At 52.9% G+C, this 143,240-nt stretch overlaps 2 protein-coding genes and 1 long non-coding RNA gene across 14 annotated transcripts in view; 1 reads left to right on the forward strand and 2 right to left on the reverse strand.

Annotated features, from left to right (window-relative positions):
* Positions 1–9,078: 9,078 nt before the first annotated feature.
* LOC116954916 (semaphorin-4C-like) lies at positions 9,079–64,458 on the forward strand. Of its 6 annotated transcripts, none has more exons than XM_076052645.1 (15): positions 9,079–9,372; positions 43,030–43,334; positions 49,404–49,555; positions 50,162–50,218; positions 50,782–50,880; positions 51,589–51,700; positions 52,453–52,560; positions 54,775–54,920; positions 55,337–55,509; positions 55,994–56,138; positions 56,678–56,879; positions 57,226–57,347; positions 58,321–58,484; positions 59,728–59,789; positions 60,292–64,458. In XM_076052645.1, the coding sequence occupies exons 2-15, from the start codon at positions 43,241–43,243 to the stop codon at positions 61,104–61,106; spliced, it is 2,451 nt and encodes an 816-aa protein (XP_075908760.1). In that variant the 5' UTR covers positions 9,079–9,372; positions 43,030–43,240; the 3' UTR covers positions 61,107–64,458. The 6 variants fall into 6 exon arrangements, with proteins under 6 accessions (XP_075908760.1, XP_075908763.1, XP_075908765.1 ...); XM_076052648.1 differs by lacking the exon at positions 9,079–9,372 and adding an exon at positions 41,208–41,309; XM_076052650.1 differs by lacking the exon at positions 9,079–9,372 and adding an exon at positions 41,486–41,508.
* Positions 64,459–73,392: 8,934 nt separating this feature from the next.
* Positions 73,393–128,547, reverse strand: LOC116954927 (chromodomain-helicase-DNA-binding protein 2). Of its 7 annotated transcripts, none has more exons than XM_076052654.1 (40): positions 128,524–128,547; positions 127,082–127,275; positions 115,626–115,851; positions 113,899–113,988; positions 112,337–112,407; positions 111,884–112,042; positions 110,521–110,646; positions 109,829–109,962; positions 108,968–109,421; positions 108,048–108,148; positions 106,790–106,834; positions 102,722–102,900; positions 102,064–102,191; positions 99,654–99,744; positions 98,609–98,734; positions 97,901–97,990; positions 96,731–96,921; positions 94,538–94,726; positions 94,097–94,256; positions 93,303–93,455; positions 92,486–92,557; positions 91,933–92,082; positions 91,113–91,261; positions 90,273–90,369; positions 88,906–89,007; positions 88,007–88,177; positions 86,999–87,183; positions 86,705–86,746; positions 86,181–86,308; positions 85,770–85,908; positions 85,406–85,556; positions 85,051–85,176; positions 84,688–84,831; positions 82,338–82,457; positions 80,467–80,652; positions 79,767–79,945; positions 79,012–79,111; positions 77,881–78,058; positions 76,980–77,268; positions 73,393–75,074 (listed from the first exon to the last, which is right to left on the reverse strand). In XM_076052654.1, the coding sequence occupies exons 1-40, from the start codon at positions 128,524–128,526 to the stop codon at positions 74,678–74,680; spliced, it is 6,015 nt and encodes a 2,004-aa protein (XP_075908769.1). In that variant the 5' UTR covers positions 128,527–128,547; the 3' UTR covers positions 73,393–74,677. The 7 variants fall into 7 exon arrangements, with proteins under 7 accessions (XP_075908769.1, XP_075908768.1, XP_075908767.1 ...); XM_076052653.1 differs by lacking the exon at positions 128,524–128,547 and adding an exon at positions 127,712–128,337 and having other exon boundaries at positions 115,626–115,848; XM_076052652.1 differs by lacking the exon at positions 128,524–128,547 and adding an exon at positions 127,712–128,337 and having other exon boundaries at positions 88,906–89,004.
* Positions 128,548–135,365: 6,818 nt separating this feature from the next.
* The window catches only part of LOC142905690 (uncharacterized), a 17,900-nt gene continuing 10,025 nt past the window's right edge, over positions 135,366–143,240 (reverse strand). The window contains exon 3 of the long non-coding RNA XR_012929704.1: positions 135,366–139,354. This is a non-coding gene — a long non-coding RNA (uncharacterized LOC142905690). The remainder of the gene's footprint in view (positions 139,355–143,240) is intronic.

Below are 143,240 nucleotides of genomic sequence, written 5' to 3' on the forward strand. Positions count from 1 at the left end.
GCCGGTTGATTCCACCGTGCACACTGCACGCAACCTCTCAGCAGGTCAGCCACATCCCTAGCCATACCCGGTCATAAAAAGTCACGCTGGATTGTGGTGAGGGTTTTGTGCATGCCCAAGTGCAGAAGTTTTTCATGCACGGCCCACACAACCCTCCCTCGCAGGGCTGTGGGCACTACTACAGCATAACGGCGTGCACCCTCATCCCAGCACATTAATAGGCCATCCCGCAGGACCACCGGGGCCAAGCCCCTACGGCCTTCATCCCCATCAGAGTGCACGACGCGGCGGTGCATCTTGACCAGGGAAGCGTCCTCCATCTGGAGACGTCCCCATTCAGCAAGGTGAAGATTAAGGACGGCGTCACGTGCCACAGGACTGTCCGTCAACTCCGAGGAGGCCACCACAGCTGACGTTTACAGGCTGCTTACAGCGTCCAGAGACAGAAAGGCAAGTACAGTCGGCGCGCAGCGGCAACCGAGACAGGGCATCAACATTGGAGTGCTGGGTACCCTTCCTGTACGAAACTGTAAATGAGAAGTCCTGGAGGACCTCAAGCCATCGTGACAGTTGGCCGGATGGCTGATCAACCCACAGCACATTGCAGCGCAGCGTGGTCCAAGCGGACCGTGAAGTGCCTGCCATATAAATATGGACAGTACAGCCGAACAAAGACCACAATTGCCAGGAGTTCGCGGCGCATGATGCAGAAGCGTTGTTCGGCCGGGGAAAGTACCCTGCTACCATACGCGATAACACACTCCACCCCGTTGACGACCTGTGACAAGACCGCGCCAATGCCGGTGTTGCTCGCGTCTGTATCACGGAGAGAAGGGCCGTCAACTAAGGCCTTCCGAAGCGTGATAAACGAGGCCTCCTCCTCCCGCCAATGGAACTTCTGACCTTTGGCCATCAGCGCGTGGAGGGGTTTCGCAATGGTAGCGAATCCGGCTACAAAGCACCGGTAGTAGGATGCGAAGCCAATGAAGCGTCACACCTCCCCCACCAACGTAGGAGTAGGCTAAGTCCGAACGCATGCCGTTTTCTCGGGGTCCGTAGTAATGCCGGGCTTGCTGAAAATATGCCAGAGATACCGCACGGATTTCTGCAGCAGGTGACATTTTTGGGGCTTAAATTTGAGATTGGCAGCCCGCATCTTGGCAAAAACAGCACGCAAACGATCGAGATGTTCGTCGAACGTGCGGCTAAAGTCGATGATGTAATCAAGGTAAATGAGACATGAGTCCCACTTGAGCCCCGCTCGAACTAGCTCCATCAATCGTTGGAATGTCGCCGGTGCGGAATGGAGTCCCATCGGGACCCGATTGAATTAAAAAAGGCCCTGCAGCGTACGGAAAGCCGTCTTGGGCCTAGAAGCATCGTCCAATGGCAAATGCCAAAACCCTGACAGAAGGTCGAATGTAGAAAAGTACTGGGTGCCCGCTAGGGCGTCCAGGGAGTCGTCCATCCGTGGGAGAGGGTATGCATCAGCGACCGAAATTTTGTTGAGCCTCCAAAAATCAACCACGGAAGTGCAAGCTGCCATTGTGTTTCTTAACGAGAAAAATAGGCGCTCCCCATGGACTAGTGGACGGCGAAATAATATCGGCGGCGAACATCTCATCAACAGCCAGCCGGACTTGCTCTTTTTCTGCAGGACTCGGCCTGTAAGGGTTTTGGCGGATGGGAGCGGCGCCCCCTGTGTCAATATGATGACTTAACAGCGTGGTACAACCAATATCGAATTTACGGGTGCTAAAGACATCAGCGAACTCCCGTAAAAGTGACTTTAATTTAACACGCTGGGATTCGGACAAGTCCGCAGCGCCCAAGCATAGAGAATCCAGCCATCGGGCATCTGGTCTAGAACGCGGTGTCAGACGCGACCCGGCCTCAACGCTTCCCACGACACAAGCACCATGAAGCGCGGGTGACGCTTGAGCAAGAACCGTGCCCTGCGAAACGACCGACGTCTTCAACCCAGCATTCAGGACCTGGAAAAATGGTTTCCTGTCGGCGGACACGAGGGTCTGCGCACCCACGAGTTCCAATCCCCATACAGCCATGTTAGAGGGGCCTAACAGGATCCCTCCGGCCGTCGCTGCCAGATCAAGTGGCTTGCGCAAACGTAGGGGAACTAACATTTGCGCGCCCGGGGGGATTCAGACCGTTTTGGATGCAAGTGCCTGCACCGTGGCGTTGGCCGTACATAACCGAGTGGAAGATGGTAGGAACGCCAAACGACGGTCAGATGGCAATTCGATGCACCCTTGGTCAATTAAAAATTTATCGGCATTTTTCCTAAGAAATCGGTCCCCAGCAAGCATGGAACGGTGAGGGACGACGAGACCAGGATCGGCCCTGACAATTGAACATCGCCAACACAAATTTGAGCGGTGATTTGGCCGACAATACCCAATGAACCCCCGTTGGCGACAAAGCACGGCGCTTCGAAGGGGCGCAGAGAACGGCATTTGTCCGGTAGTATATTAAAGATGAGCTCGGAAATAATGGTCGCTGACGCACCAGTGTCGACGAGCATACGGAACTCAACTCCCTCGATGGATCCCACAACGACCGACGACCCTGCGGTCACGGCGACCACCCTGTGGGCCAACTCTGACCACTGACCCGGTCCGAGTGGCCAGTCATCACGAACACAATCCCCTCCCCCCCGAACCGACGCACGACCCGACCCCGAACCGGCGCGATGAGATGCACGAGGTGGAACCAGGGGCTGAGTGTGTACGGTGTCGCGACATGCCTCAGGTTGCCGCGAAGAGGAGGATGGTTGGGCGGACGACAGCTGGGGCCCGGAGGAGCGTCGTCGAGGTGCCCAGCAGCCCTGGAGGCCACAGTTGTAACATGTCACGAGGCCCCGCTCCGGGCGAGGCGACGTCTTCCTCCGCGGGTGAGCACCGTCCCGGCGCGGCTGGTCGTCCCTCCTCCATCCCCTCTCCGGGGTGGAAGCAAAGGCCAGGGCATGCTCCGGCTCCTCCGGCATACTGCGCCCCTCGCCGGGAGCAGCACACGCCACCAGGCCCATCTCCCGCTGTAGGAGCAAGTGGGCTTGTATGCTTCTGGCTACCTGCAGGGAGCAGAGGTCGCTGTCGTCGACGGCGTGGACGACCACCTGGAACTCCTGCGTCAAAGCCAGCAGCTTCTCCATGACAAGGGCATCGATGCCCTCCACCTCCATCCGGGGGTAGGCCGCCTTGGCCAACGCCAACAGCACGCTACGGAAGGCGAGGGGTGACTCGGAGTCCCCGCGCCTCCGTGCGGCGAAGCGGTGTCGGGTGTCGGACGGCGGCCCATAAATCGCTGCCGTCTGTTGCATTGCCTGGTGCAGAGTAGAGCGATCAGCTGGCGGGATGGTTACCAGGGCAGCCAGGGCGTCGTCGTCAAGGGCTGCAGGAAGGGCCCGTAGCGACTCCATCTCTGTCCACCCCGCCATCTCGCAATTGGTGAGGAAGCGCTGCTGGAAGGCGGCCCAGTCGCCTCCAGCAGCGGAGAATTATTTTAAAACGGGCAGGCGTGGTGAATCTCGTCTAAGATAGTTGCGGCCGCGTGGAGAAGCTGAGCCAGGCGGGAGTGCGCCGCCCGGAGCGCCCTCCCCCGACGGTAGTGAGCCGTCAAATCAGCCGGCCGGCTTGCTGTTCAACCAGAGGTGCGTCTCCTCCCTCCTCCGGGGCCGCCAACCCCGGGGCTGCTGCGTCGTCTTCATCTTCCCCTGGAGAGCGGGTACGTGTTTTTCGCCTTGTCTCCATATATACTAGTTAAATTTCGATTTAAAGCTTTCGTGACTGCAGGGATTCATCTTCTTGGTTCTTTCAGTAAAGTCACGTAGAATGGAAATAAAATAATAAAAATAAAACGTAATAAAATACCCACGACGTTTCGGCCACAACACAAGTATTCTTCTTCAGGTGAAAGAACAGAACTGTCGGGACGACAGCGCTTCAATGAACACTGCTAAGCTTCGCAGCTTCTTTTAAGCTGGGTGGGAGGAGCAGAGCGCCTTAACAAAGGAGTTTACATATCAACAGAAGAATTTAGCGTTGAAGTAGCTGTGTTAAAGTGTTGGATTAGCAGGGTGTTAAAGTCAGAAATTAGCATGTAACTGGGGGATTAGCATGATGTTAATGTGAGGGATTAGCATGTAACTGGTCACGGAAGTAGCTATGTTAAAGTCAGAGTTTACATATCAACAGAGGCATTTAGTATATTGATGCTAAAGAACTGTAACTACCAAACTATCATACAATAAGACGATGTGAAAGAACTAAGTATAAACTGCATCAATATAACTTGATTTGGTGCTCTTGTGACTGCAGGAATTACTCTTTGGTTTTTTCGGTAAAGTCACGTAGAAATAAGAAATAATAATAAAATAAAATTACATAATAGCATACGTTTCGATTGCAACGCAAGCAATCATCATCAGGTATAGAAGAGCTAAATTTAAGAGAGAGAGGAAACACAGAGAGATGGAGAAGCACATCAAATTGAACAAGATTTAGTAAAATTTGGAAACAATATAATGCAGTACAGAGGGTCGGTCAAAACACAATTAACGCATGGTCTGGCTGATTACGTTATTTCAAAGATTGCTAAATTATAGGTTAAGAGTGATAGAGTACAGATCACAGACACATATACAGACATCCAAGCAGAGAGAGCCAGCACAGAGACACACAGAGAGAGAAGCACACACATGGGACAGAGTGAAACAATGCTTCTGTGTCGATTGCTTGCGTTGCAATCGAAACGTCGTATGCTATTATGTAATTTTATTATTATTTCTTATTTCTACGTGACTTTACCGAAAAAACCAAAGAGTAATTCCTGCAGTCACAAAAGCACCAAATCAAGTTGAACCACCTCTACGGGGAGGTATGAAGTATGTGTCTTTGCGTTGTCTCTGTTTGTCTCCGTGTATGTGTCGTGTCTCTCTCTCAAATGTCACACTTAACTTAAGTTTGTGTCTCTGTGTTGTCTCTACCTGTGTTTGTGCCTCTGTGTCTACGTGTATGTGGCTTGTTTCTCTCCACAGTCCCTGTGGGCATGCTAATCTGACTTCTGCATGTACGGTGGCTCCCAGTCCATCTAATTTTGTATTCCTTTGTTCTGTCTCCAACCCCCCCCTCCCTCCCCCTCTATTTAAGGCTTCGACACAGAAGCATTGTTTCACTCTGTCCCATGGGTGTGTCTCTCTCTGTGTCTCTGTGCTGGCTCCTAGCCACCATAGCGCCAGTTCGCTTCTGAAAAAGAAACGAATCGCTTAGTGGGATTTACGTTGTAAAATAAAAAAATACGGTAGTTTAGTTTCATTTTAGTTAGTGCTTTGCTTACCTTTCTTATACTTTGCACGCCTATCGTGTTTTTGTATTGTTTGTTGTTGTAACTTTCTCACCCGCTTTCAGATGCGCTTCTGCGGCCGTCTGGAACGCTCTTCCTTGCGATATTAGGAAGCCACTGGAAGCTGTGCACTTTTAAATCATCATCAGCATCATCAGCATATAGATTGACAAACTAATTTCTTTAGAACTGCTTTTGGCTTTTAGTTTGTCGTCCTTCCCCGCACCTCCGATTAGCGCGGTTGGCTTGCATACGGTGCGAAAGAAGTTTGACATACATACATATATACACACATATACATAACCCGTATTTACAGTACATCCCTTTGACGATTCACTTCAAGGTGGGTTGCTCTGGTTTTCTCTCGCACGTTATAGTGTACAACTCATCATCATCACCTATCGGCTTACAGCATCTTACAAGCAAAATAGGCAAATGTAGCAGCAGCAGCAGCAGGACCCTCTTGCAAAAGTTTTACGACTGTGACTTTCCTGGGTAACTAACTAATTAATAACCTATTATTTGTACTGTTCCTAAATTATCTACATATATAAAAGGGAAATTTGTGAATGTGTGTCTGTTCAAAATGTTTAGCATAGGGGCCGTCCATAAATGACGTCACGCGATTTTGGCCGATTTTTGACTCCCCCTCCCCCCCTGGTCACACGGCGTCACAAAAACGTCAGACCCCCCTAAAATATGACGCCACAAAGCTCTGTCCCCCCCCCCAAAAAAAAAACATATTTCCATTTTGAAAATAAAACATGCTTCAAATAACTTTAAACTATTGTCATTGTAGTGCGTATTTAATGTGGCGCTGCACTCTGATGTTGTAGGAGAAAACACGTATTAAAAAGGAGGCGTTGGAAAGCTGAAATTTAGCATAAATTTCACTTGAAAATATTCAACCTTCGATTCCTTTGCTCGATTTAAAGAATCGAATCTTGGCGCGCGAGCGTAAGTTTTTATTTCCACTGCGCGTTGGGTTTTATTTTTATTTTAATCAATGATGTAATTATAAAAAAGTTTTATTTTCATTTGTATATGTTATGTTTTTAAGTTTTTAGAAGTTTTTAAATATGTTTTTCTCCCGGGTAACGCCGGGTACTTCCCGCTAGTACACACATATACAAAACATTCCTGCGGAGGGAGCTGGTAGGAACGTTGGGTTGCCCGGTCAATGGCCAGGGTCAACAACGGCGGCACCACGTGGTGTATTCCGCACAATATTGCCCGACTGTGAGGGCGGGCACAAGCCGGCGTGAGTAGGTTAAACGTTGAGTTTTATAAGGGCACCACGGGGTGACCAGCGAGGCGCTCTTTTACGAGCGTTTTGAGGACGACTGGCTGCTGGCTAAGCTTTTCAAATCTTTTTTTATGGTGCGTTGCTTATGGAAACAGCTCTCTTGAATGCTTCGTGGTTTTTGTTACTTAAAAGTGAAACAAGATCAATAACCATGACCCCTAAAGCGAATGTAACGGAAGATAAGAACATTCCCACTCAAACCCCTTAAGCCATATTTTTAGCCTAAGGTAATAACTTTTATTTGATGCCCTACCTGTGCACCTCTGTAGGCGCGAATTTATTATTTATTTATCAATGTTTCTATTAATACTTTCATATGTCCTTATTACGTTAATTAATAAAAAAAATTGCGTGTTTACATATACGCTATGCTTTTCGGGTGAGAAAAGGTCAACTTCCGATTGTCTTGCAACAAATTAAGCCTTCAACATGTTTGTTCAGTTTGTCAGTTTAATTTATTAGGTACGAGCTGTACTACCCGGCTTCGCCCGGGACGTGGATTCACCACGCCCGCTGCCTTTGTCTCCCCAGTGACGATGTTCACACAGCAGAGCAGTTACTCGTTTGAGGCTGAGTCGACCTAGGGGAGGCCCAGGACCGGTAAAAATAATCGTCACCGGTGGTGACCATGAGCGGGAATCGAACTCGGGTCGCCGGGTTCGTAGCGCGGCGCGCAAACCGCTACACTACAATGCGTTACGCTTCCACATGCGCGGGTCACGTGACAGATTTGACGTCACAGCTCACTTGCCGTGCAAAAAAAATATGCATTATTGAGCTCCCCTCCCCCCAAAAACCCGTGTATGTTTATGTTTGCATGGTGGATAGTCTGGAAAGTACCCACATGGCAAATTTCAAGTTTGTTGCATGTCGGGAAGTACGCTAAACAATTTGAACAGACAACACATTTACAACTTTGCCGTTTATATTTACTAGGTATAGCCCTGTGAGCCACGCGGCTCTTGACTCGGGCGCAACCGCAACAAAACAAAAACATGAACAAGAAAAACATCTTAAAGTGACTTCGCGCAACAGGAAAAATCCTGGAAAAATACAGCAAAGTCTTCCAGAAAAAAACACCGCATTTCAACGCTGTGTGGAAAAATCCCAGTGGGATGCAAGTTCGTTCATAGTTCCATTTATTTGGTATAGCCCTGTGAGCCATTCTGCTCTTGAATCGGGTGCAACCGCAACAAACAAAAAACAAAAACATGAACAAGAAAACATCTTAAAGTGACTACGTGACTGTGCAAACAGAAATTTCAGGAACAAAACATCAAAATATTCCTGAAATAGCACCGTACACCAACACTGTGTGCAAAAATCCCAGTGGGATGCAAGTCAAACAACAACAACCACAAGACAACTAAGATTAAGGCCATCAGTCTAACTCCGTACTACAATAAACAAAAACATGGCCAAACCAAAAAAGTTTTCGAAATCACCAAAATAAAGCCACAAAAGCTATGTAACAGTGATCATAGGAACTGTGATTCAAATCCAACAACAAACGATATCCTTAAAATGTACGATCAAACCCCGCAGCCATAGACGGCTGCATGAGACACTACCCTTAATTGTTTTTCCTTTTTTTCTTCTTTGGTTCTTTCGGTAAAGTCACGTAGAATGAGAATAAAGTAATAAATTGATAAAATAAAATAACACAATAATATTCTCACGACGTTTCGGCCACAACACAAGCGGCCTTCATCAGGTGAAGGGACGAGACTGTCTGGTAGGACAGCGCTGGAGTGTTTTTCCTTTGTTCGATAAACGATGTCAATTTCGGGAAGTGTTCGTAGAACCAATGAACATCTTCGAGGGACCGATCGCTGATGGAACGTGGGATTTTGTGCTGTGGCACGTGACCGCGGGAAGGGGGCGGGGGCTGTGGGGGAAGGGGGCGGGGCTGTGGGGGAAGGGGGGCGGGGCTGTGGGGGAAGGGGCGGGGCTGTGGGGGAGCGGTGGTGCTAGCGGTCAGCGCGTTGCGTTACGAACCCGGCGACCCGAGTTCGACTCCCGCTCACGGCCACCGACGCCGGTGACGGATTATCTGACCCGGTCCTGGGCCTCCCCTAGGTCGACTCAGCGTCAAACGAGTACCCGGGCGATGTGTATTAAAACATCGCCACCGGGGAGACAAAGGCGGCCGGGCGTGGTGCCGGCCACCCCACCCCCTCGTGTGCCGTGTCGACCTTCACAGGTGCTGCTCGCTGTCAGCACTTGCCCCAACAGTCTGTTGAGGCTACACAGGAGATCTTTGTCTTTGGAGGGGGGAGGGGGGGCGGGAGGCAGGGGGCGGGGGGAAGGGGGCGGGGGGAAAGGGGGCGGGGGGAAGAGGGGCGGGGGGAAGGGGGCGGGGGGAAGAGGGGCGGGGGGAAGGGGGCGGGGGGAAGGGATCGTCTCCTTCACCTGCGCGCCGCGTGTATCCCTCCGCGCGGTGCAGCGCCTCCCCCCGGCGGGAGAGGTGAAGCGGCTCTCGTCCCCCGTGACCTCCGCGCGCGCGCGCGCGTGTGCCGTGCGCGCACTTCCGCGCAGCCAGAACATTTAGAAATCAGCATCGAGAAGAAGTTATGAAAGAAGAGAGATAAACAGACGGACGACAACAACAGCAGCAGCAGCAACAAGGCGCGAGTTCGGTGCAAGAGGAAGCGCGCGGATTTCCCACCCGGGTGAAGAAAGGCGGCGCGGAGGGCGAGAAGTTTGCGGTGAGGCGCCGGAGGATGGTGATGGGGGAGGTGATGATGGGGGTGGTGGTGATGGAGGAGGTGATGGTGATGGGGGAGGTGATGGTGATGGGGGAGGTGATGGGGGAGGTGGTGATGGTGGAGGTGGTGGTGATGGGGGAGGTGATGGTGATGATGGGGGAGGTGATGGTGATGATGGGGGAGGTGATGGTGGTGATGGGGGAGGTGGTGATGGGGGAGGATGGTGATGGGGGAGGTGGTGATGGGGGAGGTGGTGATGGGGGAGGTGGTGATGGGGGAGGTGGTGATGGGGGAGGTGGTGCTGGGGGAGGTGGTGATGGGGGAGGTGGTGATGGGGGAGGTGGTGATGGGGGAGGTGGTGATGGGGGAGGTGATGGGGGAGGTGGTGGTGGTGATGGGGGAGGTGATGATGGTGATGGGGGAGGTGGTGGTGATGGGGGAGGTGGTGATGGGGGAGGTGATGGGGGAGGTGGTGGTGGTGATGGGGGAGGTGGTGGTGATGGGGGAGGTGATGGTGGTGATGGGGGAGGTGTTGATGGGGGAGGTGGTGATGATGGGGGAGGTGATGGTGATGGGGGAGGTGGTGATGGGGGAGGTGATGATGGGAGAGGTGGTGATGATGGGGGAGGTGATGGTGATGGGGGAGGTGGTGATGGGGGAGGTGGTGATGGGGGAGGTGGTGATGGGGGTGGTGGTGATGGGGGTGGTGATGGTGGTGATGGGGGAGGTGGTGACGGCAAGGATGGGGGAGGTGATGGTGGTGATGGGGGAGGTGATGGTGGTGAAGGGAGTTGCTGATGGGGGTGTGATGTAGTTGTGATGGGGAGGTGTTGTTGGGGTGATGGTGATTATGGAAGTTGTGATGTTAGTGGCTTCGGGAGTGCACCTAGCCTGGCACAAGCGCCACTTAGTGGCGAATGGCGGCTGCTGTTGGTGATGGTGATTCAGCTTGGGTGGTGATAATGATTCAGGTTGGGTGGTGATGGTGATTCAGGTTGAGTGGTGATGGTGATTCAGGTTGAGTGGTGATGGTGATTCAGGTTGGGTGGTGCTGGTGATTCAGGTTGAGTGGTGATGGTGATTCAGGTTGAGTGGTGATGGTGATTCAGGTTGGGTGGTGATGGTGATTCAGGTTGAGTGGTGATGATGATTCAGGTTGAGTGGTGATGGTGATTCAGGTTGGGTGGTGATGGTGATTCAGGTTGAGTGGTGATGGTGATTCAGGTTGGGTGGTGATGGTGATTCAGGTTGGGCGGTGATGGTTGATTCAGGTTGGGTGGTGATGGTGATTCAGGTTGAGTGGTGATGGTGATTCAGGTTGGGTGGTGCTGGTGATTCAGGTTGAGTGGTGATGGTGATTCAGGTTGAGTGGTGATGGTGATTCAGGTTGGGTGGTGATGGTGATTCAGGTTGAGTGGTGATGATGATTCAGGTTGAGTGGTGATGGTGATTCAGGTTGGGTGGTGATGGTGATTCAGGTTGAGTGGTGATGGTGATTCAGGTTGGGTGGTGATGGTGATTCAGGTTGGGCGGTGATGGTTGATTCAGGTTGGGTGGTGATGGTGATTCAGGTTGAGTGGTGATGGTGATTCAGATTCAGTGGTGATGGTGTTTCAGGTTGAGTGGTGATGGTGATTCAGGTTGGGTGGTGATGGTGATTCAGGTTGGGTGGTGATGGTGATTCAGGTTGGGTGGTGATGGTGATTCAGGTTGAGTGGTGATGGTGATTCAGGTTGAGTGGTGATTGTGATTCAGGTTGGGTGGTGATGGTGATTCAGGTTGGGTGGTGATGGTGATTCAGGTTGGGTGGTGATGGTGATTCAGGTTGGGTTGTGATGGTGATTCAGGTTGGGTGGTGATGGTGACTGTGGTAGAGTTGTCGGGAAGTGACGCGTGTTGTGATGGGAGCGGTGATGGAGGTGTCAATGGAAGTGATGTTGGGGTGGGGGGGGTGATGTAGGTAGTGATGGAGGTGATGGTGGGAGTGGTGATGCTGTGGGTAGTGTGCTGATGATGGGGGTAGTAACAATATTTGGTTCTCTGGAGTCTGAGAGTTGATGCATGGAGTGAAGTTACCTACGGAGTTACTTCTGAGTGAAGTTACTGCAGTCAGTGTTGCTATGAGTGATGGTACTACACTCAGTGGTGCTATGAGTGAAGTTACTACAGTCAGTGTTGCTATGAATGAAGGTACTACACTAGTGTTGCTATGAGTGAAGTTACCACAGTCAGTGTTGCTGAGTGAAGTTACTACACTCAGTGTTGCTATGAGTGAAGTTACTACAGTCAGTGTTGCTATGAGTGAAGTTACTACAGACAGTGTTGCTATGAGTGAAGTTACTACAGTCAGTGTTGCTTTGAGTGAAGTTACTACAGTCAGTGTTGCTATGAGTGAAGTTACTCCACTTAGTGGTACTATGAATGAAGTTACTACAGACAGTGTTGCTATGAGTGAAGTTACTACAGTCAGTGATGCTGTGAGTGAAGTTACTACAGTCAGTGTTGCTTTGAGTGAAGTTACTACAGACAGTGTTGCTATGAGTGAAGTTACTACAGTCAGTGTTGCTTTGAGTGAAGTTACTACAGTCAGTGTTGCTATGAGTGAAGTTACTCCACTTAGTGGTACTATGAATGAAGTTTCTACAGACAGTGTTGCTACGAGTGAAGTTACTACAGTCAGTGTTGCTATGAGTGAAGTTACTCCACTTAGTGGTACTATGAATGAAGTTACTACAGTCAGTGTTGGTATGAGTGAAGTTACTCCACTCAGTGTTGCTATGAGTGAAGTTACTACAGTCAGTGTTGCTATGAGTGAAGTTACTCCACTTAGTGGTACTATGAATGAAGTTACTACAGACAGTGTTGCTATGAGTGAAGTTACTACAGTCAGTGTTGCTATGAGTGAAGTTACTACAGTCAGTGTTGCTATGAGTGAAGTTACTACACTCAGTGTTGCTATGAGTGAAGTTACTACAGTTAGTGATGCTGTGAGTGAAGTTACTACAGGCAGTGTTGCTATGAGTGAAGTTACTACAGTCAGTGTTGCTATGAGTGAAGTTACTACAGTCAGTGTTGCTATGAGTGAATTTACTACAGTCAGTGTTGCTATGAGTGAAGTTATGCAGTCAGTGTTGCTATGAGTGAAGTTACTACACTCAGTGTTGCTATGAGTGAAGTTACTACACTCAGTGTTGCTATGAGTGAAGTTACTACAGACAGTGATGCTATGAGTGAAGTTACTCCACTCAGTGTTGCTATGAGTGAAGTTACTACAGACAGTGTTGCTATGAGTGAAGTTACTACACTCAGTGTTGCTATGAGTGAAGTTACTACAGTCAGTGTTGCTATGAGTGAAGTTACTACAGTCAGTGTTGCTATGAGTGAAGTTACTCCACGCAGTGGTACTATGAGTGAAGTTACTAGAGTCATTGTTGCTATGAGTGCAGTTACTACACTCAGTGTTGCTATGAGTGAAGTTACTACAGTCAGTGTTGCTATGAGTGAAGTTACTACACTCAGTGTTGCTGTGAGTGAAGTTACTACAGTCAGTGTTGCTATGAGTGATGTTACTACACTCAGTGTTGCTGTGAGTGAAGTTACTACAGTAAGTGTTGCTATGAGTGAAGTTACTCCACTTAGTGGTACTATGAATGAAGTTACTACAGACAGTGTTGCTATGAGTGAAGTTACTACAGTCAGTGTTGCTATGAGTGAAGTTACTACACTCAGTGTTGCTGTGAGTGAAGTTACTACAGTCAGTGTTGCTGTGAGTGAAGTTACTACAGTCAGTGATGCTGTGAGTGAAGTTACTACAGTCAGTGTTGCTATGAGTGAAGTTACTACAGTCAGTGTTGCTATGAGTGAAGTTACTACACTCAGTGTTGCTGTGAGTGAAGTTACTACAGTCAGTGTTGCTATGAGTGAAGTTACTACAGTCAGTGTTGCTATGAGTGAAGTTACTACACTCAGTGTTGCTGTGAGTGAAGTTACTACAGTCAGTGTTGCTATGAGTGAAGTTACTACAGTCAGTGTTGCTATGAGTGAAGTTACTACACTCAGTGTTGCTATGAGTGAAGTTACTACAGTCAGTGTTGCTATGAGTGAAGTTACTACACTCAGTGTTGCTGTGAGTGAAGTTACTACAGTCAGTGTTGCTGTGAGTGAAGTTACTACAGTCAGTGATGCTGTGAGTGAAGTTACTACAGTCAGTGTTGCTATGAGTGAAGTTACTACAGTCAGTGTTGCTATGAGTGAAGTTACTACACTCAGTGTTGCTGTGAGTGAAGTTACTACACTCAGTGTTGCTATGAGTGAAGTTACTACAGTCAGTGTTGCTATGAGTGAAGTTACTACACTCAGTGTTGCTATGAGTGAAGTTACTACAGTCAGTGTTGCTATGAGTGAAGTTACTACACTCAGTGTTGCTGTGAGTGAAGTTACTACAGTCAGTGTTGCTATGAGTGAAGTTACTACAGTCAGTGTTGCTATGAGTGAAGTTACTACACTCAGTGTTGCTATGAGTGAAGTTACTACAGTCAGTGTTGCTATGAGTGAAGTTACTACAGTCAATGTTGCTATGAGTGAAGTTACTACACTCAGTGTTGCTGTGAGTGAAGTTACTACAGTCAGTGTTGCTATGAGTGAAGTTACTACAGTCAGTGTTGCTATGAGTGAAGTTACTACACTTAGTGTTGCTATGAGTGAAGTTACTACACTCAGTGTTGCTGTGAGTGAAGTTACTACAGTCAGTGTTGCTATGAGTGAAGTTACTACAGTCAGTGTTGCTATGAATGAAGTTATGCAGTCAGTGTTGCTATGAGTGAAGTTACTACACTCAGTGTTGCTATGAGTGAAGTTACTACACTCAGTGTTGCTATGAGTGAAGTTACTACAGACAGTGATGCTATGAGTGAAGTTATTCCACTCAGTGTTGCTATGAGTGAAGTTACTACAGACAGTGTTGCTATGAGTGAAGTTACTACACTCAGTGTTGCTATGAGTGAAGTTACTCCAGTCAGTGTTGCTATGAGTGAAGTTACTACAGTCAGTGTTGCTATGAGTGAAGTTACTCCACGCAGTGGTACTATGAGTGAAGTTACTAGAGTCATTGTTGCTATGAGTGCAGTTACTACACTCAGTGTTGCTATGAGTGAAGTTACTACAGTCAGTGTTGCTATGAGTGAAGTTACTACAGTCAGTGTTGCTACGAGTGAAGTTACTACACTCAGTGTTGCTGTGAGTGAAGTTACTACACTCAGTGTTGCTATGAGTGAAGTTACTACACTCAGTGTTGCTGTGAGTGAAGTTACTACAGTCAGTGTTGCTATGAGTGAAGCTACTACACTAGTGTTGCTATGAGTGAAGCTACTACACTAGTGTTGCTATGAGTGAAGTTACTACAGTCAGTGTTGCTGAGTGAAGTTACTACACTCAGTGTTGCTATGAGTGAAGTTACTACAGTCAGTGTTGCTATGAGTGAAGTTATTCCACTCAGTGTTGCTATGAGTGAAGTTACTACAGACAGTGTTGCTATGAGTGAAGTTACTACACTCAGTGTTGCTATGAGTGAAGTTACTCCAGTCAGTGTTGCTATGAGTGAAGTTACTACAGTCAGTGTTGCTATGAGTGAAGTTACTCCACGCAGTGGTACTATGAGTGAAGTTACTAGAGTCATTGTTGCTATGAGTGCAGTTACTACACTCAGTGTTGCTATGAGTGAAGTTGCTACAGTCAGTGTTGCTATGAGTGAAGTTACTACAGTCAGTGTTGCTACGAGTGAAGTTACTACACTCAGTGTTGCTGTGAGTGAAGTTACTACAGTCAGTGTTGCTATGAGTGAAGTTACTACACTCAGTGTTGCTGTGAGTGAAGTTACTACAGTCAGTGTTGCTATGAGTGAAGCTACTACACTAGTGTTGCTATGAGTGAAGTTACTACAGTCAGTGTTGCTGAGTGAAGTTACTACACTCAGTGTTGCTATGAGTGAAGTTACTACAGTCAGTGTTGCTATGAGTGAAGTTACTACAGTCAGTGTTGCTATGAGTAAAGTTACTACAGTTAGTGATTCTGTGAGTGAAGTTACTACAGTAAGTGTTGCTATGAGTGAAGTTACTACAGTCAGTGTTGCTATGAGTGAAGTTACTACAGTCAGTGTTGCTGTGAGTGAAGTTACTACAGTCAGTGTTGCTATGAGTGAAGTTACTACAGTCAGTGTTGCTATGAGTGAAGTTATACAGTCAGTGTTGCTATTAGTGAAGTTACTACAGTCAGTGTTGCTTTGAGTGAAGTTACTACACTCAGTGTTGCTTTGAGTGAAGTTACTCCACTTAGTGGTACTATGAATGAAGTTTCTACAGACAGTGTTGCTACGAGTGAAGTTACTACAGTCAGTGTTGCTATGAGTGAAGTTATACAGTCAGTGTTGCTATTAGTGAAGTTACTACAGTCAGTGTTGCTATGAGTGAAGTTACTACAGTCAGTGTTGCTGTGAGTGAAGTTACTACAGTCAGTGTTGCTATGAGTGAAGTTACTACACTGTTGCTATGAGTGAAGTTACTACAGTCAGTGTTGCTATGCGTGAACTTACTCCAGTCAGTGTTGCTATGAGTGAAGTTACTACACTCAGTGTTGCTATGAGTGAAGTTACTACAGTCAGGGTTGCTATGAGTGACGTTACTACAGTCAGTGTTGCTACGAGTGAAGTTACTACAGTCAGTGATGCTGTGAGTGAAGTTACTACAGTCAATGTTGCTATGAGTGAAGTTACTACAGTCAGTGTTGCTATGAGTGAAGTTACTCCACGCAGTGGTACTATGAGTGAAGTTACTAGAGTCATTGTTGCTATGAGTGCAGATACTGCACTCAGTGTTGCTATGAGTGAAGTTACTACAGTCAGTGTTGCTATTAGTGAAGTTACTACAGTCAGTGTTGCTATTAGTGAAGTTACTACACTCAGTGTTGCTATGAGTGAAGTTACTACATTCAGTGTTGCTATGAGTGAAGTTACTACACTCAGTGTTGCTATGAGTGAAGTTACTACACTCAGTTTTGCTGTGAGTGAAGTTACTACAGTCAGTGATGCTGTGAGTGAAGTTACTACAGTCAGTGTTGCTATGAGTGAAGCTACTACAGTCAGTGTTGCTATGAGTGAAGTTACTACAGTCAGTGTTGCTATGAGTGAAGTTACTACACTCAGTGTTGCTATGAGTGAAGTTACTACAGTAAGTCATGCTGTGAGTGAAGTTACTACAGTCAGTGTTGCTATGAGTGATGTTACTACAGTCAGTGTTGCTATGAGTGAAGTTACTACAGTCAGTGTTGCTGTGAGTGAAGTTACTACAGTCAGTGTTGCTATGAGTGAAGTTACTACAGTCAGTGTTGCTATGAGTGAAGTTACTACAGTCAGTGTTGCTGTGAGTGAATTTATTACAGTCAGTGTTGCTATGAGTGAAGTTACTACAGTCAGTGTTGCTATGAGTGAAGTTACTACAGTCAGTGTTGCTGTGAATAAAGTTACTACAGTCAGTGTTGCTATGAGTGAAGTTACTACAGTCAGTGTTGCTATGAGTGAAGTTACTCCACTTAGTGTTGCTATGAGTGAAGTTACTACAGTCAGTGTTGCTATGAGTGAAGTTACTATACTCAGTGATGCTGTGGGTGAAGTTACTACAGTCAGTGATGATGTGAGTGAAGTTACTACAGTCAGTGTTGCTATGAGTGAAGTTACTACAGTCAGTGTTGCTATGAGTGAAGTTACTACACTTAGTGTTGCTATGAGTGAAGTTACTACACTTAGTGTTGCTATGAGTGAAGTTACTACACTCAGTGTTGCTATGAGTAAAGTTACTACAGTCAGTGTTGCTGTGAGTGAAGTTACTACAGTCAGTGTTGCTATGAGTGAAGTTACTACAGTCAGTGTTGCTATGAGTGAAGTAACTACAGTAAGTGTTGCTATGAGTGAAGTTACTACAGTCAGTGTTGCTATGAGTGCAGTTACTACAGTTAGTGTTGCTATGAGTGAAGTTACTTCACTCAAATTTCGATTTAAAGCTTTCGTGACTGCAAGGATTCATCTTCTTTGGTTCTTTCGGTAAAGTCACGTACATTGAGAATAAAATAATAAATTGATAAAATAAAATAACACAATAATATTCTCACGACGTTGCGGCCACAACACAAGCGGCCTTTATCAGGTGAAGGGACAAGACTGTCTGGTAGGACAGCGCTGGAGTGAAAAAGCCACGCTCAGATCACGGCCTTTAAGCTGTGTGAGAAGAAACAAAGCGCCTTGACAAAGGAATTAGCATATAATTTTTTCAGCATTGAAATGGCTGAGTGAATAGCATTGAAATGGCTGAGTGATTAGCTAATCACTCAGCCATTTCAATGCTAAAATTATATGCTAATTCCTTGTCAAGGCGCTTTGTTTCTTCTCACACAGCTTAAAGGTCGTGATCTGAGCGTGGCTTTTCACTCCAGCGCTGTCGTACCAGACAGTCTCGTCCCTTCACCTGATGAAGGCCGCTTGTGTTCTGTCTGAAACGTCGTGAGAATATTATTGTGTTATTTTATTTTATCAATGTATTATTTTATTCTCATTCTACGTGACTTTACCGAGAGAACCAAAGAAGGTTACTTCACTCAGTGTTGCTATGAGTGAAGTTACTACAGTCAGTGTTGCTATGAGTGAAGTTACTACACTCAGTGTTGCTATGAGTGAAGTTACTACACTCAGTTTTGCTATGAGTGAAGTTACTACAGTCAGTGATGCTGTGAGTGAAGTTACTACAGTCAGTGTTGCTGTGAGTGAAGTTACTACAGTCAGTGTTGCTATGAGTGAAGTTACTACACTCAGTGTTGCTATGTGTGAAGTTACTACATTCAGTGTTGCTATGAGTGAAGTTACTCCAGGTAGTGTTGCTATGAGTGAAGTTACTACAGACAGTGATGCTATGAGTGAAGTTACTCCACTCAGTGTTGCTATGAGTGAAGTTACTACACTCAGTGTCGCGATTAGTGAAGTTACTACAGTCAGTGATGCTATGAGTGAAGTTACTACAGTCAGTGTTGCTGAGTGAAGTTACTACACTCAGTGTTGCTATGAGTGAAGTTACTCCACTCAGTTTTGCTATGAGTGAAGTTACTACAGTCAGTGATGCTGTGAGTGAAGTTACTACAGTCAGTGTTGCTGTGAGTGAAGTTACTACAGTCAGTGTTGCTATGAGTGAAGTTACTACACTCAGTGTTGCTATGTGTGAAGTTACTACATTCAGTGTTGCTATGAGTGAAGTTACTCCAGTCAGTGTTGCTATGAGTGAAGTTACTACAGTCAGTGTTGCTATGAGTGAAGTTACTACAGACAGTGATGCTATGAGTGAAGTTACTCCACTCAGTGTTGCTATGAGTGAAGTTACTACACTCAGTGGTACTATGAGTGAAGTTACTACAGTCAGTGTTGCTATGAGTGCAGTTACTACAGTTAGTGTTGCTATGAGTGAAGTTACTTCACTCAAATTTCGATTTAAAGCTTTCGTGACTGCAAGGATTCATCTTCTTTGGTTCTTTCGGTAAAGTCACGTACATTGAGAATAAAATAATAAATTGATAAAATAAAATAACACAATAATATTCTCACGACGTTGCGGCCACAACACAAGCGGCCTTTATCAGGTGAAGGGACAAGACTGTCTGGTTGGACAGCGCTGGAGTGAAAAAGCCACGCTCAGATCACGGCCTTTAAGCTGTGTGAGAAGAAACAAAGCGCCTTGACAACGGAAGTAGCATATAATGTTTTCAGCATTGAAATGGCTGAGTGAATAGCATTGAAATGGCTGAGTGATTAGCTAATCACTCAGCCATTTCAATGCTAAAATTATATGCTAATTCCTTTGTCAAGGCGCTTTGTTTCTTCTCACACAGCTTAAAGGTCGTGATCTGAGCGTGGCTTTTCACTCCAGCGCTGTCCTACCAGACAGTCTCGTCCCTTCACCTGATGCAGGCCGCTTGTGTTCTGTCCGAAACGTCGTGAGAATATTATTGTGTTATTTTATTTTATCAATGTATTATTTTATTCTTATTCTACGTGACTTTACCGAGAGAACCAAAGAAGGTTACTTCACTCAGTGTTGCTATGAGTGAAGTTACTACAGTCAGTGTTGCTATGAGTGAAGTTACTACACTCAGTGTTGCTATGAGTGAAGTTACTACACTCAGTTTTGCTATGAGTGAAGTTACTACAGTCAGTGATGCTGTGAGTGAAGTTACTACAGTCAGTGTTGCTGTGAGTGAAGTTACTACAGTCAGTGTTGCTATGAGTGAAGTTACTACACTCAGTGTTGCTATGTGTGAAGTTACTACATTCAGTGTTGCTATGAGTGAAGTTACTCCAGTCAGTGTTGCTATGAGTTAAGTTACTACAGTCAGTGTTGCTATGAGTGAAGTTACTACAGACAGTGATGCTATGAGTGAAGTTACTCCACTCAGTGTTGCTATGAGTGAAGTTACTACAGTCAGTGTTGCTATGAGTGAAGTTACTACAGTCAGTGCTGCTATGAGTGCAGTTTCTATAGTCAGTGTTGCTATGAGTGAAGTTACTCCACTCAGTTGGTATGAGTGAAGTTACTACAGTCAGTGTTGCTATGAGTAAAGTTACTCCACGCAGTGGTACTATGAGTGAAGTTACTACACTCAGTGTTGCTATGAGTGAAGTTACTACACTTATTTTTTCTATAAGTGAAGTTACTACAGTCAGTGATGCTGTGAGTGAAGTTACTACAGTCAGTGTTGCTGTGAGTGAAGTTACTACAGTCAGTGTTGCTATGAGTGAAGTTACTACACTCAGTGTTGCTATGTGTGAAGTTACTACATTCAGTGTTGCTATGAGTGAAGTTACTCCAGTCAGTGTTGCTATGAGTGAAGTTACTACAGTCAGTGTTGCCGAGTGACGTTACTACAGTCAGTGTTGCTATGAGTGAAGTTACTACAGTCAGTGTTGCTATGAGTGAAGTTACTACACTCTGTTGCTATGAGTGAAGTTACTACAGTCAGTTTTGCTATGAGTGAAGTTACTACAGTCAGTGCTGCTATGAGTGCAGTTACTATAGTCAGTGTTGCTATGAGTGAAGTTACTCCACTCAGTGTTGCTATGAGTGAAGTTACTACAGTCAGTGTTGCTATGAGTAAAGTTACTCCACGCAGTGGTACTATGAGTGAAGTTACTACAGTCAGTGTTGCTATGAGTGCAGTTACTACACTCAGTGTTGCTATGAGTGAAGTTACTACAGTCAGTGTTGCTATGAGTGAAGTTACTACAGTCAGTGTTGCTATGAGTGAAGTTACTCCACTCAGTGTTGCTATGAGTGAAGTTACTACAGTCAGTGTTGCTATGAGTAAAGTTACTACAGTCAGTGTTGCTATGAGTGAAGTTACTACAGTCAGTGTTGCTATGAGTGAAGTTACTACAGTCAGTGTTGCTATGAGTGAAGTTACTCCACTCACTGTTGCTATGCGTGAAGTTACTCCACTCACTGTTGCTATGAGTGAAGTTACTACAGTCAGTGTTGCTATGAGTGAAGTTACTACAGTCAGTGTTGCTATGAGTGAAGTTACTACAGTCAGTGTTGCTATGAGTGAAGTTACTACAGTCAGTGTTGCTATGAGTGAAGTTACTACAGACAGTGTTGCTATGAGTGAAGTAACTACAGTCAGTGTTGCTATGAGTGAAGTTACTACACTCAGTATTGCTGAGTGAAGTTACTACAGTCAGTGTTGCTATGAGTGAAGTTACTACAGTCAGTGATGCTATGAGTGAAGTTACTACAGTCAGTGTTGCTATGAGTGAAGTTACTACAGTCAGTGTTGCTATGAGTGAAGTTACTCCACTCAGTGTTGCTATGAGTGAAGTTACTCCACTCAGTGTTGCTATTAGTGAAGTTACTCCACTCAGTGTTGCTATGAGTGAAGTTACTACACTCAGTGTTGCTGTGAGTGAAGTTACTACAGTCAGTGTTGCTGAGTGAAGTTACTACAGTCAGTGTTGCTATGAGTGAAGTTACTACAGTCAGTGATGCTATGAGTGAAGTTTCTACAGTCAGTGTTGCTATGAATGAAGTTATTACAGTCAGTGTTGCTATGAGTGAAGTTACTCCACTCAGTGTTGCTATGAATGAAGTTACTACAGTCAGTGTTGCTATGAGTGAAGTTACTACAGTCACTGTTGCTATGAGTGAAGTTACTACAGTCAGTGTTGCTGTAAGTGAAGTTACTACAGTCAGTGTTGCTATGAGTGAAGTTACTACAGTCAGTGTTGCTATGAGTGAAGTCACTACTGTCAGTGGTGCTATGAGTGAAGTTACTCCACTCAGTGAAGTTATGAGTGAAGTTACTACACTCAGTGTTGCTATGAGTCAAATTACTACAGTCAGTGTTGCTATGAGTGAAGTTACTACAGTCAGTGTTGCTATGAGTGAAGTTAGTACACTCAGTGTTGCTATGAGTGAAGTTACTACAGTCAGTGTTGCTGTAAGTGAAGTTACTACAGTCAGTGTTGCTATGAGTGAAGTTACTACAGTCAGTGTTGCTATGAGTGAAGTCACTACTGTCAGTGGTGCTATGAGTGAAGTTACTCCACTCAGTGAAGTTATGAGTGAAGTTACTACACTCAGTGTTGCTATGAGTCAAATTACTACAGTCAGTGTTGCTATGAGTGAAGTTACTACAGTCAGTGTTGCTATGAGTGAAGTTAGTACACTCAGTGTTGCTATGAGTGAAGTTACTACAGTCAGTGTTGCTATGAGTGAAGTTACTCCAGACAGTGATGCTATGAGTGAAGTCGCTGCAGTCAGTGTTGGTAGGAGTGGAATTATTCCAGTTAGTGGTGCTATGAGCAGAGTTATTGTAATTGTCGGAGTTATTTGAGTACGATGGTGGTGAGATGTAAACTACATCGCCTGGTATGCAGGAGGTCGTGGGTTCGATCCCAACCCTGATGATCTGTGTATATTTTGTTGCTCTCCCCATGGTCGCCTGGATTTTTCTCCGGGTCCTCCAGTTTTCCCCCTCCATATTTAATTGGCGTCTTTTAATCATGCATGTGAGGATAAGCCACTCCATTGGGCGATCATTTGTTGTCACGTCGCTGCTGAAAGAGACCTATATAGCTCGGTGGGGCCTTACGCTGTTAAAATAAAAATAGCTTATAGTTTTAGTAGTTTACTTTATGGCCGGGAGGGATGACGTATGATGGTCGAGACTCACGAGGGAGTGGAGGAGCGGTGTTAGACTTTTGAGCGAACACGCCCGAGAAGACAACCACAGCCGAGGTGGGAACCATGGCACGTGTGTCACTTCTGTGTACAGTACGTGTGTTCAACTTCTTTCGCACCCTACGTAGCCAACCCGTGCTAATCGGAGTATGCGGACAAAGGCCGACAAACTGAACACAAAAAGCGGTTCTCAAAAAATTGAGTTTGCAATCGTGATGATTTGAAATTGCACAGCTCCAGTGGCTTCTTAATATCGGAAGGAAGAGCGTGCCAGAGGGCCGCAGAAGCCGCACCTGAAAGCACGCGATGCGATGATCACCGCCGTCTTTGTTCGATGACGTGCCAAAGGCGAGGATGAGCGGAGTTGGCGTGATGGTTTACGCTCCTTGACGAGTGAAGTCACTCCAGTCGGTGTTGAGAGATCAGCAAGGTAGCGCGGTTCACTTGTGGCAAGCGCCTTGCGTGCAAGTGAAATGAGTGCGTTTGTCGCCCGCCGTGTTAATCGGAGGTGCCGGTACCAGATGGATGGTGGCTTCGCAGGTCCTCGCGAGGTGGTGATGGTTTGGGGGGGGGGGAGGGCCTTCATCCGGCAATGGATAGGTCGTGAATGATGACGGCGATGATGTTTTGTGAAACTTTAAATCTTCCCGAATGACGTTTAATCGTTAACTTTTGAAACGAGTCTCTGTCACGTGAAAAGAATGATTCTTGCTGACTCAAGAGTTGAAAATGACCACGCCATTATGAACCGAATAACTTATTTTTTTAAATGCGACAACTCTGCTGCACAACTTTATTTCTAATAGTTTTTACCTCGTTTGAGATGAGTAACAGATGTATTATAGCCGGTACAAAAATAAAATACTGTAAGTCGAATTTTATCAGGGCAACTTATACTTCTCGAACATGTATTAAGGAAACAAGAGAGTTAATGTAGACATGGCACATAGACTAAAGTGGCCCATAGACTTACAGCACCCATCAACTAACGTTGCCCTTAGACTAATGTCACCCATGGACCAACGTCACCCATGGACCAACGTCACCCATGTACCAACGTCGCCCATGAACCAACGTTGCCCATGCACGAATGTCGCCCATAGCCTATCAAGTTCTTGAGTAATATCATGGACAGAGCTAAGTGGAAGGAAGGCCACCATCGCCGGCGTCTTTGAGGAAGGCCATGGCTCGAAGAGAGGCATTGTGGGAAAAAGAAGTTCGGCACAACTTGGGCACGAAAACGTGGGCACGAAAACGTGGGCACAACGTGGGTACAACGTGGGCACAACGTGGGCACAACTTGGGCACAACTTGGGCACAACTTGGGCACAACGTGGGCACAGCACTGCGCCGCTCGAAGTTCACGTTTGTTATGGTCCAGGTTAAACCTGAATTGTACTCGGTTGTAAATATTGTGGGTTTACTCTCCAACACAACCGGTTAGTGCTGAACTAGTAACGAATTGGCCACGTTTTGTTAACGTGACAACCCCCGTACTAATTGGGTGTGTTGGGTGGTGGCGGGTTTAACGACACATTTATATTTACGCGATGTCACCCAAAAAAATATAAACCTCTTATTATGGAAATGACAACGTTGCGAAACTCCCTTCACGTACGTGTGCCTATTTTGAACTTATTTTCGCACCGCACGTAGCTAACCCTGCTAAATCGGAGGTGCGACATCGACATTCCATGCAGCAGATGAGAGTGTGGACTAATGTCATCTGTCCCCCGTGCTAATGGACTCTTCCTGGTGGGGTTGCTGCTGCAGTCGGTGATACAGTTTCGGCTGTGAGTGACTCTGTGACTTCCTGTCTGACCGAGCAACGTCCTGATGGCCCTGAATGACTCGGCTCTGTGGATAGCTCACCACAGCGCCCCGTGGACACGCGAGCGTTTTCTCTGAAGTGTTGCGGTATCCTCCCAATGTGTATGAGCACCTGTCACTTTGGTGAAAATATTTCGATATGTGTGCACGCACCCCGAGTTTGCGCATCAGGCAGGGTTGCGTACGATGCAACTACGTGAACAATAATAAATAATAACAAACACATCGTGGAAGTGCGCACATTTAGCGATTCGGACGCTCTCTTTCGATCGAGAACTCAAAGGCCAGAGCTCAAAGTTCCTCGTCGGGCAGCTTGAAAAGTTGAGGAAGCCGGAGAGCCTGGACGGGCGGGAGCCTGGACGGGCGGGAGCCTGGACGGGCGGGAGCCTGGACGGGCGGGAGCCTGGACGGGCGGGAGTGGATGATGGTACTTAGATTGCGACTGCTGCGTGTGCGCAGTGGGAGAGAGAGGGTTCCAGATTGCTGCTGCCGGAGCAGCCACGGAGGAACTCCGCTCAGCCAGGACAGGTGCCGATGCTGGCCGCGATAACCAGATTATTTGGAGGTGACTGCATAGGACGTGGCGGTTTTGCCGTGGTCAGTGGAGTGAGAAGGGTGGGAGAGGTACGGGGCGGGGGGGGAGACCTTGAGAGAGAGCAAACGATGGCAGAGAATTGCAACGTTGTTCTGTGTCCATGCTTTGATGGGGGGGGGGTGCACAGGGTTTGTCGTGAAGCTGGAGGAGCCACGTGGGCCACGTGGGCCGTGCCGCGATGGTCCAGGATGGCGCGCGGGGCCTTTTTTTTCGAAGCCCCTGCGCACTTTGTCGAGGTGTTTTATCCGTGCCGTGGCCTTTCCGCCGGACCGCCCCTCGGGGGGGCCCCCCAACACGCGCTGGCCACGCACCCGTACAGGAGGGAGCCGCACGGCGCGCCGCTTTGTGCCGGCGCGCGTGGGGCAGGCAGGCGGGACACAGGAGCCTCGTTGTGCGCGAGCGACAAGCGACGATCAACACAAAAGACCCCCACCACTCCCCACCACTCCCCACCGCCCCCCCCCTCCGCCGAGTAAGGATGGCGTCGCTTATACAGGGGGGACTCCCCTACTTACGAATATTCGATTTACGACCGTTCAGGGATACAAACAAACCTGTCCCTACGTCCAGTTGCCTGTTCGGACCGAGATTCGAAAGTTCAACCGCCGCGCAATAGATGGCGGCGGTGGCATCTACATCTGCAGAATTGTGAAGAACCAGTGGATTCTACATCTACAGGAGATTATACAACTTTTAAAGCCATTCCCCGTGCTTAGTGACCATGCCGTACAACACGTTTGGAATCGACAGGAGTAAAGTTAAACTTTACGGACACATCGACTTACGAACAGACCTCTGCAACCTAACTCGTTCGGAGAGGAGTCCCTGTAATTGCAACAGCGAGTGCTGACAAAGGCGTGGGCCAGGGTGCTCTCTGCGACTGCGGTCAACCAATGGCGTGCGTGGCACAAGGCCTCCATCGGTCAGGTGGTCGTCGTCGTCTTGTGTTGAGGAAAGCGCGTGCCGAGGGATGAAAAGTCGAGTCAAAGGCGATCCTCCGACGGTGGAACCGGCGCTGGGTAGATTTTGAGGGCGTGACGCTGCGCCGAGCCGGTTGGGGCTGGTGCCTGCGGGAAAAAAAGGGGGTTCCGGATTTTTTTTGGGGGGGGTTGTTCAGCGGGCGGTGATTTGACCACCCACCAGCGCTAGTAAGGTTGAGGGTACACAATTAGCAAGGTTGAGTGGCGGTTAGAGTGGCGTATAATTGAGTGTCATCGGCGTCAGGTGTCATGCCTAATGCTGTGACGTATCGTTGAGATAACCAGTTGGGCAGATGTAGACTGAGAAAAGTTGAGGGCCCAGAATGGACCCCAGTGAGGGGACACCTGCAGTGGATGTTTAGGTTTTATTTCGTGACTCTGCGTATGTATGTGTGTATGTTGAACTTCTTTCGCATCGTACGTAGCCACCCGTGCTGATTGGTTGTGCTGGGGAATGACAACAAACTAAACACACACACACAAAATATATAGGCCCACAGAGCTTGGTCAACGAACTGTTGGCGCCAGTTCTGGCTGCTTTCTTTTTCCTGCCTGTGTGCAGATTCCCACGCCTCCAAATCTGGAAGAACGCTTTGTGGCAAAGGTGCTGAAGGTGGCAGGGTTACGAATGTGCGCCTTCGTTTTTTTATTACCTCCCTTAACGGGTCCCGGCTCTTGGTGGAAATTTCCACAGCGTCGAGTCGGAGAGTTGCAATATGGTCCCGCAATGGCAGGTGGAAAGTTATCGCTGCGACAGATGGAAGTCTTGGCACATCTCATCTCGCCGCCATGGGAGTGAGCGAGCAGTCGGCCGGTCGGTAGGTCACGCTGCCGCAGACAATGTGACCACGGCTGCAAACACCGCCACCGCCACCACCACTACGGCTATTACGCACAACACGATCAACGTCACGGCAACTTATAACGAATGACATCACAACCTACGGCCACCGTCACAACCGTCATGACAGCCACCACCGTGACTACCACAACCACCACCATGACTACCACCACCGCCGTGGTCACATCGCTCAAAACCAGCGCGACCACCTCCACACCAACAACCAAAACACCACAAATATTTACAACCACAACCAACTGCGCAGCAATCTGCACCAAGACCGCCACTACCAATCTCCACCACTGGCACAACAACCATCACTAGAAACACCACCAACACCACCACCAACACCACCACCACCACAACTTCAACTACCTCCACCACCTCATCACAAAACCAAATCTTCTTTCACCATTACACACAACCACCTTCACAACAATCTTTTGGCACCATACCACCACAACCGTAAAATGTGCACCGCCACCACTACAACAACAACCTACTCAAGCAACAGCAACCACAACCACCGGTCAGGCGGGGCAACGGGGCGCCGGCTCACGAGTGACTCAGGCAGTCAAGTGAGTCACTCGGTGTGTCAGGGAGACGATCGTGAAATCGGTCGGGCAGGAAGTCTGGAAGTCAAGGAGCGTAAACCATCACACGAAACTCCGGTCATCCTCGCAGCGGCAGATTTTGACTGACCATCGAACAAAGACGGTGGTCAACGCATCGCGCGCGACCCGGTGCGCTTCTGCGGCCGTCTGGAGCGCTTTCTTCCTTTCCGACATTAGAGGCCGTCCATAAATGACGTCACGCACCGGGGAGGGGGGGAGGGGTCAGACATTTGTGACGATGTGTGACGAGGGGGGGGGGGGGGTTTGAGAAATGTGACGTCACATCAAAATGCGCAACTTTAAATAAATATAGACAACACTTCTACCTAATGAAATAGACTTTTTAATAAATGTCTTCTCCTACAACATCAGAGTGTAGCGCCACATTAAATACGCACTACAATGATAGTTTAAAGCGATTTGAAGCATGTTTTATTTTTCTTGGGGGGGGGGGGAGCAGAGCTTTGTGATGTCATATTTGAGGGGGGGTCTGACTTTTTTTGACGCCGTGTGACGAGGGGGGGGGGTGGTGTCAAAAATCGTCAAAAATCGCGTGACGTCATTTATTCATTTATGGACGGCCCCTTAGGAGGCCACTGGGAGCTCCGCGCTTTCAAATCGTCATCGTCTCCGTCTCGATCGAAAACTTAATTTCTTTACAACTGCTGCCTCCACGGCGGCACTGGGTCGCAGGCAACCCACGTGAGACTTTGTAGGCAACCCACGTGAGACTTTGTAGGCCACCCACGTGCGACTTCGCAGGCCACCCACGTGCGACTTTGTAGGCCACCCACGTGTGACTTCGTAGGCAACCCACGTGAGACTTCGTAGACAACCCACGTGAGACTTCGTAGGCAACCCACGTGAGACTTCGTAGGCAACCCACGTGCGACTTCGCAGGCCACCCACGTGAGACTTCGTAGGCCACCCACGTGAGACTTCGTAGGCCAGGCAACCCACGTGCGACTTCGTAGGCAACCCACGTGAGACTTCGTAGGCAACCCACGTATGACTTCGCAGGCCACCCACGTGTGACTTCGCAGGCCACCCACGTGAGACTTCGTAGGCCACCCACGTGCGACTTCGCAGGCCACCCACGTGCGACTTCATAGGCCACCCACGTGAGACTTCGTAGGCCACCCACGTGAGACTTCGTAGGCCACCCACGTGAGACTTCGTAGGCCACCCACGTGTGACTTTGTAGGCCACCCACGTGCGACTTCGTAGGCCACCCACGTGCGACTTCGCAGGCCACCCACGTGAGACTTCGTAGGCAACCCACGTGAGACTTCGTAGGCCACCACCACCACCGTTGCCGCCAGGAACAGTTGAGCACGTACAGTATACGCAGGGTGGTGTTCACGGAGGCATAGTTAATCATAGCCGTTTACGCTCGGTCAATAACACGATCGACGTGGCAAGTGCTGTTTGTGTGCAAATATGAAGGCTGGCACTGCACGCGGTGGTGTGATGTGGCCAGCAGCATGCCCGGTCTCCTTTGTCTCGCCAGTGTTGATGTTTACACACCGCACCAGGTTACTCATTTGAGGCTGAGTCGACCTAGGGGAGGGCCAAGACCGGTACAGATAAGCCGTCACTGGTGTTGGCCGTGAGAGCGGGATTTGAACTCTTGGTCGTCGGGTTCGTAGCGCAGCGCGCTGACCGCTAACCCTATCGCTCCGTCCGTATGTAACACACACACACACATCAGATGGCGTATAATGGGACTGGGTTCTGTTAATGATCACACAGTGCGTGTGCGTTGCCTGAAGCCCTGCTGCATCTCATCACGACGACAACCACCGTGGTCGGAACAAGCCTGCAGCTCCACGTGCACAAAAAATTGCGTGTGATATATTTGTTTTACTCATTCCAGCAGCCATACGCAGCCTTCCTTCTGGGAATGCATTATTTCAGCAGCGTTGGTTCAATGCAAGCAAAGAAAACTCCGCTTTCCACATTCGATGCCTCATCAGCCGAGCCAGGCTTGCTAAGAACCGATGCTAGTGAACCTGCCAGATGTTTAAAGGCAAGGGACCCTCCTGTCTGCGAGATATGGGTCCCAGTTGTAAGCACAAACTCTGCGTGAAACCGCGAGCGCGGTGAAAGTGCCGCTCTGCTTGAGTTGCACGCGAGTCGTGGTTTCGATCCCGGAGCCCAACGATGCCTGCTGGGTATTTGGAGTCGGCGTTTTTCTCTCTCCCCGTGGTGGGTGCGTGGATTGTTCTCTGGGTACACCCGGTGTTGCGCTTCGCATTTAGAAAGACTTGCGTTGAGATGAGTTGGTTGCGACTATGAATTCCCACGTGTGGCGATGATGATGATTTCAGACACTTCTGTGAGCTATCATCACGTGTGGCCAAGTTGCCTTTGAACAAGGCCGTAGGCTTTACCTGGTAAGGGACACCACGGTGGCTATGGGATGTTAACTACCTCGCCTGGTATGCAGGAGGTCGTTGGTTCGATCCCGACCCTGAAGATTTGGAGTTTTTTGTGTTTCACAATGTTGTGGCTTGGCTCTCCAACACACAGGTGTGCTGTGCTAGTGACGAATTGGCCACGTTCTGTTTACGTGACAATCCTTACTAGTTGCCTGTGTTGGGTGGTGGCAGGTTTAACGACACATTTATACATTTACGCGATCTAACTAAAAAAAAAACTCTTATGGATGATATTGGTCGCGAAAGCCTACGTGTTAAACTCACTGTGGCTGCGTAGATTTTTCTCAGGTTCTTCCCGTTTTTCCCTCTACATGTAAAAAAAATACAAGCATTTAGAGTATTTGGCTACTGCTATAAATTTCCACGTGATAAGCCACTTTGTTGAGCTATCGCATGTTGCCAAGTCGCTGCTGATAAAGAGCAACGTAACTAAGTGGCCCATACCTGGAAAAAATGAAAAATTAGTTTAATCGTTTAAATAAAATAGTTTATTTTAGGTTGAGGTGGGGGGGTGGGGGACTTCACTTGGTCCCTCACGTATGCCAAACAACGCTTTAAAACTTTTATATCATTCACATTTTGCAACAACAACAAAAAACACCGCACAAAAGATTGTTTTAATCAAAAGCAGTTGTTCTTTTATTCCTGTTCTTCTGCGAGATCGGCGAATTGTCAACGGGCACGGCGCAAGTGCATTCGCCCAGGACGGAATCGCGTGTTGCGATGCCAGTCCGCTGCTTGGCGGTCACCGCCGTTCGTGGTTTACACCGTGCTTGTGCCGTTCGTTGTTTACACCGTGCGTGTGCCGTGCGTTCCGTCCCGAAGGTCAAGGGGAGACGGGAGAGGGGCGGCCAAGCCCCGTTCAGATATCGCTCACCGCTGATGCGAGCCGTGGTCAGCAATCGAACTCGGGCCGGCCGGGACCTTTCTGTGCCAAAGCCGCCTCCTCCGTCGGAATCTGAATCTTTATTCATGCTGGAGGAATCCGACAAGCTACGAAGCTCTTTCGCGGATGTCCTTGCCCGGCGCGCGCTCGCGTCCCCACGGGGAGCGTGCGTTTCTCGGGCGCCGGCCGCCCCTCGGCGCGCCGGTGAGCTCCATCGGGCCGTCCTACACCGGGCGAGCAGCCTCGCCGGCGTGCGTCGGGGGGGGCGGTTCTACCGATTGCGCGTCAGGTTCGGCGTGCGACGACCGGCGTTCCGTTCCGACGCGTGCTGGATGCCTTCTTCGGGGGCCTTTGGTCGGGAAGCTCGCTCCCGGGGACACGCGGAGCGAAACGCCGGACGTGGCGGCGAAACGCCGACGAAACGTCGAACGCCAACGCGTGAACGTTGCGACCCGTCGGGGAGAGCTGCGCGGTCACAAACCGCAGAAAAACTTCCGCAGCGATGCGAGCGATCTATGGCCCCTCGGTCACGGAGCGTCGCTAGCGGGTAAGGGAGGGCGTGGTGTGGTTGGTGGGGGGCAACTCTTACCGGCAACGACTACAACAACGCAAACTTCCTGACCTTGGAAAACTTTCTCGGGGTGATCTCTTTCGTGGGCAGAGCGCAACTGAGCACAGCGGCGTATGACATTTTACGACACGGGGTGGGGGGTTGGTGGGGGGGTGGTGAGGGGGTGGTGGGGGGGTGGTGGGGGGGGTGGGTCCCTTGTGTTAATCGCCCCGTTGTCACTCGCACAACGGGGCTCCTGTGTCCCGCCCGCGCGTGCCCGCACAAAGCGGCGCGCTGTGCGTCTCCCGCGTGCAGGGCGTGCGGCCACCGCGAGCGTGTGGGGGGGTAGGAGGGGGGTCCGGCGGAAAGGGCACGGCAGGAGCTCGGCAGGAGCTGAGGCTGCACGCTCGCGAAGTTGGCGTCGCTCGCGGACGGCCTCCCCCGGTGATTGTTAGTTAGATTACAGATGCATGGTGAGAGATTAATTATTCGATAACAGTTCTCTGAGAGAGAGTGAGTGGAGGTCTACGTGAGAGTGAGTGGAGGTCTCTGTGAGAGTGAGTGGAGGTCTCTGTGAGAGTTAGTGGAGGTCTCTCTGAGAGGGAGTGGAGGTCTCTGAGAGTGAGTGGAGGTCTCTGAGCGTGAATGGAGGTCTACGTGAGAGTGAGTGGAGGTCTCCGTGAGAGTGAGTAGAGGTCTCTGAGCGTGAATGGAGGTCTCTGTGAGAGTGAGTGAGTGGAGGTCTCTGAGAGTGAGTGGAGGTCTCTCTGAGAGTGAGTGGAGGTCTCTCTGAGAGTGAGTGGAGGTCTCTGTGAGAGTGAGTGGAGGTCTCTCTGTGAGTGATTGGAGGTCTACGTGAGAGTGAGTGGAGGTCTCTGAGAGTGAGTGGAGGTCTCTGAGAGTGAGTGGAGGTCTCCGTGAGAGTGAGTGGAGGTCTCCGTGAGAGTTAGTGGAGGTCTACGTGAGAGTGAGTGGAGGTCTCTGTGAGAGTGAGTGGAGGTCTCTCTGAGAGTGATTGGAGGTCTACGTGAAAGTGAGTGGAGGTCTCTGTGAGCGTGAGTGGAGGTCTCTGAGAGTGAGTGGAGGTCTCCGTGAGAGTGAGTGGAGGTCTACGTGAGAGTGAGTGGAGGTCTACGTGAGTGGAGGTCTCTGAGAGTGAGTGGAGGTCTCCGTGAGAGTGAGTGGAGGTCTCTCTGAGAGTGAGTGGAGGTCTCGGAGAGTGAGTGGAGGTCTCTGAGAGTGAGTGGAGGTCTCCGTGAGAGTGAGTGGAGGTCTACGTGAGAGTGAGTGGAGGGCTACGTGAGAGTGAGTGGAGGTCTCTCTGAGAGTGAGTGGAGGTCTCTCTGAGAGTGAGTGGAGGTCTCTGAGAGTGAGTGGAGGTCTCTGAGAGTGAGTGGAGGTCTACGTCGGAGTGAGTGGAGGTCTCTCTGAGAGTGAGTGGAGGTCTCTCTGAGAGTGAGTGGAGGTCTCTGAGAGTGAGTGGAGGTCTCTGTGAGCGTGAGTGGAGGTCTCTGAGCGTGAGTGGAGGTCTCTGTGAGAGTGAGTGGAGGTCTCTGAGAGTGAGTGGAGGTCTCTGAGAGTGAGTGGAGGTCTCTGAGAGTGAGTGGAGGTCTACGTGAGAGTGAGTGGAGGTCTCTGAGAGTGAGTGGAGGTCTCTCTGAGAGTCAGTGGAGGTCTCTGAGAGTGAGTGGAGGTCTACGTGGGAGTGAGTGGAGGTCTCTCTGAGAGTGAGTGGAGGTCTCTCTGAGAGTGAGTGGAGGTCTCTCTGAGAGTGAGTGGAGGTCTCTCTGAGAGTGAGTGGAGGTCTCTCTGAGAGTGAGTGGAGGTCTCTCTGAGAGTGAGTGGAGGTCTCTCTGAGAGTGAGTGGAGGTCTCTGAGAGTGAGTGGAGGTCTCTGTGAGAGTGAGTAGGGGTCTATGTGATAGTGAGTGGAGATCTCTCTGAGAGTGAGTGGAGGTCTACGTGAGAGTGAGTGTGCTGTACAAGTAATAAATTGGCATTTTTTGTTTACGTGACAAACTTTACTAATCGGCTGCGTCGGGTGGTGGCGGGTTTAACGATATATTTACGCGATCTAACCCAAAAAAAACCTGTTATGGATAACATTGGTCGCGAAAGCCTTGGTGTTACACTGACAAGTTGCATAAGTAGATGAATTCCTGCCGATACTTTCAACACGAAATGCAAGCTTGGGTAGGGCAGAAAAACAACAAGAACAGTCCCGGACCACATGAAGACAACCCAAGTCCCTCAACAACATTGCAGAGACACGTGAACTCATACAGAGAGACCCATGGAGTTGTGATCAAACTGGGACCTCAAGTGCGGTGGATTTGACGGTCTCGGGCTCGGCCGCCACTGACCATGCCCAAGAAAGCCCCATCGCAGTCAACTTGGCACGGCACTCGGCCTGGGTCTGGGTCTGGGTCAAAACACATTCCCAGCTCTCAAATTGTCACGCGACGGACATTGTTCTGGTCGGACAAATTACTTTGGCGATGTTGCGGTGTCAGCGGGGTTGGAGGGGGGGGGCGCTAGCACGGCCAGCGACGCAGCCTTGAGGGAAATGTATTTGTAATCGGCACAAGCCTCACTGCCCGGAACGCTGTGGGTTCCGTATAATTTTTTTTCTTTCAAGGCACTGGTTATTGCCGAGCGTGTATAGTTTATGGTTATGGTGAGAGTGGATGGGAAAATGCTGCCCTCCTGCTATGGTGGGCCAGACGTCACCTTGTGAAGGGTTTTCAGAGGTAGCTCTTTGACAACCGCTTCCGTGGGGTTTCTTCCTCTACGACGTGCAGGGTTGATGCGCCGCCCTTGCGAGAGTCGCCTACTGATTCGTCTTCTCATGACGGACGGTAGGTCAGTCGCGCAATCCGGGGGGAATGAACCACGGGACAAAATAACAAAACACATTGGTGGCAGGAAACGGCAAACGGCATTTTCGTTAAACCGTTTTTTTTTATTTCCTCTTAATACTTTATTTCTGTGCACCGGCAGGATGTGGCGGGCAGGTGGGCCGGCGGGCCAGCGAGCGCTTGTGTGTGTGGGCGAGCGACGCAGAAACGCACACTGCCACCTGGACCCTGCACGTGGGCAACGCGTTGGCCACACGGCCGCTAATCTGCCGCCAGCAGACGCCAAGCTAGGCCGGAAGGGAGATAGGGTAGACCTGGGGGACGGGGGAAGTGAAGGGGCCATGGGAAGTGTAAATGTGGTGAGATGTTTACTGCCTCGCCTGGTATTCAGGTTGTGGGTTTGATCAAGACCCTGACGCCTGCTATAAATTTGGCGTTTGCGCGTTCTGTCCTCCCCATGGTCACGTAGATTTTTTTCCGGTGCCTCCGGTTTTTTCCCTCCACATTTAGAATCAACATGCTTTTCGTGTATTTGGCTGCTACCTGATAAGCCACTTCGTTGAGCTATCATTTGCGGCAAAGGTCACATCTGAAAAAAAGAACAGTATAGCTCTTCGGGCCTCACCTGGTAAAATAAATAAAAAAAGTTTATAGTTTAAACAAGCGACGTGTTCGTTGTTGGTGTTGATAATGGGCCGAATTATTCAATTGTAACAAAATTGCCCTGAATGCCACCACGTCTCGTCGGATCTTGTCGGATCTGGGAATCGACGGATCATTGCCACCAGGCCTTTGCCATGGTCGTGTGGGGATCTCCAGGAGATGGCGGTGATGAGTGTAATATCAAAACCACCTACCCACCTAAACACCTATCCCACCCCTCGTGTGTCGGTTAATTCTCCGGGCTCTCTCCGGCTTCCTGTGGACGCCGTGACGAAGCCAAACTCGCCTAAATTATTGAATTCACGGCCCAACATCCCAATGCCGCAACCTGCATAGAAACGTCTCTGAGACCTCCGTGAGCCTCTCCGGGGTAAAACGCTTGACACACGCTTTGTTGTTGTTGGCAGCTGTTTCGCTCTTCCACTGCCGGACAAAGGCCTTCCCCAGCGCTGCCATTGCGCGCGGCGCTGCGTGAATTGGTGTTGTTATTTATTATTAAAACCTCGCTTATTTATTCAGCAGTAATCTGGTGGCAGCGGTGCACAAGTACGACACAAGAGCCCCCTCGACGCACTCGCCGACAGCGCCCGTGTGTGTGTGTGGCCTTAATAATAAAAAAATATATGTACACAGTCAATCATCGATTATCCGGCGCTCGATTATCCGGCTTCCAACATTATCCGGCGGTGTGCCGGGCCGATCGGGCGAAACCGGCAAAACCGCTCCGAAGTCTGTACCCAGTCCGGCACCATGCACGTGACAAAACAAAGTAGCTAGGCTTGATTTAAGTGTCCAGTTCTACACAACCCCTATCATCACCCCATGCAAGAGTCTTCGAGATTGGAGTGGCAACGTACAGTACAGTGAATACAGAAACTTTTTACAGGAGGATATTTAACACGTAGGCTTTCGCGACCAATATTATTCATAATAAAGGTTTTTGGGTTAGATCGCGTTATTTATAATTGTGTCGTAACCCTCCATCACCCGACACGGCTAATCAGCAAAAAAAGTGTCACGTTGACAAAAGACAAATAGTTCACTACTTTAGCCCACCAGTGTGTTGAGGAGTGAATTCACAACATTTACAGTTTGAGTACGACGTTTCGCTGGTAATTACGACCAGCATCATCGGGCAATTCGCCAGAATGGTAAAGCCCTCACTTGCTCCCGGTCTTAATTAGAGCAGCAGGGTGACGTCATCGTTTAACTCATTCAGGTGCAGTGATTTGAGGCAGAGGTGGGGGGGATATTGTAATTATATAATCGGTTGGTAATCAGTCAATGGTTATGTTTGAGATAATTTTAATGATCTCAAACAATTGTCGGCAGTGGCAGAGCATGCTTGTCAACAAGGACACTCAATTGATTTTGATAACGTTGAAGTGTTGTGTAAAACTAATTATTACTGGCAAAGACTAATTAGAGAATCCATTGAAATCGAGAGAAACAGAAATCACTTTAATCGCTCTGACAGCTCCAGGCTTAGTGCGGCTTGCAAGCGTATTATTAAATAATACATATTACAATTCTTTATCCGGGAAACACATACTAATTAACAGATTACTAACGTAGCATATAATCACAATAACACATTACAACTAATTTCTAATCTACAACTCATTACTAATCATAACCATTGACTGATTACCAATCGATTATATAATTACAATATCCCCCCCCCCTCCGCCTCAAATCACTGCACCTGAAATGAGTTAAATGAAGACGTCACCCTACTGCTGTTTATGACCGGGAGCAAGCGAGGGCTTTAACATTCTGGCGAATTGCCCGATGATGCTGGATGTAATTACCAGCGAAACGTCGTACTCAAACTGTAAATGTTGTGAATTCACTCTTCAACACACCGGTGGGCTAAAGTAGTGAACTATTTGTCTGTCAACGTGACACTTTTTTTGCTGATTGGCCGTGTCGGGTGGTGGAGGGTTACGACACATTTATAAATAAAGCGATCTAACCCAAAAACCTTTATTATTAGGATATTTGTATGTTTATTTATTCAAAATATATACAACACAACACTTAAAAGCATAACGTTATCCAAGAATGCGCGAAGATAAGACGTTTTAAATAATGATGATTAGTGATCAGGCGTTTTGAAAATCCGGCGACTCCTTCCCCCACGAAGCCACCGGACAATCGATGCTCGACTGTAGTCCACGACGTTTCGGGCAGCTCCCTTTCTTCAGAGCACGTCATCTTTTATGTCAAGGCCACCCGTGTTATTGACGAGTGTGATGTAAAAAAAAAACCTGATTTATTAACTGTGAAGAGTCGCCCGGGTCTCGCTCCTCCTCAAAACGAGCCGGAGGCATTCCTCGTCGCGGCCTGCGGACAGGAACCCGGCAGGGGCTTTAATCTCTCTTGAATCTCCCATGGGGGGGGCAATTCGCACACCGCCTGTCCGACCGGCAACCCGCGGATGGCGACGGCTGTCGGCTATCGCCGCAACGTGACACCTGCAGACATCGCGCACGCGCAGTCGCCGCGTGCGTGTGTGTGCGCGTGTGTGTGTACGTGCGTGTGCGTGTGCGCGTGTGTGCGTGCGTGCGTGTGCGTGTGTGCGTGTGCGTGCGTGTGTGTGTGCGTGCGTGTGTGTGCGTGTGCGTGTGTGCGTGTGTGCGTGCGTGCGTGTGCGTGTGTACGTGCGTTCGCGTGTGTGTGTGTGTACGTGTGTGTGTGTACGTGTGTGCGTGCGTGTGTGTGTGCGTGCACTCGTGTCCAGCCGTGCTACCCTCCCCCCCCCCGTCTGCAGCAGCGCTCTCCAACCAGTCCCAGGTTGGCGTGCCGCGGTAAATTTTTTCGGAATTCCTAGGAAAGGTAAAAAAACCTCGCCCGTTCGTAAGCTGGGACGGAGCAACTCTCTCCTCCGTGCCGTTCAGTGGCCCGTCCAGCCCCCCCCACCCCTCCCCAGATCATCCCCCCCCCTGCCCTCCCCTCTACATTGGTCGATGCGCAGTACGGCGGCAGGGAGCTAACCTCGGCTCCCCCACTCCCGGCCCATCTCAACTCCCTCGGGCGCACGTGCACAGAGGGCCAGAGAGCCGCTGCAACGCATTCTCACCCACCCACGCAGCCAGGCACGCACGCAGGCCGTAGAAAAAACATTAGCCTTGAACCAAATCACACCCGGAATGCGTCGGGCAAATCTCGTCAGCGGAGGTGTGGGAGGGTGGGGGGCGTCGCGGGGCTGGACAGCTCGCGAACGAGCGACCGCCACGGCGGAGCAGGTGGCTATCGGCAGCGGCAACAAAATCCCGTCGTTATACTGTACTCCCTGCGGGCCCCCCCTGTACACGCTCCGCGCGGTCACCAGACCCCCGCACCGCTCGCGGTTTGCTTGTGACTTTGCGCTCCGTGAGAGCGTGACCCAGGGAGAGAGAGAAGGTGCGGGGTGACCCCTGCAGAGGGAGTTGAGTTGGTGGCGCGGGACGGAAGCAGCTGGAGGGAGTGAGGTCAAGATTACGCTGCTGGGCTCTGTGTGTTGTGCTTGCGGTTCCGGTAAAGGTTTGGTTGAATACCGTGGTGAGGACTGGTGCTAGGGTGGAGTCTGGGTGACTACCGTGGTGAGGACTGGTGCTCGGGTGGGAGTCCTGGGTGACTACCCTGGTGAGGAGTGGTGCTAGGGTGGAGTCTGGGTGACTACCGTGGTGAGGACTGGTGCTAGGGTGGAGTCTGGGTGACTACCGTGGTGAGGACTGGTGCTAGGGTGGAGTCTGGTTGACTACCGTGGTGAGGACTGGTGCTCGGGTGGGAGGCTGGTTGACTACCGTGGTGAGGACTGGTGCTAGGGTGGAGTCTGGTTTACTACTGTGGTGAGGACTGGTGCTAGGGTGGAGTCTGGTTGACTACTGTGGTGAGGACTGGTGTTAGGGTGGAGTCTGGTTGACTACTGTGGTGAGGACTGGTGCTAGGGTGGAGTCTGGTTGACTACCGTGGTGAGGACTGGTGCTGGGGTGGAGTCTGGGTGACTACCGTGGTGAGGACTGGTGCTAGGGTGAAGTCTGGGTGACTACCGTGGTGAGAACTGGTGCTAGGGTGGAGTCTGGTTGACTACCGTGGTGAGGACTGGTGCTAGGGTGGAGTCTGGGTGACTACCGTGGTGAGGACTGGTGCTAGGGTGGAGTCTGGTTGACTACCGTGGTGAGGACTGGTGCTAGGGTGGAGTCTGGTTGACTACTGTGGTGAGGACTGGTGCTAGGGTGGAGTCTGGTTGACTACCGTGGTGAGGAGTGGTGCTCGGGTGGGAGTCTGGTTGACTACTGTGGTGAGGACTGGTGCTAGGGTGGAGTCTGGTTGACTACCGTGGTGAAGAGTGGTGCTCGGGTGGGAGTCTGGTTGACTACCGTGGTGAGGACTGGTGCTAGGGTGGAGTCTGGTTGACTACCGTGGTGAGGACTGGTGCTAGGGTGGAGTCTGGTTGACTACCGTGGTGAGGACTGGTGCTCGGGTGGGAGTCTGGTTGACTACCATGGTGAGGACTGGTGCTAGGGTGGAGTCTGGGTGACTACCGTGGTGAGGACTGGTGCTCGGGTGGGAGTCTGGTTGACTACTGTGGTGAGGACTGGTGCTCGGGTGGAGTCTGGTTGACTACTGTGGTGAGGACTGGTGCTCGGGTGGGAGTCTGGTTGACTACTATGGTGAGGACTGGTGCTAGGGTGGAGTCTGGTTGACTACTGTGGTGAGGACTGGTGCTAGGGTTGAGTCTGGGTGACTACCGTGGTGAGGACTGGTGCTCGGGTGGAGTCTGGTTGACTACCGTGGTGAGGACTGGTGCTAGGGTGGAGTCTGGTTGACTACTGTGGTGAGGAGTGGTGCTCGGGTGGGAGTCTGGTTGACTACTGTGGTGAGGACTGGTGCTCGGGTGGAGTCTGGTTGACTACCGTGGTGAGGACTGGTGCTAGGGCTTGAGTTAACGTCAGCATCAGGTTGGGCAATGCAGTAGTTATGCTAAAGGTTAGGACTGGTTTGGTCACCGCGGTTAGGATTGGCGCCTGGGTCGGGTTGGCTTGCGTGATTCGGGGGTGAAAGTTCGGGGGTTTCGCGATCTCTGACACTCAGCACCGCGTGCCCATCGCATTGTGGGATTGTCTTCTCGCCCTCTCGGTATTCACAGCGAGGGCGTCTTAAACTCCCCCAACCCATCCGTGTGAGAAAAAAAAACCCATTTAAAAAAACCCAGCACGAAAATACTTCACCCACCACCGTCGTCAAACACACAGCCCGACACCCGAGAGGAATCGACGCACACAGACACGCACGCAAAGACAAAGATCTCCCGTATAGCCTGAACAGAATGTTGGGGCAAGTGCTGTTCGCGAGCACCTCTGAAGGCCGGCACTGTGGCACACACGAGGGGGGGTTGTGGGTGGCCAGCACCACGCCCGGCCGCCTTTCCCTCCCCGGTGGCGATGTTTACACACTGCACCAGATACTCATTTGAGGCTGAGTCGACCTAAGGGAGGCTCAGGAACTGTTTCGGACGATCGTCGTCGGTGTTGGTGACCGTGGGCGGAAAATCAAACTCGGGTCGCCGGGTTCGTAGCGCGGAGCGCGCTGAAACCGCGCCGCAAGCAGGCGGGCACATGTTGCACCCGCCAGGCGCCGCGATGGCCAGGCGCGCCAGTGCCGATTGTAAAAAGCCCTTATGAAACGCGCGCGTTTCGTCATCGCACGCGTGTCATCATCGTCGTTGTCATCGTCGTCGTCATCCTCGGCGTCCCACCGTATCTCGGCAGCCCACGCGCCAGGCCGGCTGCGGGAAAGTTCGCTACAAAACCAAAGAGACGTTTGTGATCCTCGTGATCCTCGTCTCTCGCCTCTCGCTTCGTTGGGGAACGCTCCGCTTAACCAGTTCTGTGAAACCGGCCACCTGGAGTCCCCTTGCGAGCGGACCAGGGTAGGGATTTCACACCCCCACCCCTCCGCCCCCTTGCCCTGGGGGGGGGGAGGGGGGTTCCCCAACAGCTGCTTTAAAATAATCAAACACCCTGGCACAGCGGGCGATGCCACACTCCGCCCTGCCAGCGGTCGATTTAACGCACGGGCTCCTCGCTGGAGCACTGCGGTGCGAAACCCATAGGCGCCCCCCCCTCCCCCCCTCGAGTGAAGAGAGAGAGGGGACCCCAGTTGCGAACCCTTGGTTTAAAGGGCTTCCGTACGATTTAACTTGACGCATGCCGGCTGACTGGCTGTGGATGAATTTCGGTCCATACTCCGCGCCGGGTTTTCCTGGGCGGCGGTGGCGGCCGTCGCGGGTGGGGGGTGGGGGTGGGGAGGAGGAGGTCGCTCCCCCTAAGAGCTTCTCTACCACGCGGGAGTGAAAATCCGGTCCAGGGATCCGGGGCGGCTCCCGTTCCTTAACAGCGAGCCTCCCGCTATGCGAGCACACTCGCGCACGGTAAGTGCCGTTCACTTTGAGAGCGGCGGGGGGGGGGGATCGCACCACGCTCGGAGTCCCACGTGAGTCACGCGGGGGTTGGTGGTGGGGGGGAGGGGCGCACTAGCCTCTCGTCGGTAAACCTTCACGTGAGATGTTTCTCATAAGAGGCCGGCCCAAATTGGCGACTTAGTGGTGTTGTGATTGGGTCGATGAAGAGGTAAAGTGGTGGAATTGGTTGAAGCCGTGGTTCGGTCCGACGTTGAGCTGGCGCGTTGGTGGGGCTCGCTGGGCGGCGGACCGCATGGACCTGGTCGGTGGTGACCTTAGCGGTCGGTTGACTAAACGGTGAATTTGCTTGCCGGGTTTTTTTTTCTTCCGGCTCGGCGTTTGGTTGGCCGAGTTTTAGGGTAGTTCAATGGCGAGGTGGAGCTATGATGGGCTTGCTGTGGTGATGGTGGGGCGACTCGGTTCTGGGCTGGCTCGGCGATGGGCTTGCCAAGTGGCGGTGATGGTGGTGGTGGGCGACTCCATTCTGGGCTGGCTCGGTTGCGGGTTTGCGCGTCGCCAGCGGGTGGGCGGGCGGGCTGGAAGGGTGATGTTGGGGCAGGTGGTGTCTCTCGTCCGCCCGGCCGCGAGCCTCCCGGGCGGCACGTGTTGTTGGCCGGAGGAATGCGCGAGGAATGCGGGGCTTCGGGAACTCCTCCCGCGCCACCGCTGCCAGTTTGTGGAGGAGGAGGCGGAGGCGTTCGTTGGTTGATGGGGGAAGATGAGAAAAATAACGGGCGGGACGTGGCGGGTCGCACCCCCCCGCACCCCACCCACTCTCCACTCGCTTGCGGCGAAGACCAGAAGAACAGACCTGGCTCAGGCGACTTAAAGGGGGCTTTTGTGAGGAATTGTCGCGTGTGTGTGTGTGTCTGTCTGTGTGTATGTGTGTGTGTCTGTGTGTGTGTGTGTGGGTCATGTGTGTGTGTGTCTGTGTATGGTCGTGTGTGTGTGTGTCTGTACGTTGGGGGAGCGGTGACCCAGGTTCGAATCCCACTTGAGACCAATAACGGAGGCGAATATATGAACCCAGTCCTGGGCCTCCCCTAGGTTGACTTGGCCTTAAATGAGTACCATCCACAGACTGTTGAAGGCTATATGGGGAATCTTTGTATTTGCATGTGCTGTGAGTGCATCTGCTGTGTGTGTGTGCTCCGTTTGCTATGTTTATGCTGCGTGTCATGTTGCTGTGTGCTGTGTCTGTATTGTGTGTGCCTTTGTCCTATGCCTTGTATGTGCTGTGTTAGCCTGTCATGCATGTGCTATGTGTACCGTGTGCGTCATATGTTGCATGTGTACTATACGTGTACCATGCGTGCCATTTGCGTTTGCTGTGCTTTTGCCCGCCAGTGCGTGTGCTGTGCACGTCTCATCCATGTGCTGTGCATGTGGTGAGTCTGCTGTGCGTGCGATCTGTCTGTGCTGTGCGTGTGGTGTGTCTGTGCGTGTGGTGCGTCTGTGCTGTGCACGCGACGTGTCTGTGCTGTGCCTGTGTACGCTGTGTCTGTGCTGTGCATGTGTACGCTGTGTCTGTGCTGTGCACGCGACGTGTCTGTGCTGTGCCTGTGTACGCTGTGTCTGTGCTGTGCATGCAACGTGTCTGTGCTGTGCTTGTGTACGCTGTGTCTGTGCTGTGCCTGTGTCTGCGCTGTGCCTGAGTGCGCTGTGTCTGCGGTGTGCGTGTGCTACACAGATGCCGACCTGCGTGACGAGGTAGGACGGTTTGCGGCAGGAGGAGGCAGAGGAAGGGACCCACGGCAGGGCCCTTGGCTACGCTCGGCGGCCACTCCGTTCTACGCAGCGCCTAGGGTGGTGAGGAGGGCGGTGACGAGGGTGGTGAGGAGGGCGGTGAGGAGGGTGGTGAGGAGGGTGGTGGGGGTGGTGAGGGGAGAGCAGCAGGGGAGATGGGTACCGTGCCGGCACTGGTGCTGGTGCTGGGAGTTCTGCGCGTGGCCGCCGAGGGGCCGCTGGTGCCCCGAGTCAGCTTCTCCTATGAAGGTGAGTGCTGGCTGCTGTGGTGGTGGTGGTGGTCGGTGCGATGGGTTTTGTGCGATAACGGTGTGGTGTGATGGGGTGGGTGTTGCGACGGTGGCGGGTGTGATGGTGGCGATGTGACGGGTGTGTGATGGTTGGAGAGTGTGTTAGCGGCCGTGATGGCGATGGGTGGTGATGGCGCTGTGTGCGATGATGGAAGGGCGTGAAAGCGGTTGGTGATATGATGTTGATGGGTGCGGCGGTGGCGGCGGCGGCGGCGGGCGTGATGGAGGACGATTTGATAGCAGCCGCAGCGTTGGAGGATGTGGTGATGGTCTAGGCTGCGATGGCGGTGGGCGTGATGGTGGTGGTTTTAACTCGCACCAGCTCGCCCTCCTCGCCACGCTGTTCCGTGTCCTGCGGTGCATTATACAGGCGGTTGGATTGCTGGGTAGAAGTGGCGGTGGAAGGGGAGAGCTTCTTATGGAGCTGAATGAGATTGCCTGTTGCTTTTTTGCCCGCTGTGCAGGTCAGATCGTTTTGTGAAGTTTAAATGTCTAAGCGAATGTTTTTGGCGTTTTTCGCTCATCCTCGTACCAGCCTAAGGTTTACTCAAGTCCTCAGCGGAATAACAAAAACCCGTTTCAACAAAATCAAATTCTTTCCCTTGCGCTGCCTCCGCTCTGGAATTCCTCCCTCCTGTCATCTCCCGCCTCTTCCCAAGCTCGCACGAGAATAAATAAATAAGTCGAAAATAAACCCCCGCTTTAACCCAAGCGGCGTGCTGCAACTCCTCTCCCCGTCACGTTTTCGCTGACCGCTTGCCGCCGGCCGCTCTGACCTTTTTGGACCTTTGGGCCATCGCGCGATGCCACCGGCCTCTCCGCAGGCGCGGCATTCCTGTTGTCGCTCGCTCTCTCGCTGCGTGTTCAACCCCGCTCCCTCCCCCGGTGGTGCTGGGGGGGAGGAGATACCGCGGTGGTCACGATCCACGTGCTTGGGTCTGGCCCCCTCCGACGGAGTGATGACAGTAACAATTGTGATGATAGTAACAATTGTGATGATAGTAACAATAGTAACAATTGTGATGATAGTAACAATTGTGATGATAGTAACAATTGTGATGATAGTAACAATAGTAACAATTGTGATGATAGTAACAATTGTGATGATAGTAACAATAGTAACAATTGTGATGATAGTAACAATTGTGATGATAGTAACAATTGTGATGATAGTAACAATTGTGATGATAGTAACAATTGTGATGATTGTAACAATTGTGATGATAGTAAGAATAGTAACAATTGTGATGATAGTAACAATTGTGATGATAGTAACAATTGTGATGATAGTAACAATTGTGATGATAGTAACAATTGTGATGATTGTAACAATTGTGATGATAGTAACAATAGTAACAATTGTGATGATAGTAACAATTGTGATGATAGTAACAATTGTGATGATAGTAACAATTGTGATGATAGTAACAATTGTGATGATAGTAACAATTGTGATGATAGTAACAATTGTGATGATAGTAACAATAGTAACAATTGTGATGATAGTAACAATTGTGATGATAGTAACAATTGTGATGATAGTAACAATTGTGATGATAGTAATAATTGTGATGATTGTAACAATTGTGATGATAGTAACAATAGTAACAATTGTGATGATAGTAACAATTGTGATGATAGTAACAATTGTGATGATAGTAACAATTGTGATGATAGTAACAATTGTGATGATAGTAACAATTGTGATGATAGTAACAATAGTAACAATTGTGATGATAGTAACAATTGTGATGATAGTAACAATTGTGATGATAGTAACAATTGTGATGATAGTAACAATTGTGATGATAGTAACAATTGTGATGATAGTAACAATAGTAACAATTGTGATGATAGTAACAATTGTGATGATAGTAACAATTGTGATGAGTGTAACAATTGTGATGATAGTAACAATAGTAACAATTGTGATGATATTAACAATTGTGATGATAGTAACAATTGTGATGATAGTAACAATTGTGATGATAGTAACAATTGTGATGATTGTAACAATTGTGATGATAGTAACAATTGTGATGATAGTAACAATTGTGATGATAGTAACAATAGTAACAATTGTGATGATAGTAACAATTGTGATGATAGTAACAATTGTGATGATTGTAACAATTGTGATGATAGTAACAATAGTAACGATTGTGATGATAGTAACAATTGTGATGATAGTAACAATTGTGATGATAGTAACAATTGTGATGATTGTAACAATTGTGATGATAGTAACAATAGTAACAATTGTGATGATAGTAACAATTGTGATGATAGTAACAATTGTGATGATAGTAACAATTGTGATGATAGTAACAATTGTGATGATAGTAACAATTGTGATGATAGTAACAATTGTGATGATAGTAACAATTGTAATGATAGTAACAATTGTGATGATAGTAACAATTGTGATGATAGTAATAATTGTGACGATTGTAACAATTGTGATGATAGTAACAATAGTAACAATTGTGATGATAGTAACAATTGTGATGATAGTAACAATTGTGATGATAGTAACAATTGTGATGATAGTAACAATAGTAACAATTGTGATGATAGTAACAATTGTGATGATAGTAACAATTGTGATGATAGTAACAATTGTGATGATAGTAACAATTGTGATGATAGTAACAATTGTGATGATAGTAACAATAGTAACAATTGTGATGATAGTAACAATTGTGATGATAGTAACAATTGTGATGATTGTAACAATTGTGATGATAGTAACAATAGTAACAATTGTGATGATATTAACAATTGTGATGATAGTAACAATTAATTATGATGATAGTAACAATTGTGATGATAGTAACAATTGTGATGATTGTAACAATTGTGATGATAGTAACAATTGTGATGATAGTAACAATTGTGATGATAGTAACAATAGTAACAATTGTGATGATAGTAACAATAGTAACAATTGTGATGATAGTAACAATTGTGATGATTGTAACAATTGTGATGATAGTAACAATAGTAACGATTGTGATGATAGTAACAATTGTGATGATAGTAACAATTGTGATGATAGTAACAATTGTGATGATAGTAACAATTGTGATGATAGTAACAATTGTGATGATTGTAACAATTGTGATGATAGTAACAATAGTAACAATTGTGATGATAGTAACAATTGTGATGATAGTAACAATTGTGATGATAGTAACAATTGTGATGATAGTAACAATAGTAACAATTGTGATGATAGTAACAATTGTGATGATAGTAACAATTGTGATGATAGTAACAATTGTGATGATAGTAACAATTGTGATGATAGTAATAATTGTGACGATTGTAACAATTGTGATGATAGTAACAATAGTAACAATTGTGATGATAGTAACACTTGTGATGATAGTAACAATTGTGATGATAGTAACAATTGTGATGATAGTAACAATTGTGATGATAGTAACAATAGTAACAATTGTGATGATAGTAACAATTGTGATGATAGTAACAATTGTGATGATAGTAACAATTGTGATGATAGTAACAATTGTGATGATAGCAACAATTGTGATGATAGTAACAATTGTGATGATAGTAACAATTGTGATGATAGTAACAATAGTAACAATTGTGATGATAGTAACACTTGTGATGATAGTAACAATTGTGATGATAGTAACAATTGTGATGATAGTAACAATTGTGATGATAGTAACAATTGTGATGATAGTAACAATAGTAACAATTGTGATGATAGTAACAATTGTGATGATAGTAACAATTGTGATGATAGTAACAATTGTGATGATAGCAACAATTGTGATGATAGTAACAATTGTGATGATAGTAACAATTGTGATGATAGTAACAATAGTAACAATTGTGATGATATTAACAATTGTGGTGATAGTAACAATTGTGATGATAGTAACAATTGTGATGATAGTAACAATTGTGATGATTGTAACAATTGTGATGATAGTAACAATTGTGATGATAGTAACAATTGTGATGATAGTAACAATAGTAACAATTGTGATGATAGTAACAATTGTGATGATTGTAACAATTGTGATGATAGTAACAATAGTAACGATTGTGATGATAGTAACAATTGTGATGATAGTAACAATTGTGATGAGAGTAACAATTGTGATGATAGTAACAATTGTGATGATAGTAACAATTGTGATGATAGTAACAATTGTGATGATAGTAACAATTGTGATGATAGTAACAATTGTGATGTTAGTAACAATAGTAACAATTGTGATGATAGTAACAATTGTGATGATAGTAACAATTGTGATGATAGTAACAATTGTGATGATAGTAACAATTGTGATGATAGTAACAATTGTGATGATAGTAACAATAGTAACAATTGTGATGATAGTAACAATAGTAACAATTGTGATGATAGTAACAATTGTGATGATAGTAACAATTGTGATGATAGTAACAATAGTAACAATTGTGATGATAGTAACAATTGTGATGATAGTAACAATTGTGATGATAGTAACAATTGTGATGATTGTGATGATAGTAACAATTGTGATGATAGTAACAATTGTGATGATAGTAACAATAGTGACAATTGTGATGATAGTAACAATTGTGATGATAGTAACAATTGTGATGATAGTAACAATAGTAACATTTGTGATGATAGTAACAATTGTGATGATAGTAACAATTGTGATGATAGTAACAATTGTGATGATAGTAACAATAGTAACAATTGTGATGATAGTAACAATTGTGATGATAGTAACAATTGTGATGATAGTAACAATAGTAACACTTGTGATGATAGTAACAATTGTGATGATAGTAACAATTGTGATGATAGTAACAATAGTAACAATTGTGATGATAGTAACAATTGTGATGATAGTAACAATAGTAACAATTGTGATGATAGTAACAATTGTGATGATAGTAACAATTGTGATGATAGTAACAATAGTAACAATTGTGATGATAGTAACAATTGTGATGATAGTAACAATTGTGATGATAGTAACAATAGTAACAATTGTGATGATAGTAACAATTGTGATGATAGTAACAATAGTAACAATTGTGATGATAGTAACAATTGTGATGATAGTAACAATTGTGATGATAGTAACAATTGTGATGATAGTAACAATTGTGATGATAGTAACAATAGTAACAATTGTGATGATAGTAACAATTGTGATGATAGTAACAATTGTGATGATAGTAACAATAGTAACAATTGTGATGATAGTGTGGGAGGTGTTGTGAACACGGCGCCGTGAGGCCGGCGGAACCAACGGTGGAAATTTCGCCTCCGATGATTATCTCTCAGCAGCAGCGGCGGTGGCCCATCAGAGGACCTATGAAGGCCGTGGGCACGGTGGTACCCGAGGGCGTGGGTGGCCAGCACCACGCCCGGCCGCCTTTGTCTCCCCCAGTGTACCCATTTGAGGCCGAGTCGACCTAGGGAGAGGCCCAAGAACCGCTTTCGATAATTGCGCCACTGGTGTTGGGCGTGAGCGGGACTCGAACTTGGCTCGCCGGTTTAGCGGCGGAGCGAGCTCACCGCAACGACGACAACCGCTCCCCGCGTCGCCCCCCGCAATCAAATGACGCCCGCCTGTGAATATTGAGCGCTCGACGATTGCGGCGTCGATAACCCCGCGGCGGGGGGGGTGGGGGTGTGGGGTGGGGGGGGGGTTCGGAACACACGCCCCCTCCCCCCCGCCCGAGTTCACGCGGCCCACGAGCGGCGTGCCGCGCCGTCCGCGAATTGGCGACCCGTTTGTTGCGGCCCGGCGGCCGCGTGAGGCCGACTGCGACGCGGCGGCGCGCAGGCAAATGTTTTTTTTTATTCCCCCGGCGATCCGCCGCTGCCGCCGGCACTAATCGGGTACTAGAGGGGGCGGGGGGCGGGGGGCATACGTTCGACCTGGGGAAACGGCGCCGCATGCAAATGATTTCGCACCATCAGTTACTCCTGTCACTGCAAGGGCCTCACCCCACCCCGCTCCCCCCCCCCCCACCCCTTCAGAGTTGGTGCAGGAGGAGGCGATGAGTTTCCGCGCCGTGCCCGACGCGTCGGCGCTGCTGCTGGTGCCGCAGCGCTCGGCGCTCTACGTGGGCGCGCGCGACGCCATCCTCGCCCTGGACGCCCGCAACGTCTCCCGCGAGCTCCACCCCGCCGTGAGGGAGGGGGGGCACCCCGCCAGCGGCCGGGGGGACCCCCTAGCCGCCGGGGCACCCCGGGGCGTGGGGGCACCCCGGGGGACGTGGATCTGGGGGGGACCCCACTGCCCGGGGGACCAAAGGGCACCCGGGGGACAGGGACCCAGAGAGATCTGGGGAATGTGTGGATGGGGATCCGGGGGGGGACAGGGGACCCGCCGTAGCCAGGGGGACCTCCGTAGAGAACGGGGACCTCCGGAGAGACGGAACCCCGGCGCTCGTGACCCAGGGACTCGGTGACTTACAGGTCCTGAGACTCGCGGCCTCGGGCAGGCCCGTGAATCCTGACCCCGTGACCTCTTGACGCTGCGACCTCGGGTTCACGCGGGTGACCTCCCTCCGTTTAATCTTCGTCTCTTTGAGGCGTCTGTTGAAGGCTCGGGCGGCATGAACGGCCGTGGGCTTCCCTCGACATCGTGACGCCTCGTGTTGAGTCGTGTTGTTGTTGTTCCCAGAGTTCTGTGTCTGTTCGGCCGCCCCGTCTGCGTGTCCGTCGCTCGAGCGATCGTATCTGGCCGTGACCCTCTTGCCTCTGTGTCTGTTTGTCTCCCTCTCTCTCATCAGCTCTCCTGGACGGCTGACAGCCAAATGAAGACGTGTCAGTCGAAGAGGAACAGCCAGGTACCGTAAACTAATGCAAGCTTTTCTTAAATGTAGCTATGTGTTTTTTCAGATGCAGCCCGGCAATCACAAATGATAGCTCAACGAAGTGGCTCATCACGTGGAAATAATTGATAGCAGCCAAATACTCTTGAACACGTTTCTAAATGGGGAGGGAAAAACCGGAGGACCCGGAGAAAAATCCACGCGACCACGAGGAGGGACACCGTAAACTCCGAATACAGGACGGGCGTCAGGGTCGGGATCGAACCTACGGCCTCCTGCTCACCAGGCGAGGTAGTTAACATCTCCCAGCCACCGTGGCGCCCCAATGGGGGGGAGGGGGCGGTGGCATTGCGACCGTGTGGATTCCATAATCGCTGCGGCGACCCCGGTGTGTCCGTTAGGGTCATGTGGGTGCGTGCGGTCCAATCATCGTCAGTGTGAGAATGGGGGCTGCGTTGTGAGCATGAGGGGTGGCCTGGTGTCAGTGTGAGGGGGGGCCCCCCGGTGTGAGCGTGTGGGGGGGCCCCCCGGTGCGACCGTGAGCCCGGTGCGAGCGTGAGGGACGCCCTGTGCCGCAGTGGGAGTGCTTCAACTTCGTGCGGGTGCTGCACCGACTCGACGGCACGCGGCTGTACGCGTGCGGCACCGGCGCCTTCCAGCCCAAGTGCGCCTACATCGTGAGTGGTGCCGCCCCCCTCCCCCCCCGCCCTCCGCCGCCGCCACGCGCCAGGGGGGGTGGGGACGCGTGCGTGGGTGTTCTTGAGCGTGCGAGTTTTGGTGCGGCGGCCCTCTCACCGGTGACGGTCGTCCAAAGCGGTCTCGGGCCTCCCCTCGGGTGACTCGGCCTCAAACGAGCACCCGGCGTAGCGGTGTGTAGAAAAAACATCGTCACTGGGGAGACAAAGGCGGCCGGGCGTGGTGCTGGCCACCCACCCCCTCGCGTGCCGCGCCGGCCTTCCAAGGTGCTCATGAACAGCACTTGCCTCTACAGTCTGTTAAGGCTACACGGGGGGTGGGGGATCTTTGTATTCATTGGTGGAGCAGTCGTGCAGTGGTTAGCGCATCACATTATGAAACACACTTTGGGGTGATGTAGTGGTTCTGCATTGGCTTGTGTGGGTGAATATTACCGTGTCTGTTGAACTTCTTTTGCACCGTACGTAGCCAACCGTGCTAATCGGAGGTGTGGGGGAAGGACAACAAGCTAAACACAAAAAACTGTTCTAAAAAAAAAGTTTTCAATCTAGATGATTTAAAAGTGCACGTTAGTGCTTTGTTGTGTGTCGATGGGAGCCGGTGTACGTTCTGGTACGAGTTCAGGCGTGCTGGTGTGACCTGTGACCCCGTGCGACCCCGTGCGACCCCCCGTGCGACCCCGCGTGTAGAACGTGGCCGACTTCTCGTTTGTGAAAAAGCCTGGAGGGACCGTGATGGAGGAGGACGGCAAGGGCAAGTGCCCCTTTGACCCCGAGCAGAGGCACACCTCGCTGATGACCGGTGCGTGTCCATCGCAGCTCCCACACTGCCCTCCACTCACCCACGCCACACCACACACCTCACTTCACCACACGCACGCTCTGCATTTACCCGCACACCACACTAAAGATCCCACACACACACCGCTCTATGCACCCACGCACACACCGCTGTACACATCGCGCATCCTACACCCACCCACCACAACCGCGCATCCTACGCACTCTCTGCACACCTCGCCACGTGCCTCACCCCGCGCCTCACCCCGCGCCTCACCCCGCGCCTCACCCCGCACCTCACCCCGCGCCTCACCCCGCGCCTCACCCCGCGCCTCACCCCGCGCCTCACCCCGCGCCTCACCCCGCGCCTCACCCCGCGCGAGTCATCGAGGGCCGTCCCGTCGACCTCCCGGCTGAGTTGGCTGCAGGGAGACGGCGCGGCAGTGCGGGGGACCGCAGCGGAGAGGGATCGCAGCGATTTCGCCGTTAGAGAGCTCTGTGCGTCGCCGCATTCGGGGGCCGCGTCGCCGTTCTCGGCTGTGCCATGCCGGTGCCGCGCGGCGCCGGCAAAATTCGTTCGTTTTTATCCTCGGGGCGCACGCCTGCCGAAACCCTCCGTGGGAAAACTCAACATTCCCCACGTGAAAAAAAGTCTCCCCCATCGCCCCCCGTCTCTCATCTTTAATCGAGCGTCGACGCCGGTGGTAGCGTAACGCTCGACGGAGAGCGACGGCCGTGACGGTGACGGCGGCATCGCGTCCCCTCCCTCTGCAGGAGGAGAGCTCTACTCGGGCACGGGCAGCAACTACCTGGGCAGCGAGTCGGTGGTGCAGCGGAGCCCTAGCAGCATGTCCAGCGAGCTGTCGAGCAGCTGGCTCTACAGTGAGTTCGCCCCCCCCCCCCACCCCCCTTTCTCTCTCCCCTCACCCCCACCACCCCATGCCCCCCCCCCCCCCCACCTCGCCCCGCTCACCACCGCCGGAATCCCGGGGTTCAGATCCAGGTTTCGGCCGCCCCAAACTGTGATTCACCTTTCCTGGAAATCAACCTCCTCCCCCCCCCCCCCCCGCCCGCCAATTTGTGTAGAAATTCAAATCCGCAGACTTTTGCGCGTGGGCTGCGCCGTGACTCTGCACGCCGTCGACGCCGCCCGCGACGCCGGCCGCAGGGAACGGCGAACACGCGGCGGTTGCTGCCTCGACGGATGTCGATTATTCCTCCGCGTGATAAATGATTATTATTGATTATATTAATCGGCCGGGGGGACAGGGGGCCGGGATTGACAAACATCGCCTAACTCATTATGAGACCTCCTTTGCCAGTAACAAGATATAGTAATAGGTTTTGCCCTTTTAACTGGCACAAAAACTGGCACCTTTATTCAAGGCATCATGTTTGCAATAGCCACAACACAAGCAGTCAAAATGCAAACAAAAGAGACAACTCTGATAATAATATTGGCACTGTCCTTGAATTTGATTGGTCCACACCCAAGACGGCTTTTCTTAGAGCCTAGTTAAAAGGGTAAAACCTATTCCTATATCTTGTTACTGGCAAAGGAGGTCTCATAATGTAAATGCTCACCCCGAGCCCTCAATACTCTGATAGTGCGCTGTTTTTGAGTTGTACGCCTTTTGGCGTCTTCTGGTCCAACACCAGTGGAGACTAGGCTCTAAGAAAAGCCGTCTTGGGTGTGGACCAATCAAATTCAAGGACAGTGCATATTATTATCAGAGTTGTCTCTTTTGTTTGCATTTTGACTGCTTGTGTTGTGGTTATTGCAAACATGATGCCTTGAATAAAGGTGCCAGTTTTTGTGCCAGTTAAAAGGGTAAAACCTATTACTATCGCCTAACTCTTTATTACAATTTTATGCCTGGCATTTTTGCCCTTTAGCCGGCCTATGCTCAGCCGCTGTGATAACTAAAACACAGTAGACTCCGCGCTAATGACGGGCAGGACGGCCGCTGATAATTAAAAATAGTGGATAATCCAAAATTTAGAACCATTTTCCACGGATCTCTATGCTAAAAAAGCACTAATACAGTAAAACCTTGGATTGCGAGTAAATTGGCCTGCGAGTGTTTTGCAAGACGAGCAGAAATTTTAACTAAATATTAATTTGATAAACGAGCGAGGGTATTGCAACACGAGTAGTGTACGTGTAGACGCTTTGTCTGCTGAGCGTCACGTGATCACAACTGATATACGAGTGCTTTGATATACGAGTGCTTTGGATTACAAACACGTTTCCGGAACGAATTATGCTCGTAATCCAAGGTTTTACTGTTTTGGGGTATAAATTATGTATAAGTTAAGAAAATTGAGGGCGATCACATGGAGAACATATTTTTTTGGTTTAGATCACCTAAGAACAAGAGTATCAATGTACACTTGTTTTTAGGTGCGCGCGGTTAATCCGCAAATCGGATAAACCGCCCGCGGATGATCGAGAGTCGACTGCACGTGCATGCACGACGACGTTGTTGTTGTTGGTGTTGTTGTTGTCGGTGCTGTTGTCGGTGTTGTTGGTGTTGTTATTGACGTTGTTGGTGTTGTTGACGTTGTTGACGTTGTCGACGTTGTTGACGTTGTTGGTGTTGTTGTTGTATGTTGTCGGTGTTGTTGGTGTTGTTATTGACGTTGTTGGTGTTGTTGACGTTGTTGGCGTTGTTGATGTTGTCGACATTGTTGTTGACGTTGTTGGTGTTGTTGTTGGCGTTGTCGGTGTTGTTGTTGATGTTGTTATTGACGTTGTTGGCATTGTTGACGTTGTCGACGTTGTAGACGTTGTTGGTGTTTTTGTTGTATGTTGTCGGTGTTGTTGTCAGTGTTGATGTTGTTATGGACGTTGTTGGCGTTGTTGATGTTGTCGACGTTGTTGTTGACGTTGTTGGTGTTGTTGTTGGCGTTGTTGTTGTTGTTGTTGGCGTTGTTGTTGGTGTTGTTGTTGGCGTTGTTGGTGTTGTTGTTGTTGGCGTTGTTGTTGGCGCTGTTGGTGTTGTTGTTGGCGTTGTTGGTGTTGTTGTTGTTGGTGTTGTTGTTGACGTTGTTGTTGACGTTGTTGACGTTGTTGTTGGTGTCGTGGCCGCACAGACCCGACGTTCGTGGCGTCGGAGTTTGTGAACGAGAGCGAGTCGCGGGAGCAGGACAACAAGGTCTACTTCTTCTTCTCGGAGACGGCCGTGGAGTTCGACTTCTACTCCAGGGTGGTGGTGCCGAGGGTCGCGCGCGTCTGCACGGTGAGGAGGCGGCGGGGCGGGGCGGGGCGGGGGTACGAAGAGAGGGAGAGACGCAGGCACGCCGACCCCCGCGGCACGACGGGGGGCAGGAGGGTGGCAGCGCCGGCGGTTACCGCCGGCGCCTCGCGGCCGGAGGGAGGGGGGGGGGGGGGGGGCCTGGGGTCAATTCCAGAACTCGGGCGACTCTCCGCGTGGAGTTTTGCGTGTTCCCGTGGCAACGTAGGTGACGCACGCATGAAGCCGTCCCGGGCCTCCCCGGTGCGGTCGTGTGTAAAGTGTCGGCGTCACGCGCGGTTACCGGTCGTCCACCCCGCCTCGTGCGCCGTGGCCGTGCACCACGGGGGGGGGGGGGGGGGGGGGGGGCGCTGTGAAGGACGAGCTGGGGAACGTCGTCGTCGTCGTCCCGCGTTCCCCAGGGTGACACGGGCGGCCTGAAGAAGCTGGAGAAGAAGTGGACGACGTTCCTCAAGGCGCGGCTCGACTGCTCGCTGAGAGAGATGGCGTTCACCGGACTCCGGCACGTCGTGTCGACCCGCGGCCTCCGTGGCCGGCCCGACACCGTGTTCTACGCCCTCTACACGGACCGCAGGTGCGCGACTTCGTCCTCCGCCCTCCGCCCTGCGGGTACCGACGCCTGGTTGCCGTGGCTACCGACGCGTGGTTGCCGTGGGATCTGACGCGTGGTTGCCGTGGCTACCGACGCGTGGTTGCCATGGACTCTGACGCGTGGTTGCCGTGGCTACCGACGCGTGGTTGCCGTGGGCTCTGACGCGCGGTCGCCGTGGGTACCGACGCGTGGTTGCCGTGGGTACCGACGCGTGGTTGCCGTGGGCTCTGACGCGTGGTTGCCGTGGCTACCGACGCGTGGTTGCCATGGACTCTGACGCGTGGTTGCCGTGCCTACCGACGCGTGGTTGCCGTGGGCTCTGACGCGTGGTCGCCGTGGGTACCGACGCGTGGTTGCCGTGGGCTCTGACGCGCGGTCGCCGTGGGTACCGACGCGTGGTTGCCGTGGGTACCGACGCGTGGTTGCCGTGGGCTCTGACGCGCGGTCGCTGTGGGCGTCCTTGCAGGGGCGGCGGCGCCGTCTCGGCCGTCTGCTCGTACCGCATGGACGAGGTGCAGCGCGTCTTCTCCGGAAGCTTCAAGCACCAGGGAGGGGCCGACCAGCGGTGGGCCCCCTACGCGGGGGCCCTGCCCGCACAACGGCCCGGAGACGTGAGTACCGGCAGTGCGCGCCACGGTACACTCCACGGCACACGCCACGGTACACTCCACGGTACACGTCACGGCACACGTCACTGTACACGTCACTGTACACGTCACGGCACACGTCACTGTACACGTCACTGTACACGTCACGGTACACGTGACTGTACACGTCACGGTACACACCACTGTACACGTCACGGTACACGTCACTGTACACGTCACTGTACACGTCACTGTACACGTTACGGTACACGTCACACGTCACAGTACACGTCACAGTACATGTCATGGTACACGTCACGGTACACGTCACTGTACACGTCACACTACACGTCACACGTCACAGTACACGTTACGGGATACGCCACGGTACACGTGACTGTACACGTGACTGTACACGTCACGGTACACGTCACTGTACACGTCACTGTACACGCCACGGTACACGTCACTGTACACGCACCGCTCGCTGTGCGCGCGGTGCGGACTCCAGTACTGGCTAGGACACGTGGCCCTCCGCTCCCCCCCCCCCCACCCCCTCGCAGTGCCCCCTGGGCTGGGACTCGCAGATGCTGCCCTCCGAGACGCTCAACTTCGTCTCCGACCACCCCCTGATGGATGAGGCGGTGAAGGCCGAGGGGGGCCGGCCCTGGCTGCTGGTGCCGGGAGTGGCCTACAACCGGCTGCTGGTGGTCGACGTCGCGGCGCTGGACGGCAAGAGCTGGAGGACGCTGTTGCTGGGCACAGGTGGGGGGGCCCCAACGCACGGAGACCCCCAACGCACAGAGACCTCCAACACACGGAGACCTCCAACACACGGAGACCCCCACACACGGAGACCTCCAACACACAGAAACCCCCAACACACGGAGACCCTCACACACGGAGACCCCCACACACGGAGACCCCCAACACACGGAGACCCCCAACGCACGGAGACCCCAACACACGGAGACCCCAACACACGGAGACCCCCAACACACGGAGACCCCCAACACACGGAGACCCCCAACACAGCCCTGAATTCCCAGTGTTGGGCCCCGGCCCCTGAATGGGCGCGTGTGTCTGTGCCGCGTCTCGGCCGCCCCCCCAGACGCGGGTGCGCTGCACCGCGCCGTGCTGCCGGAGTCGCGCGGAGATCCTCACCTGGTGGAGGAGCTGCAGGCGCTGGGGCAGCAGGAGCCGGTGGTGTCCATGGTGCTGACCCACGACCAGGTGACCCCTCCTAGTGCGGTGCACTCACAACTCACAACTAGTGCGGTGCACTCACAACTCACAACTAGTGCGGTGCACTCACAACTAGTGTGGTACACTCACAACTCACAACTAGTGCGGTACACTCACAACTCACAACTAGTGCGGTGCACTCACAACTCACAACTAGTGTGGTGAACTCACAACTAGTCCGGTGCACTCACAACTCACAACTAGTGCGGTACACTTACAACTCACAACTAGTGTGGTGCACTCACAACTCACAACTAGTGTGGTACACTCACAACTCACAACTAGTGTGGTGCACTCACAACTCACAACTAGTGCGGTGCACTCACAACTCACAACTAGTGTGGTGCACTCACAACTCACAACTAGTGTGGTGCACTCACAACTAGTGTGGTGCACTCACAACTAGTGTGGTACACTCACAACTCACAACTAGTGCGGTGCACTCACAACTCACAACTAGTGTGGTGCGCTCACAACTCACAACTAGTGTGGTCACTCACAACTCACAACTCACCCACTGGAGCGGTGCAACTCGCTACTAGTCTCAAGTACTCGCCACTACTGTGACGCGCTCGCTAGCTCTGCGCGCCAACTGGTGACGTTTATTGGCGTGGCCGAGCCTGACCGCAAGCTCGCGTGCGGTGCGTGTGCGGTCCTGTGCGCCGTGCGGTGTGTACGTGCGGCGTGTACGTGCGGCGTGTACGTGCGGCGTGTACGTGCGGCGTGTACGTGCGGCGTGTACGTGCGGTGTGTACGTGCGGTGTGTACGTGCGGTGTGTACGTGAGACGTGTACGTGCGGTGTGTACGTGCGGTGTGTGTGTGCGGTGTGTACGTGCGGTGTGTACGTGCGGTGTGTGTGTGCGGTGTGTACGTGCGGTGTGTACGTGCGGTGTGTGTGTGCGGTGTGTACGTGCGGTGTGTACGTGCGGTGTGTACGTGCGGTGTGTACGTGCGGCGCAGACCTCGGTGGTCGTGGCCGGCCCCGCGGGGGTGGTGCAGCTGTCCGTGTGTCGCTGTGGCCGCTACCGCGCCTGCTGGGACTGCGTACTGGCGCGGGATCCCTGCTGCGCCTGGGACCCCCAGCAGAGGCTGTGCAGGCGTCACGGCGGGGAGACCGGCACCGGGTGAGCGGGGCGGCAATCGCACAAAGACAAAGACACCCCCCCCCCCCCCCACCCCGTAGCCTTCGCAGACTGTTGGGGCAAGTGCTGTTAGCGAGCACTTCACACAAGGAGGTGGGCCGCCAGCACTACACCGACGGTGACGATGTTTACACGTCACCCCGGGTACTCATTTGTACGGCTCGGTCAACCCAGGGGAGGACCGGTTCAGATAATCGTCACCGGTGTTGGTGAGCGGGTATGGGTCGCCAGGTTAGTGGCGCAGCAGCGTGCTCACCACTCCGCCACCGCTCCCCCCACACTCAACCACCACCGTCCACCACTAAGTGGCAGTGACGTCACCACGGAGCTTGTGGCAGGCTAGGTGCGCTTCGAAGCCACGTGAAGTGTCGAGGGCTCACTGCTGGGAGGAGGTCACGGAACAGACCCAGGCGCCATGGGTTGACTGACCGAGATGACTGGCAGATGTGTACCGACTGTGCACCCCACTGTGCCAACCTGCTGTTTTAGCCGCCCGGTACTCCGCTCGTTGTTGCGAGCGTCGCTCCTCCGTCGTCCGTCGTTGCTGGCGGGCGACCGCCCTCCGGCAACACCGCACAGAGGCTGATCTCGAGTGGACTTCGGCAAGTCCACTCAGCTCCACATTTTTCTCGCCCGGGCCGTGCCAGTTTTTTAGCCCCCTCTATCTGGCCAATCAGAAGCTGCTCGGGCATGCGGGCTACGTGATGCAGCCAACAACGCAGCGTCGCCTGCCGGAGGGCCTCACCGGCGTGACTGTGTCCAGATCTTTCAAGGATCTGCGAGCTCCTCGCACACTCGCACACACGGGGCTGAAGGGGGCGGGGAGCAGGGCACCCTGTGAGCGTGGGTATCACACGTGCAGACACGTGTACAAAGACAAGGACCCCCCCCCCCCTCGTGTAGCCTCAACAGACTGTTGGGGCAAGTGTTGTTAGCGAGCATCTATGAAGACCAGAACGGCACATGAGGGGGTGGGGCGGCCAACACCACGCCCGGCCGCCTTTGTCTCCCCAGTGGCGATGTTTACTACGCACCGCACCAGGTACTCATTTGAGGCCGAGTCGACCTAGGGGAGGCCCAGGACCGGTTTAAATAATCGTCACTGGGTGTTGGCCGTGAGCGGGAATCGAACCCGGGTCGCCGGGCTCGTAGCGCAGCGTAGCGCTAACCGCTGCACCGCCGCTCCCCCATCCCCCTCCCCTGTGTGCCCCCCCCCTCTCCACAGGTCGTGGCTACTGGACGTGAGCGGTGGTGACGCGACGACGCTCTGCTCCGCTCACCCGCCAGGTCGGTGCTCACCGCGCCGCACCCCGCCTCCAGCCTCACCTCCCCCACACTCGCCGCGTCTCCGCTGCCTCTCCCTCCCCGTGTCTCTCCCTCCCCGTGTCTCTCCCTCCCCGTGTCTCTCGCTCCCCGTGTCTCCACTGTCTCTCCCTCCCCATGTCTCTCCCTCCCCGTGTCTCTCCCTCCCCGTGTCTCCACTGTCTCTCCCTCCCCGTGTCTCTCCCTCCCCGTGTCTCCGCTGTCTCTCCCTCCCCGTGTCTCTCGCTCCCCGTGTCTCCGCTGTCTCTCCCTCCCCGTGTCTCTCCCTCCCCGTGTCTCCGCTGTCTCTCCCTCCCCGTGTCTCTCCCTCCCCGTGTCTCCGCTGCCTCTCCCTCCCCGTGTCTCACCTCCCCGTGTCTCTCCCTCCCCGTGTCTCTCCCTCCCCGTGTCTCCGCTGTCTCTCCCTCCCCGTGTCTCCGCTGTCCCGTCCTCACCGTCGTCTCCGCCGCCCCCGCGTCGCGTGCAGACGTGGTGGCCGTCCGCGTGGCGCTGGCGCCGCTGCTGCTGCTGCCCTGCTCCCCCCCCTCCCGCCTGGCGCGCCTCTCCTGGGAGCGAGACTCCGGCCCGGCCCCGGGGCAGCCGCTGCCCGAGGCGGGCCTGCTGCTCCGCCAGGGCGCCCCCCCGGCCCCCCGGGATCTCACGGGCACGTACCTGTGCTGGGCCGAGGAGGGCGGCCACTGGCGCCTCGTCGCCAGCTATACCGTGCAGCTTCCGGGCTCTTCCTCCTCCTCCTCGTCGTCGACCACCACCACCTCCTCCTCCGTAACCAAGCGGAAGTCAAACAGGCAGCAGGCGAGGCCGGACCCAACGACGGGCACCGCGGCCACGTCAGAGTCGGCGCACGTCGTGCCCGGTAAAGACGCCTCCACGTCCGATTCCCCGCCGGGGTTCGGCCCGGGGTTTTTGGTCGGGCTGCTGGTGACGGTGGTGCTGGTGGCGGCGGGGGTCGCCGTGAAGAGGCGCTTCTTCCCAAAAGCCGCCTTCCCGTGCTCGCCCAGCGCGGACGACGTCGCCGACGCGGCCGAGGCCGCGGCCGCGGCCTCGGCGTCGGCCGCGGCCGCGTCGTCCAACGGCAGGGCGACGACGGAGCCCGAGCGGGGCGGGCAAAACGGCGACGGCGGCGGCCCCGGCGACAACGCCAACGGCAACAACAACGTCGCGGCGGGGCGGGCGGACGGCGACGGCGCGGGCGACGCGCCCGGGGAGGAGGGCGACGAGGAGGAGACGCAGAAACCGCTGCTCGTGCGGCTCGAGTCACTGCAGCGCAGCTCCGAGGCGTGACGGCGGCACGGGGAGACGCCGAGGCCACGCGGGGCGGCGGCGGCGGCGGCGGCGGCGGCGGCGTGGGGACGCCCGCCGCGATACCTTGAGGGCTCCCTCGTCACGAGGGGCGGTGGGGACCCTTCGGAGGTCTCCCGCAGAGGGGAGACGCGGACGTCGAAGCACAAGGAGGAGGCGGGGGGGGGCGGGACGGGAACATTCCGGACGCCGTCGCGGTGCGCGCTCGTGCCCCCCGACCCGGAACCCCCCAAACGCCGCGAGGGGATTGGGCCTCGGAGGTTGCCGAGGCGACGGCGGCGGCGTCGGGCCTGGTGGGCCTGGCGGGCCTGGCGGGCCTGGCGGGCCTGGCGGGCCTGGCGGGCCTGGCGGGCCTGGCGGGCCTGACGGGCAGCCAAAGGCCCCTTCACTCGCCGCGTTCGCCGGCGCCGACGGGTGGGAGGCCGAGGCCGGTCGGGTCGGTGGGGACCGGTGGCGATCGGCGCTACGACGCACGCCGAGTGTGGGGGGGCTGGGGGGGGGGGGGGGAGTGGTGGTGACTGCGATGTGCTCGCGAGCCGGAGGAGTAGGAGCAGTAGAAAATCCATGGTGGTTTGAAGGGGGGGCAGGTTTGGGTTGAGAGGGGGGGGGGCGGCTGGTCTGATCGACTCTCGGTCCCAGCCTCTCCTCCACGCGCTGGTAGAGCTGCATGGACACGTAATGCACGCCGTCACTTATTATTTTTAAAACTTAAATGAATTATTTGTGTGTACATATATATAAAAAAAACCCTACACATTTCTGCAACGACAAATAACTGCCACGAACGTTTTCCCGATAGCGCGTAGAGTGCAGAGGAGTATTGCTTGCTGAGCCAGTGCGGTGGATCGTTGGTATTATTGTTGTTGTTGTTGGAGTAAGTTATTGAACGAGCACGCTGGCGTCTGTTGTGCCGTTGTCAAAAAAACAAGGGGGCGCGCCCGGAGGCTCGGAGGTTCGGAACGCCGAGATGCGGCACCGCCCGTGGTTAAGCCGCCGCCCGTGGTTAAGCCGCGTTTCTCAGGTTTGCCGAGGCTGACGACGTCTGCCGGCCGCTCACCACTTTCAAACTCCTTCCCACGTTCCGGGACGTCTGCAAGTAGTGGCAGGTAGTGGGGGGGGGGGTGGGTGGGGCGCCACGTTCACCGCCGAATCTCGGAACGCCCGAGCGTTCCCGGCGTTAATTTTTATTCGGAGAGGCACGGTGGCAGCGCCGTCGTTTTAAAATGACGTCGTTTCTCGCCGCAGAGAACCGGAGCGACACGAACGGCCGCGCCTTACAACAGCCGGCGCCGAAACTGGTGCCACGCGCCCTCCCGCGTGGCCCCGCGGGAGCCTCGGCGTCCCGATAAAGTAAATTTTTTTTTCGTTCGCTCGTGTGCGTCATTGGACTGGGGTTACTGTGGCCAAATCGCGGCGCTTGAGCGTCGAAAAGGGGTCGCTGCTCTGTCAGCGAGGGGCGAGCGGGAAAGTGCTCCCGGCACGTGGGCGGCGGCGCGCGCCCCACCCCCTTCCACCTTTGCCAGGTTTCCGAACGGATTCTTCGCCGCCGACGGCGACATTGCAGACAAGAGTTTGGGAACGGTGCAAAGGATGGATGGCGGGGGACCGCGTGCAGGTCGGCGGCGCCTTCCTGCGGGGCCCGTTTCGAGGGGCAGGCAGTCTCGACTTTCACCAGCAGCGTGGGGGGCACCGCGGGGCGCGCCGTGGGGCGAATCGGTACGTTTTCTATTCACGCCACCGTTCTTATCTCGCGTGGCGAAAGTCGCTGAGGAAAGCCGGCTGTGGTTCGCCGACGCTTTCCAACAGGATTCGTTTAATCTTCTTTGGTTCTTTCGGTAAAGTCACCACGTAGAATGAGAATAAAATAATAAATTGATAAAATAACACGATAAAAATTCTCACGACGTTTCGGCCACAACGCTCCAGCGCTGTCCTCCAGACAGTCTCGTCCCTTCACCTGATGAAGGCCACTTGTGTTGTGGCCGAAACGTCGTGAGAATTTTATCGTGTTATTTTATTTTATTATTTTATTATTTTATTCTCATTCTACGTGACTTTACCGAAAGAACCAAAGAAGATGAATCCTTGCAGTCACGAAAGCTTTAAATCGAAATTTAGGATTCGTTTCGCCGACAGGACTCGCCCAGCTCCACGGAGGCGATGTGGCTGCTGCTGATGCTGCTGCTCCACTCCCCAATCGATTCGGTCGCGGTGTTCAGTTTGCAACTTTTGCGCAAACGTGGACCGTGACGGTGGCACACGATGGCTCTCCTCGTTCCGACCGGCGACCTCCCCCCCCCCCCCCCCCGGGCCAGGATCTTTTAAACATCCACCAACCCCTAGCGGAGAGACGCGGAGAATGTTTACGGTTGACGCACACCGCAGTATGAACCAGTGTTAAGGGATGTGTTGCTTACATCAGAACTTGTATATGTACGGCGTGCTTTTATCCTGCTTCCACTGCAGACGGGGGGTGCCATTCGACCTGCCACGGCGCCCACCATGGCTCAATGATTCATTGCAATCCAGGGGAGTGTCACGGCGGTGTACACACGGCGGTGTACACACGGCGGTGTACACACGGCGGTGTACACACGGCGGTGTACACACGGCGGTGTACACACGGCGGTGTACACACGGCGGTGTACACACGGCGGTGTACACACGGCGGTGTACACACGGCGGTGTACACACGGCGGTGTACACACGGCGGTGTACACACGGCGGTGTACACACGGCGGTGTACCCTCTGTGCGTGTCACGTCACATACACACGGTGGTGTACCCTCTGTGCGTGTCACGTCACGTAACAGCATGTACACACGGCGGTGTACACGCGGCGGTGTACACACGGTGGCGTACCCTCTGTGCGTGTCACGGCGTGTACACACGGCGTGTACACACGGCGTTACTGCCGCACGAGTTGGCACTCACACGGAGTGACGCTCGGGTACAAGGCCACGGCTAACTGGAACTGGCGTTTGCCCAAGGCTGCTGTAAGGGGCAGGGCTGGACATCCTTGAGGGAGGCCCCACGAGCATTCCTCCTTTTGAGCAACTACTCCGCTCTGGATGTGGACAAAGCAGTTGCGGGGCGGGCGGGCGGACGATGAGTTTGGTCGCGCGACCGAGCGCATCTCGGCTGTGGGCACAAGTGTTTTTTTTTTATCGTTGTTTTGTTCGCCTCCGACCTCGCACGCGAGCGAATCGATTGTGAATGTAGCAGCCTCCAGTGGCTGCGCGGGTCTCACCCGGACCCACCACGTGCGCCACGACGATTCTCCGCTTGTGCCGCGCGCGGGATATGAATCGGCGCGGGCGGGGGGGAGCGGGCGGGGGGGGGGGAGCGGGCGGGGGGGGGGGAGCGGGCGGGGGGGGGGGAGCGGGCGGGGGGGGGGGAGCGGGCGGGGGGGGGGGGAGCGGGCGGGGGGGGGGGAGCGGGCGGGGGGGGGAGCGGGCGGGGGGGGGGAGCGGGCGGGGGGGGAGCGGGCGGGGGGGGGGGCGCGCGGATTTTTTAGCGTTGCTGCGGTTTTTTTTATAAAAAAAAATGTATGTAATTATTTTCTTGTCATCACCAAATGTTGAGCGGCGTCCCTGTCGTCCGTCTCAAGGGGTTCCCACAATGTGATGCCAAGCCTCGTCCTTGAGCGCTCTCTGACCGTGACCGGCAACGCCGACATTGCGACTCTGAACGACGGCGTTGTGACGGCGGTAGTCCGACTGACGGCTCGGTCTCACACCCGAGTAAGGGCTTTCGCGACCAGTATCACCCGTAAGAGGTTTGTGGGGGTAAATATAAATGTGTCGGTAAACCCGCCACCACCCGACACGTCCAATTAGTAAGGTTTGTCACATAAACAACGCCAATTAGCTACTGCATTTATACTTGCGTGATCTTAACCCAAAATAACCTCTCATCGGTGACTTACAACTGTGACCACTCAGACCAGGCCACCGTGACTGACCAATGTTTTACCCCCGTGTCTGAAATCTGCAACCAGTCGACTGTTCTGTGACTTGATGTTTGACCACCGTGACATCCGTAAGTTAACTTTTGCTGACTTCTGACCGCCTAACTGCTTGTGACATCTTTGATGTAGCAACGCGAACACTGCGTGCTGTTGGACACCCACACCGTCACGTGCCGTGCCAACCTTAATAGGCGCTGGTTCTCGCTAACAGCACTTGCCCCTACAGTCTGTTGAGGCGACACGGAGGACTCGCCTTTGTCTCCCCAATGGCGATGTTTACGCCGCACCAGTTACTCATTTGAGGCTGAGTCGACCTAGGGGAGGCCCAGAACCGGTTCAGATAATCGTCACTGGTGTTGGCCGTGAGCGGGAATTGAACCCGGGTCGCCAGGTTCGTCGCGCAGCGCGCCCACCGCTGCACCACCGCTCTCCACACACGCGCAAGCAAGTTAGCGGGCGTGATTCCGATTCGCATCACCCCTGAGTCCACCCACGTGAATCTACGGGCGCCACGTCTCCCCCCCCCTCATCCCCTCCCTCATCCAACGTTGCGCCCAGATGTCAATACACACACACGGGTACCGGATTATAAGACCCCCCCCCTCCTCCTCCACATTCTGCTTTAAAATACGGCGCTCGTTCGTCTCGTCCGAATTCGTAGCTTCATGCACTAAATTGCACGCTAATGGTTGTGCCAACGGCGCGTGGAATGAACGTCCCCTGTACGTTAAAGCAGCTCCCCCCCCCCCTCCTCGTCCACCTCTTTCCGTTCCTCTCTCAACATCCTCGCCACCTCTTTCTCTCCGTCGACCCCCCCCCCCTCCAACTCGTTCCCGTCGCTCCCCTGCAGCTCTCTCTCTCGTGATGGTCTCGGTGTGTGTGATGTCAGGCGGCTTGAGCCAAGGCGCACTGTGTGTGAAAATGAAATTCAGAAACAATGCCAAACGGAGTGGCAGACAAACGAGCGAATCGAATGTTGAATAGGCAGCCGTGATGCCATCGGGATGGGGCGGGTGGAAGACAAGCAGCAGTTGTAATGAAATGAGTTTTGTCAATCCCGAGATGATTTAAAAAGTGGCATCACAGTTCCCCAGTGGGCTTCCTAATATCGGAAAGGGGGGGGGGGGGGGAGGCGGGGAGAGAGCGTTCCAGACGGCCGCAAGACGCGTATCTCGTGAACGCCGAGTTTGTCCGATGGCGAGCCAAACCGTGACCAGTAATTGAATCGATGCGGGGTGGGTGGGTGGGAGGGAGCGGATGGGGCCCATAAATTATGCTAATTAGTGTCCTCTCACCCACCACGTGACCGCGGGTATTAATTGCAACGTTAATTGTAAGTCGACGCTGTAAGATAACGTGAATCGGCGACAGTGTGAACGATAATTGTTGATGTGGAAGTCGATCGGTGTCAAGGGGCGGCCGAACGTGGGGGGTGGGGATTTATCGATCCACAAATCGGCTCTTGATACAGAAGTCACGTGACAGGAATCACTTTAACGATTTAAAATAAACAATTCTAAATGTATATCACAGCTTTGTATGCTTAAACATCGGTCGATTTCCCGTTTGAGAATTTAATCGTTTAAAAAACGGCCATTTACGTATTCCTTATATGGGCAAAGCCATGCCCCATATTACTCCAGAAATGGGCCTTCAGCATTAAACATTCCTGCGGAGGGAGCTGGTAGGAACGTTGGGTTGCTCGGTCAATGGCCAGGGTCAACGGCGGCACCACGTGGTGTATTCCGCAAATATGCCCGACTGTGAGGGCGGGCACAAGCCGGCGTGAGTAGGTTAAACGTTGAGTTTTACAAGGGCACCACGGGGTGACCAGCCCAGCCCCACCCATTTTTGGATGCACGACGGACGGACACAATAATCCCGTGGGCTGGTGTCACCAGGAGGTTCCTACCAGTACAATGATTATTCATAATAATCATTCATTGTCGCAGATTAATTGTATCCTGTTACAGCGCCTCTTAAGATAATCGCGTCTGCAGCTTTCGGCAATGTTAGACGACTGTCCTTCCTGCTGAACTCCTACTTATTACTACTCGCTGTCACCAGTTCAATCCAAGTATCGTCGTCTTCAGTGTTCGCGACAGTTTTGTGAATTAAAAAAACCCCAACCACCCCAACTCACAGTTTTACAGTCTCGTGTGTGTGTGTGGTGTAATCTTACCTCCAGCCAATGTTGAATAACGCAGCTTCTGCCAAGTCTACAAAACCATTGAGCATGCAGCTGAAGTAATGTGTACATAGCACGAAAAAATACACACCGCCGATTAGCACGGTTGGCTACGTGCCGTGCGAAAGACGTTCAACGTACACACTACGCATAGACTCAACACTGCCCATAGACTCACTGCCCATAGACTCACACTTGCCCATAGACCAGGGTTCTCAAACTTGCGGCCCACGGAACAATATTTTGTGGCCCCCTACTTGACATCAAATTTTAATTTATTTTTTAATTATATATTTTTTCCATAGCTCGGGCTCGTGACAGATTCGGGTGTTTGTTGACAAGTTATCCAACGCGAATTAGCAACGTCAGTCACTTGGTTGAAACGTGATTCCGGAGTGACACCAAGTGGAAGGAAAATATATCCTGTCACCCGGGGCAAGGTACAGAGGACTTAGGAAGTGGGCGGACTCAACAAGAGTAATCAGTGACCTAATAAAGACAACAGTGTGTTGCAATAGGAAAGGGAAAATAATTACATGGATAGCAAATAGCATGAGATGGGTGGCAAGAACAAACGCCAAATGGTGGTTAGAACCTGAATATTATAAAGAAGTTATAGATTATTATTACAAGAGAAACAAAGGCAATGAAAAAGGACATTTATGTGCAATCGCAAAAGAAAACGAATTTACCAAAAACAATTTAATCAAAAAGAGCAAGATATTCAAAGATATAAAACATGAGACAATGCAGTTGATATTCTTAGTTTTTTTGGTAAAGTCACGTTGAAGAGAAACAACAAAATAACAAAATATATATAAAACAATAAAAAATTCTCACGACGTTTCGACCATAACTCAAACGGTCATCATCAGGTGTGTCGGTTTGCATAAATTTATTTTGAAAACGGCATATTTATTTATTTATATAAAAAAATAACGTTTGCGTCACGCGCAACGATTGGCAGTTTGCCCAGGACTAGTCCATCTATTTTTTGAAAACAGGAGGGGGGAGACGAAATTTGTTTTTATGTATGCTGTCTGAAAGCCACTGTAAGCGTGAACAATCAATCAAGAACTGAAATGATTTATCAAATCTTTCCAATGATTGCTAAGATAGAATCCATCTTCTCGGTTGAAATTGTCTCTGTGCTTGTATATGTGGATAGCCTCATGAACGAATCTCTCATGGAAGCCAGATGGCTTACAAAGAACCTCCGTCTTGGAAAAGTCAATGGCATGTGAGCCTACTGAATTAGAACAATGATCTGCTACGGCCGAGGTGTTGGTCCTACCGTGTTTAAGGTCTGCTTTATGTTCACGAATGCGGTCCGAGATATGGCGTTTGGTTTCTCCAATGTAACTACTACCACAGAGGCAACTTAGTTTGTAGACACCAGGGTATTGTATGTCCGGAATCACATCTTTTACAGACGGAACCAGATCACGGATTTTATGTAATGTGTTGAAACGGACCTGGATCTTGTGTTTATTCAAGATTTTGGAGATCTTTTTTGTGATCCCAGCAATGTAGGGTAAAGTGATGGTTTTGAAAGGCTCCTCAAGAGGGTTCTTCTTCATGGTTTGAGAGATAGCTTTGCGGATTGTATAGTCGGAGTAACCATTAGCCCTAAGAGCTTGGTGTACGTGCTTGAGTTCACTGCTTATGTGTTCCTGGTCGGATATGCATTGGGCTCTATGATACAGAGTCTTGATGAGAGAATTCTTCTGTGATGGATGGTGGTGGGAATCCGGTTTCAGATAAGCATCCGTTTCAACACATTACATAAAATCCGTGATCTGGTTCCGTCTGTAAAAGATGTGATTCCGGACATACAATACCCTGGTGTCTACAAACTAAGTTGCCTCTGTGGTAGTAGTTACATTGGAGAAACCAAACGCCATATCTCGGACCGCATTCGTGAACATAAAGCAGACCTTAAACACGGTAGGACCAACACCTCGGCCGTAGCAGATCATTGTTCTAATTCAGTAGGCTCACATGCCATTGACTTTTCCAAGACGGAGGTTCTTTGTAAGCCATCTGGCTTCCATGAGAGATTCGTTCATGAGGCTATCCACATATACAAGCACAGAGACAATTTCAACCGAGAAGATGGATTCTATCTTAGCAATCATTGGAAAGATTTGATAAATCATTTCAGTTCTTGATTGATTGTTCACGCTTACAGTGGCTTTCAGACAGCATACATAAAAACAAATTTCGTCTCCCCCCTCCTCTTTTCAAAAAATAGATGGACTAGTCCTGGGCAAACTGCCAATCGTTGCGCGTGACGCAAACGTTATTTTTTTATATAAATAAATAAATATGCCGTTTTCAAAATAAATTTATGCAAACCGACACACCTGATGATGACCGTTTGAGTTATGGTCGAAACGTCGTGAGAATTTTTTATTGTTTTATATATATTTTGTTATTTTGTTGTTTCTCTTCAACGTGACTTTACCGAAAAAACTAAGAATATGAATTACTGCAGTCACGAAAGCTTTAAATCAAAATGCAGTTGATGTTAAGAATTAAGACAGGTGGAGTAACATGGACACCAGAGTTAGCTCAATGGCATCCAGAGAGATTCGGTAGAGCAGAAGGATATGTAGGATGTAAACAAAAATAAGAAAATCTAGATCACTTTATTTATGAATGTGAAAGGTATAAACACCTGAGAGAGAACACAATTGATAAATTTAATGATAAGAAAAACGAAGTGCTCAAAAAAGCACTTGTTCAAAGAAAACTGGAAGAGGAGGGTGTTGAGGAGGCCATTGCTCTGCACTGCATTATCCATCAGCAGGCCCTTTGCAGCAAATTCCTGAAGTTTAACAATGTGATGTCTGTCGTTGTGAAATGCATCAACCATAGATCCAGGGGCTTAAAGCACCGGCAGTTCCGCGCCTTTTTAGAGGAAAGTCGGCATATGAGGATGTGCTCTACTTCACCGAGGTACGTTGACTCAGCAGGGGAAACGTCTTGAAGAGGTTTTTTGAGTTAAGAGCAGAAGTGAAAGCCTTCATGGAGAAGGATGGGATGGCTGTTCCTGTGCTAAGTGATCCCAAATGGCTCATGGACTTAGCTTTTCTTGTTGACATCACACAGGAGCTGAATGTACTGAACAAGCAGTTACAAGGCCAGGGGCAGTTTGTCAGTGCTGCCTATGACAAAGTCAGAGCATTCTCCACAAAACTTGTGTTATGGAAAGCCCAGCTCTCTCAGAAAAACCTCTGCCATTTCCCAGCATGCAAGGCAATCATGGACGCGGGCACACCATTCAGTGGTGAGAAGTATTCTGATGCCATTGTAAAGCTACAGGAGGAATTTGATCACAGGTTTGCAGACTTCAAGACACACACAGCCACTTTTCAAATTTTTGCTGACCCCTTCTCCTTCGATGTGCAAGATGCCCCTCCTGTGCTGCAAATGGAGCTAATTGACCTGCAGTGCAATTCTGAACTCAAAGCCAAGTTCAGGGAGGTGAGTGCAAAAGCAGACAAGCTTGGACAATTTTTGAGAGAATTGCCCCCCACCTTCCCTGAGCTTTCCAGGATGTTCAAGCGGACCATGTGCCTTTTTGGGAGCACATCTGTGTGAAAAGCTCTTCTGCACCATTAACTTTAATAAGTCAAAGTACAGGTCCAAACTTACTGAGGGTCTCAATTGCTTCCTCCCTCAAGCCAAATGTGGCTCAGCTGTGTAAGAGGAAGCGCTGCCAGGTCTCTGGCAGCAAGGAGTAGGTACGAGAAGCCTATGTTCTGAAGAACCGTTCATGTTCTGAACTGTTATTAATAAAGATTGAGAAGATTGGATCAGTTGTACTTTTGGAATACTTGATGCGGCCCAGCCTCACCCAGACTCTACCTCCAGCGGCCCCCAGGTAAGTTGAGTTTGAGACCCCTGCCATAGACTCACACAGCCCATAGACTAACACTACCCAGAGACCCAACACTGCCCATAGACTCAGCACTGCCCAGACTCGCATTGCCCATAGACTCAACACTACCCATAGACTCAACACTACCCATAGACTCAACACTGCCAATAGACTCAACACTGCCTGCCCACTCAACAGTGCCAACTCAACACTGCACCTCCGATTAGCAGGGTTGGCTACGTCGGGTGCGAAAGAAGTTCAACATTGTGTTAAAGCATTACACCTCTGGTGACACCTGCACGCATACATCTAAAGTCAGCAACAAATAATTACAAGCTCGACTGCGCCTCCTGTTCACAAATCACGAGCAACAGACCATTCACCCGGTGACGTGAGAATGAGCGTTGTACGAGCATGGATTTACTGTGACGGTGTAGAACGCCTTAGATCCCCAGCTGGTGGTCGTGTGAGTGATGTGGTGCGTCCCCTTGAATCCAGTGCCAATTCTGTTCGTGCTCAACTTCAACCGGACATCCTGTGGGAAGAGAGCTTCATAGCTCATCGGATTCCTCCGGTATAAATATTCAAAGCTCACCTCAATGTAGATCAAAGCAACGCAGCCGATCTTTTCATTTAAATAACCCCCCCTATTGGTTGCGGTACCACGTGACTCGTCCCCCTTCCTGTCCAACTGCCATTCGCCACGTGGCGGTGACGTCACTACGGCGCTTGTGCCTCGCTAGGTGCACGATAAAACCACGTGAAGAGTCGAACGCCCGCTGTAAAGTCACGGGACAGACCCAGGTAGTGCAATGGTTTGATTTCCTTACCGATGCACCACCTGTGCCCCCGACTGTGCAGAATTGCTGTTTGACCTGCCCGGCGCTCCGCTCGTTGTTGTGGGCGTCGCTCCTCCGCCCTCCGTTGTTGTTGGAGGGCGACTGCCTCCAACTGCCCAGTAGCAGCGTCCTTCACGAGCCTCCTCCACAGAGGCCGATCTTGACACTGCTGGTACCGGTCATCGGCAAGTCCATTCAGCTCCACGTCCTCATGTACTACATCACTCCATCTCTTCTCTAGCACGTGCCGCGCCCGTTTAGCACCCTCTATCAGCCCAAACAACATCTGTTCGGCCGGATAGAGGGGACCCCCCCCCCACCACCACTCCTATCTCCCTCCAATGAACAATGCTCCAAGCTGATTGGTTGATCCCTGGTGTTCAAGGTTGTGGGAAAAAAACGATAGATCCGCAACAAGACGGCTCACTTCAGAGAACGTGACTACAGACACGTATGCAATGTTCTAGATTTTAAGCTTTCGTGACTGCAAGGATTCATACTCTTTGTTTTTTTCGGTAAAGTCACGTAGGTTAAAATAAAAGAGTTGTTTTTTCGTTCCTTTTATTTTAACCTACGTGACTTTACCGAAAAATCAGTACGTATGCAATGTACTGGAAAAGGCCACGCAGGGTACCATTCCCAAATTGGGTGGCGAGATGTTAACTCCATCGCCTGGGAAGCAGGAGGTTCGCGGGTTCGATGCCGACCGTGTGACGCCTGCTGTATGTTTGGAGTTGGCGTTTTTTGTCTACGCAGTCGTGTGGATTTTACTCCAGGTACAATGGCTTGTCCCATTTAGAACCGTGTGTCGAGCACAAGCCTTCATAGGTGCTCGCCAAGAGCACTTGCCCCAACAGTCTGTTATGGCTACACGGGGGGGGGGGGGGTCTGTCTTTGTGCGCACGTTTGTGTGTGTGTGGGGAGCGGTGGTGCAACGGTCAGCGTGCTGTGCTACCAAACCGGCAACCCGAGTTCAATTCCCGCTCACGACCAACACGCGACCACGGTGAGAACACGCAAACTCTAAACATACAGCAGCAGGCGTAAGGGTCGAAAATCTCACCCACGACCTCCTGCATACCAGGCGAGGGAGTTAACATTTCGCCAGGATGGCGAGATTCCCCCCCCCCCGCACGCACCTGGTGAAAGCAAAGCATGGTCCACTGTTGGTCACGGCATGGTCCACTGATGGTCACTGATGGTCACTGATGGTCACGGCATGGTCACTGATGGTCACTGATGGTCACGGCATGGTCACTGATGGTCACTGATGGTCACGGCATGGTCACTGATGGTCACGGCATGGTCACTGATGGTCACGGCATGGTCACGCGTCTCTCGGTGTGCAATGCGACAACACAATCGGCAAGTTCCAGTTCTGGACGTTATAGAAAAAAAAACTCCGTTTATTGAGGTGCACTATAAACACATATGTACACAGTTTAGCACTGACGAAGGTCCAAAAAAAGACATGATCAACCATTTATAAATTAATTCCCATCTGGCTGCCGCTTTTTTTCAAATTGGAAGAGAGTTGCTTGAGAGCTGCGAGGTGGTGGTGGTGGTGTGGGTTTGAGGAGGGTGATTAAGGGAGAGGTGAGGGGGGGGGTCTTGCATCAGGCCAGGCATCGAGGCACGGATAACCGGTGACCTTGCAGGATCCAGGTTTACAACCCTGGCGCACCGCCGATTTCAACGACTTCCGAATTCGCTGCATCCGCGGCAGGAGTGTCCTTATGGCGGCAGACCTCGCGCGTCTCCCCCCCCCCCACCTCTTTCCGCGTTCCAATTAAACTTTTCCCTTCTTTAAACAGTTTCCTCCCTGTGCATTTCAATTATCGTTCTCTCGCTTAAACGCACAACAAAGCCAGGGGGGGGGGGGGGGGGGCGGGCGGGCCCGCTAATCACACACGGGGGAACCCCCCCCCCCCTCCACACCGGACATCCCCCGCCGTGTAAAAAAATACTTCTCCTCGGCGAACTCGGAGGGTGGACAACGCACGCCCACATTTATTGTCGAGTATTTCATTCGCCCGCCGCGCTCCCTTGATGCGTTCTCTTCCGTCCATCCTTCCCCCTCCGCCTGCGCTAAAGGGCGGCCGCAGAGCAGGAAGGAGCGGCCGGCGTGGCCCGGCGTCACCAACAAAATGTCAAAAGACGCCGCCCCCCACCCCCCCCCCAAACACTTTGCCGTCCCCTGACCAATCTCCAGATGGATGTATTTCGGCGCGTGCGCGGTTTCGTCAAAGGCATTTGTACTCTACACGTGTTGACGTGGACGCGCCCGCAGAAACCGTTGTCACGTGTGCAAACACTGGTCGGGGGGGCGGGCGGGAGATTGCTACAACCACCACCCACCCCGCCCTACCAAGACAAGAGCAGAGAGAGAGAGTGAGGTTGGCCAACTCTTCAATTCATCACCGCCTTTCCTGCCGTGCCAACGCCGCTAAACCGACTCTCACAATGCTCGTACGACGCTCCACTTCGCTCTCGCTCGCTCGGGCCTCTACGAGGAGGTTCGTGGTACAACGCAACGCCGCTCCCCCTCTTGTCGATAAAAAAACATTTCTTTCCTTTCGCTTTCAAGACGGCCGGGGGCGTGCCCGGGCCGGGGCGTGGCCGGGTCCGCGGAGGTGACGACGGCTGAGCAGAGTCTTCCCGGCCGCTCCACTACGTCTTGCGCGTGTTCCAGCCGTAGTCCGGCGTGTTGCGGTGGTCGCGGTCCAGTGGAGAGCGAGCGTCGTACGGCGATCGCTGCACCAGCGGCGAACGGTGGCCGCCGGCGCCGCCGCCGCCACCGCCGCCACCGCCGCTTCGCCCGCCATCTGCTGAGCCCTTGGCGTCACCGTGGAAGCGATAGTGCTCGGATGCCCCTCCACCCGAGGGTCCCCGGTAGTCGCTTGACTGCTTGACGTTGCGGTAATCGCCGCCGCCTCCACCGCCACCACCGCCGCCGCCACCGCCGCCGCCACCTCCACCGCCTCCACCGCCACCTCCACCGCCGCGGTATTCGCGGTCGTGAGGACGGAAGTCGTCAGGCCGACGCCTCTTCATGTCCGAGTGATACCTGTGAGGGCACGGAGGGGGGGGGACACACAGATTGAGGTGTCGGCGGTGAGTGCGTGCATGCAGACCGGTGTGTGTGTGTAGGTTGGCGTGCGTGCGTGTAGGTTGGCGTGCGCGTGTGTAGGTTGGCGTTCGTGTGTGTAGGTTGGCGTGGGCGTGTGTGTAGGTTGGTGTGCGTGCGTGTAGGTTGGCGTGTATGTGTGCGTGTAGGTTGGCGTGTATGTGTGCGTGTAGGTTGGCGTGTATGTGTGCGTGTAGGTTGGCGTGTATGTGTGCGTGTAGGTTGGCGTGTATGTATGCGTGTAGGTTGGCGTGCGCGTAGGTTGGTGCGTGCGTGTGTACGTTGGCGTGCGTGTGTAGGTTGGCGTGCGTGTGTGTAGGTTGGCGTGCGTGTGTGTAGGTTGGCGTGCGTGTAGGTTGGTGCGTGTGTGTCTAGGTTGGCGTGCGTGTGTAGGTTGGTGTGCGTGTGTGTAGGTTGGTGTGCGTGTGTGTAGGTTGATGTGCGTGTGTGTAGGTTGGTGTGCGTGTGTGTAGGTTGGTGTGCGTGTGTGTGTGGGTTGGTGTGCGTGTGTGTAGGTTGGTGTGCGTGTGTGTAGGTTGGTGTGCGTAGGTTGGTGTGCGTGTGTGTAGGTTGGTGTGCGTGTGTGTAGGTTGGTGTGCGTGTGTGTAGGTTGGTGTGCGCATGTGTGTAGGTTGGTGTGTGCATGTGTGTAGGTTGTTGTGTGTGTAGGTTGGTGTGCGTGTGTAGGTTGGTGTGTGTGTAGGTTGGTGTGTGTGTAGGTTGGTGTGTGTGTAGGTTGGTGTGTGTGTAGGTTGGTGTGTGTGTAGGTTGGTGTGTGTGTAGGTTGGTGTGTGTGTGTAGGTTGGTGTGTGTGTAGGTTGGTGTGTGTGTAGGTTGGTGTGTGTGTGTAGGTTGGTGTGCGTGTGTAGGTTGGTGTGTGTGTAGGTTGGTGTGTGTGTGTAGGTTGGTGTGCGTGTGTAGGTTGGTGTGTGTGTAGGTTGGTGTGCGTGTGTGTAGGTTGGTGTGCGCGTGTGTAGGTTGGTGTGTGCGTGTGTAGGTTGGTGTGCGTGTGTGTAGGTTGGTGTGCGCGTGTGTAGGTTGGTGTGTGCGTGTGTAGGTTGGTGTGCGTGTGTAGGTTGGTGTGCGTGTGTGTAGGTTGGTGTGTGCATGTGTGTAGGTTGGTGTGTGTGTAGGTTGGTGTGCGTGTGTGTAGGTTGGTGTGCGTGTGTGTAGGTTGGTGTGCGTGTGTGTAGGTTGGTGCGTGCGTGTGTGTAGGTTGGTGTGCATGTGTGTAGGTTGGTGTGTGCATGTGTGTAGGTTGGTGCGCGTGCGTGTGTAGGTTGGTGTGTGCGTGTAGGTTGGTGTGTGCGTGTAGGTTGGTGTGTGTGTGTAGGTTGGTGTGTGTGTGTAGGTTGGTGTGTGTGTGTAGGTTGGTGTGTGTGTAGGTTGGTGTGTGTGTGTAGGTTGGTGTGTGTGTGTAGGTTGGTGTGTGTGTGTAGGTTGGTGTGCGTGTGTGTAGGTTGGTGCGCGTGGGTTGGTGCGCGTGGGTTGGTGCGCGTGCGTGTGTAGGTTGGTGTGTGTGTGTAGGTTGGTGTGTGTGTAGGTTGGTGTGTGCGTAGGTGTAGGTTGGTGTGTGTGTGTAGGTTGGTGTGCGTGTGTAGGTTGGTGTGTGTGTGTGTAGGTTGGCGTGTGTGTGGAGGTTGGCGTGTGTGTGTTGGCGTGTGTGTGTTGGTGTGTGTGTGTGTAGGTTGGTGTGTGTGTGTGTGTAGGTTGGTGTGTGTGTGTAGGTTGGTGTGTGTAGGTTGGTGTGTGTGTGTAGGTTGGTGTGTGTAGGTTGGTGTGTGTAGGTTGGTGTGTGCGCGAGCTTCTTCTCCGCCCTCCACACCCTGCGAGCTCCCCGCTCACCGGTCGTCTCCACGGTAATACTCGCGCTGGTCCTTGTCGCCGGGGTAGGTGTTGCCGAAGGGCCGCTTGCGCCCCGCGTCGCTGTAGTGTTGGTGGTGGCGGTAGCCGCCCCCCGAGTTGTGGTGCTGGTCGGAGCGCCCGCGGTGAGACGAGCGGTCCTTGTAGTGGTGCGAGCCGTAGCCCTGGTGGTGCCTCTCAGAGCCCCAACCGCCGCCACCGCCGCCGCCGCCGCCGCCGCCGCCGCCGCCGCCGTGCCCGTACACGCGCTCCTTCTGCCTCTCCCCCCAGTCTGGAACAAAATACGCAGCAGTTCGTTTCACATTCAATTGCAATTATTGTAGGGAGTGCAGTGTGTCGAGATCTCTCCATTTGAGAAACGTTGTCCTCACTGGTCCAGTCCCACACCTACAACGTGCAGTCAGGAGGTGAAGCAGAGGCAAACGTTTTCGTTTCACCAGGTGAGACCTCCCAGAGGCCAGGCTGCGGTCTCATTTGCAAGAGTGACCTGGAGCATCAGCCAACCTTGGCGGCCACAACAACGGCTGCGTCTCAAACAGCATGCGGGAGGGCATTCACCCAGTAGCGATTAACGGCCGTCAACGATTAGTGTCAATTTAGCTGCCATCGACGACGAGCCTGCTGCTAACGGTGCCAACGCTGCTGCGAGTGACGTTGCTGCTGCACGTGTGTGCGCGCGCGTGTTGGCACGTGTGTGTGCGCGCGTGCCAAGTGCACGTGTGACCGGTGTGCGCGCACGAGTAGTAGTGCGTGGGGTGTGTGTGCGGAGCGTGTGCACACGTGCGCGGAGCGTGTGCACACGTGTGCGGAGCGTGTGCACACGTGTGCGGAGCGTGTGCACACGTGTGCGGAGCGTGTGCACACACGTGTGCGCGCTGCGTACCCGAGGGCGGCCGCTTGTGCTGGTTGGCGTAGGGCTCGCGGTGCGGCCCCCCCTGCTGCGAGGGGGGGTAGTGCGACTGCGAGTACGACGAGTCACGGCTCGACCCCGACGGCTCCGGCGGGAACGGCTTCTTGGCGACGAAGCTCTGCTTCTCCTGCCTCGCCTTGGGCTGCTCCGACTGCACAAAAACAAAGGATCCCCCGTGTGGACTTTGAAGCAAGTGGCTGCGTGCGAGCGGGACCAGTGCAGTGAAGGCCGGCACCTGTGAAGGCCGGCACCTGTGAAGGCCGGCACCTGTGAAGGCCGGCACCTGTGAAGGCCGGCACCTGTGAAGGCCGGAACCTGTGAAGGCCGGGACGTGCGACACGTGGGGGTGGGAGTTTGGGTGGCCAGCACCACGCCTGGCCGCCTTTGTGTCCGATTAAGGCCATGTGAAGTGTGGAGCGCCCGCTGGGAGGTCACGGGACAGACCCAGGTGCCATGGGTCGCAGACATACACAGGCAGTTTACTCAAACTGTAAATGTGGATTCACTCTTCAACACACCGGTGGGCTAAAGTAGTGAATTATTTGTCTTTTGTCAACGTGACACTTTTTTTTGCCGATTGGCCGTGTCGGGTGGTGGAGGGTTACGACACATTTATAAATAAACGCGATCTAACCCAAAAACCTTTATTATGAATTATTATGAATACACAGGCAGGCACACACGCCCGCACAGGGCACAATTGTTCATTGATATTTTACACCGTTCTCCGTCTATTTATTTTAATAGTTTTTTTTTGCCCCCCCGAGACAAAGTGGCCATTCGGATCTCTCGCAGGGCAGCGCGACCCCCTTTGCGTTAGAGAAAGGAACCCACAGAAGTGGATATCACAGAGCTACCTCTCGGGATCCCTTCAGGTGACCTCTGTTGCACACAGGAGCAGGGGGGGGGGGGGGGGGTTTGGGGGGGGTGACGGGCAATACCTTGCCACCCACGCTGCCCGAGAGAGTGTAACGCTCATCATACTCGCCAGTCAAGACTTATTTAATTCTCGCAGCTGGGAGTTTGTCTAAAATTAAGGGTAGGATAAAAACCTAACGCGGCCACTGTGGCGAGCCGCAGCTCGCGCCTCTCCGAGAGACTCACCCCGGCCTCCTCGGCGCGCTTCTTCACCGCGTGCTTGTACAGTTTGTGCAGCTTCCGCGCGTCAAACTCCGTGAACTTCGACACGAAGATCCACAGGTTCCTGCAAGGGATGCGGGCGGGCACACGTGGGTAAGCGGGCGGGCGGGCGGGCGAGCAAACAGTGGGTGGAGAAACGACCCGAGAGCGAATGGACGGGTGAGCACGCGACAATGGGAGAGCAGCTGAACGAGCGGGCGAGTAACGAGCAAGCGAGCGCCGTGGGCAAGCCCAGGGGACGGGCATTAAAACGGAGCAAGCAACGGAGAACGACGGACGGGCGAGCGAACATGCGGTTGAGCCCGGCGACTGGATGAAGTGGATAAACAAGCAGCGGGAGCAGGCGAGCCAACGGAGGAACGAGGGAGTGTTAAATGCGGGCGACCCAGAGACGGAGAAAACAGGAGGAGGGGCGAGGAAGCCAGGAAGAGAGGCGGCAACGAGACCGGGAGAGAGGCAACGGGCACGCGCGCGGTCAGGGGAGGAGTCAACGACAAGGCAAACGAGAGAGCGAGCGGGCACAGCAGGTGGTTCCCGGTGCCGGGCCGGCGCCGCCGAGAACCTGGGGTGGAATCCAGGCAGTTGCGCCGTGATTACAGCGCGGACTCGGCGGTTCCGCACACAACTTGGCGACCGGGGCGACCAAGTGGACGCGCGAGCGAGCGCATCACAGGGGCGGCCGGGTGAGCGCAAAGAGGCGAACGAGCGGGCGGGCTCACCGTCTCCACTGCTTGACGAGCTCGGGGTCCGAGTGCTTCTGCAGGCACTCGGAGATGTGGTCTCCGATGCGCAGCAGGCAGTGGCGCGTGTGCAGCAGCTGCTCGCGCTCCGACAGCCCCTCCTCGGGCTTGTCCAGCTGCTTCAGCGCCTTCTTCACGGGCCGCATGCGCTCCTTGCACTGCGGCGGACACGTGGGTTGTCCGGTGAATTAATAAAATGCACAGACCCCCCCCCGCTTGGGAGGGAAATAAATGGATGCGCCCCCCCGAACCTTGTCAAATCACATCGAAGCTAAACGGGGATTTGAGCCTGGTTAGCACGACCGGACATCTGTGAAAAAAAGAGCTTCACAGATAAGCTCATCGGTTTCCTCCAGGATAAAGAAAGATTCACATTTATGACTTTGATGGGAAACTTTGTGAGGCTTGGGTTGGAAAGTGGCCAGCAGATGGCAGCACAGCAACGGATTCCAAATCCATGCCTGCAAAGATTTCAGTGTTACCACGCTACCCATGCGCAATCCACCAACCCCGGCCCTCCATAGCAAGGGAGACGGAATGGAACCAGCCACCTCCTCTGGTTTGCAAGTCCAGTGGCGCTGCTAACCACTGCACCGCCCACCCCACCGTGGCTGCAGCAGCAGCGCCACCACCACCACCCCTAGGGAAGGCGGATGGATGGATGGGGGTGGGGACTCACGATGCTGAATGTCTTCTGGTCCAACTCCTCCTCCGTCTCCGTGGCGATCAGCACGGGCTCGCTGCCCGCCGTGATGTGCACGGGGCCCTGCGGGATGGAGGCCTTGGCCCCGGCGCGGGTCCCCCGCTCCCCGCTCCTCCCCCCCTCCGCCCGCCCCCCGCCCTCCGCCCCCTTGCCGGTCCGCGGCTGGGCGAGCGACAAAGCAACGGGGGTGAATCGTTATCATCGGTGTCAAGAAAGCCATCGTCCACCCCCTGTGGCAATGTTTTAGAGCTCGCGCATCAGGCGCTCGTTTGAGGCTGAGTTGACCTAAGGGAGGCCCCCAGGTTGGGGTCCATCATGCACACACCCACACACTCACACTATCCGTGTGCGAAGGAAGTTCAACACACACATGTACGTGCACCTATACACACAGAGACACAAATATCCCCCGTATAGCTTTAACACTGTAAGAGCAAGTGGCGAGCACAAATCAAGGCAGGTCAGGTGGCCAGCACCACACCTGGCCGCATTTGTCTCCCGAGTGGTGATGTTTACACTCCTTTGAGGCCGAGTCGACCTAGGGGAGGCCCATGACCAGTCCACAACAGTCACTGGTGATGACCACGAGTGGAAATTGGACCCAGGTCAACGGGTTCGTAGCACAGCGCGCTAACCGGTACCCTACCGCTCCCCACTCACACACGCACACCCGTACAGTCTCAAATCCTCACACGCACACCCATACACAGGCCCAAACCCTCACACGCACACCCGTACAGTCTCAAACCCTCACACGCTCACCCGTACAGGTTAAAACCCTCACACGCTCACCCGTACACAGTCTCCAACCCTCACACGCACACCCTCTCAGGCACACACACACCTATACACAGGCACACACACACCTATACACAGGCACACACACACCTATACACAGGCACACACACACCTATACACAGGCACACACACACACCTATACACAGGCGCACACACACACCTATACACAGGCGCACACACACACCTATACACAGGCGCACACACACACCTATACACAGGCGCACACACACACACACCTATACACAGGCGCACACACACACACACACCTATACACAGGCGCACACACACACACCTATACACAGGCGCACACACACACACCTATACACAGGCGCACACACACACACACCTATACACAGGCGCACACACACACACACCTATACACAGGCGCACACACACACACACACCTATACACAGGCGCACACACACACACCTATACACAGGCGCACACACACACACCTATACACAGGCGCACACACACACCTATACACAGGCGCACACACACACACACACCTATACACAGGCGCACACACACACACCTATACACAGGCGCGACACACACACCTATACACAGGCGCACACACACACACACACACCTATACACAGGCGCACACACACACACACACACCTATACACAGGCGCACACACACACACACACACCTATACACAGGCGCACACACACACACACCTATACACAGGCACACACACACACCTACACACAGGCACACACACACACCTACACACAGGCACACACACACACACCTATACACAGGCGCACACACACACACCTATACACAGGCACACACACCACTATACACACACACCTACACACAGGCACACACACCACTATACACATAAACACACCTATACACAGGCACACACACACCTACACACAGGCACACACACACACCACTATACACACAAACACACCTATACACAGGCACACACACACACCTACACACAGGCACACACACACCACTATACACACAAACACACCTACACACAGGCACACACACACACACACCTACACACAGGCACACACACAAACACACCTTTTCCTTCTTCTCGCGTTTCTCCTTCTTCCCTCTCCGCGTCTCCTTGCCATCCGCGCCCTTCTCCTTGTTCTCCTTCTCCCGCTTCTTCTTCTTTTTCTTCTTCTCGCCGCCGTCATCCTGCAAGGGCAGAGGCGTTGCGCCCGAGGTCAAACAAACGCGCGCGACGCGCTTCACACACCGCCCAGCGGCCACGCCAACGAAAACTCAAACACATTCGACTTGCGACATTTCAGAGATACGAACAAACCTGTCCAACTGTCCAGTTGCCCGTTCGGACCGAGAGTCGTAAGTTTAACCGCCACGCAACGGATGGCGGTGGTGGCATCTGCATCTGCAGAATGTGAAGGACCAGTGGCATCTACATCTACAGAATGTAAAGAACAGTGGCATCTACATCTACAGAATGTGAAGAACTAGTGGCATCTACATCTACAGAATGTGAAGAACCAGTGGCATCTACATCTGCAGAATGTGAAGAACCAGTGGCATCTACATCTGCAGAACGTGAAGAACTAGTGGCATCTACATTAGCAGAACGTGAAGAACCAGTGGCATCTACATCTGCAGAACGTGAAGAACCGGTGGCATCTACATCTGCAGAACGTGAAGAACCAGTAGCATCTACATCTGCAGAACGTGAAGAAGCAGTGGCATCTACATCTGCAGAACGTGAAGAACAGTGGCATCTACATCTGCAGAACGTGAAGAACAGTGGCATCTACAGCTGCAGAACGTGAAGAACCAGTGGCATCTACATCTGCAGAATGTGAAGAACCAGTGGCATCTACATCTGCAGAACGTGAAGAACCAGTGGCATCTACATCTGCAGAACGTGAAGAACCAGTGGCATCTACATCTGCAGAACGTGAAGAACCAGTGGCATCTACATCTGCAGAACGTGAAGAACCAGTAGCATCTACATCTGCAGAAGGTGAAGAACCAGTGGTATCTACATCTGCAGAACGTGAAGAACCAGTGGCATCTACAAATACAGAACATGAAGAACCAGTGGCATCTACATCTGCAGAACGTGAAGAAAAGTGGCATCTACATCTACAGAATGTGAAGAACCAGTGGCATCTACATCTGCAGAACGTGAAGAACCAGTGGCATCTACATCTGCAGAACGTGAAGAACTAGTGGCATCTACATCTGCAGAACGTGAAGAACTAGTGGCATCTACATCTACAGAATGTGAAGAACCAGTGGCATCTACATCTGCAGAACGTGAAGAACCAGTGGCATCTACATCTACAGAATGTGAAGAACTAGTGGCATCTACATCTGCAGAACGTGAAGAACAGTGGCATCTACAGAACGTGAAGAACCAGTGGCATCTACATCTGCAGAACGTGAAGAACAGTGGCATCTACATCTGCAGAACGTGAAGAACCAGTGGCATCTACATCTGCAGAACGTGAAGAACCAGTGGCATCTACATCTGCAGAACGTGAAGAACCAGTGGCATCTACATCTGCAGAACGTGAAGAACTAGTGGCATCTACATCTGCAGAACGTGAAGAACCAGTGGCATCTACATCTACAGAATGTGAAGAACCAGTGGCATCTACATCTGCAGAACGTGAAGAACTAGTGGCATCTACATCTGCAGAACGTGAAGAACCAGTGGCATCTACATCTGCAGAACGTGAAGAACAGTGGCATCTACATCTACAGAATGTGAAGAACTAGTGGCATCTACATCTGCAGAACGTGAAGAACAGTGGCATCTACAGAACGTGAAGAACCAGTGGCATCTACATCTGCAGAACGTGAAGAACAGTGGCATCTACATCTGCAGAACGTGAAGAACCAGTGGCATCTACATCTGCAGAACGTGAAGAACCAGTGGCATCTACATCTGCAGAACGTGAAAAACCAGTGGCATCTACATCTGCAGAACGTGAAGGACCAGTGGCATCTACATCTAGAGGCGATTATACAACTTTGTCAAGACATTCCGCGTGTTTAGTGTACACGCCGTAGATCGTGCTTGGATTTATGAACAAACCTCTAGAAGTACACGAGTCCCTGGTATTTATATTTTACCAGGTAAGGCCCCGCTCAGGTATATAGCTTTGTCAGAAGCAACCTGGCTATGACAAATTATAGTTCAACGAAGGTGGCTTATTACGTGGAAATTTGTGGAGGCCAAATTATAAAGAATGCATACGGATTCTAAATGTGGAGGGAAAAAAAAAACCCAGGGGTACCCGGAGATATAAATCCACACGACCAAATAAACTGGCGTCAGGGTCGAGCTCGAAACCCAGGACCTCCTGCATACCGGGCGAGGTAGTTAACATCTCACCACCGTGGCACCCCAAACCAAGAGGCGAGCGGGTACCTTGATCTCGCCCTCCTCCTCCGACGCGTGCTCGGCGGTGCGGGGCGAGCCGCCGCTGGTGCCGTCGGGCTGCCCCCCTTCCCCGCCGCGGGCGCCCCCCTTGTGCGCTTTTTTGGCGTGGACCCTGCGGGGCTTCTTGTTCGTCTGATGAGTGGAGAGAGAGAGAGAGAGGGGGGGGGGGGAAGAGGGGGTAAACGCTCGCTTAGCGAGCCGCGGGCACGGCTCTCGCGCCGGATTCCCCGGGCCCGCCGCAGGAACGCGGCGACGACGACGACGACGAGCGGGGCGGCAAAACAAACGAAAAAAAGCGTCACGGCGACGAAGGCCTGGGCGCGGAACATCGCGGCACGACGGGGAACGCACCGCCTGGGCCGCGGGCTTCAGGGACTCCCTGCGCAGCATCTCCTTCTTCAGCAGCTTGACGAGGTAATCGGCGCGGGTCTGAAGCTGCTTCGCCTGCGGCTTCAGCTCCGGGTCGTCGGGCAAGATCTGTCGTCATCGTAGGGGGGGTGGGAGGGGGGAGAAACGAAAAAGACCGTTTGACAACAGATCCCGGCGTTGGGTTTCTCCAGGGCACCCGGAGAAAACCAACGCCTCGCGCGAGGGGGTAACACCGAGTGGTGGTGTTGACTGTGGCCTGTGAGGTGGGGGGAAGAGAGGGAAGGAGGGGGGGGGGGGAAGGCAATGGGGGGGGGGGGGGGGGCAGGCAGGGCCGTGCCTTGTCGGTGAGGTTGAGGTCGGGGTCCATCTTGACGAGCTCCCAGTTGCCGTAGCCGTACTCGTGGATGCCCACGAGGAGGTTCGAGTCCTCCTCCACGCCCCACTCCGAGTCAAAGTGCGCCGCCTTGGCGCGCGACGACAGCCGGTACCTGCGGACGGGCACGCGCCCCAGCCGCCGCGTCAACACGGCGCGCGCGCGAGCACGACAGCCGCCGCTCGCCACCAGGTGGCGGCGACGTCACCCGCAGCGCATCAGGCTCGGCGCACCGAGGATGGGGCGAGAGCGGGAATCCAACTCGGGTCGCCGGGTTCGCGGCACGGCTCCCCCCCGCACGGCCCAGGACAAACGCGCGCGCGCTCACCGCTTGCGCTGCTCGGGGTCGGAGGGGATGGCTTGGTGCAGCGGCAGGAACTCCTCCTCGTGCGCCAGCAGCGACTTGGCGTTCACCTGCACGCCCGACAGCCGGAAGGCCGGCCCCCGCTTCTTACCCCGGCCGCCACCTGCAGCCGGCGCAAGATCACCCACGGCAGCAGCGACGACAAAAATAAAAAAAAAACAGCGTCACCTTCACACGTTCACGCGTGAACGCGACGGTCGGGCGCGGCACGGGAGAAGCCCGTCCCGCAATGGGCGCGGCACACGGGTGCCGTGTCGCGACGTGCTTTGGTGCGGCGCGGAACGGTAGCTTGGCGTCGCGGTAAGGTGATCGAGTGAGGTGCGGTGACGGCGAGGTGCGGTGGTGTTTTGCGCGGCGTGGCGGTGCGGCGCGTGCCGTCGGCTTTGCCGTCCGCTTGCTCCTGCATGGCCTCCTCGCAGCCGCGGTGGATGAGCTCCCCGAGTCGCTTGAGGTCTGCCGCCGACTTGTCTCCCAGCTCCGCGTCGCGCGCGATCGCATCCAGCCTTCGGGGGGGGGGAGGCATGGCACAACCATTAACATCACAATCACCACCGCAAACACCACGACCAGCATCACAACCCACGACAACACCGGCACAACATCCACGAAGACCGCCGATGCAGCCACCACCCTCGCCACAACGACGCAAAATAATTAATGACGTGTAACACATCACACAGCCCAAGCCCTACGCACAAACTGATCGTGGTAGCGCGAGTGGTATTTTGCAGACAGCCAGATCCGGTATGGGGGGGGGGGGGGGACTATCGCCACCACCCAAGCACTACCCTCCGCTCGAACTGCTGGACAGATGTCCTCCCGGACACGTGTGAAAAAGAGCTTCATAGCTCATTGGATTCCTCCAGTCTAAACATAGATTCCGATTCCGTACTACTCACCTCTCCAACGGCGCTCCGAATCGCTTGTAGCTTTTGATGAACCTGTAACGACAGCAAAGAGACAACCACGGCAATCAAATAAACACATCATAAACTAACGTTCGGAGCGTTAGTAACGCGAGCTGTTAGTTCCGTTTGTATGCGCGCTCGTATTCTGGGATAAAGGACGACTCTCGTGAAGACGATTCTGCATAAATATTCTAACTGGGCGAGGCAGGCCTGGTGGCCTAATAAAATTAATAATAATCCTGATCCTAAACAAGGTGATGTAAAATCTCTCAGGCACGCACGCACCTCCGGATCTCCGAGTCGGTGAAGCCCTGCACAGTGTCGCGAGGTACGGTGCGTGGCCGACCCCGCTTGCGCGGCTTCTTGTCGTCCCCCGAGTCGTCAGAGTCGCTCTCCGAGCCCGACGAGCGCCGCTTGCCGCGCCGCCGCCGGCAGCTCGCGTCCGAGTCGCTGCCGTTCACGTGCACCGGCTACGGCCGAACCCACGCGGGGGGGGGGGGGGGCGGGCAGACGAACGCCATAAGCCACGCGTCAAGACCGTGCCACGCCTAAAGGTGCCGTCACCTCAAGATTGAATCGCTATCTTGCAAACGGCTTCACATCCAGAGGAACACTTTCCATAGTCAACCCCCTCTGTACGTTTCATCTCGTCTCCCAATATTTTTTCCAGAGTGCGCAAACGGCGTCACGTGATCTCGCACAGAGCAGTGCGACTCTTTACTATTCAAGAATGGCCCGTGGAAGTGGACATCGTGGAGCTAGCTCAGAGATCCCTTCGGTTGACCTCCGGTGTACACAGTAGATGGGGGGGGGGCATGCAGAAGTTTTACCTCCCACCTTGCCACAGAGAGATATGTTTGCCGCATGACAGTCAAGTGGAAATTTTAATTCTCAGAGATGTAATTTTCTCACACGCTGGGCGTGTGCACACACACTCACACACCTTCTAGCCTTCACAGACTTGTTCGGGTAAGTGCTGTTAACAAGCACCTATGAAGGCTGGCACGGCACACGATGGCGTGGGTGACCAACACCACGCCCGGTCGCCTTTCTCTCCCCGAGTAGCGATGTTTATACATCGCACCGGGTACTCATTTGAGGTCGAGTGGACATAGCGGAGGCCCGGACCGGTTCAGAACAATCGTCACCCTTGTTGCCCGTCAGCGGGAATCGAAATCGGGTGGCCGGATTCATAGCGCAGCATCACAAACCGCTACACCACCGCTCCTCCACACACACACACGCACACGTGTCCACTCGCACGAAAGCACACGTCTATACACACACACGCACCTTCTTGGTACGCATGCGTGGCAGCATGCAGATCTCGAGCAGCTCTTTCTGGCGCTCCTCCTCCTCCACGCGCTTCCAGTGCTCCTCGGGGATGATCTCGTCCCACGAGCGGACGGCCAGCGCGTCCTTCAGCTCCAGACCCTCCTCGTCCATCGTCGCAAAGTTCGCCACCTGAGCGAGGCGCCGTCGCCAGGAGGTCGCGGTGGGGACGGGGAGGGTTGTGGGGTCACGGTGACAAGGTGGTCACAGTAAGCCCACTTCGCAGTACAGTACAATAATTGCAATGGGTTTGTACGTTCTACTCATTGTCCTGCGCAAGTTTCTTCCGGCTTAAATTTCGATTTAAAGCTTTCGTGACTGCAAGGATTCATCTTCTTTGGTTCTTTCGGTAAAGCCATGTAGAATGATAATAAAATAATAAATTAATAAAATAACACACGAAACGTCGTGAGAATTTAATTGTGTTATTTTATTTCATTATTTTATTCTCATTCTACGTGGCTTTACCGAAAGAACCAAAGAAGGTTTCTTCCGGCTTCTCCGGTTTCCTCCCATAGCTAAAACTAGAACACACAATTGAACTGGTGTTGGGGCCACACAACATCCCGAATGCTGATAAATTCCCTGCAAGTTACTCAAGTGAGATCGCACATCCACGTCGCCCGCCCACCCCCACAACCTCCCCCCTCACACTGAAAAAACTTGGCAAGACCCTCCTAAAAAAAAATGTCTTGAGACTCGGGGGCGAGGGTTTACTCTGCTAACCTGCGGCCTGGCCCTGCAAACGTGGAGGGCGAGGGCGAGCGGGAGAGACCCCTATTGTGAACAAGCGAAAAAGCGAGTGAGTGAGCGAGTGGGTGACTAAACGAGCGAACGAGTGCGCCCCCCCCCCCTCCCACCTTGAACTGCGAGAGGAGCTCCTCGCCGGCCGTGGGCAGCAAACTGTCGTCGTTCTCCCGCGTCTCCGCTCGCCGCAGGATTTCGTCGATGTCCATCTCCTGCTGACGAGAAAACGACACGGCGCGTCAGATCTCACGCAAGCGCTCGTTCCCCGAGGACCGATGGAATCGCGCGCGAATTCCGCTTTGAAACGGGTGTTATGTCACGGCAAATATTTATTCGGCCATGTGACAAAACATAAAATGCACAACGCGAGCCGAGCCACGTGCCAAGTCTTGCATCACCCACTAAAAGCTTGCATTTGTTGTTGAAAAATCGGCAGGAGATTGATACCCTTTTGAAATTTGTACTATTTTATTTGGTTTATTCGGTTGAAAGAAGAAAGTCTGCCTAAGCAGCTTTACTCTTTTTTGCTCCTGATAACGATCGCTTGTGTTGTGATCGAAACATCGGGAGTTTTTTGTTATTTTCTTTCAACCTAACACGTAGGCTTTCGCCACCAATATTATTCAAAATAAAGGTTTTTTGGGTTAGATCGCGTTATTTATAAATGTGCCGTAAACCCTCCACCACCCAACACGGCCAAACAGTAAAAAAATGTGTCACGTTTACAAAAGACAAATAGTTCACTACTTTAGCCCACCGGTGTGTTGAAGAGTCAATCAACATAATTTACCATTTTGAGTACGTTTCGCTGGTAATTACATCCAGCATCATCGGGCAACTTGCCAGAATGGTGAAGCCCTCCACTTGCTCCCGGTCTTAAATAATGCAGCAAGGTGACGACATAATTTAACCCAATCTGGTGCAGATTGGGTTAAGGCTCCGAAGACGGTCTCCTTGGGAGGAGCGACTGTGGAGTTTCACGTAGGGCTTTCGCGACTAATATTGTTCATAATAAAGGTTGAGTCCGTGGACCGTGTTGAGTGAATCCATGGACCCTGTTGAGTCATTGGGCAGTGCTGCATCTATGGGCAGTTCACATAGTAAAGGTTTTTTTGGGATAGATCGCGCAAATATAAATGCAACGTTAACCCACCACCACCCAACACAGCCAATTAGTAAGGTTTGTCACTAAAACAAAGCGTGCCAATTAGTTACTACGTCAGCACATCGGTGTATTGGAGAGTAAACCTACAACATTTACAATTCTAGAATGACATTTTGCACGGTGAACCGTCTTCATCGGGCGACGTGTTCAAGCAACTGCAGGACCAACCCGGCGGAACGAGGCGATGACAGCCAGGGTGCGGGGGGCCGGTGGCCGCACCAATGAAACTGGGCCGCAGTGCGACCCTCTTCCCGCCCCCCCCCCCAACCTGGCCGTTGCCGTGAGGGGCACACGGGGAGGCCACCGCGTCCGTACCTGCGACTCCTGCTCCTCAGCCTCGCCCTCCTTGAACAGTTCCTCGGCGCCAAACTTGAGGATGGACGCCAGCTCCTCCTTGTTGAACGGCGTTGAGCTGTAGTGCAAGGCAACGCAAGGCCGTTGTGAGCAGGGGGAGCGAGGAACTCACGGCCCTGGGTTCCAGCGGGGCACCCCCCTGTCTGATATACCCCCCCCCCTTCTTAATTGAACAGCGCCCAGGCCCCTACAGTGCAGGTGCATCGTCTGCGCGACCAATGGCTCCAGGGTAATATACGAGTCTATAGGTTCTCCCGTTAGTCTGTGGGTACTATACTAGTCCAAAATATGTTAGCCTACAGGTCTCCAAGTCAGTCTATGGGTCATCTATGGGTCTCAGTGGCACACTGTGGGAGGGTGGAAAGGGCCCTGGTGCGAGGAATTCAACGTCCCCCTCACCACACAGTAGCCCACAGTAAGCGAGATGTTAACGACCTAGCCTGGCATACAGGAGGTCGTAGGTTTGATCCTGACTCTTGTATATTTTTGGAGTTTTGCACGTTTCTCTCCCCGTGGTTGCTTGGATTTTTCTCCGGGACCTCCGGGGGGTTTCCCCCGCCACATTTAGAATCAACGTGTGCGTTCAAGAGTATTTTGGCTGCTATAAATTTGTACATAAGCCACTTTGTTGAGCTATCATTTGTGATCGCCAGGTTCGCTTCTGAAAAAGAGCCCTTACCTCCGATTAGCACGGTTGGCGACGTATATAGTGCGAAAGAAGTTCAACACACACACGTATAACATACCTGGCAAAATACAAAACAGTTTCAAGTTCATAGTTTTTAAGCCCCCCCAACGCACCTGGAGGGCGCCGAGCCCTTCTGCAGAACCGTCTTTCCCGTCGTGTCCATGCGCTGGATCACCAGGTGGTCCAGCACCATCTTTTTCTTGGCTCGCTCGATGATGTCCTCCTCCACGGTGCCGCGCGTCACCAGCCGGTAGATGTTCACCTGCCGCGGAAAGCCACCCACCACGTGCGCCAAGCGTCGATGCATTAGTCCTGCTCGTCCGTCCGTAACGTGGGGGGAGGGGTGGGGGCTAGCGCTATAACTCTTGTAAACAACACACAACGTGAATGTGTCAATGTTGTATTAGCGATCCGTCCCCGAGAGAAAACTGGCCAAGTGGATCGAAGGGTTTTCGCCAAACTTGAAAACAGTAGTGAATGACCCCCCCCCCCCCCACCTCTCTCCTGGACGTCCCAGCCCTCCCGACCAAGGTGCCCCCCCCCCTCCCCACCCAGCCCCCCAAAGTATCCAGAGCAGTGCGGACCCTTCGTGTCAGAGAACGGCCCACAAAAGCGGATATCACGGAGCTACTTCTGAGGTCTCTTAAGCGACCTCTTGTCCACACACAGTAAAGAGAGGGGGCAGCCTTTTTTTCCTGCCGCCGTCCCACAAAGATGCTTGGTTGCTTTGACAGTCAAATCGATATTTTCAATTCTCCAAACTGGCAATGAACCAGACTAAGTCCAGACGGACACCAATACGAATTTCATTTTTGTGCGATCATAAAGACGAAGTATTGTTGACTTCGATGTCACTGGAACCGCATGTATACCCCTCCACACATTGAACAGTTCGACAGATCGTCACTCGGGGTGGGGGACGGGGTCACACACCTGCTTCTTCTGGCCGATGCGGTGGGCCCGCGCCTGCGCCTGGAGGTCGTTCTGTGGGTTCCAGTCCGAGTCGAAGATCACGACCGTGTCGGCCGACGCCAGATTAATGCCGAGGCCGCCGGCGCGCGTCGACAGCAGGAAGCAAAAGTCCTGCGTGGATTGTTTCAGAGGAGAAACGCCGGCCTCATCTTAACCAAATACACGGGGAGGTCTTGCCAAACGTGCTCCATTGTTCAGAGGGGCCCAGTAGGGCAAGCTGCACGACGGAACCCACGCGCATAGCACGCGCCACACACTACGCCAGAGTGGACGATATACCGCGCACAGCACGCAACACACCACACCACACAAACGTACGTGCACCACACAACCACCAACAGTGCAGAGCTTGCGCTACACCACACACACAGTACGCACACCCCACAGTACAGAGCATGCACATCACAGTACACAGTACAGAGAGCATGTTCTACACAACACACGGTACACAACCACACACGACACACGCAAGCACACAGTGCAGAGCTACTGTGGCCGAGGACCGCCTGCTCACCTCCGATCCCTCGGCGTTGAAGTGATCGAGAGCCTGCTTCCTCTGCTCGTTCTTAATGGACCCATCCAGCCGCTGTGGAGGACACGGCACAAGCGTACGCGTGTTACGCGTCGCACGGCAGCCCGCAGCGCCCGGCACAACCGAGGGCCCGCCGACACGGCGCGCGAGCGGCGACGCGGCCCGGCGGTTCACACGCCGGTCACGTCGACTCGCATCTGCTGTTCCTTGCGTCGTCATTTTGAGTGAAGTCTACAGCGACCTGAACGGTAAAGACAAAACTGCCTCCCCCCTCCACAACGAATGTCCAATTTCCACCATAATTTATTATTTATTTCCACCTCTCGTCTCCCTGCTCAAATGCCCCTAGTGGGTGGTGGTGGGGGCAATGATCTCCAACGGCAGACCTGAGCCAAGGGTGGAAACTCCACATTCCCATTTCAGGACAAGTCCCTCCCATGGGACCCATCATCACTGCTAACTCTTGACCAAGTTCTCGTCATCTTATTTCGCCATCGAAAAACGACGAGCCCGGTTCAGAATCGGAATATTTATTTCCACTCGAGGAACCCGATGAGCTACCACGCTCTTTTTCACAGAAGGACCGACAACGTTCACGAGCAACCCCTCGGCTGCTCGACCCACTAAATAAATGATAACGCATCAAAACACCCACGGACGGACAAGGCCTCAATTCCAGCAACGGCTCGGCAAACCCCAACCGCCCCCCCCTCTCCCCGTTCGCACGCACACGGACGAGCGAGCACGTAACGCAACGCTACGCACGGGGCGCACGCGACGCTCGCGAGCGCGACCTGACCTGGAAGGGGAAGTGCTTCATGGCGAGGTAGTCGGCGAGGATGTCGAGCATGCGCACCATCTGCGAGAAGATGAGCACGCGGTGCCCGGTCTCGCGCAGCCGGCACAGCAGCTTGTCCAGCAGGATCAGCTTGCCGCTGCTGCGCACTAGCGACTGCTCACAGCGGTAGCCGGTGCCAACCGGGGTAGGGGGGGGGGGGGGAACGGAGGGGGTACGAGGCAGTGAGTGAGGAGAGACGCGAGGCAACGTGCGCGCCGAAATAATGAAATGAAAGATCGGCGTCGCTGTAGAGGTGGCCGAGTGGGCTCAGAGGGGACCGACGGTTGAAACACCCACAGGCGTAGTAGGGAGATCGCCATTGGTCGGCCTATGGAGAAAGTCAACATTTCTGCTCACCCTGCTCAGCCACCAGTCTATCCAGTCGCTCACAAATAGGCCCACTCGTCCAACCATCCAACCGATCCTACTCACTTGCTCAGCCACCTACTCGACTAACCACCTACTCACCCACCTACCAACTCCTGCCCACTCAACCACTCAGCAGTCGCTCACACCTGCATTCACTTTCATCCATCCACACACCCACCCATCCTCTCACCCATCCAGACGAATATCCACCCACCCAACTACCAATCTACCCAACTATCCCACGGCGGGTCATTGCCAAGTGGGGCCCGCTCCAAGAACCCTGGGATCCGGACACACCTGGCGGGCCTCCCCCCGCCCCATCCGCTGTGGGCGGCCAACTCAAGGCCCCCCCCGGGCGGGCGCGATGCTGCGGTGGCGGCGCTCACCTGCAAGGCGTCGTGCTTGTCCACGTTCTCGTCCTCGGGCAGCTTGATGAGGTAGCAGTGGTTGCAGCACTTCTTGAGCTCCATCATGATGTTGAGGAAGCCCGACGTGCTACCCCGCGTGCCTTTACTCAGCGCTTTGAAGTTCCTCGTCAGGATCCACCTGGGGAGGAGGGGGGGGGGGGGCGAGTGCGGCGGCCGACGGCGTTAGTTGGTTGCGAAGGCATCGGTCGCTGGGCCATTAGTTGCTACGGTGTCGGTCGCTAGGTTCCATTAGTCGCTGGGGTGTCGGTCGCTAGGTTCCATTAGTCGCTGGGGTGTCGGTCGCGAGGGCAGTCGGTCACGAGGACGTAGGCCACGCGTGCAAACGGGAGATGGCCTCTCTCGTCGGGAATCGAACCGAAGGCCCTTTGTGGCCCGCGAGGTGCAAGCGTGGCCGCGTACTTATAGTAGTGCTTCTGCTGCGGCGTCATCTCCACGCGCAGGATCTGCTCCACCTTGGCGGGGAGCGAGCGCTCCACGTCCTTCTTGACGCGGCGCAGCAGGAAGGGCTCCAGCTCCTTGTGGAGGCTCACGTAGCCGTTGTCGCTGCCGCTGCCGTGCACCGCGTCAAAGTCTTCCCACGCGGAGAACCTGCGCACACGCAACACGGCGGGCGGGCGGTTGCATGGTTGTTATTGTATTGTACGTTGGAACTTATTCCGCACTGTACGTAGCCAACCGTGCTAGTCAGAGCAGTTGTTTCATAGAACCGCTCTCTCCTCTTAACGATGGTAATTCGTTCCACAAAACCGGTCGTTGCATAACGCGTTCCGATAGCATCAAAAGTTACCTTTTTTTCTTTCAAAAAACGTATTTAATATTTATGCAAACGATATTCATACATAAAGATACCAATAACATTATAAACACAGAAACACGATTAATAGATGCATTAATATTTACTGTACCTACAACAGCGTTGTCATTAACAGGGGAATGGTCGGTAAACAAACACATTGGGCTCTACGGATGCCCGTCGTTAAGCGATTAGTTGTTACAGGCGTGCTGGTTAAGAGGGATTCTACTTTTCACTATTATACACGATACACGACACTACTATACACTACACATTGGGCTACACGGATGCCTGTCGTGAAGGGATTAGTCATTAACAGGTGTATGCAAGGTTTCATGGTGTCACTAGAATTATTTTCATGATTTATGAGGATTTCTTTACGCCTTGGCAGACCAGGTCCCGCCCCCCCAGCCATGGACTGCAGCTAGCCGAGGTTTTACCGTCATCGTCAAATCGTGAAATTCCATCCCTAGGTCCCAATGCGCAATGCATGGAAAGCAGGAAACAAAAACAAAACCAGGGGGAAACCGACCAAACTAAAGAGAGAAGAAGGGTTTTCAAAGCTGACTTAAATATATATACAGACTCCGATTTCCTGATTTCAAGTGGCAAAGCATTCCATAGTTAGGTGCCAAGCTAACAAAAGCCCAATCGCCAAAACAGCGCAACTTAAGGCCTGGGAGTGCTGAGCAGTTGGAGATCAGAAGATCTCAAGGACCTTGATGGAATATATAAATGATTTAGTTCCTGCAAGTAATGTGGGGTGAGCCCTTTTAAAGCCTTATAGGTTAACAGCAGTATCTTAAAATCCACTCAGAATTTGACCGGTAGCCAGTGAAGGGGGGGGAGACTAGTGTAATGTGTTCACGGAATGGGGTACACGTGTAAGCACATACGCCCGATCTGTGCGGGATAGTGGGGTTGCCACCTCGCGCGCGGAGGGTCGTTTTCTCCCACCTCGTATGAACGCTCACTGGCTGATATAACATCTTAATCTACGCGTGCACGCCCCGTGTTTGTGGATTGCGCGAGGCATTTGCATAACCGGACGCTACCGCACAACCACCTGGAGATTTACTTAAAGCTTTCGTGACTGCAGGAATTCATATTATTTGGGTCTTTCGGTAAAGCCACATAGATAGAACAAATATTCAAGGCATATTTCTTTCTCGCCTCAGCAGCTCTCCCGCTATATTTTTTCACCTGATGACGATTGCTTGTGTTGCGATCGAAACGTCGTGGCTTTACCGAAAGAGCCAATTAATACACCTGGAGATTATGACAGTAGACTTTCGCTAATCCGCGCTAATGACGGCAAGGACGGCCGCGGATAATCTGAAATTTTTTTTTTCGCAGCTCTCTTTGCCAAAAACTAACGATCGACCGATCGATGCGCGTGTTCAGTGATAATAACACTTCCCTGCTCCCGCACAGCAGAAGACTCGGTGCACTAAGTGGATAGCAAAACCATGGCAATCAACATCAAACTCCGCCCCCCACTGTAGTAAAGATATGCAAGTGTTGCACTGTAGAGGCTATCATGTGGATTTCGGATTAACCGAAACACACATTTGTTTGGTTTAAGCATGTAACTTGTAATAAACATTTCCAAGAATAGCAATGTTAACATTAATTTAGGCTTATGGGAAAATCCACGAGTTGTTAATTTATGTCAAAACCTCAGTTTGCGCTTTGAATCAGAAAATCGGAAAAACCGCACGTGTATAATGGAGAGTCTACTGTACGATTATTTGTACAGCAGCAAACCTGCCACTCCTGCCCAACGGCGCGGCACTCACTTGTCGGGCATGATGAAGTGCAGCAGGGACCAGAGCTCCTTGAGGGAGTTCTGGAGCGGCGTGCCCGTGATGAGCAGCCTCACGTTCGTCTTGAACTCGATGAGCGACTTGTAGAGCAGAGAGTCGTCGTTCTTCAGCCGGTGAGCCTCGTCCACGCCCAGGAACGCCCAGTTGACCGCGCCCAGCACAGTCTGCACTCACCGGCGGACAAGGACAGGACCCCCCCCCCCTCACGCCGGTCATTGCGCGAGCGGACAGGTCGCTGGCTGCGCCGCGTAAGCGCAAGCACTGCGATCCCACTCGCTCTGGGAGGCGATGGTTAAAAGGTTCAGGGGGGCACATTCGAGGAAAAACTCGCTCCTCACCGCTGCCCGTAGGCATTGAGCTCGGCCATCTCCCGGCTTGCAAGGGTATGGCGAGCGGTACAGCAAGTGGGTTGATGTCCATCCGAAGAGGATCGATTGTTACTCCCCCCCAGGTTTCTCCGGTTTCCTCCTCCCGCGTGTATGAACACCCATTCACGGAGTTGGCCACAAACATCCCAAGAGGAGAGGGGCCGAGTCACAAGGATTTTTCTCAGAGAGTCCTGCCAGGCTTTCGCAGTCAGGTGGCGACGATGCAATGTGTGCGACCCAAATTTGAGCAATATGAAAGGTTGTTTTTCAGCATTGGGATGTTTGGCCAATACCAGTAACGTTGTGGTGTGTGTGCGTTTATTTATGGGAAGCGGCAGTGTAGCGGTTAGCGCGCTGCACAACGAACCCGGCCAACACCAGTGACGATTATCTGAACCGGTCCTGGGCCTCTCCCAGGTTGACAAAGCCTGAAATTAGTACCTGGTGCGGTGTGTAAACATCCCCACTGGGGAGACAAAGGCGGTTGGGCGTGGTGCTGGCCACCCACCCCCTCGTGCTGTTCCGCCCTTCATAGGTGCTCACTAACAGCAATTGCCTCAAGAGTCTGATAAAGGCTATATGGGGGATCTTTGTCTTTGTTATGGGAGGGGAAAAAAAAGAAAATAAAAAGTCCACACGTAAAAAGGCACACGAGTTGGGAATCGAATCCCAGTCCCTTTTTGCCGTCGGGTACGAGCCTCACCACTGCGCCACCCTATAACAACAACACCACCGTCGCGGACCGCCAGACCGGGCTGTGCGAGGGAGTGCGCACCTTGTCCTTGAGCAGGATCTCGTAGGTGGTGACCAGGGCGTTGAACTTGAGTTTCTTGGTCTGCTGGTGAATCCACTCGTACTCCCGAATCTATGGCAGGGGGCAGACACGTCAGCAACGGTGGCGAGCAAGCAGCAGTCATCCCGACGTCGCTTTCAATAACAATAATTAGAGTTTACATGTAAGAATAGGTTTTACCCTTTCTGGCAATGGAACAGGTGTTAAGATGTTAAAACACCAAACTGAAACCTTTTGCAAGGAATCATGTCTGCATTAACCACAGATATTCTTTGGGTTTTTCGGTAAAGTCACGTATCTACGTGCTGACGTCTCTGCCCCCTGCCAGAGAAGATGAATTCCTGCAGTCAAGAAAGCTTCAAGTCAAGGTTTAACCACATGTACTTGTGGTGAACATGCAAACAAAAAACACACACTCTGGTAGTATATGATGATGCATTGTCTTTGAAACCGATTGGTCCACACCAGAGACAGCTTTCGTTAGAGCCTAGTCTCAAACAGTGCGAGACCAGAGGATGCAGCTACATCATGGGACCTCCCTTGCCAGCATAAAAATATAAGAATAGGTGTACGTACATCATGTGCACTCACATTATGCCTGAACATTATGTACGCACATGCATGCAGCTTATGTACACGGGTAGTGCATGCACATGACGACGCGTCAACGCCTGGCGGTGACGTCCTCACCACGTTGCGGCTCGACATGTCGCCCAGGTACACCACCACGTTCATCTCGGGCGCCCACGTCGCGAACTCTCGCTGCCAGGACGTGACGGTGGAGAGGGGCACCACCAGCAGGAAGGGCCCGTACACCTGCAGGAGGAAGAGTGGTGGGGGCAGGGCGTGGGGATTATCGGTAGAGGCGACTGACACCGTGGGGGGTGGGAGCAAGGGTCGAGGAACCTACGGCCCCCTTCGTGGGACCGAGAACGTCAGGAACGGCCCCGCAAACGAGATTTCATCCATCGCCACAAACACAAATTTGGTGCGGCCGTGGGGGGGGGGGGGGGGAGGGACACCATCGACGCCCGATCGGTCGCCGTCTCTCAAGTAACGTTTACGTGCAAGATAAAAGCCGTCGGGTTTTATTCTGGTCGTGCCTTGCATCGCGTGCGTCGCGGTCACGGTTGTGGGGAGGCAAGGAGGGGCGGGGGGCGAGAGTGACCTCTATCGTGTTTGCGTATCGCTTGTTGTTGTGTAACTCGCCGACCCGACCATACTGGACCATCTGTGAAAAAGAGCTTCATAGCTCCGATCCCTGCCGCGGTCTAAATAAAGATTCCGATTCTGTAACCTAGCGCTGTGGAGTCAGCATTGAGGGGTTGGTGGGTCACACGGATGTTGCGGCGAAACTCCCTTGTCACGGGCATCGAGCAGGAGCTATAGCCTGGCCTCGCCAAGAGAAAATAGCAGGGCAAAGTGCCGACTACGATCATGTCCCTTTTGTATGGGACCGATCGCTCTCACGCGTGGGGGGGGGGGGGGTTTTCGCCGAGCGCCGATTCCTTTCCACGTGTATGAAAGCCGTCTAATTGGCCGAAAGCATCTTACTATATAGGGGAAGGCAGAGAGTGGGCAATTGCCAATTGTTGGTGGTGCTGGCTCATCACCGCCTTTGCTACTGCCGCCTTCCAGCACGCCATCTGTGGTTCCTCCGCAGCGATTGCGAGAATTTTGCACGAACCATGCCAACGGCTACTATATTAAACTAAAAACTGAAGTGAAACATTACCTGGTGCGAGTGGAACATGTAGGAGAGGAAGGAGATGGTCTGGATCGTCTTGCCCAGCCCCATCTCATCGGCAAGGATCACGCTATTGCCTCTGCACACGAGCGCACAAAGACAAAGATCCCCCGTATAGCATTAACAGACTGTTGGGGTAAGTGCTGTTAACGAGCAGCACCGATGAAGACCGGCACGGCACACGAGGGGGTGGGTGGCCAGCACCATTCCCCGGCTGCCTTTGTCTCCCTAGTGGTGATGTTACACACTGCATCAGGCACTCATTTAAGGCCGAGTCAACCTAGGGGAGGCCCAGGAACAGTTCAGAAAATTGTCATTGGTGTTGAAATCGAACCCGCATTGCTGAGTTCGTCATGCTCCTCACACGAGCACACACACACACACACACTCGTACGTATGCACGCGCCGATACACGCACACACCAAGCACAGCGATCCAGCTGCATGCGGCTAAAATCAACGAGACCTTATGGGGCGTGATCCAACCATGCGATGGACGATCACTAGACACGTAACAATTTACCCGTGGCCTCCCGCGACCACCCCCCCCCCCCCAACTCGCCCAAAGCGATTTGATGAATTTCCCAATTAGTGGTCGCAGTTAGATTTTAAAAGTTAATTCTCACTGGTCTCGTTCGCGCACTGCCTTATTTGTAAAGAAAAAAAAATCCCACTTTTTTCTCGTCCGCCTTGTCAACTTCTGTGGAGCATTAGCATACGATCTGCATGTCAATTGCCATGGGTCCACAGCGACGCGATGGAATCTGCCATTGTGCGGCGGGACGAGACGGGTTGCCAACTACTTAAACTCCCGGGGGGGCCGTGAGGGATGGAGACGGCTTGGAGACAACGGCCAGAAAAAAGGTCGTGCGACGACCGATCAAGGTGGAGAGGACATCCACGCCCATCGATTCTCTCTCTGCAGCCAATGCAGCCCTTGTACAGCTCACCAACGAGAAAAACCACACACGCACACGAAGACCCCTGCCGACGCCGCCACCACCCTATGGCCAAAGACACTAATGAAGGCCGCCGGCACAGCATACGAGGGGGTGTGCGGCCAGCACGACCGTGCCGGGCCGCCTTTGTCTTTCCCCCAGTGTTGATGCCCGCACACCACACACACACCCGACACTCACGGCACTCATCTGATGCCGAGTCAACCTCGAGGGAGGGGCTTCCATACCGGTCCAAATATTCGCCACCGTTATGTGGCCGCGAGCAGGAACAGGACTCGGGAACGCCATGTTCTGTAAGCGCACTGTGCTAACCGCTACGCAAACGTTCCCCACGCACGCACACTACCCACGCACACGTCCATCGGCGCTTTCTTTATTGACGGCGCGTGACAGGAGGGGGTGGGGGGGGGGTGCCACGGGCCAGCGGCTCCATTATGCCACTCTCATCATCCTCAAGGGGAACCTCGCGATTCATCTTCAATGCTCACCGAGGGACAAAGGGGATTTTGTACGAAGGTAAAAAAAAAAACCGGTGCGGGCGCCGCGCCGACCCGGCGTGCATCAACGCAAGCGTGCATTCTGCGCAGCGCCACCAAATAGCGGCGCCGAGTGCCACCACAAAGTCTCTCTATACTCGGAAGCCTCTTAAGTACAACAAAAACTCGAGTCTGGGGGTGCCACGGTGGCAATAGGTTAAATAGCTCGCCGTGTACGCAGGAGGTCGTCGGTTTGATCCCAAAATCCTGGCACGCCGGTATATTCGGAGTTTGTGTGTCTCTCCCACGGTGATCAAAAGGATTATTCTCCGGGTCCTGCAGTTTTGCTCCCCACATGTAGAATCAATGTGCGTTTTAGAGTTATTTGGCTGCTATACATTTCCACGTGATAAACCACTTCGTTGAGCTATCGTTCGTGGGCAGGTCGCTTGTGAAAAAGAGCTATACAAGCACAGTGCCCACCCCCCCCCCCCCGCTTACCTGATAAAATACAAAGCTAGTGAAATAGTTTTTAGTTTGAGCATGTGCCTATTAAAACTGACATTCCATTGACAAAGAGCATCGGGACCTCATCGAGTGTACGAGCCAGCTGGCCAGCGGGCACAGAAAGGCCTCTAAAGTTGTCCAGCAGGCGGGCAAATTAAGTTTCACGAGTGGGCTTGCAAGCAGGTGAGAGCAGGCTAGTGCGTGCGTGGGCAAGCATGAGAGGGCGAGAGTTGGCTACTGGGAGGGGTGCACGCGCGAGTGGGTGGATGAGCGAGTTATCGAGAGGGCAAGCGAGCGAGTAGCCTAGCTGGCGGACTAGCGAGTTAAGCTAGAAAGTAGGTGTGGTGACCGAGTGGGCCGGCCGGTGAGCGGGCGAGCGTGCGGGACCGGCGGGCGAATTAACAAGTTGGCGAGGAAGGCGGATGAGCGAGCGAGCGAGCGAGCATGCGCGTCTCACTTGCACCATGAGTGAGCGAGCCAGTTGAGGCCGTCGAGCTGGTAGTCCCGCAGCTCCAGGCTGTCGACGCCGCCCACGAACGGCGGCTGATCCTTCAGCGCCACGAAGCGCGGACGCTGCTTGAGCGCCTGCGCTCTCCGAGGAGACAGTGAGGTGGCCGATTTAGTGTTCTGGACCCTTGCATTGCGAGTTAAGTGTGCCAACCATCACACCAAGTCAGGGGTGGGCAAATTTTTTGACTCGCGGGCCACAACGGGTTCCAAAATTTGACAGAGGGGCCGGGCCAGGAACAGATGGATGGAGTGTTTGTGTGAACTAATATAAATGACGTGTAAAAATCATTACGTGAAAGGATTTGGCCTTTAACAGGTAGCAAAGCATTTATTTGCAAGGCAATTTAACAAACTGCACGAACATGAACAATGCAAAAACATGTCGTAACTCCCGGTCAAAGTGCACCATCTAAATGGGGGCATTACAGGAGAAAGGTAAAATTTAATTTAATAATATTTGGACAAGTTCGGCAGGCCAGATTAAAAAGCCCAACGGGCCATACTTTGCCCATGTCTGCACTAAGTAGTGCTGCCGCCGCCGCCGCTATTGTTCGTGTAGGGCACGGCACAGCGTGTACCGCCGCTGCTGGCGCGGAGAGGCTCACCTTGCACTCCTTGGTGGGGAGCGTCTTGGAGCGGAGGTTCGCCATGTAGCCGTCGATGCAGTGCTGGAACTTGCGTGATATGAGGGCGCCGTCCTCCCAGCTGCACTCGGCGTAGGGCAGGCCCTGCCACTTGCACAGGTAGTCCGGGTGGCCCGATGTCGACTTGTGGCCCACGTGCGCTGCCCGTCGCCAAATGCGCACACACGCACGCGTGTCACAATCTCGGTCTGACAAAGCTTGGCGGGGGGGGTGGGGAGCTACTCGACCGCAGAAGCTTTAGCCGCAGGCAGCGCGACGTAAATCGCGGTCCGGTCGCGCCGCGGCTACGGCGGCCGTGTACTGGAGCTTTTCCGCGTCTGCTCGCGGTCGGACAAGCGATTTGGGCATCGGATCTGCCGCTCGGTACGAACGAGGCCAGGAAAGCATCGGTGGCAGGCGTGTGGGTGCGCGGGTGGGAATCGGTGACTCCGTGGCCTGACAAGAGGAAGGACGCGCCGACACATGGCGGACGTTTGGCGAAAATCGTTTTTACCCAGGGATCACCAAATTTTTACAATGCACGGTGGGGTGGGGAAACCAAGTCCTTGGGACATGGACGACAATGACAAGCGCACTGCACTTTAAGGGGCCCGCGCAGAGGAATAACTCTGCTTCACCAAGGCCGCTAGAATCACTCTGTCAGGCCAGGGCCCTTTATCCATCCACACGCCTACTCCTCAAAAACGTAACAAGGCCGGCAAGGCAGCACACGGGCGGCAAGGCAGCAGACAGCACGCGACTCTCGGCGCCTCCTCGCGGCTCGATGCGGGCGTTTTCAGAATCAGGATATTTACTAATACTGGTGGAATCCGATGAGCTGTACACAGCTCTTTTTCACACGTGGTCCAGTATTTAGCAGATTTTCAGTATTTTCACTCGGGCGCCTGCGAAACGGAGCGAACGGAAACGCCCGGCGCGCGCACGTTCACTTCGCAGTCAGGGCTCTCGTGCCGTCACAACTGAAGCAGCGCCACAAATTAATAATGATTAATAATAATAATCAAAACCAAAGCCAAGGAAGCGGAGGCTGCCACACTACTGCACGAAGCAGGACCCAGCGCATGCGTGGACCCCCCCCCCACACCCGCCGGGGCACGTGTTGCAAAATTACCAACGCAGAACATCTTGGAAGTAGCAAGTCTATGGGTAGTGTTAGTCTATGGGCAGTGTGCATGTATATGTTTAACTTCTTTCGCACCGTAACATAACCAACCGTGCAAATCGGAGGCACGACGAGAATCAAGAGGCGCGACGAGAGCCGATGAGAATTTTCGAGGGAAGGATCCTGAGGTGGGCATGGAACGACGTGCCCACATTTCCCCCCCCCCCGCATTGTCACAAATTGTCAATTAAATGTTCGACTCCTTTCTGCCTTTGTCGCGCCGTTAAGTTTGTTATTTTCGGCCTCGTTTTTTGCATTTGCTCGGCGGGCATCGATCGTGCCCGTCTCTCATTCTGCGCCCCGCGTGCGCCCGCTTCGTCCGTTCCCGTCGCGGTCGTGGCCTCGGCTCCGTCCCTAACGCTCGCGTGAGAGCGTCAACGATCGAGGCTCGACCGGCGGGTGGGGACGTCTTCAAAAAAATTAAATCGGTGGATCGTTACACGCCCAGTCTACGAGACTTGAAGCTCAGTGGCTGCGGTGGAGGGGGTGGAGGGGGAAGGTGTGGCGCGGGGCAGCAGGCAGGCCATGCAATTGCTCGAAGCCGCAGAGGAAGCTGCTGCGTTTGTCAGTGCGGGGTGGTGGTGGCCGGCGCCGGTCGATGACTCCACAGCAGCAGCAAGGAGGGAGGGGGGGGGGTCTCCCGGTAGGAACTATAACCCGCAAAGATCGGGCCGAGTCTGAGATCCTGGCCGCGAGCACCCGGGGGTAAGAGTTGACACTCAACTTATTCCAGCCATAAGAGGGTTTGGGGGAATAATTAATTGACAGAAAGAATGCGATCCATCTATTTTTGGTAGTTTTAAATTCCCTTCAGCTGGAGTGGGGGGGGGTGCGACAATTAAACTGCAGTTCAGTCAACACCGCTCGCTCGTTCACTTTGTTGAGCATCTCAGGCAAATTAGCCCCCTCCCCCTCGCCCGGTGGAAAGTGTCCAACTACGAGCAACTGTTGTGGAGTCGGATGGAAGGCGCCGCCCGGCGGCCTGCGCTAGCTACCCTGCGTCTAGATCGGTACAACGATCGGTACCAAGCGGCAGAAAGTTGCAGCATGTTTGCGAAGAGAACGCGGCGTGCTCATTCGGAACGCATTGACCACAAATCCCACCATGCCCCGCGAGAGCCCCCCCCACCTCGCCCTGCCTCGCGAGAGCACTCTGCCTTGCCGCGCGATGTGGCCGAACGTGCGGGGGCTCCGGCCGCGAGCGGAGCTAACGCTGCGACTGCGTAGGTTGGCGCGGTTGTGCCGGGAGACGAGCCACTCGCTCCGGCGGTGTCGCCCACCACTTGCGAGAAAGAAGAGGCGGGTAAACGTTGCACGCGTCCCAAAATCGGGTCGATAAACCTACGTCCTTAAGCAAAGGGTTCGCAAGCTAAACTCGACACGTGTTTTAAATTGGCACGATGTTCGAGGTTTCGCTCCTCGTGACGAGGAGGGGAGAGGGGGGGGGGCAGAGATCGGATCTTCGTGGAAACTGGTCTGACACGTTGCTGGCAGCGATGAGTTGAACGTCGTGGAATAAAAGTGCTGGGTGGGGAAACGTTGGCCAGACAGCTCCCCCGTGGCATGTGCAAGTTGCCTCCACACCCACCCCCTCTCTATAGCCCCCCCCGAATCAAAACCCAGGCTCTCAGAGGAAGGGGAGGGGGGGCCCTAACTCGCACTGCGCCGTCGAGACAAAGTGCACCGCCCGTTGCCAGGATCCCACGAGCAACAGAAAACCCATCAGCCAGGATCCCAGCGACAGCCTCGCTCTTGGATGGCCTGGTTGTGCACGCACGCCCTCCCCCCCCACCCCAAGTCTCCATGCTGGTCAATGCTGGTTTTGGTGAAAGTGGGGGGGGGGGGCGTAGACATGGAAGTTCTTGAGGGTCCCCCGCATTGGGAAGTTATGGCCAATTCCCATACCAACGAGTGTTTGGCTTGTGTGAGGAAACTGGGAGTTTGTGTAGGAAACCCAAGTCGACATACAAACATGCCAAATAGCCTCCCACGCTGGCTCTCCCGGGTCCACTGGCCATAATTTCCCATAGGCCGGGAGTGTAACGCCACACCTACGGCGGCGGTCTTTACACGATCCACCAACCCCCGCAGAAGTTACCGCGTTAGGGAGCGCGCGTGCGCCAGAACAAACCAAGCCAGGCAGGGCACCGAAAACTCGCAGCGCCGCAAACGAGGGCAACGGAAAAGACGCGGCGCCGCAGCCAACCGGATAAACCGTCGCACGCCTAGGAGGGCCACGGACAGGGCAACCGCGTGAAACGTTTGGGCGATCGTCACCAGCAACTCGCGCACGCGGTGGTTACCGTGAGCAACTGTGGTGGGTGGGGGTTCCGTCAGCACCAGAGTGTTTGTCGAAAAGCGTGCCCGGCGAACGGCCGCCAAGTCTTGAATGCACGCAACCCCCCTCGGTTAGTCCACGTGAACCTGGCCCCCCCCCCCCACACCTCTGGATGAGGCCCGATTGGAAATTGCTTTAAAATTGCCAAACCCGAGTGAGATTGTTCCAGGTAACCTTTGGAGGCAACCGCCCCGCTGCGGGGGGTGGTTACGTATCGCGGCACTATTAAGCGCCAGGCGAGAGCGAGCTTTCGTTTTACCGCGCAGAGTTGCTGACAGCAAGGACCCAGTGCCAAATCGTAGCAAAGGCTTAGGCGGGTGTCAGGAGGGGGGGGGGGGGGGGTTAAGGTTGGTGGGAGTTGAGCAGACTGCCATGGTGGCGGTGGGGGGCATGCGTGCGTAATTTGCACAAGCGAAGAGAGGGGGTAGTAGTGGAGGGAGAGCGGTGGGCGAAGGGTAGGAGAGCGGGGTGGGGGGGGGGGTAATCAGCCAAGGCGGAGAGAGACCAAGAGAAATGTTCGGACACTTACACAGGGAGTCAGTGTGACTCGGAGCAGACTTACTAGTCTTCATTGCTGGCACGACATGAGGAAGACAACAACGATGAGCACACTACACACTCGTGCACTTCGGTTATCGTTATTTATTACCCCCCCCCCCTCATTTTAATTACCGTTGTGCGATCACAGTGATGTCACAATATGGAGCATCCCTTGTTGCGATGCCCCATGCGTTACGAGAAGTGGATATCACGAGGGGCCCTTTCCAGCGACCCTTTAAGCTGCAACACGAGGGGCCCACGTTCCCACACAGCCTGCCGTGGAAAAGTAATTCACGGCAAGCCGGCGAAACCATTCTTTTTGATACGTGCGTAACTCTTGCGGAATTTTGCCACGCGAAGTGAAAAAGCCAGTCCAACACTTGGAGATTTCTGCGTGGCCATTGGTGACTGGGCTGAGAAAAAAGCCGCTACCTCTTGAGAACTCGGCGCAAATTGCAGGTGGTGGCTGAAACCTGGATTCTCAGCAGCACCGGCGCCAACCCAAGGGCCTGCCCGCCACCCCGAACACGGCCTGCGTCACGATTCACGATGGTCGGGCGAGGCCCCGTAAGGATATGGGGGCCAAGCGAATGTCGGGAAACCCTCCACCACCCGACATCGCCAAACAAATTAAACGGTCAAGTGCATGCACTTTTAACGACGAGCCAATCGTTCTTGGTCGGGCGCCGCGGTGGCGAGACGTTAACTACCTGGCCTGATATGCAGCAGGCCGTGCATGCAATCATGACCCCGATGCCTGTATATTTGGAGTTGGAATGTCTTCCCCCGTGGTCGCGTGAATTTTTCTCCGGGTCCTCCGGTTTTTCCCTCCAAATTTAGAATCGACATGACGCACTTAAAAGAGTACTTGCCCATTATGTATTTCCGCGCGATGATTAGGCCAACTTCGTAGAGCTATCATTTGTGGCCAGGTCGCTTCTGAAAAATAGCTACATAGCTCAGCGGGCCTTACCTGGTAAAATAAAATGCGTTTAGTTTAGTTTAAGCTTGCCGACAAGTCGTATGTATGTACAATTTATTCCGCACCGTACGTAGTTAACCGTGCTAATCGGAGTTGCAGGGGGGTGGCAGGACGACAAACTAACAATTATCACAACAACAAGTGGCCCTACTTGGTAACGCGCCTGCCACAAGTCCGACAAGACCGGCTTCCCTCGTGTGACCTCCGCCAACCCCACGTAGCGCGGCGCAATCCCCGGGGCAGCGCTTTTAGGGGCGTCCCTCACCTATGACGCGCTCCACCACGCAGTACTGCTTGTAGAGGTCGGCAGACATCTCCCGCTGGCAGCTGTAGTATTCGGCATCCTCCGGGGAAGCCATCGACAGCCTGCGAGATAAAAAAAAAACAAAAGGTAGAGAGAGATCCTTCACACGCACTAAAGCGTTGGGGGTGTGGACAGGACCACACACGCCACAGCCGCCTTCGTCTCCCCAATGCTGTTTACCCACCGCAGCAGCTGTTCATTCAAGGCTCAAAGACCAGTTTAGTAGATACAGGGACTCCACTACTTACAAACGAGTTAGGTTCCCCAGAGGTCTGCTCCTAAGTCCAACTTTACTCGTGTCGATTCCAAACATGTTGTACGGCATGTAGACTAAACACGGGGAATGGCTTGACAAGTTGTATAACCTCCCGTAGATGCCACTGGTTCATCACGTTCTGTAGATGTAGATGCCACCACCGACATCTATTACGCGATGGTTGAGCTTACAACTCTCGGTCCGAACAGGCAACTGGACGTACGGGACAGGTTTGTTGGCATCTCGGAAAGTTCGCAAGTCAAACGTTTGCAAGTAGAGGAGTCTTCCAGGCTGGCCAGACACCTTAGAAGAGAGAGGTTGGCATGCACACACTTCACCCCACCGCACACAACCCAGCTAATCGTGTCATCACGGCGTCACCCAATTGTATCACTCGATCGACAGAAGCCAGGAGATGATAAAAAAGTACCCCATTGTTTCAACTGCCCCCCCACCCCCCCCACCCCCCGCAGGACTCAAAATATTAACGCACATCGACCGCGATCGTGAAACCCTGGTGCAAGGGGGGGGGGGGGAAATGGGAGGGGGTAATGGAGAGGGGGGGGGGGCGATGACGATGCAGAAGAGACGCTCGCACTGCCCGACCGCAAGTGTCCTCACTCACCACTGCGCAATCTCCTCTTCCTTCTTCTGGAAGTTCTCCACCTTCTTGATGCCGCGCACCTTCTGCTGCCGCAGCGTGTCCTCGCTCTCCCACGTGTTGTGGATGTGGGACCAGCCCTTCCACTTGATCAGGTACTGAATGCCGCCGCCGCCGCCGCTCGCACCACTCGCGCCGTCCGCCGGGACGCTGCCGCCGTCGGCATCGGCGCCGGCATCACCGCCGGCCGTCGCGGCCGTCGCCTCGGTGCTACCGGCGGTGGTCTTGGTGGTGGTGGTGGTGGTGGCGGCGGTTGCGGCGGAAGTTGCGGCGGAGGCAGTGGCGGAGGCAGCGGCGGAGGCAGCGGCGGAGGCAGCGGTGGCGGCTTTGGCGGCAGTGGCGTCCTCGCCGGGCAAAAAGCCAGCGTTTGGGTCTCCGTCGGCCTCCACCGCGTAGATGGTGGTGGCGGCACCGACGGCTGCACGTGGCGAGCGGCACAAGGGAGGGGAAACCGTTCACAAACCCGGGTGGTCGAGTCGCTCGGGCGGACCAAGACGGTCCACCAATTCCAATCGGCTCACTCACACAAAGATCCCCCCCCCCGTGCAACCTTTAACAGACTTTTGCTGTTAGAGCACCTGTGAAGGCTGGCACGGAACTCGAGGGGGTGGGGAATGGCAGCAACACGCACGGCCACCTTTGCCTCCTTGATGGTGATTTAGGCCGAGTCACCCGAGGGGATAATCATCATTGGCGTTGGCCTTGAGTGGGAATCAAACTCGGGCCACCGGGTTCAAAGCTCGGCGTGCTAAATGCTACACGACCACTGCCCCACACACCCTCATCGTACACGCAGACACGCAGACACGAGGGACACGCACGCACCTGTCTTGCGCCCGACGCGGCAGTCGATGACGCGCTCGATCATCTCGAACTCCTCGCTCTCGGCCTGCTGCGCCGTCTCCGTCACCTCGATGATGTCGTCAGAGTCCGTTTCCTCGTCATCGTCCTCCTTGTAACTGAGAACGCACGCACACGCGGCGACTCCCTTGGTCACAGGGGACGAGGGCTGTTAGCGAGCAGCCGAGCCAGGTTGGTCAGTTGGCGGTCGAGCGAGAGGCTTGCGATGGGCGGATTTGGTTGCGAGTTCAACTCCTGGTTGGGGGGGGGGGGATCGACTAAGCTCGTTGCGCACTCTGCCCGTGGGGACGCAAAGCAACTCGCGCGCAACTGCCGCGTCCCGTCTATTTTTACCCGTACAATTTGATTTAAATCATTAATGACGGCGCGAGCATCATGGAGGGAGGACGACGAGGAGGAGGAATAAGAGGAAGCAGCAGGGGGACAATCTCGAGAATCTGCGTGGTGGCAAGGTGACGAAGGTTGCGAGCTCAACTCCTGGTTTGGGACGGCAATCCACGCAAATGCGTCGCCGTTTATTTCTTCCCGTACAATTTAATTTCAAAATGTAAATGAAGGCGCGAGCGTCGTGGAGGACGAGGAGGAAGTAGGGAGGCCATCCTGGGGGGCGGCGGTGCAGTGGCAGCGTGACGAGGCCGGCCGAGCGGGCGACCTACCTCACGTTCACCGTCGCCTGCCGTTGCGACTGCCTCTTGGGCGTCACGTCGTCCTCGTCGTCGGAAGACTCGCTCTTCTTCCGCTTCTTGGGCGTCTTCTTGGGCGTCCCGCGGCGAGTCGGCGGTCTGAGCACGCACGCACGCACACACACGCACGCACACACACGTCACTCCCGCGATACTCAGCTAGCGTCGCGCAAAAGGGCCGCAGCAGCTTCAGGCTAAACCTCGAACAAAGACAGTCACCGTATCACAATTTCACATGCGCTTCTGCGGTCGTCTGGAACGCTCTTTCCTTCGGATATTAAGGATGCCACTGGAACAATGCACTTTTAAATCACGCAGATTGAAAAATAATTTATTTTAAACAGCTTTTTGTGTTTAGTTTGATGTCCTTCCTCCGCACCTCTGATAAGCTCGGTTGGCTTCGTACGGTGAAAAATAAATTCAACATACATAGATAAAGATCCCCTGTATAGCCTTAGACTGTAGGGGCAAGTGCTGTTAGCGAGCACCTATGAAGGTCGGAACAGCACACGATGGGGTGAGTGGCCGGTACCACACTTGGCCGCCTTTGTATTCCCAGTGGCGACGTTTACACTCTGCACCAGGTACTCATTTGAGGCTGAGGCCACCTAGGGGAGGCCCAGGACCAATTCAGATAATCGTCACCGATGTTGGCCGTGAGTGGAAATCGAACTCGGGTGGCACTCCTGCTCCCCACAAAAAAAGACAAAGATCCCCCCCGTATAGCCTTAACAGACTGTAGGGGCAAGTGCTGTTAGCGAGCACCTATGAAGGCCGGAACAGCACACAAGGGGGTGGGTGGCCAGCACCACGCCCGACCGCCTTTGGCTCCCCAGTGGCGATACACACCACACAGGGTACTCAATTTGAGGCTGAGTCGACCTAGCGGAAGCCCGGGACCGGTTCAGATAATCATCACTGGTGTTGGCCGCGAGCAGGAATCGAACCTGGGTCGCCGGGTTTATAGCGCAGCGCGCTAACCGCTACACTACCGCTCCCCACACACACACGGATACACAGAACCACAGTTACACACAGCCAGTCACTCGTGCAACACGCAGCCACTCTTGCGATACACAGCCACAGTCACGCACGCACACAGCCACGGTCGCACAAAGGAAAGTCGGCCAGACGTACAAACTGCCACGGTTACAGAGTCACTAATGCAAAACACCTCCGATAAGCGCGGTTAGCTGCGTACCGTGCGAAAGAAGTTCAACATACATAAACACATATGCGCAGCAAGCCACTCAGGATTGGCAGCTGGTCACTCACGCCGCATCAGCATCAACACCCCCCCACGCCACCACCCCACGGCTGGCTTGTGCCGGGGTACCTGGCTGGAGGTTTGGGCGGAGGACGCCGCGATCGGACTTTGTTCTGGGGCTCGTAGTCCGAGGCACTTCCTTCGCTGCTCTCATCTTCCTCCTCCTCCTCTTCCTCCTCCTCCTCCTCCGCGCCGTCGTCACCCGTTCCGGATGCTTGCCAGTCCTCACTGGGAGAGCACATGGGGTTGTGTCAACGGCGCTGCTATTGCGTCCATCTATGCGCAGCAGTGCCTATGGACCCTAGTCAAGAGCTTAGAAGCTGGAGCACCAGTTGCTGGTAGAGGGTCCACATCTTCAGCTCAAAATACACTTCCGTAGACCTAAACGGGAATGGACCCCACACGCGTCTAACAAAGCGCATAGCAGGACCCGGCAGCGATACGTCGGCCCGACGGTAGTTTGCGGTCATCAATTTCGCCGCAGCGCCATGCACACAAGCGCGCTCCCGGTGGCGTTCTTACTCGGGTCTCCGCTTGGCACGTCCCTTCTGCTTGGGCGAGTCCACCTCCGAGTCGTCGTCGCTGGTGCCCTCCTGGAAACCAGCGCGCACACCAAAGCACGCACGCACGTCAGCCGGAGGGCCAGCCACGCGCCAGCCGCGGGCTTGCCGCCAGAGCCGGTCGGCGGCAGCTCACCGAGACGCAGCGCCGAAAAACCGCTCCCATCTTGGCAGGCCGCGTTCAGGCGTGCCAGAGTTCGCAGCTTCGTTCATTACTCGATTGCCAGGGAGGGTCAGGGTGAGCGAGCGACCGGGTGCGCGAGCTTGGGTTTGATCATCGCAAGCATGAACAAAGCGGAGCGGGGGCTGGGGGGCAAGACCATCAAAAATAACAAAGAAATGTAAACCTTAGACTTTGCCAGTTTCAGTGAAGCTCACAACACGGTAAACGTTCGCTGCTAGTTTTTGTGTTGGGTTTAGCCGGAGCTTAGCAAACGCACCGAGCACGCAGCGATGATGCGGGAGTCGAAATAGATTTAAACCCGGGTGAACACCCCCCCCTGAACAGAACACACAACGGCAACGCGACAAGCGACCCCCGTTCGGTTCAAGCGCCGGTGCCGTACTGCGCTCCGCCCATGTCACTGCAACCGACGTACCGGAGTGACGTCACGGCAACACGCCCCAAGGCGATTTTATTAGCTTTTCCCTTTTCTTCATACTTTGCTCTCCTCGTCCACCCCACTTCCGGTCTTAACGGTGCCACTGGAGTAGAGAAGATCCATCTCCAATCGGAACTCTCGAGGAACGGGCCCCCAAGAAGTGAGCGTCACGAGCGCGTGTGACGTCGCCACTTCAGGGTCCCCCTTTTACCCACGTCGTCAAGAGGCACGCGTTTGGGGCGAACCGGCCGAGCTCATGAGCTGGCTACATTTTTCAAAACGGGTAGAATCACAGGCAGCTGAAAACCTGGACTCAAACCCAGGTTTTTAACTCGGTGGCGCCGACTTGGCGATCTGAACCTTGAAGCCCCCACCCGCCCACCTTCCACGTAACTTCAGTGTCTCTCATGGAACTAATAAAGTTTCACAGGTCTGTGCAGGGGCGGAGCCAGGATTTTGACTTTGCGGGGGCTGACTTCAATATTCTGAGATATCCAGTGTGTAATGTTTTCCAATGGGCGCCACAAATGTCTAAAACAAATTTTATTGGATTTGAACGCGGAGTTTATTGATAGGTCGGAGCCGCTGATGTGGCTAATAAGTTCAAAAGGCTGCCGCTCAAGCAGCCTGCAGGGCAGCACAAGGTGGCAGCCTGCAGCATTTTGCAGCAGCCGGATATCCGGTTATCCCGATTACCGACTTTCCCATAATTTCAGGGAGGGCTGAGCCCCCCCCAGACCCCCCTGTGGCTCCGCCTCTGGGTCTGTAGGACACCCCGGGACGCCGCGCGGGCTAGGCACGTCTACCAGAGCTTGTTTGTCATTCGAGTCGCACCTTCCTTTAAATCGGCGACCCTCCACCCCCCCCATCCCCACCCACCGGCCCCCCCCGTGACATCAAGTCTCCCACGCCATGGCCTTACCTCCACCCGGCTCACATCTAGGCGAGACGGCTCTTGACGCGAACGGTTTGACCTCCTGACCCCATAAACATCAGGGAACTCTTCCCACATCTGCAAACACACAGCCCCCCGTCATCATGGACCCCTTCCCAGCACAGCCCCCTCTGACAGGAGGGAGCGGTGGGCGAGGGGGGTTAGGTAAGGGGGTTAAGAGCTGGGGGACAGAGGGGTGCAGAGGAATGGGAGCGAGAGCAAAGCTGGGGTTCCCCCCCCCCCCCGACACGGGTGAGAAACCTTGTCCTTATAACACAGGGACTCCTCTACTTACGAACATTCGACTTCCGAACGAGATACGAACAAATCTGCCTGTACGTCCAGTTGCCTGTTCGGACCGAGATTCGAAAGTTCAACCGCCGCGCAATAGATAGCGGTGGTGGCATCTACATATGCGGAACGTGAAGTAACGGTGGCATCTACATCTACAGGAGATTATACAACTTTTAAAGCCATTCCCCGTGTTTAGTGTACACGCCGTACAACACGTTTGGAATCGATAGGAGTAAGTAAAGTTGGACTCACGAACAAATCGACTTACGAACATACATCTGGAATATAACTCGTTCGTAAGTAGACGAGTCCCTGTAACAATAACTGGTTGTTTACATTGTCCACAACAAGCACTTAAAATCGCCCACCCCTCAAAGAACCTCCCAATTATTCACCTCTCCAAGCAGCGAACGAACAATGAATCGAATCTCAATCCCCTACACCAACAGACATGTCAAGAACATCCCAGTGAGACGGCGGTCACCAATCTGGACCACAGTAGCTTTGTCACTGCCTTCTGAGCAGTTTTTGCTCTGTTTTATTTATCTGGGGGGGGGGGGGGGTGTGGGGGTGCCCCCCCCCACACCTCATGGCAGCTTGTCCGAAGAGCCAAACAGGACTTCAAAATAAGTTTGAGCGGCCCATACATCAGCACAAACACAAGCCGAGACAGTGCTATCATTGTAAAGAGGCCTTTGCGTTTACAGCAGTTGACCGAGCACAGGGCTCAACAGAAGCGGCACGCTGTCGCCAGCTTGAATAGATTTCTCCTGTAGAACCGGACCCTGCGACTTTAGGAGCATGCAGTGACGGACAAACGTTGTTCGTGGGCCCATTCCACAGCGATGGGTCTCGCGAACAGAAATTGTGGGCCATGTCCAGAGCCCACGTGGCACCCTGCCGGAGGTTGTCAATGCACGGCTCATTCGGTTTCTCCCAATTACATTCCAAGTGCGCCATCAGCGTCGTGTGGCAGTGCCAACTAATCTTCGGTATGGAACTACAGACAGTGGACAGTGCACCGTGTTAGTGACCATCCTGGCAGATGAGGTCATCGGGCAGCACACCAGTTATACTCCTTGCAAGGGGTTTGTTGAATGCCAATCACAACCAAAACTTATTCAACATTCACTGAAACTAGGAAAGACAAAGCTTTGTGAAACGGTATTTAAAAATTAAAAGATCTCAGCGTCGACCACCGTCAATCAACTCGCGTGCCCACCCCCCCCCCCTCTAGAGATATAACCCCAGGGTCGCACGCACGTCATGGGCTGGGAGCCACTAGTCTAGCAGCAGCATTATCACCACCACCATGATGGTGGTGGTGGTGGTCTCTGTGTGATCCACCAACTGGTTCATTACGGCCACCTCGCTCAACCTCGAACACTGTGGTCTCGGGTGTGGGGCGTAAGCGGCGTTACCTTCTTAACGTCAGCAAGTCGCTCCTTGCGCGAGGGCCGCCGGTTTTGGCGCTGGCCCGGTGAGCCATCCCCTCGCGAGGTGGCCCCTTCAGACCCCGAGCCACCCGAGCCACCGGAGCCGCCAGAGCTGCTCTCCGATTGGCTGCCCGAGTCATCGCCGCTCTCCGACTGGCTGCCAGACTCCGATCCGGAAGCCGATTGGTTGTCGTCCTCAGAGGCGGCGCTGCTGCGGGCAACGCGAAGTGGAGGCGGGCGGGGATCAGGGCAAGCAACTACGCAACCACCACCGGAACTACAACTCAACAACAATTACAACTACAGAAACCAACTCGCCGCTACAAACATTACACAAGCACCATCTACCACAGGTGATGATCACGGCAATAATTAATTACAAAACCGAACGGGTGGGTGACTGCTAACGAGCGCCGAGCTGGGCGGCACAGCCGAGATCCTGGGTTTAAATCCAGGTTTCAAGGGTTTGAGTCCAGGTTTCAGCCACTTCCTGCAATTAAACCGGGTTCTCAAGTGCGATGAGTTGATAAGCCCTCGGCCCGGTCACCGGGCCGAGGTCTATCAACAAAAAACAAAACCCCCATCACGTTAAATTAGATTCTGCGCTTAGTTTACCTCAATTTCAAATCTGACAATGAAAAATAACAGTTTTGACTACCGTGCAATGAACGTTACTCGTCACACTGGAAGACGTACACACTGTGCCTTGCGCACAGCAGAAAAAGGCATCACTCCTGGACCTCATGGAATGACCGTAGACACAACCGGAGTTGTTGTTCGGAACAAAAAAATCTCACATTATTCAATAACACGGTGGCCTTTAACAGAAAAACTATATAATCAAGCGATATTTTGACAATGACTGGCCCTTCTACACAGCAGAAAAATGTGGGTTTGCCAGGAGACGTCGCTTGCAGAGACCGATGGCTGTTGGTCGAGCCTAATGACCAAGTGGCGGCCAAAGGAGGGCCACACACACCCTGGATGACATCCACCGTAGAGATGGCAGTGACATCGGGAACTCATGTGCGGGACCTAGACGCTCGTTACATCGGGAGACCGGGAGACCGAGAGACAGTGGTAAAGGCTTTGGGAGGCCATCCTGTCAATTTCTGGCCTACGGTTGGTTATACCCACCGAGAGCCATCGGCACGTGGAATTTCCACCATCAGAGGTAATGAGCGATAAACAGGCGACGAATGCCGTCTCAACCTTGTTTGAGTGACAACACCGCTTTGATATTTTTTAGTTGCAAGCCGTTCCTTATATAGGGGGTGGCACAGAGCAGCCGGTGGGTGATGTGAATACCCAGCTCTGCCGGTGACCAAGTCGCCCCGTAATCAGCCCGATCCACCTCAGATGCAAGGAGCTCAGCAAGTTCGAGTCAAGACAGCCCTTAAGAGCGGGGGACAACGATGCACAACAGGTTGTTTGTTACAGGCTGCAAGGGGGTTACATGATGGGCTGAGGGGCAGTGCTGCAACATCCATTGTTGTATCCGACTTCTCCGTTCCGACATCGAGCCTTCATGAACCCTCGCGCTCACAGCACGGCCGGGATTGGAGAGGCTCTCATCCAGGAGTGGATTGACAAGAGGCCTGCTGTACATAAGACACATGTACCAGACGTTCGACTCGTGCGGCCTCCAACAGCGAGCTTAAATTGCAGAGCCGACAGGTTCTAACCTCGGCGAAAAGTCTCCCAACTCGACGGCTGTTGCACCCATTGTTTTCACAAAATGCACCATCCACACTGTGGCCTTGTCTCACTCATTTGCACAGAGGTCCATCCCGCTCATGAGATTCAGGCGAACGAGGGTCGTTATCGTTTTGTGGGCGCAGCTGCTCACCGCACCAACGAGGGCTGGGGGGGCATGAGATGTGGAAGGAAAACAATATTCATTTGAAATGTATTCTAGAAATTTTGTATATCACCCAACCATATGTTCCTCCTCCACAATATCCAGGATTACTTAAACCACCTTTATCCAAAGAGCATCATAAATTCGAATGCAAGATGGGACAAAAAAAAATATATTCTTATTTAAACATCACGTGGTTTGGGATTTAAACCTGTAACCACCCTAGGGCAATCATTCACTTGCCTCAGGCCAAGCCCAAGAGGCCACTCGCCCATGTGTTTTTACCACTCTCCACCTCTCTGGCCTCTACACGTGCTGTAAAACAAGGCCCCCCCCCCCACCTATTGTATACTTTATCTCTTCAAGGCAAGGGGTGTTAATGACGAACGTTTCGCATCTTGTTGTTATTTGTGCACCACTGCCAACGTGGCAGTATCACCACGTGCCCCAGTGTTTGTCTCATACCGCCACACATTCAGACATACATTGCAGGTCAAAAAAGGTTAACTGCTAATAATAATAACAACGACAAAACGTGATTATAAGACACCGCACTTCACTTTAACTTACACAAGTATCTTGAACTTCTTTCGCACTAGATGTGGCCAGCCGTGGCTAATTGCAAGTGCGGGGTCAAGAACGAACTAAACAAGCAATTCTGAAGGAGTTCTCAATTTAGATGATAAAGTATATAGCTCCAGTGGCTTCTGAATAGATATCGGAACGAAGGGCGTTCCAGATGACCTGCAGCAGCGCATCTGAAAGAACGCGATGCGGTTGGACCGTCTTTGTTCGATCGCAAGCCGAAAGACGCGCCTCGGCTCGCCCCCCCCCCCTGGAGCAAATCGGCAGCAACACGGGACACCGGGCGCATGTTACGTAATGGACGCAGCAAGCAACCCAAATGTCATTCATTGGGCATTGCCTCTAAACTTTACACAAACCCTCCGCCCAAGACAGAATTCCAACAAAACCGTGGGTCGAATTTGCCGAATGGAACCCGCGAAGGAACCCTAGAGAAAGGAGGACGATGAGAAGAAACTGGGCTGGCGTGAAACTCAAAAGGGTTGAATGGCTCTGGAAAGGGACACAGTCGCACGTGTTTTGGAGAGACCCCCCCCCCCCCCACTGTAAAGATGGGCCCCATTCATGGAGTTAGTTTAACAAAGCAGTTAATTCTGCCCCCACCCCCAGGGGTGTTGGTGAGCCAACGAGCGCATGCCCCTGGCGGTCGTCGGGAGCGCGCGGGCGAGCCAGAGAGCGGGCGAGCGAGAGTCCGGCGCCCTCTGCTGGCAGCTTCCGGTACTGCACCACTGAGACCAGCAGCACCACCACCACCACACGATTGCCTTAACCAGCCTGAGCCCGCACGCGAACCCCGACGTAACTCATCAACCAACTGCTAACCAATGCCACCACCACACTAGTTATTCACCCCACTCACCCCTGAGACACCACAATCAGTCACATGCCCGCCCACCAATTAAGATGGGGGCATCAGCAATTATTTCACTATAATGTACTGCATTTTATAATAACCAAACGCATATCTTTGGCGTCTAATTATCACATTAGTTGCACTAACACACTTGTCTAGGTTATCAAGCGAGTGCTGCCTCTGTGTTGGCGCAGGCCTGAGGCCCCTGGTAGGCCCGAGGGCCGGGGCCACGTCCAGTACAGTTGCTCATCCGTCACTGATAAAAACAGCACGGGCAGCCATTTTGTGAAATGCACATACATACAAGCTCCTCACAAAATGGAGGCTTGCTTGCTTGCAAATTGAACGTGCATGCGAGGCTACGCCAACGCCGCGCAGCCTGCGCGCCCCCCATTGCCGGGCACCACGGTGGGGAGGGTTCCGTCGCAAAACGCCCTCGTCGGGAGGCAGCAAGAGCTCTTACGGGGTGCCCTCGCAATGCAAAACGAGGCACAAGATGCCACGTGAGGCCACCCGTTCACGAGGAAGCCGATTCAAGCGAGTTAAAAGGCTCGCCGTGCCGTCCAACTTTTGGAGTTTGTCAAACCTTTCAAAAGCAGACTGCGGCCCAAAAAAGGACGGCCGATGTGGCGACTGAGGACACCGTGGCCTGCAAAAGCTGGCTTATTCCCATCAATTTGAAGTTGCATGCAAAAAACTCAAGAAATATCTAAGAAATGAAGGACGTCAAAGATAAAAGTGATCATTATCAACATCATTTCTAAGAAAGCTGGCAATCTGGATGATAACGGAGGTGTTGGTGGGGGTAATGGGTGCGTGTAGCACCAGGCAAGGGCCACAGAAGACCTGAAAGTGGCCGCAGGCACAGGTGGCCATGGAGCCACCACCTCAAAACCAAAAGCAAATAGGGCAAGAACATTCGGAGTGGTGGCAACCAACCACATGAGCTCAAAAAGACCTCAATAATTTCACTACCTGCTCCAAAAGCAACTATCAAAGGGTCGCTTGCTTGAGAGTGGGTTGACCACCAACCTCCTCACCCAGGCCCCCTCCCAAGAGCTTATGGGGGCCCAACCGGAAATCAAATCACAGGCGCGCTCCATCCGCTGAACACGACGTTTCCAAGTTGACTTGGGAGGCCTCATGAGAGCCTACGCCGCAACAGCAGATGTCGGCATGGTTGTATAAATGCACAGGCTTGGCTGGGCCATTGTGATGGAGTTGAACTTGGTTTCTTGAAACCATTGAAATGCTGCAACAGGTGCAAGTAACCATGCACACCCCTCAACCTTCTTTCCACAGGGGCCATTAAAAGTCCACAATTGTGCACGCACCAAACCCGCAATCGCAAGTAAACCAAGTGCGTTGTGAAGTTCATGGAAGGGTTTAGAATATAGGACATACACCTTGATGAGACACGATGAACCAGATGTTTAAGAGACAAGATGAGCCAGATGTGGAGGACACATTCATGTGCATTGCAAAACACTATTTGGTCCCATCAGGTGTCCCATCACACTGCGCCCAAGTGCAACATACACACAGATAAGAAAACTGAAGAAATGTGGTCAACAAGCAGAGCCTAAAGATGCACATGGGCTGCAGCCTGACAAGCATCAAGCTAAATGAAGGCATCTTGCAACTCCACCAAGGCCCATCTATAAACATGTGGGCATCTCAGCAGTGACACGTGCACACACCGCACAACAAGCCATGCACAGTGGTGGAACACGCAAAAGGCTCGAACGGTGGACACTTAAATAATGGGAACAGGACGGCTGCAGATTGCCAAATATTGTACTAGGCGACAGGCCTCTGTCTGCAGCAGGAAATGATAAAAGTTCAGGACCTGGAACAGGCCTGGTACTCGCCTCAATGTTGAAAGTCTACTGCCAGTGTCAACTCCATCAAGTTCATGGCCAACGTTATAGAACGTCGTCTGGACTTCAAACATTCTCGCGAAGACGCAAATCATTCAGTTCAGCTCCCTGGGGACGCACGCGACACTTGCCTGCCGAGCCACCTCTATCGGTCATCTTTGGTGGGCACCAAAAACCGTAACCGAGACCGGCAAGACGGGGGGGGGGGGGGTACTGAACGTCATCACCGAAAGAAGCAGAGCAACGGACACAAAACGACGGTCTGTTGGGGCAATGTTCTTCGTACAACCGCTGTGCGGCGGAAAACGAGCTAGACCAAAAACACGAGCGTGGAGGTCTCTCGAGCGTGGTTTGCGACTGCGGGTGGCGAAGATCACGCTTTTCTCGGCTCACATCGGGCACGTGAACTTGAACCACCGCGCAAAACTCAACCGCACCAACAAAAACTACACAGGAACGCGTGTCAAGAGTCGACGCACCAACAACACCAGGCAGGTTGCAAGCTGCAGTGCACATGCACACCGTGCCGTGCAAACTGTACAGCGCACTGCACAGAGCTCTTGCACTGTACAGCACATTGCAGAGCCCTTGCACTGTACAGAGCCCTCGCAGAGCCCCTGCACTGTACAGAGCCCTTGCAGAGCCCCTGCACTGTACAGAGCCCTTGCACTGTACAGAGCCCTTGCAGAGCCCCTGTACTGTACAGCACACTGCACAGAGCCCTTGCACTGTACAGCACACTGCACAGAGCCCGTGCACTGTACAGAGCCCTTGCACAGAGCCCGTGCACTGTACAGAGCCCTCGCAGAGCCCCTGTACTGTACAGCACACTGCACAGAGCCCTTGCACTGTACAGCACACTGCACGGATGCCCGTGCACTGTACAGAGCCCTTGCACAGAGCCCGTGCACTGTACAGAGTCCTTGCACAGAGCCCTTGCACTGTACAGCACACTGCACAGAGCCCGTGCACTGTACAGAGCCCTTGCACAGAGCCCGTGCACTGTACAGAGCCCTTGCAGAGCCCTTGCACTGTACAGAGCCCTTGCACTGAACCCTTGCATTGTAGAGCCCTTGCACTGTACAGAGCCCTTGCACTGTACAGAGCCTTGCACTGTACAGAGCCTTGCACTGTACAGAACCTTTGCACTGTACAGCACACTGCAGAGCGCTTGCACTGTACAGCACACTGCAGAGCGCTTGCACTGTACATTGTACAGCGTGCTGCACAGAAACATGCACACTGTACATTGTACATCACACAAGGCATTGTACAGCGCAATTGCACTGCACTGTAGTGCGCCCCGTGCTGCACAGCACAGAGTACATCACGCACGCAGTGCATATCACAGTACACTGCATAGCATACAGCAAAGGCGCACTGTACTGTGCACCGCACAGCCGGCACGCGCACTGTACACTGCGCAGGCCCTCCTGCGCGCACTGTACACAGCACAGCCCCCGGGCGCACTGTACACAGCACAAAGCCTCGAGCGCACTGTACACAGCAATACCCACGCGCGCACTGTACACAGCACCGCCCACGCGCGCACTGTACACCGGAATTCTGCGAGTGGGAACTAAAAAAAAACCCAAGCAGCGCAAGGTTGCTGGGCACGCCGGGGCGAGGTAACTCAAGCGGCGTGCGAGAGCCTGCGAATGTCTTCTCGTAGAGCGGGGCACGAGAACGCGTGTGGTAATCGGCAAGCCACCACGCGCACTCTCACGCACAACAACGCGCACACCCAACAACAACGCGCACCGGACACAGCAGCGACTCGAGCGCGATTTAAACTGCGTCGTCCCCAAGCAACGGCTAGCGAAACTAAAACAAAAAAATCACCTTTTTCGCTCGTGCCAAGCACGCATCGGTTGCAGGAATTGTTAAGGACGCCGGTGACTAAAGTACCCAAACTCGGCACAACGTAAGAGTAACACGTTTTTTTCTGTATCTCCCACATCACGACGACTGTCGCGGCCCCAAACAGCGACAACTTCCTGGCATCGCGCGGCAAGTCGCCGAGTGCCACGTTCACAGACCCACACGGGGGGGGGGGGGGGTAGCTGCTGGAACAACCACCAATACATACACACACCCCACTCACACATACACACACACCCCACTCACACATACACACACACCCCACTCACACATACACACACACACACCCCTCTCCCGCTCACACACACACACATCCCTCTCCCGCTCACACCCCACTCACACCCCTCTCCCGCTCACACACCCCACTCACACATACACACACACCCCACTCACACACCCCTCTCCCGCTCACACACACACCTCTCCCCGCTCACACACACCCCTCTCCCGCTCACACATACACGCACCCCTCTCCTGCTCACACATACACGCACACACCTCTCTCCCGCTCACACATACACACCCCTCTCCCGCTCACACACACCCCGCTCACACACACACACCCCTCTCCCGCTCACACACACACTCCCCTCTCCCGCTCACACATACATACACACACACCCCTCTCCCGCTCACACATACATACACACACACACCCCTCTCCCGCTCACACATACATACACACACACACCCCTCTCCCGCTCACACACACACACACCCCTCTCCCGCTCACACACACACACCCCTCTCCCGCTCACACACACACCCCTCTCCCGCTCACACACACACCCCTCTCCCGCTCACACACACACACCCCGCTCACACACACACCCCTCTCCCGCATATACACCCCTCTCCCGCTCACACATACACCCCACTCACACACACACCCCTCTCCCGCTCACACATACACACACGGGTCGGCGGCTTCTTAGTTGTTGCGAGCCCCTATGAGCCTTTGTGGATAGCCAGTTAAAATTTGTGGGGGGGCGGAGAATAACACGCCATTCAACAAAAATTGTAAAGAAAGCGAGTCACAATTATCTATTCATGATATCCGCTGATTAACTCGGACGCATCGCCGCCACCCAAACCCTCTTCTCTCCCTCCCACGTCGCCCCTGCTGCTTCTTTCGGTGTGGCGATGGAGAGGCAGAACGCCGTCGATCTTAAGCCGCCCATTTTTCGAGGGTGCTAAATAAACGCAGGTGGATGCTGCCCTCCCCAAGATGTCATCCCTGGCCAAGGTGGCAACAGCCATACATGGGGGAGAGATGTTGGAGGAGGGGGGGGGGACGCAACCTCGGCCCCTTAGGTTGCCACCACCAACAACACCCCCCCACCACCACCAACACCCCCCCCACCACCACCAACATCACCCCACCACCACCTCTGCCTCCGCCCGCCCACCACTCCCGCAGCACCCCCCCCCACTACCGCATTGCCTACGCATCACCGCTGCTGCATCCCTACGAAGGGGCTGGTACTGGCCCGGTTACAGAGCCTATCCCGCCGTGTGAAGAAGAAGAAGCCCTTACACCCAGAGTATGAAGTACAGCGTAGCATAACAACGACTGGGACCACGAGTAGGGAGGGGTAGGGCAAATGGATGTCGCCCTATGGAATCGTGTGGGAACATCGTGAGAGAATCCACAGCACCACCACCCACAGCACTTTCCTCGCAAGCTGTTTCTGCCAGCCTGGTTTGGCAACAGGACTGCGTGTGTGATACAAATCCCGGTGGATTATGGGTAACTAAAATAAATGTTGTGGCGTCGTCGTCATCTGCGGTAAGAACTCGCATTCAGACCCCCCCCGCCCCCAACAAGAAGGTTCAAGAAGCAAACAACATCGACGTCAAAATGATGCGTCACTTATATGGTCACATCCACTTCTGCTTTATTGTACTAAGCCTAGGAAGGATGTTTTGCATTATCATCATCATCCACGGTCAATCCACTGCTGAATGAAGACCTCCATAGTCGTGACCTCCCTCCCAGTCCTGCGATGTCACCAAAATCCACCCCCCCACGTCACCACAAGCGTGAACCACGTGGCTCTCCTTTCAGCCATGACCCCTACCCAAGCTGCCATTCCACCAACAGAGCCTCATCCATCATTATCTGTTCTTGTCACGACGTGTACCCTTGCCTAAACCTCACTTTTCTCACCTTACAGCAACCAAGTCACCACGATTGCCAAGTGTTGGTTTGTCCTGCAATTAATGGGTTCCTCCATCTCAAAAGCAGGTTAATATGCACCGATTAAATCTTTCCCATTTTAGGTAAGTGTTATGTTGCTATTCATGATTTAAGTAAATTGTTTTCCACTTGAATACATAATTAATCGTATGCATGTCCAGTCCTTGTTGAATTCCATGTTTACCTTGAGCTTATGAAGTCTTCTTCGTAAAGATGCCCAATCGACTACTGTAGATCATCAGCAAATCTGAGATTAAACAAAGTATCCATTTGTGTACTATATATGCCTTTCATATCCATCGTGGAAAAATTCCAACAACGTTGTAAAAATAAGAGTATCAAAACGTCTAAAGTGTGTAATAGTAATGGCTGGAATGTTTCCACGGTAATCCCCTTCGATCCAAAAACATAAACACAGCACCTTCAGTTGAAATGTCCTTTTGCAGTGGCTTCCTCAACATGCCCTACAGGGCCATTGCTTCGGTCCCTGGAAAGTAAATGTGTAGGGTGAAAAAAACCCACAAAATCCTCAAACTATAGACGGCTAAAGTTCTTGCAAACCAAAACTCTAAGTGACAAAAGCGCAAACTGAGGCCTAAACATGAGAAAGCCCTTGAGCCAATCTCCTCTGTCAACTCCACCCTGGTGGTGGAATTGGCCATCTTGAGGCCATAATTGACAGCGAAGCGATGGAAAGGCCTTCACTGGACCCCACCGAAGTTGTGGGCCCCCACCCGCCCGCTCGCTTTCACGAGCCGAGGATATCTATAACTAAAAAAGGGGACCTTGTTCAGGCACGAACCACCCCCGCATAGTCACCACCCCCCACCTGTGGCATAGAGACCAAACAGCGAGACGATATGGAAAGTTCCAAAGTTGAGAGGCAGGTAACGGGCGTTGGAGGTGGAAACACATTCCTGGAACAATGACGCTTGCCCGACGTTTCGAAGACACGGTGCCCGATGAGGAATGGCTAATGTCACCAGTGGTTGGACAAGAATTGCAATCCAAACTCGAATCCCAGGGCTGTGGCTCAAAAAAGTTGACTTTCACGGCCTAAAAGTGACGAGGAAAGGCGTCGCTCAACATCGTGACACCACCTGCGCGCGTTTTGTTCTGCAGCCGAACCGGGCTGCGGCTAGAAACGTCGAAACACAACGACATCTAAAATAAAATCCAACAAACGAGGGACCTCATTTGGCTTCAAACGCAAGCACCGAGAAAGGGGTAACCCCCCGCCCATCTCCCCTGAAAATAGCAGCCACCGCTTTCATAACATTCGCTTAAAAGCAACCAAAACGTAAAACAAGACCCAGGCGGGTGCTGTTAAGATAAAGTGGAGACGAGTCAATAATCGTCAGCCAGAATTGTTCTCAAAACGAGAGGCGGCCGCACGACAACGCCTCGCCGAAGCAACAACAAAAACGAGACATTAATTCATCAAACTTTTGCCGTTTTCAAAACAAACCTCCTCGGGCCCCCCCCCTCCCCCCGCCAATATTCAAGTGGGGGTGGGGGGCTGCGGCGAGGGGCCTCGGGACGGGCTTCACCTACGGCGCGAACGGCGTCGACCGAGCCGAGGCCCGAGGCCGCCCCCCGGCCGCCCCGGGGTGCCCGCGGTCGGCTGGCGGCGGTCCCTTTGGGTGGTGGTGGTGGGGGTCGTCCATTTTGTTACAAAATGGTGCATTGCAGTAACAAAAGGGGGTCTCTCTCTCTCTCTCACTCCCCTCCTCCCCGCCCGGGCACCGTCCACTCGGCAAACACGACGGGAGGATTTCACCCCGCGACACCGCGAGCCCCGCGTGGCATCGGCGCCGTGGCAGCATCACCGCGGCCATCGGCCCGAGGAGGAGGAAAAAACCCCCAGAGCAGAGCAAGCCGCACCATGCCCTCTCGTCTCTCTCTCGTCTGTCCTCTCCCTTCCAAGGGCGTGGCGGCAACAGCCACAATGTCTCCCCCGTTGCGTTTCTCCCAAGGTCACCGTGGACACGAAGGAGAGATACGGACAACCAACAGCGAAGAGAGAGAGAGACACAATCGCGGCTCGGTCGGTCGGGCACGAGAAAGTTGCGTCGAGAGCCGCGGGGCGGGCTTCCCCACACGATGGCTGCCCGGGTTCAAGCTACGCGCGAGGCTTATCGTGAGGGTGGTGGTGGTGAGGAGGGAGTCTCCGGCACTCACCTCGACGCGTTGCTGTTGTTGTTGTTGTTATTGGACGCCTCGTCGTCGCTGGCTGCCGTCGGCGCTGTCGCCGCGGTGGTGGTGATGTTGAGGGTCGAAGACGACGGGGGGGTGGCGGCGGCCGGGTCGAGCGCGCCCTGCGAGCCGGGAGGGGAGGCCGGGCGCTCCGTGCTTTTGTCTCGGCTCCCGGCCTCCTGTTGATGGCGGTGACGATGAGGACGACGATGTTGGTTAATTAGCTACGATTCATTAAACTAGAACGAGGGGGGGGGATGAGGAGAGGAGGCGGCGTGGTAGGTAGGTAGGGGTTGGTGAGCTCGCAACGCGGACAGGCTCCGGGGCCTGCTAGGCCGCACGCGCCACCGCTGCTCGGCGCTTTGCGAGAACGCCGTTTTTTCCACTGCTCCTCATCGGCACGAGAGGTGATATTTAAATAATAACACTAAAAAACACCCCCCCCCCTCCTCCTCCAAATGTAAAGGTCGTTATCGTTGCCGACGATAGCGGTCGTAGACACTCGTTTTTGTCGTTTAGTTTATAAAGTGTGAAGACGCTGGCGCGTTCCAAGTCCTCAAAAGGGGCGAGTGTGTTCCGAGGCATCTGCGAAATCGCCTAGTCGCTAAAGCTTACCTGCTCCATCTCATTAAGAAGTCGGCTCTCTCGGGCTGGCCTCAAGCTGTCCCACCCCCCCACCACCCCCCACCACTAATTGATGAATCGCCCTTCACTAGACTCTACCAACGCATCAACCAAAACCCATCAAATGAGCTAACGCGTCAACAAAATAAACAAAAAAATAAACCGCGCCACCAACAACGAACCTAACACACCCCCCTCCCCCTCCCAGCGAAAAATGATAAACTTTAGAGGCCTTCCTGGCTCCTAGGCCCGCCCGCTTCGCTGCCTAACGCGTGGGGAGCCCGCGATGCACGCAAGACGCTGGCCACAATTAGCGCCGCCGCCGCCGCTAACCGCCGCTGCCCCCCCCAACCCCCCTCCCTTCTAATTAACGACGGTCAACACTTAAAGAGGCCTCGAGCCCATCATCGCGATGTCGCTCCTAAACCCGCCGCCTTGCCGCTTGCTAATCGAGTCTGGGGGTGGGGGGTGGGCGCGCGCGCGTCGTCGCCGCCGCCGCCGCCACGTTCACTGGAGTCGCACGTGTGCGACGAGCATCGGCGCTAAAGATGGAGTCCTCCTCCTCCGTCTCGCCATCGCCCTCTCTCTGCTGCCTCCTCCTCCTCACCCTTCCCTCTCTGGCTCCCTCCCCTCCCCTTCTCCCTCCCCTCCCTTTCTCCCTCCTCTCCTCCCTCCTCTAGCGGCCGCACACGCAACACGTAACACATGTAACCACGCTCACGACTGCGTGCCGTGTGTGCCTTACTCTCCGATCACAGTACATGCAGCACACACACACACAATACATTTTTTTTTCAACTGACCATTTCTTGACAGATGTTGTGAAAAATCCCTCCACCCCCCACCCCACCCACCAACCAACCACAATGATTGATACGTATACAAATAATTCCCAATAAAGCCACCTCGCCTCCTCTATATATAGGTAGGCGACAGTATATATAGGCTACACGACTGTGGACTTCCTTCTGATGCTGAAGGCCCCCAACGGAAGCTACCGAGAGAGACCACGCGCCCCCCTACCCCGACTCTTTCTGATGCAAAATATTCATCGTCGTCAGCAGCGAGGAGCTGGAGGAGGAGCAACTGCGAGTGACGATGAGAGAGGGAGGGGTGGGTGAGTGATGGAGGGGAGGGGCCGCGGGGTTGGTGGTGGATGGGTTGAGTGGATTGGGCGAGTTTGTTGATCGAGTTAATAGGCGGGTGGACAGGTTGAGTGGGTTGATAAGATCGATGGGTTTTTGAGTCGGGTGGATGGGCTGAGTTGGTGGATTGGCTTGCCAAGTCGGTTGATGGGCTGAGCTGGGTGGATGAGCTGGGTGGATGAGCTGGGTGGATGTGTTGGGTGGATGTGTTGGGTGGATGTGTTGGGTGGGCGAGTGGGTTGGTTGGTAAGGCGGGTGGGGTGGGTGGATGAGTGGGTTGGGTGGATGAGTGGGGTGGGTGGATGAGTGGGGTGGGTGGATGAGTGGGGTGGGTGGATGAGTGGGGTGGGTTGGATGATTTAAGTGGATAGGTTGGATGAATTGCGTGGGCGAGTGGGTTGAATGGGCAAGTGGGTTCGGTGGCTAGGTGGGTGGGTTGGATTAGTTGGGTGGGCGAATGGTTTGGGTGGCTAGGTTGGGTGGCCAGGTGGGAGGGTTGAGTGGCCAGGTGGGTGGGTTGGGTGGCTTAGGTGGGTGGGTTGGGTGGCCAGGTGGGTGGGTTGGGTGGCCAGGTGGGTGGGTTAGGTGGCTTAGGGGGTAGGTTTGGGTGGCCAGGTGGGTGGGTTGAGTGGCCAGGTGGGTGGGTTGGGTGGCTTAGGTGGGTGGCTTGGGTGGCCAGGTGGGTGGATTGAATGGCCAGGTGGGAGGGTTGGGTGGCCAGGTGGGTGGGTTGAGTGGCCAGGTGGGTGGGTTGAGTGGCCAGGTGGGTGGGTTGAGTGGCCAGGTGGGTGGCTTGGGTGGCCAGGTGGGTGGATTGAATGGCCAGGTGGGAGGGTTGGGTGGCCAGGTGGGTGGGTTGAGTGGCCAGGTGGGTGGGTTGGGTGGCCAGGTGGGAGGATTGGGTGGCCAGGTGGGTGGGGTGGGTTCGGTGGGATGGATGAGTTGGGTGGATGGGTTGGATGAGTTGGGTGGGCGGGTGGGTTGGGTGGGCGGGTGGGTTGGGTGGCTAGGTGGGTAGGTGGGTTGGGTGATTAGGTGGGTGGGTTGGATGAGTTGGGTGAGCAGGTGGGTTGGGTGGGTTGGGTGGCTAGGTGGGTGGCAGGGTGGATGGCTTGGATGAGTTGGGTGGGTGGGCTGGGCGACGAGGTGGGTGGGTTGGGTGGTTGGGTGGGTTGGGTTGTTAGGTGGGTGGGTTGGTTGACTAGGTGGGTGGGTTGGGTGGCCGGGTGGGTGGGTTGGATGGCCGGGTTGGATGGCCAGGTGGGTGGGTTGGATTGTCCGGTGGGTGGGTTGGGTGGCCGGATAGGTGGGTTGGATGGCCAGGTGGGTGGGTTGGGTGGCCAGGTGGGTGGGTTGGGTGACTAGGTGGGTTGGGTGACTAGGTGGGTGGGTTGGGCGATTAGGTGGGTGGGTTGGGTGGCCAGGTGGGTTGGGTGACTAGGTGGGTGGGTTGGGCGATTAGGTGGGTGGGTTGGGTGGCCAGGTGGGTGGGTTGGGTGGCCAGGTGGGTGGGTTGGGCGATTAGGTGGGTGGGTTGGGTGGCCAGGTGGGTGGGTTGGGTGACCAGGTGGGTGGGTTGGGTGACCAGGTGGGTGGGTTGGGTGGCCAGGTGGGTGGGTTGGGTGGCCAGGTGGGTGGGTTGGGTGGCCAGGTGGGTGGGTTGGGTGGCCAGGTGGGTTGGGTGACTAGGTGGGTGGGTTGGGCGATTAGGTGGGTGGGTTGGGTGGCCAGGTGGGTGGGTTGGGTGGCCAGGTGGGTGGGTTGGGCGATTAGGTGGGTGGGTTGGGTGGCCAGGTGGGTGGGTTGGGTGACCAGGTGGGTGGGTTGGGTGACCAGGTGGGTGGGTTGGGTGACCAGGTGGGTGGGTTGGGTGGCCAGGTGGGTGGGTTGGGTGGCCAGGTGGGTGGGTTGGATGGCCAGGTGGGTGGGTTGGGTGGCCAGGTGGGTGGGTTGGGTGACTAGGTGGGCGGCCAGGTGGGTGGGTTGGGTGGCCAGGTGGGTGGGTTGGGTGGCCAGGTAGGTGGGTTGGGCGATTAGGTGGGTGGGTTGGGTGGCCAGGTGGGTGGGTTGGGTGACTAGGTGGATGGGTTGGGTGGCTGGATAAAGGTTGGGTGGGGTGGGATTGGTGGGTGGGGTGGGTGGGATTGGTGGGTGGGATGGGTGGGTGGCTTGGGTGGGTTAGGTGGGTTGGATGAGTTGGGTGAGTGGGTCGGTTGGGTGACCAGGTGAATTGGTTGGATGGATGGGTTGGGTGGGTGGTGGGTTTGGTTGGTGGACTGGGTAGGTTTGATGGGTGGATGGATGAGTAGGTTTGGTGGGTGCATGGCTAGGTGGGTGGGTTGAATGACTAGGTGGGTGGGTGGGCGGGGTGAATAGATGAGTTGGGGTGGATGGGGTGGGTTGGTTGGACGAGTTGAGTCGGTGGGTGAGTGAGTGGGTGAATTGAGTGGACGGGTGAGTGGGGTGAATTAGTTGAGTGGGTGGATGGATTGAGTGTGTGGGTTAAGGAGCGGATGGATAGGTTAGTCGAGTGGGCACGTTAGATGTGTATGAATGCCGTGCTGGCTGTGTGGATAACGTGGGTTGGCCAAGTGGACGAGTATGTAGTGCGTGGTCCGGGGCTGCTCGGCGCCGTTTCGCTAATTATGGTCTCCAGCCTCAGCTGGGCCAGCACCCCCACCCCCGACACATTACCCAACTCCCACTCCTCGCCACCACGAAGGGATGACGTGAGTCTACCCCCCACCCCCGCGCCACATTCTCCTGCCTGCCCCATCCTCCTCCCCTCTCTCCCTCCCCCCTTCTTCTCCACCTACATCACCGCCACGTTAACTTCTCCACAGACGTCATCATTATTATCATCAGAGGGGCGATGTCACAATCCCAACCAATCACGACTCTCCATCACCATGTAAGGGGGGGGGGCGTCACAGATTCCTGAATTGATACAGAGCGATTGCTTTCCAATCTGTGGTCCATGTACAATCTTCAGGTGCACAAATCTGTACAATCTACACAACCAAAATCTGCATACAGAATCAATCTACAAGCTGCAGTGTATAACGTGTCAGCAGTATAATCTGACACGATTAATCAATAATGATCATTACATACCACATGATTTGACATACGTACGAATTCGTCATCAAAATGATAATTTCACCTCTCAGCAGCACCACTTTCAGTGCAGTTTGGCGATGTGAGCAAAGGTTGACATTTCACATTGAGTCACTGGGTTTCCAATTATCTTTTGCTGGTTAGGATGCAGTTTGTTCTGATGAAAAACGTTTGATGAAACAAAACGGACCAATGCAATGTATCCTATTAATGTATTTGATTCAAGAACAAATTAATCTTCTCCAATACTATGAATGTGGGGCTAAGTTGTCGGCAGCAGAGAGATGCGCAGAACAGTCCATTGTTATACTGTACTTTTATGCCCCTACATCTTGGCTCCCAGACTTCACCCACCCACACTGACCAGCGTGGTGACGTATGCACGTCTGGATGCAGTAAATAAGAAAGGAGAAATATTTTTAATGGGATAAGTGGTGTTCTGTATTCAGACAAAAGGCTAATTGGAAACCCAGTGAGTCTATTACCCCTTTTCCACTTACAAATTCCTGAACCGTGCCAGCAGGGCGGTTTTCCAATGGCGTTTTACCGAGCCGAGCCAGAACCAAGCCGAGCCAGAACCAAGCCGTGCTAGGTTGGGCCTCGCAAAGACAACATCTGGATCTGGCTCTGGTGGAAAGCCGCGCTAACGGGCGAGGCGAATGACCCGTGTGACGTTAACAGGTGCAACTCAAACAGTGGCGCAACCGCGTAACGTGCGTGCGCCTTGGGACGTCAAACTGAGCGACGTCATCAGTGGCGCGGCTCGGCTTCGGAAATGGAAAGGAACCCCCAAGTTTTCCGGTCTCGGATGTGCACGTGTAAAATGAGGTCTTTCATGAGCGATCGTTTTGGTCGAGTGCATTCACTCTTCCCTGTCCTGTGTGTACGTACGAAAGAAGTTCTACGTTCATAGGTCGTCATCAGGCTCGTGTTGCGATCGAAACGTCGTGATTTGTTTTATTTTATTTCTAACTACGTGACTTTACCGAAAGAACCAAAGGGTATGAATTCCTGCAGTCGCGAAAGCTTCAAATCAAGTAAATAGAACTTATTTCGTGTCGCCAACCGTGCTAATTGGAGGTGTGAAAGTTGGCTTCACCCAAGGTACCCACAGTGGACGAACCACATCGGCTGCAGGAGCGATCCGCACGCAGGGCCGGGAGGCCCCCAAAGTGCAGGGCCCGGTTGTCCTGATTCGCCGTGTACCCTAGGAACGCCTCTGTGCGCGTGCATTACACGCTGCGGTCCTTGCCGTTAAGCCAATGTGCAGACACCGTCACTGCCGTCTCGATGAATTAAGTCTGCGAGTCATTTGTGAACGTTTCAAAAGTTTCGTGTTTTTCTTTAACGAGGGTGAGAACTCGAGGGACCAGGAGAGTCTCATTTTGCAGTCGACCTTGGGAATTTGGTCCGCCAACAGGGGGCGATGATTACCGTTTACTGCTGCTGTGAATAATTACCATGCAACATCCCAATAGAGTGATTTGTGGGTAAGTTTCTAATCAAGACAAATTTGGATTCCGACGCCGGCACACAACGAGCCTACTCTTACGAATTACATCGGGGGGATCTTTAACGTCCACTGTAAGGCAGATGGCGCGTAGTACCAACGTGGCTGTTACACTCCTTAGAGATAATTAGGGCCGCTGCTGGATTTGAACCGTGAACCTCTGCAACAATTGAAGGCGCTTGCCGCTAGGCCGTGTCTAGGCGTGCATGCAAAGCAACAGTCACCTTATTTTACCGTGAAAACAAAGAGGTAGTCATACGGTAAAGCTTCCAAGCATTCTAGTTTGGCCGGGACAGTTCCAATTAGTTCAGAAAGGTGGAATCTAGAAGCTTTTGTGAAATGGTGATTTTTATACCAGCTTTTAAACATGTTTTTTGACCCCATGGTTGAGTCATGATGCGGACAGTAGGCGGAGCTACCTGAGCAGTGGGTGGGCATGAGCAGTGGGCAGGGCTACCTGAGCAGTAGGCGGGGTTACCTGAGCAATGGGCAGGGCTAACCGAGCAGGCGGGGCTACACGAGCAGTGGGCGGAGCTACCTGGCTGGTAGGCGGAGTTACATGAACAGTGTGGGGCCATCCATTTAGTACGTACGCATGGAGGGGGGAGGGGGGGGGTTAACCCAAATGCGTACGCTTGCGTATGGGGGGTCTACTGACAATGTACGTACGCATAGGAAATGGGGGGGGGGTGAAGCCTCGATAACAATTTCAGCCGGCGATGGACTATCTGTTTGCTTAAACATGTTAATATTATTCATCCTTGATCGTTTCTGCGTGGATTAAATATCGGCCGTTCTAAATGGATGGCCCCTGTGCGGGCCTGAGTAGTTGGTGGAGATGAGTGGTGGGTGGGGTTTACATAAGTAGTGGGCGGGGCCACTTGAGTAATGGGTGGAGCTATCCGAGAAGTGGGTGGGGCTACCCAAGTAGTGGGTGGGGCAGGGGGCGTGAGCAGGACGCCCCTTGGCACAGGCGGTGCATCGGCCAGTCGTCACCTGCCAGTCGACCCATGGCACCACCTGGGTTGTGTCCCGTGACTTTCTGCTAGCGGGCGTTCGACACGTGACGTGGCCTACAAGTGCACGTTGCCTGGCACAAACGCCGTGGTGACGTCACCGCCACTTAGTGGCGAATGGCGGTCGTTGTTGTTGTTGTGGGCAGCACCTATGAGCAGTCGGTGGGACTAACAGGATAGAGGGAGGAGGAGGGGCCCCCGCTCACTCTGGGCGTGGCTCGTTCGTGAGTGGGCGTGGCTCGTTCGTGAGTGGGCGTGGCTATGTAAAAAGTGGGCGAGGCAGACTGAGGGGTGGGCTGAAAGCAAGACGCTGTTGTCCTTGCAGGTTGAGCCTCAGAATTTTGGTAGCTTTAGCATGTGAGAATTCAGTAAAACTACATGCGACGCATTACTGCGCAATATTCCACGTCAGTCACTTTACAAAAAACCTATGGCACGACGTTGTTAAGAGTCAAGTCGGTCTCTGTACACACTCGCATGGTGTTAATCTATGTTGATAGCCCCAAACCAGTGGAAATGCCACATTGCTATGGCGGGGGCTAGTCTTTACATTAAAAACGCTCACAAAAGCAGATTTCATTTTTCATCGTTGTAGGGATGATGGGCTTATCACCACCTTCAAGTGCGCTTGGCATAGTGTGGTCACACCCTGGGGCGGAGCTACAGGGGGGGCTGGGGGGGGCTCAGCCCCCCCTGAAATTTTGGGAAAGTCGGTAATCTGGATAACCGGATATCCGGCTGCTGCAAAATGCTGCAGGCTGCCACCTTGTGCTGCCCTGCAGGCTGCTTGAGCGGCAGCCTTTCGAACTTATAGCCACATCAGCGGCTCCAACCTATTAATAAACTCCGCGTTCAAATCCAATACAATTTGTTTAATACATTTGTGGCGCCCATTGGAAAACATTACACACTGGATATCTCAGAATATTGAAGTCAGCCCCCCCCCCAAAGTCAAAATCCTGGCTCCGCCCCTGGTCACACCACGAGGTACCCAACACAATAAACACTTTTGAAACCATACGACTCGAATAAGCCAGCAAGGTTGCCTGAAAATCACAAAATAAAGAAAAATTAACTCAACTTCTCTGGGTGGAACACCGTTCAGGCCGTGCACACTTGCACATGCATTAGCCGACCACGACGTTAAGCTATTTTTTCGGGGGAACATTGTTCTCCTGAGTGTGTTGATTATCACGAATAAATCTCATTCAAACGTATATTCATCAATTATGCCCAAAGCTAGAAATACCCTGCTGCCAATTAGTCCGGCTTTCCGAGGTTTTTTTTGCTGCATTAAAATGTTACCGCTCTTCCACACACGTAGACCCGGGGCTGGATGACAAACACAGAACGAGGAAGTCTTGTAAGTGTATTGTTTGGCGAGGCGTGGGTAAGAGCCTGGTCCAGTAGAATGACGAAGGGCTGTAAAATTTTAAATAGTTTTGGCAACATTTATTGATCTCGTTCCGCAGCCGAGCTGCTCGGCCACGGAACCAAATCGCTCTCGAAATCCTGCAAACTTAAAATCGCCCTTGAAAATATTGTTTAATAATCATAATTGAGAGCCATCAATCAATCCAATACTGCAGGAAGGCAATCCCCAACGCTGCAAGGGTCATGGGGATTGTTTGACCATACTTCACCACAAGCGTCAATTCAGGGGATGGGTGGGGGGGGAGCTGGAGACAGGGCACCCAGGACCGGTTCGGACATCACTGTGCCACTGCTGTTAGCCGTGATAAGCAATCAAGCTCACGGTCGCCGAGATCGCAGCGAGTGCGCCGACTGCTTCTGTGCTTATTCAGGTGAAATGCAAAAAAATGTAAAAGCTAAATAAAGCTGTTGATTTATTACCAACTCTGTCTCTCGGTCTCTCTGTCATCAGAATATTTAATTAAATGTGCAGAATATTCATTAATTGTAGTTGTATAATAATCGGTACGTTTGCTTTATTTTACAGGAAAGTCTTGTCGAATCTCAAGACTTTCATTGGCAAAGGCTAGCTAGCAGTGGAGTGTTTGGCCAGTTCCGTGCTAATCGGCTACATTTGCAGGACATACACAACTATGCATGACCATGATATACTCAACAACTTTGCAGGCTTAATTGTGTTGATGTGAATTAAGAATATTTGTCTGCTATAAATGTCAACATCATACGCCACTTCGTTCAGCTATCATTTGTGGCCAGGTCGCTTCTGAAAGAGCTATATAGCTCAGTGGGCCCCACCTAAATGAAAAATCGCTTTTTTAATATTTTAGTTGAGTAACAGAATTTAACAATTGTATGCACACAAGCAGAACTCTTTTTAAATCGAGGTTTCACTGCACATCCTTGAGGTCGGATTAAAATCGTAAAGTTCTTCATAATTATGGAATCAACCTAGTTTCAGTCGTGATGTAAATAGGTTGCACTTACAAGACTTTTATTCTCGCTTTGTGTAAGAAAGGATCACTGTCACAGGTGCCCAGGATCCTCAAAGAGACGTTGAGTCGACACGGCTCAGACCCTGGGTTTGAATCCAGGTTCAGCCACTGCCCTTCACTGTGGTGAAGTTGATGGTGTCAGTTTGATCACCAAGACTGCACAAAAGAAAACGATTACATTCGATTTTTGTACGGCATTTCATTCAGCAAATTTCCAGCTTCTTAGAATTTAAAAAAATCTGTTTGACTGTCACGACATTAATATACCTCTGCAGTGGCAGAGTGGGTTTAAATGTACTGTCACAATGTGTGGAGACCCGAGGTCACTTGAAGGAATTTCAGAAGTAACTGTGATATCCACTTTCACGAGCCACTCTCGAACATGTTTTATCACTATGTATAAACACTCAATAATTGGCTGATAACACCTTAATATGAAGAGACCTGCAGAGCTTGGGAAATTGCTGGTAGCGCTGACTCACCACCTGGTTGCTACCTTCCAGCTTGAGTCTGTGGCTCATCAACAATTGTGAGATGCAATTTGCTTGAATAACAATGTCATATAGAAATGTACACAGCAAAAGCTCTGTTATCCGGCACTTTACCATCCGGAATGCCCTACTAACCGGCAATCTGTCATAGAAGGCAATACAAATCTTCCTTCACGTATCCGGAAAAAATTCGACAGCCATCCGGCATCTTGCCATGCACTTAACATAGATCCGTTGTTTACGGGAGCTTCAGGACGCCGCCGAGTGGTGATGCTAGCGGCATGTGTCTATTGTACACACAGTACTCTAATACTCTAAACGGACCCACTGCTTTCTTACAATCAACTTGTAATGCTCTACGATGGACTGATGAGTATCTCCATAAAAGATAAATATTATTTCCTATATAGTTCAAATGTAGGCCTAGTTCCTTTCTTGAAAAATGTAATGTACTTGGACTTTTTGGTGAACCATAAGTATAGACTCTCAGATATGAAAAACTAAGAATAAATAGGAATAGACTCTCAGATAACCGGCATATTTCAAAAACCGGCACCGTCAATTCCCCATGGATGCCGGATAAACAGAGCTTTTGCTGTATATATATTTTAAACTAACCATAATCAAAATAAGGGTTTTTGGGTTAGATTGCACAAGTATGAATGCGTCGTAACCCACCACCACCCGACACAGCTAACCAGTAAGGCTTGTCACGTAAACAAAACGTGCCAATTAGTTAATATTTCAGCCTAACCCAAAAATCCTTTATCATGAATAATAATGGTCGCAAAAGCCAACGTGTCAAACAAACCATGAGCAACAATGCTCTACAAGAGTTTTCGAACAGATTCTTTGTCTCAGGACATCACGGTGGTAACACAATCAGTATAGACTTGGGAAAAAAGATAAATACAGCAAACCCTTTCCCATTGCAGGAGGGGAGGGGGGGGGTTACGTTCTTGATGATAGCCACAGTCGGCTAATCCGCAAACCTCAAACTCAAATGAATGCATTGGCGGTACACTGTTGCGCGAAAAAAAAGCAGCAAAATTTTGTGCAATGTTTATTTTCCCGTGATTCGCGACCCCGGTCAGAAAATCTTGCGGGGTGGTGGTGCGTCAAAAAATCCGTTCTCGTAATGCGGTCGGAAGACGAATGTCAGTTCAAATTTAGATTTCAGAACGGTTTTATGAGGACTGGTGTGCCGCCAATACGCCCAAATGGGAAAACTAGGGTTTTGTTCATGGTTCGTAATACGACACCCACCCCCTCCTGTCGTTTTCCGTTACCCCACATCAACCGAAAACATTATGCGGCAAAGTATTTTGAATGTGAAATGACATTTTCCCGTGTACATATAAATGGCATGGTAAGTATATAGAATTTTTTTTTATATATAGTTTACAATACTGTACACGTGTACGTGTTACACTACATTAAGGAAAATCGTGCGGTTGAATCTCACTGCATCACTGGACGCTGGGAACACCACGCGGCCTGGGACTCACAATGGGTTCTCGCTTGGGAGGCAAGATGGAGTCAAGACGGCGCCGAGCGTGTTCTTCCGCGGCAGCGTCATCGGGAGCAGTACAGTTGTGACACGGACAGGAATCTCGCAGGTCAACCGCGAATCGTCAAGCCGCAGGGGCGCGATTGGCGAACTCTGTACCTCAATAAATTTGGCGCAAAACCGCAACAGCTAAAAAAACCCACAAGAGGGAATTGGTTTGCTGTACGAGTAAAACTGGCCCACTGTCACTGTGCGAACCAAAATGGCATTTTGGGCAGACAGAGAAATTAGAGGAAAGACGCACAATAAAAACACCGGGCAAAACAAGACGAGCAGGGCACAGGCGCGGACTTGGGAGGTTGACGGATCAGATGATGGCTTCCAGACGAGGTGGACGACGAGTGTTGGCACCCCTGGGGCTTCGGGTGGCCGGGTAAAAAAACAAAAATCCATTAGGTATCTACTTTCCACATCCAGGTGAAATGGCGGTTGAGCTGGGTCAGTGGTGAGCTTCTGAAGGAGGACCTGCAGCAGATCCAAGTGACGGCGCTACCAAAAAGAACAAGTCTTGAGCTTGCAAATCACGGCTTTGTGTCCTGGGGTGTGCCACACCTGATCCATGACTGATGTAGTGGCATCGGTGGAGGCCACTGCATGAGGCATAAGCCGACCTGTGCGAGGCATGATGCGCGCCGCTCACACCAGCCACGTGCAGTGCCAGCCTCTGCCGGTTAGGGGGCGAGAGCGCCAGGGACGGCGCAGGGGTTCTCCGGGGACCATGGCGCTCCAGGTGAACCTGGAGGCCTGGTGACCGGAGGTACCGGCCAAGATGCCCCAAGGAGGGGGCTGGGGGGACCACGGGACCAGGACCAGGACCAGGTCCCTCTCGAAGGCTCGAGAAGGGAGGCATGGCCAGGGGCGGAGGAAGCCCCGGGACTGGCAATATGAGCCGGACCCCTTAACGGGTCTGGCAGCTGTTGCAAGACTGAAGACAGAAGCCGTCACCCGGAGAAGACCTGCCCGACTACAGGACGCGGACCCGAGCCAGGGTCCGGTCCGAGATCGCCACCCCGTGTGAGCAAGGGTTAGCTAGGGAGAGATAGCCCGGAGGAGATACCTCCCTCGGGTAGCTGGTGAAGGAGCAGTTAAACCCCATCGTGTTGTAAGGCTTATTGTAAATAAACGTGTTGCCTCCAAGAAGCCTCTGCCTCCCTCATGTGAACCACTACACTATTATTACCACTATGATTTTTTTAACCCAAGAAAAGCCTCACCGAGTCTCGAATCTTGTTCAGGAGGGTCCTCCCAAGTTTTCCGCAGTAGAGGGGCGATGTTGCTTTGCGTAATCCCAATTGAGTAATTTGCAGGGAGTTCTCGGAGCATTGCGTTTGTTTCTTTTCGTTCAATATGAAGTTGGTGGATAAATTAATGACACCAAAGTGGCACAATAAGTAAAGCTTCATCAATTAGATAAAAAATACTTTTAAGCACCTTCTCAATCCATCACCGCAGCGATGGATCTTCTTTTCTCTTCCAAATACTTTATATTCGTAAAAAGGTTGGCAAGCGAGGGAGCCAGGCGGCTTTGGAAGGAGCCTGACGATTATCTGAAACCAGTGCCAGTGAATGATTCTAAGTCAGCAGTAGTGGAACTGTGTGACCCACGGTTTGAGATTCGGTGACTGCAGTCACGCTGTGGGCTCGGCTTAGGCTGGCCCATCGTTGTAGGTCAGCGGTTGCCAACTGACGTCTCCCGAGCTGCATTCGGCTCTTTAATCCACTACGTGCAGCTCCATCGAAGGGGCATAACGTAGAACATATTACCACAGTAGCAAAGAAAATTAATGTCTCTCGTGCTATGCCAAAAACTGTCAATAATAATTATGTAAATTCCATCGTTTTACCATAATAGCTTTCTTGAATCAAAACCGGTGTTTTCTTAAATATCCAATTGGGTTTATGGTAACCAATTCCATGTCTTTTGAAACAAAATGATGGATTAGTTAAGCAAACAATGAGTAATTAAGGTTCAGGGTAAGTGAAAAAGTAAGTGAACCCCTGGTTTAATTAGCTCAATTAAGGGAATAAATAGAATCGGAGTTTAAATAATTAGGTAGCTCTTAATGGGTGAGTTTGAAGGCCCCACCCTATATAAAGATCAGAAACTTTGAGAGTTTGGCCTTCACCATGCAGGTGTGTGGATAGAAGTCATGGCACAATCAAAAGAAATCTGAGGACCTCAGAAAATGTTCTATTGATGCTCATCAGTCCGGAAAGGGTTACAAAACCATTTCTATGAATTTAGGGCTCCAACAATCCGCTGTCAGATAGATAGTCTACAAATGGAGAAAGTTCAAGACCACAGTCACTCTACCCAGGAGCGGCTGTCCTACCTAAATCTCAACAAGAACAAATCGGAAAATCATCAAGGAAGTCGCAAAAAACCCAAGAGAAACATCCAAGGATCTGCAGGCTACTCTCGCCTTGGCTAATGTGTGTATTCATGACTCAACTTTCAGAAAAAAACTGAACAAGAATGGTGTTCATAGAAAGATAGCAAGGAGAAAATTACTGCTCTCTTTCACCTGAAGAAGGCCACTTGTGTTGTGGCCGAAACGTCGTGATTTTTGTTGTTTTATTTTTTACCTACGTGACTTTACCGAATAGAACCAAAGATTATGGATCCTTGCAGTCACGAAAGCTTCAAATCGAGAAACGTTATGTTTGGCGACAACCAAACACTGCTTTCGAACAGAAGAACCTCATCCCAACCGTCAAGCGTGGTGGTGGAAATGTGATGGTTTGGGGCTGCTTTGCTGCCTCAGGACCTGGACGGCTTGCCATCATTGACACAACCATGAATTTTGCATTGCATTAGAAAATTCTAGAGGAGAATGTCAGGCCATCTGTCCGTGAGCTGAAGCTGAACCAACCAAAATTGGGTCTTGCAGCAAGACAATGATTCTAAACAGAAGAAATTCCACTTTTTACAATGGCCTAGTCAATGTCCACACCTAAACCCTATCTAAATGTTGTGGCAGGAACTGAAGTGAACTGTCCATGCAAGGCAACCCTCAAATGTTACCGAGTTGAAGGAGTTCTGTCAGGATCAATTGGCCAAAATTCCTCGAATCCGATGTGAGAGACTGACCAACGGTTACAGGATACACTTAATTGGAGTCATTGCTGCTTAAGGGGGGGGGGTGTCACCAGTTACTGAATCTAAAGGTTCGCATACTGTTTCACACGTGGTTATGAAGATTAATAAATGTTGAAAGAGTATCATGGTTTTGTGTAATTTGTTTAATCAGGTTATCTTTATCTATTATTAGGACTTATATTAAGGTCTAATAACATTATAGATTTGAAATATGTAAAATATGTGAACATCCGAAGGGGTTCTCGGCACTGTATACACTTGGCTCTTTGCAGACATCATGGCTACTTTTTGGCTCTTGGTCTACGACGGGTTGGCCACCACTGGTGTAGGCGATGAGAGGTAGGTTCTTCTGTGGGGTGGCCAAGCGATTGTTCGGAACATTTGCAACTTGGGACATTAGTCCCAGGTTGTTCCCTACAACCTTGGACATCTGGCAACCCAGGAGCAATATATTTAACAATCAGACTACTAATGAGACTGAGAAAGTCAAAACCTGTTTTGAGTTTTCCTGCTTGAACTAATGCTGCTGGAAAACATTGACCCCTACATTCCAGGGGCTGATCAACCTAATTTTCAAGTTACTTAAAGTGGTGGTGACCCACAGTCGGACCGTGGATTATTCTCAATTGCCCATCGGTGTGGCATGAGAAATCCACATCTGCCGTGTGATGCTGTGATGCGGTTTCAATCCGGACACTTGTTTGCTGGGTGAAGTGAAACCGGGAGGTCTTTTAGTGGGATTGGTGAAAAAATTAAAGAGCTCGTTCGGGACATCGGTATTTTCCTGGTTCGCTCTGCATCGAGTCTCTGGACAGAACAAAGGTGCTTTGAGAGCCTGCGCTTGACCTCAAAGAGGGTTGTGGCACGTTAGGCTTTTGGAGGTTCTGATGGTCCTCTTGAAATCGGCAAGCGACGGAGTCAAACAAGCGTGGAAACCACACAACTGCGATGCCACCAAAGTGGAACGCAACTCCCAATGGTCAAGATCTTTTTAAAACGACAATTTTCTTCTCACTAATCGCTTGAAACTTTGTGGCGGACAGCCCAGGACACTACCACCCTGCGTATGCATCGGACAAATCGGAGCCGAGAAAAGTCTCACGGAGGCGACGAACATTAACGCTGGACCAGCCGGGCGATCGAAC

This window comes from Petromyzon marinus, chromosome 57, assembly GCF_048934315.1.
Source record: "Petromyzon marinus isolate PM22_M1 ecotype Great Lakes invasive population chromosome 57, UKy_Petmar_22M1.pri1.0, whole genome shotgun sequence".
Classification (NCBI taxonomy): Eukaryota; Metazoa; Chordata; class Hyperoartia; order Petromyzontiformes; family Petromyzontidae; genus Petromyzon; species Petromyzon marinus.

Bases quoted from the DNA above. Each gene is read 5' to 3' on its own strand.
- LOC116954916 (XM_076052645.1), top strand. From the start codon at position 43,241: ATGGGTACCGTGCCGGCACTGGTGCTGGTGCTGGGAGTTCTGCGCGTG. The intron at 52,561-54,774 runs GTGAGTTCGCCC...GTGGCCGCACAG, and splicing joins GTCGAGCAGCTGGCTCTACA to ACCCGACGTTCGTGGCGTCG. The intron at 56,139-56,677 runs GTGAGTACCGGC...ACCCCCTCGCAG, and splicing joins CCGCACAACGGCCCGGAGAC to TGCCCCCTGGGCTGGGACTC.
- LOC116954927 (XM_076052651.1), bottom strand. The intron at 86,309-86,704 runs GTGAGTAGTACG...CCCCCCCCGAAG, and splicing joins TTCGGAGCGCCGTTGGAGAG to GCTGGATGCGATCGCGCGCG. The intron at 85,909-86,180 runs GCACGCGCCGCA...CGCCGGCTGCAG, and splicing joins AGCGGACGGCAAAGCCGACG to GTGGCGGCCGGGGTAAGAAG.